Source organism: Triticum urartu, chromosome 6 (genome assembly GCF_003073215.2).
Source record: "Triticum urartu cultivar G1812 chromosome 6, Tu2.1, whole genome shotgun sequence".
Taxonomy (NCBI): domain Eukaryota; kingdom Viridiplantae; phylum Streptophyta; class Magnoliopsida; order Poales; family Poaceae; genus Triticum; species Triticum urartu.
The window spans coordinates 171,252,987-171,397,165 of record NC_053027.1 but is presented as its reverse complement, the minus strand read 5'-3'; the positions used below and the strand labels follow the sequence as shown (position 1 = coordinate 171,397,165).

General features: G+C 45.2%; 1 protein-coding gene across 1 annotated transcript; it reads left to right on the top strand.

The window, feature by feature from the left end:
• The first annotated feature begins 118,800 nt into the window (after positions 1-118,800).
• Positions 118,801-119,526, top strand: LOC125515335 (histone H2A-like). The gene has a single exon (XM_048680788.1). It carries the CDS (start codon positions 118,891-118,893, stop codon positions 119,359-119,361), a length of 471 nt encoding a protein of 156 aa, XP_048536745.1. The 5' UTR covers positions 118,801-118,890; the 3' UTR covers positions 119,362-119,526.
• Positions 119,527-144,179: the final 24,653 nt, after the last annotated feature.

Here is a 144,179-nt window from a genome sequence, read left to right as displayed (position 1 = left end):
CAACTGCTCTTCCTGTGCATCGGCCATTTGAATTGGTGATGGAGAAATCTGGAGTGAAAACAAGGTCTTCAGAGCAGACAATGCTACCTGCTGAAGCAGATATCTTGCTGATTACAGATAGCTCTTCAGAGGAGGATTCAGAGGCAGATGACCAGTCCTATTATCCCCATGAGGTGTATGCTCAAACTTGGCAGGGTTATATTACTCATATCATGCATATGTTGTATTGCAATGCTGAGTTTTTCCATCATATACACGATATTGAATGCCATCTCCTTAGTTGACATATCATATATGTGATTTCCCTCTGCTCACTTCCTTAGTATATAAATCATATATTTGAATTATATCATGCCATGATGTTTACATAGACAGCATGTATCTGAATTATGGCATGCCAACCCATTTTCTAAAGACATAATATAGTTATATCATCTCATCCTGTTCACATAGTCATCATATTTTGAATTATGTCATTCTATCCGTGAATTATATCATGCCATCATGTTTCCATCGATGGCATGTTTTTGATTTATGGCATGCCAACCACTTTAATAGACACATCGTATAGTTATATCATGTCATCATGTTTACATAGTCATCATATTTTGAAGTATGTCATTCTATCCTGTTTAGTTAGCCATCATACATGTGAAATTGTGTCATGCTATCCTTTTTAATTAGCCATCATATATGTGAAATTATGTCCTGCTATTCTGTTTGGTTAGACAACATAAATGTGAATTATTTCATGCCCTATTTTCTTCCCTACTATCCATTGCACATGTCTATCTTACAATCTCTGTACATTCAATTACTTTTCTTGTTTATCAGCCATTTCAATTGGAGGGGGTGATGGCAGTATCTGTGGGAGTAAAAACATGGTCTTCAGAAAAGATCGTGCTACCTGTCGATGGAGATAGAACCACGGTTGTACTTGCCCAAGAACCAGCCCCACTGTAGGATCGAAAGTATGTCTAGAGGGGGGTGATTAGACTACTTGACCAAATAAAAACTTAACCTTTTCCCAATTTTAGTTCTTGGCAGATTTTAGCTAATTTAGGACAAGTCAAGCAATCATCACATAATTCAAGCAAGCATGCAAAGAGTATATAGGCAGCGAAAAGTAAAGCATGCAACTTGCAAGAATGTAAAGGGAAGGGTTTGGAGAATTCAAACGCAATTGGAGACACGGATGTTTTTCCCGTGGTTCGGATAGGTGGTGCTATCCTACATCCACGTTGATGGAGACTTCAACCCACGAAGGGTAACGATTGCGCGAGTCCACACATGGCTCCACCCAAGGGTAACGGTTGCGCGAGTCCACACAGGGCTCCACCCACGAAGGGTCCACGAAGAAGCAACCACCCACAAAGGGTCCACGAAGAAGCAACCTTGTCTATCCCACCATGGCCATCGCCCACACAGGACTTGCCTCACTAGCGGTAGATCTTCACGAAGTAGGCGATCTCCTTGCCCTTACAAACTCCTTGGTTCAACTCCACAATCTTGTCGGAGGCTCCCAAGTGGCACCTAGCCAATCTAGGAGACACCACTCTCCAAGAAGTATCAAATGGTGTTCAGGTAATGAACTCCTTGGTCTTGTGCTTCAAATGATAGTCTTCCCAACACTCAACTCTCTCTCATAGGATTTGGATTTGGTGGAAAGAATATTTGAGTGGAAAGCAACTTGGGAAGGCTAGAGATCAAGATTCATATGGTAGGAATGGAATATCTTGGTCTCAACACATGAGTAGGTGGTTCTCTCTCAGAACATATGAGTTGGAATGGTGTATGTGTTCTGATGGCTCTCTCCACAAATGAAGAGGAGGTGGAGGGGTATATATAGCCTCCACACAAAATCCAACCGTTACACACGGTTTTCCAATCTCGATGGGACCGAATCAACAAACTCGGTCGGACCGAAAAATGTAAACCTAGTGACCGTTAGAGATTTTCGGTGGGACTGACATGCAACTCGGTAGGACCGATATGGTTAGGGTTTGGGCATAATGTAATCTCGGTGAGACCGATTACACAAACTCGGTGAGACCGAATTTGGTAATTAGCTAACCAGAGAGTTGGTCAGGCAAACTCGGTGGGACCGATTTGCTCTTTCGGTGAGACCGAAAGTTACAAAGGGGAAACTCTGAATTTACATTGCAATCTCGGTGGGACCGATTCGCTCTTTCAGTGAGACCGAAAAGTTATGAAAGGGAAACAGAGAGTTTGCAGCCCCATCTCGGTGAGACCGAGATCCCTATCGGTAGGACCGAATTGCTAGGGTTTGGCAGTGGCTTATGACAAATGAAAACTCGGTGGCGCCGGATAGGAAGAATCGGTAGGACCGAGTTTGGCTTAGGGTTTAGGTCAAATGTGGATATGGGAAAGTAGTTGAGGGTTTTTGGAGCATATCACTAAGCACATGAAGCAAGAGGCTCATTAAGCAACACCTCATGCCTCCTTGATAGTATTGGCTTTTCCTAAAGACTCAATGTGATCTTGGATCACTAAAATATAAAATGAAGAGTCTTGAGCTTTTGAGCTTGAGCCAATCCTTTTTCCTTAGCATTTTGAGGGTTCCACTTTCACATCCATGACATGCCAATCATTGAGCTTTCCTGAAATAATCATCTTGGAATAGCATTAGCTCAATGAGCTATATGTTGTTAAGAATTACCAAAACCACCTAGGGATAGTTGCACTTTCAATCTCCCCCTTTTTGGTAATTGATGACAACATATAGATCAAAGCTTCGACAAATGATAATAAGCATGACGTATATCGTCGCTTTGAGAAGTATGTGATAAGTAAGAGCTCCCCCTAAATGTGTGCATATTTAAAATTTTCTTTGGACTGCAAATGCACAAGGAGTTAGAGTCATGGGTTACTCTTCCATGTCACATACATCTTGGTGGAGCGCTTAAAATGATAAGAATGAAATACATGCACTCATCACCAAGAATAGTGAATGATCACATAAGATAGATAGGATAATAGCATTAAGCAAGCATTAAGTGTAGCTTATGATCAAACACATGATCATCAATGTCTCACAAATAATGATGTAGTATCTCAAACACTCAAAAGCAAACAAGTTCGAAAAACCACCAAATAAAGCAAGAGAGAAAAGCAACACTCTCTCTCTCGAAGCCTATGATCTATACATCTTCTCCCCCTTTGGCAACAAGTTACCAAAAAGTTCCTAGAAAATGCATAGTGCTAGATCGACGCTCAGGCTTGATCTTCTGGTGGTGGTGGAGTCCAGATCACTCCAAGGACGAAGGCTTCGGTAGACGCTGAAGTAGACGCTGGAGTTGGAGCTGAAGTAGATGCTGGAGCTGGTGGAACTAAGGCTGTAGCTGGTGCTGAAGTGGTGGCTCTAGTGTCAGCAACTGGCACGGTAGATGACCTCGGGCCTCGTGGCACTCTGGCAAAGGCATGAGTGGTAGTCCTGCCTCTCCTCTCCTGCATGTCCTCCTGGAGCTGCTCCACTGCAGACTGAACTTCCGTTACTTTGACATCCAAGTCATAGAACTTCTGTTCCATGATTCTCTCTAGGCTCTGCTGATTCTAAGTGAGGGTGGCCAGACTTTGCTCAATCCTCAGCGTGGATGCAATCAAGCAACCAAGCTGCTCTTGTTTAGTCTTCAAGAAATACTCAGATGCCTCCTCTTGAGTTGGCATCTTGGCAGCTTTCTCCTTTCTTGCCTTCTCCTTGTTTGCTTGTGCTTGAACTGATGATGGCTCATTCTCAGTCATGACCACTTGGTTATCCTCAAAATCTGGACGGACGGGCAGGTGTTCCTTGTCCAATAAATATATGCCCGTGCCCATCTTAGAGTTTATGAGCTCCTGGATCTGAGGGGCATATCCGCAACTCCTCTTCTGATCTGCTGCAGTCCTTTTGATAGTTTCCACTATGAGGCTCATCACCTTGAACTTCTGAGGCACATCAAATACATGTAGCAAGTTGATAGCATGGCCTCTATCATCTTGTGATCTCCAGACTTGGGCAACAAGGTGTGCCTCAAGATCCAATTGATGGTTGGCAGTCCTGACAGAAGATAGTGCACTGAGCCAAATTCGAAAGTGTCAAGTGCCTCATTTGGAATTTCCTTATACATATTGGACATGGAATTGTGGTCCATTTTCTTCTTGGCATATATGTCCAAGTCATCATCATGCTCCTCTGGGGCATTAATGAGCTGTGCCCACTCAGCCACTGTAGATTGGTACCTTGTACCCTCAGACATCCATGTGATCTTTCCATATGGGTAAAAGTGTGCCGTGGAGTAGAATTGCATGATCAGTTCCTCGTTCCACTTTGTGAGCTTCTGCCCAACAAAGTCAGCAACTCCACAAGCACTAAATCTGTCATATACTCCCGGGTAGTGTTCCTCCTTCTCCCTCATGTAGGTCCAGTCGACCCATCTCATGTCACAGACAATGGGCTTCTTATCTAGCAGCACTGTCTCATAGAAGTCCTGTTGTTCCTTGGTGTGAAATCTGTAATCCACGGCAATCCTTCTCCTTGAAGCATACGGATCTGCTTCTCTCCACTTCCTCAGCCCTGAATCTCTCCTGAGCTTCATGTCCTCAGCCACAGGATGAGCATCGTTGTGGTCTGGGATCTTGGGCTTGAGCTTTCTCAGAACATTCTCTTCCTCTTCTTCAGCAACAGTCTCAGGCACTGGGGCCTTGTTCTTCTCAGCTGCAGGAATGCTCCTTGTATTCCTCTTGGGTGCAGACTTGGGCTTGGAGGCAGCTTTGGGCTTAGATGCAGTAGCCCCTGATCTTATGGCATCACCCATCAGCTTGGGTGCTGGTGCAGCTACCTCTTCTTCCTCTTCCTCTTCCATGATGGAAGCCTTTCCTAGCACTCTGGCTACGGTCTTCTTGACCCTTTCCTTTCTTTTCTTTCCCTCAGCAGCAATTGGCTCTTTGGGAGTGGGCTTCTCAGTTGAGGCTCTTGCCTTTGACATGGGATGCCTGCCTGCTGGCCTTTTGATTTTCAGGCCTGGCTTTGTGCCTTGAGCTGGCTCAACTCTCTTGGAAGTGGCCTCTTCCTCTGCCACATAATCTTCATCTTCGGAGTCTGAAGTTCTCTTCTTCCTCTGTCTCGTGGCAGCCTTTAGCAAGTTGCTAGGGGTGCTCCTGCTGCCCTCATCTGAAGAACTTGAGGGACTAGTGCCCTCACTCATGTGCACCTGCTGCTCTGACATGTTCTGGCTATCACTTTGATCAGACATGCTGCAAACTCTGACTGCTGACCCTGTGAATAGGTTATAGATGAGATAGAGTGGATGAGCATCACAAAATGCAGAGATTTTTGCAAAAGAATGATCCAAAAACTTAGTTTTAGTTTCCCACTGAAATCATCTCGGATCTACCGATTTTCAAACTCGGTGATACCGAAGCAGTTTTGGAACCTAAACTAGTGAACTCGGTAGTACCGAGTCACAGTTCGGTGGCACCGAGACTGCTAGGGTTTCACAGAGTTCCAAAATCGGTCACACCGATAAGTAATTCCCGGTCAGACCGAGTTTCACTTGTGCAATGGCATAAGCCAAATCGGTGGGACCGAGTTTTTCAACTCGGTGGGTCCGAGATGGTTTCGGCGGAAACCTAAACCTAGAATTTTCGAATCAAACCTAATCTATGAGTTCATTGACTGGATAAAAGTTTATCAAACGTGGCTAGAATCAATATGATCACAACGTGCTAGGTATCAGATTGGGGAATAGCACAAAGATCGATTCCATACCCTAGTTCGGCGGAGACTCGCTACGGCGGCAACGGCGGGGCATAATTCCCGTTGACGGCGACGGAGACCAGCGACTGGAGGCGGCTGGCGGCGAGAAGACGATCCAGAGACCACGAGGGCAGAGCAGGCTATCGCGCGGGCGAAGGGGTTCGAAGAAATTTCCAAAATTTTGCCCGTGACTATATATAGCCCGACCCTGTCGGTGTGACCGAGTGGAACAACTCGGTGGCACCGAGATTCATAACTGCATGCAGTTACTGAAACTCGGTGTGACCAAAATGTTCAAATCGGTTGCACCGAGATCGAAAACCTAGATCAACTTAATGATCTCGGTAGGACCGAAAGTGGGGTATCGGTCAGACCGAGAATCATAAAGAGGTTTTGGAAGTTTAAGTCTATGACGAATCGGGGACTCCGAGCGCTCCTCACACAGAGTGGTTCGAATCTGACTTGATCAAATTTTGTGATGCAGCATGAATAGAGTTTGAGACGAGAAAAGCATAGATAGCTAGAGGAGGTTCTTAGGCATTCTTGTCCATCCACTTGGTAGAAGAAGATAAAACCAAACAATCAAAACAACAAGTGGATGTCCTCGAATGAGTAAAAGATGCAACCAGCATGCTCACACAATAAGATGGCAAATGAAATATGTGACAAGGCATGCACAACCAATTCTAGCATCTATCTAGCAATTTGCGATGACTAGGTCATCTATATATGAGTATATTGACTTAGGAGTCAAGTGAGAACACTTGATCATAGGTCATACTCATCGTTTAAGCTCAAGTGGGGTTACCACTTTTACATAAAGCATTGTTGTGTTCACATCTTTAGAGTTGCTTTAGCTCAAGTCTTAGAGTAAAGCTCCCCCTAGATGTGATATCCCCCCTAAGAGGGATGAACTAACCTTGGGTTTTTGTCGATGATGACTTCATGTAGATGTTGAAGATGTGGATGCTCAATGTTGATGTAGATCACTTGGAGCTATCCATTTGAGTGAATTGCACTTTCAACACCTACATGGGTTAGTCCCACAAGGAACAAACAAGGATATCCATAGACATAGAGTGATGCACACACAAGATGATGTCCATGAAAACTTTTAGGTTACCTTGTCCCTTGTCTTACCAACAAGAGGGTTTGTGACTCCTTGAACTAGTGCAAGATGTGGAAGTTGATTGCACTTGTTCTTGCCAAAATGATAAGAGTGAAGTATGTTGGCGGAGTCACCCTCAAGAACTCTCTAGTTCTTCTTCTTTTGGATCCACATCATCTTGATGGGAATCCTTGGAGTTGTAGTCGTACTTGATGAAGTGGAACTTGAAGTAGTCTTGGGAATCCACTTGACTAAGGTCTTTGGAGCTTCTTCAAATGCGTCAATTTCCTCTTGAAGCTTGTCCTTGCCTTTTTGCTTGTAGTCTTGTGGTGGAAGATCATATTGAGCTTGTGTCCCCTTGAAAGAAGTATCATACTTCTCTTGTTGAGGAATAAACTTTGTCTTGGGGCATTGATCTTCTTCCCACTCAACTCCATTGGCATTGAACTTTCGTTCAAAACCAACACCTTGATTCTTCTGGTGCATTCCTTGCTTGCGCACAATTTCCTCGAATTTCTTACTCCCGGCAAGGCTTTTGTACACTCCTTTCTCTATAATTCCCTTCAATAAACTATTTTCTTGCTCAAGTGTAACTTGGCTAAGAGAATCATTAGTGGAATCAAGAGAACTACTAGAAGCAACAATATTGGATTTAGCATGATCATTGTTACTGCTAGAGGAAGAATCTTTCTTGTTCTTGTTACTAGACTTGACTTGAGGCATGTAAGTGGATAAGAGTAAATGCTTGGCAATGTAAGAAGAGCTTTTCTTGCGGAGATCATCATTGATTGCTTTTAAGAACTCATGCTCTTGCTCAAGATTGAGCTTTTCAAAGCGTAATTTCTCATGAGCTCTTAAAAGTTCTCGATGATTTTCGAAGATAGTTTCATGAGCTAACTTAAGAGTGTTTAGTTCTTTAGTTAGAGCCTCAATCTTCTCCTTATCATTGTCATTCGTTTTAGCATGTTTAATTGATGTTTCATCATAGTATTCATCACTAGAGTTGTCAACAAGCAAATCATCACCTAACAAGTCATCTTCATCACTATTGAAATCAACATACTCGGGGTGTGTTACCTTAGGACCTTTGGCCATGAAGCATCTTCCAATTCCTTCATTTGGTGAGTCAATATGTCGTAGGAGTTGGTTGACACAAGTGGTAGACCGGCAACACCTTCATCTTGAGTATCTTCGGAGTCGGAGTGATAACTTCTCTCGGAGTGGCTGTCGGAGTCGGAGCCGGATACCCATTCACCAACATGAGCTTGATGTCTTCGTCTTGTGTAGCTCCTTGATGATTTTTCCTTCCTTTCCGAATCCTTGCTTCTCCGTGAGTATCTTCATTCATAACGATCATCTCTACTCCTTCTCTCTCTTGGTGGTGATTCTTTGCTTCTTCTTCTTGGAGAATCTTCTCTTCTCTTGTAGGGAGCCGTACACTCATTGGAATAGTGTCCGGGTCTTCCACAAGTGTAGCAGTTTCGCTCTCGACTAGAAGATCTTTTGTCATTGTAGGACCTTGACTTGAAGCTTCTATCTTTGCTTCTACTCTTGTAGAACTTGTTGAAGTTCTTCACCATTAAGCTCAATTCTTCATTGAAGTCTTGTTTCTCACTTGATGATGTAGGGGCTTCACATGAGGCTTTATAGGCACCACTTGATTTGTTGTGAAGTTCCTCTTTATCCTTAAGTGACATCTCATGAGCAACAATTCTTCCAATCACCTCCGTTGGCTTGAGATCTTTGTAATTTGGCATCATTTGGATCAATGTGCACACGGTATCATATTTTCCATCCAAGGCTCTTAGAATCTTCTTGATGATGAATATGTCGGTCATCTCTTCACTTCCTAAGCTAGCAATATCATTTGTGATGAGAGCAAGCCTAGAGTACATTTCAGCGACACCTTCACCATCCTTCATCTTGAACTTGTCAAGTTGGCTTTGAAGCACATCCAACTTGGATTCCTTGATGGAGTCGGTACCTTCGTGCATATCAATCAAAGTGTCCCAAATTTCCTTTGCATTCTCAAGACGGCTGATTTTGTTGAATTCTTCGGGGCACAATCTGTTGAAGAGAATATCACAAGCTTGAGCATTGTATTCCAACATCTTCAACTCATCCACGGTAGCTTCACGGTTTGGTTCTCTCCCATCAAAGAAGTCACCTTGCAAGCCAACACACACAATAGCCCAAACGGCGGGGTTATGTCCAAGAATATGCATTTTCATTTTATGCTTCCAACTAGCAAAATTAGTACCATCAAAGTAAGGACCTCTACGGTGATAATTTCCCTCGCTAGACGCCATACTCTCCTAGGTTGTGAAACCAAGGCTATGATCACCAAAGCTATGGAGATCAAGCAAATGGAGACCAAAGCTCTGATACCACTTGTAGGATCGAAAGTATGTCTAGAGGGGGGTGATTAGACTACTTGACCAAATAAAAACTTAACCTTTTCCCAATTTTAGTTCTTGGCAGATTTTAGCTAATTTAGGACAAGTCAAGCAATCATCACATAATTCAAGCAAGCATGCAAAGAGTATATAGGCAGCGGAAAGTAAAGCATGCAACTTGCAAGAATGTAAAGGGAAGGGTTTGGAGAATTCAAACGCAATTGGAGACACAGATGTTTTTCCCATGGTTCGGATAGGTGGTGCTATCCTACATCCACGTTGATGGAGACTTCAACCCACGAAGGGTAACGATTGCGCGAGTCCACACAGGGCTCCACCCAAGGGTAACGGTTGCGCGAGTCCACACAGGGCTCCACCCACGAAGGGTCCACGAAGAAGCAACCACCCACAAAGGGTCCACGAAGAAGCAACCTTGTCTATCCCACCATGGCCATCGCCCACACAGGACTTGCCTCACTAGCGGTAGATCTTCACGAAGTAGGCGATCTCCTTGCCCTTACAAACTCCTTGGTTCAACTCCACAATCTTGTCAGAGGCTCCCAAGTGGCACCTAGCCAATCTAGGAGACACCACTCTCCAAGAAGTAACAAATGGTGTGTAGGTAATGAACTCCTTGCTCTTGTGCTTCAAATGATAGTCTCCCCAACACTCAACTCTCTCTCATAGGATTTGGATTTGGTGGAAAGAATATTTGAGTGGAAAGCAACTTGGGAAGGCTAGAGATCAAGATTCATATGGTAGGAATGGAATATCTTGGTCTCAACACATGAGTAGGTGGTTCTCTCTCAGAACATATGAGTTGGAATGGTGTATATGTTCTGATGGCTCTCTCCACGAATGAAGAGGAGGTGGAGGGGTATATATAGCCTCCACACAAAATCCAACCGTTACACACGGTTTTCCAATCTCGGTGGGACCGAATCAACAAACTCGGTCGGACCGAAAATGTAAACCTAGTGACCGTTAGAGATTTTCGGTGGGACTGACATGCAACTCGGTAGGACCGATATGGTTAGGGTTTGGGCATAACGTAATCTCGGTGAGACCGATTACACAAACTCGGTGAGACCGAATTTGGTAATTAGCTAACCAGAGAGTTGGTCAGGCAAACTCGGTGGGACCGATTTGCTCTTTCGGTGAGACCGAAAGTTACAAAGGGGAAACACTGAATTTACATTGCAATCTCGGTGGGACCGATTCGCTCTTTCGGTGAGACCGAAAAGTTACGAAAGGGAAACAGAGAGTTTGCAGCCCCATCTCGGTGAGACCGAGATCCCTATCGGTAGGACCGAATTGCTAGGGTTTGGCAGTGGCTTATGACAAATGAAAACTCGGTGGCGCCAGATAGGAAGAATCGGTAGGACCGAGTTTGTCTTAGGGTTTAGGTCAAATGTGGATATGGGAAAGTAGTTGAGGGTTTGTGGAGCATATCACTAAGCACATGAAGCAAGAGGCTCATTAAGCAACACCTCATCCCTCCTTGATAGTATTGGCTTTTCCTAAAGACTCAATGTGATCTTGGATCACTAAAATATAAAATGAAGAGTCTTGAGCTTTCGAGCTTGAGCCAATCCTTTTTCCTTAGCATTTTGAGGGTTCCACTTTCACATCCATGCCATGCCAATCATTGAGCTTTCCTGAAATAATCATCTTGGAATAGCATTAGCTCAATGAGCTATATGTTGTTATGAATTACCAAAACCACCTAGGGATAGTTGCACTTTCACCCACCACACATAACCCAGACTCACGCAGATTGTACCCCTACCCAGTTGGACAGAGAACCAGCTACACCCCTTCTAACCCCAACCCTAGCAGATAGTAACCCAGTTCCCGTTGACACAGCACCGTCTCCACCACAGAGCACCAAACACAAGAAGTTAGTAAGGCAACTGTAGTGCCCAAAGCACGAGGACCACCACTCCAAACCCCAAGTCAATGCTTAAAGCAGCAGAAGAATTGTTCTCAGGTCAGGTTCCGTAGCTATGGTTCATACTACTTTGCTCTTGCATCACTGTATTTACTCATACCAACTAATTTCAAATTTGAAGGATGCAATTGAAACTCCAATGGCGCAACAGGTATGTTTTAAACCTGTTTCTTTAACATGTTGCTGTTGTAACTTGCTCTATGTTGATTTCAGTTTCAATTGAATAAACAGTTATGTTCTCATGCTATGCACATTACAAGTGTTGTTATTGCTATGTAGTTTCCCAGACTTATATTCTGTCTATGCTGCTTTGTCTTAAATAGATATGATTCGAACTATATCTATCTTGATTTGGCAACATGAACTAGAATGATATAGACCATACAGTGACCATACTACATAAATATATGTTTCTTTCATGCTGTTATCTTGTCCACCTTACTACTGAACTGGTTTACCAAAATGAGTTTCATATACTACATTGTAAACCTGTGATGTGTTTGTTTGTTTCTCTTTTAGAACGCGGATAAAATATTGGAGAAGAGTACCCCCATTATGCACTGGTAAAGGAAGTAATGCAGATAAGGTTCAAGTAGTGAGACATCCCTGTTGGTCTTCAAGAAAGCTGATAAAAACTATATTGAAGACACCGAGACAACCCCAAAGTCCTGTCTTGATGTAGTGTTCGAGTTACTGGCTACTACTGCTGGCACCAGCTCTTCGAACTCGCTGCCTGAATCAGTTCGGCTTCTTGAGTCTCAACTTCAAGTTGAAAGACATCGATCAGATGTTATGCGACAGGAAGCCGAAGGACTAAGGACGTCCCTACATAATTCATATGCCTACTTTCTGGTGCAACAGCAAGTGCAGGAGGATTTAAGCGCCAAACAAGAGAAAGTTAATAAGCTTGCTAAGCATCTTGCCAGCATTATGGGTACCCATGATATTGTTTCTTGAGCTCTTTTGAAGTGGTTTCAGTTCTGGACTTGTTTTGCTGTGGCATTTATATGCTGCTTTGTTCCGTATATTTGCACTGGTGGCGAACTTTGATGCCCAGTGGATGTCATATGTGTAATAGCCGTGATAGCCTAGCGTAAGTTGCTTGGTTATTTATTTCCTTATTGTCTTGTTTATTTGTTTTCTTGTAGTTAGTGCAGTTCTTTTTCCGCAGTTTGCTAGTGGCCACAATAACCCATTTTTTGAAACTAGGCCACATTAACCATGGGCTACATATTTACTGTAGTTAACATGGGCCTCCTACGGGCCGTAGAAACAATGGGCCTTCTAAGGGCCATAGAAACAATGGGCATTCTATGGGTCGTAGAAACAATGGGCCTTATATCGGCCGTAGACACAATGGGCCTTCTACGGGCTGTATCATCAATGGGCCTTCTACGGGCCGTATGATCGGTTGGCCAAACATGGGCCAATAACAAACCACATTATGGTCGTAAATGGGCTAGAGTTGAAATCGTCCGTTCATGGGCCGGCCATAATGGGCCATTGTTAATTGGCCGTATTTAATGACGCTATGAAAACGGCCCAATGTATTAACAGGCCACAAACGGGCCAACTGTAACCACGGGCTAAATTTGGCCCACAAGCACAGAATGACAGTAACGGGCCGAAAGTAAACGAATGCTGGAATTGAGCCCGAGAATAAATGGGCCCTGAGAAGGCCGAAAGATAACATTGGCTAGAAACGGCCCAACGGAATAATGTGTCGTTAATGGGTATAAATTGATACACTGTTCATTACGGGCCAGTTTTACCACGAGCCGTTAATGGGCCAAGGGTTACTAAGGGCCTCATATGGGCCGAAAGACGTCATGGGCCGTACATGGGCCGTTTAAACGGGCTGGAATTATTTTAGACAGCCCAGATGACGCTACTGGGCCTAATTCGGATAGGCCATAAACGGGCCCTGGGTTAGCGCGCTGTAAATGGGCTATATGCGAACATACCGTTAACAGGCTTGCCGTGGGCCGGCCCACCACCTTTTGACCAAGTCAAACGGGTCGGCCTTTTCACATGAATGGGCCTCTGTTGGGTCGTGCCACGTGTCAACGTATCATAGGTGCTTTGGGTCCAATGAGTGGATGACATCTGTCGCAACGGTGAGCCGACACGTGTTTCCTCCAGCCAATGATGATTTCATATGTGGAAAATCCCCATTGGTCAGGGTTGCTAACGGATTATCGGATCCAAAACCGTACCCGATAGCTTAACGGTGTTCCGTTACGGTGGAAGCCATGTGTCGGTCACCCTTGACGAAAGCACTTCTGTGACGCGCGATTTATCGTCATGGAAGTGGACACTTCCGTGATGATAATTTTGGTAATGGCATGGAACACTTCTACGACAGCACAGGTATGACTATCTTGATTCTTTCATAAAATTGTCATGGATGTACATGCATGACAGAAAACGTGACCTACTGTGACAAACATGTATCATCACAGAAGTGTATTTTTTTGTAGTGTTGAGGCTATATTTTTATTCACCACATGATATGTGTTTTGCTTGGAGCGTCTTGTATGATTTGAGTCTTCGCTTTTTAGTTTACCACAATCATCCTTGTTGTACACACCTTTTGGGAGAGACACACATGAATCAGAATTTATTAGAATACTCTATGTGCTTCACTTATATCTTTTGAGCTAGATAATTTTTCTCTAGTGCTTCACTTATATCTCTTTAGAGGACGGTGGTGGTTTTATTTTATAGAAATTATTGATCTCTCATGCTTCACTTATATTATTTTGAGAGTCTTTTAGAACAGCATGGCAATTTGCTTTTGTTATGAAATTAGTCCTAATATGATAGGCATCCAAGATGGGTATAATACAAACTTTCATATAGAGTGCATTGAATGTTATGATAAGCTTGATTCTTGATAGTTGTTTTGAGATATAAAGATGGTAATATTAGAGTTGTGCTAGTTGAGTAATTTTGGAATTGAGAAATACTTGTGTTGAAGTTGGCAAGTCCCGCAGCATGCACTTATGGTAAATGTTGTGTGACAAATTTGAAGCATGAGGTGTTCTTTGATTGCTTTCCTTATGAGTAGCGGTCGGGGACGAGCGATGGTCTTTTCCTACCAATCTATCCCCCCTAGGAGTATGCGTGTAGTGCTTGGTTTTGATGACTTGTAGAATATTGCAATAAGTATGTGAGTTCTTTATGACTAATGTTGAGTCCATGGATTATACGCACTCTCACCCTTCCATCATTGTTAGCCTCTTCGGTACCGTGCATTGCCCTTTCTCACCTCGAGAGTTGGTGCAAACTTCGTTGGTGCATCCAAACCCCGTGATATGATACACTCTATCACACATAAGGCTCCTTATATCTTCCTCAAAACAGCCACCATACCTACCTATTATGGCATTTCCATAGCCATTCCGAGATATATTGCCATGCAACTTTCCACCGTTCTGTTTATTATGACACGCTCCATCATTGTCATATTTCCTTGCATGATCATTTAGTCAACATCGTATTTGTGGCAAAGCCACCTTCATAATTCTTTCATACATGTCACTCTTGATTCATTGCATATCCCGGTACACCACCGAAGGCATTCACATAGAGTCATATTTTGTTCTAAGTATCGAGTTGTAATTCTTGAGTTGTAAGTAAATAAAAGTGTGATGATTTTCATTATTAGAGCATCGTCCCATGTGAGGAAAGTTCTTCAAAAAAAGAGAAAGGCCATAAAAAAGAGAGAAAAAGGGCCCAAAGAAAAAATGAGAGAAAAAGAGAGAAGGGGCAATGTTACTATCCTTTTTCCACACTTGTGCTTCAAAGTAGCACCATGATCTTCATGATAGAGAGTCTCTTATGTTGTCACTTTCATATACTAGTGGGAATTTTTCACTATAGAACTTGGCTTATATATTCCAATAATATGGGCTTCCTCAAAATGCCCTAGGTCTTCGTGAGCAAGCATTGGATGCACATCCACTTAGTTTCTTTTGTTGGGCTTTCATATATTTATAGCAGGGTGTTGGGTTCGTAAGGAAAATAAATGCAGATGGCTCTTACTGGAAACCTGAGCAGTACCCCAAAACCACATGGGTTGCTGCAAAGGAACCTTCAACAGATCCATCCAATTTATCTGGCTTCACATGTGCTAACCCCATTATTATTGATGAATCCTTTGATGCAAACTATAAACTGTTTAAGAATCAGAATGATGAAGTGTTTGCCAGGTACATTGGTACTAACTGCAGGAATGGACTGCCTATGAAGAAGATCTGGGTTCCGAAAAAGTGTCTGGAAAATCTTCCTGTGAATGTCTTGATGACACCTCACTTGAAGAAGACAAACCTCAGACCAAAAGCTTCATACGGTCCAAAGGCTTCACACAAACAGAGGACTCACCTGAGTCACACTAATGCAAATGTTTTGCAGGGAAACCATACTCAGGCATATGAATATGAGAGCGGTTCATCTAACCGTCATGTTCATATGACCAAAAATTATTCTGCTTATTCCTATGAGTATTATTGTCCACCTGCAAGACTGTTTGCTAAGGCTTCAAAGCCAAAATTCTCAGATGCCGCACTTAGACTTATTGCTTCTAAGCCACCCTTGAAGATGTGGGTGGTTAAGAAAGCTTAACTCTCTTTTGCAGGGAAAGGTCTCCAACAGAAAAACAAAATCTTCTGACGCTATAGCTGGGGACCTTAAAAATCTTGTAGGGCGCAAGATAAAATGCCCGAATGGCATCATTATGTACTTCGTTCCTGAATCGCATGCTACTCTCCCTATTAGTCCTAATCTGGATCTAAGTTTTCATAACCCACTGGTTCGTCAAATGTTTTTGCTTCACAATTCTCTTCGTGAAGCCTATCCCCCTAACTGCACTGTAGGGTATGACACCAGCGTCTTCAAAGTCTTCAGAATGGATTATTGACAGTGGATGTACAAATCACATGACTGGCAAAAGAAGCCATCTTATGGACTCAACCTTACGTCCATCCGACAAGAGCCACATCACATTTGCTGACACTGGTAAAAGTAAGGTATTGGGTCTAGGTAGAGTTGCAATCTCAAAGGATCAACACATGGATAAAGTCATGCTTGTTGAATCCCTTGGCTTCAACTTGATGTCTGTCTCAATGCTTTGCGATTTGAACATGATCGTAATGTTTGGAAAATATCGTTGCCTAGTACTAATGGAATCTGACAAGTCTCTAGTGTTTGAAGGGTATCGGAAACATGATTTGTATGTGGTAGATTTCTCGGCAGGGCCACAACTTGCAGTATGTCTTCTTGCAAAGGCTTCAGAATGCTGGCTTTGGCATCGGAGGCTTGGGCATGCTGGCATGAGGAACCTCCACACCCTTGCGAAGAAGAAGCATGTCATAGGCATCGAGGGCATCAAGTTCAAGAAAGATCAGTTATGCGGTGCCTGTGAAGCAGGGAAGATGACAAGGGCAAAACATCCTTCGAAGACAATCATGACTACTACTCAACCCTTCGAACTGCTCCACATGGATCTTTTCGGTCCCACTCACTACTCAACTTTTACTACTACTGCTTGCCTCTATGGCTTCGTCATTGTTGATGATTACTCTAGATATACTTGGGTGCACATAATCCTTTACAAGACTGAAGTGCAGGATGTCTTCAGACGCTTCGCCAATCGAGCTATGAACAATTTTGGCGCCAAGGTAAAGCACATCAGAAGTGACAATGGCACTGAATTCAAGAACACTGGCCTTGATACATATCTTGATACCTTGGGCATCACACATGAATTCTCAGCTCCGTACACGCCACAGCAGAATGGTGTCATCGAATGCAAGAACAGAACACTCATTGAGATGGCCAGAACGATGCTAGATGAATACAAGACTCCAAGAAAATTCTGGACTGAAGCCATTGATACTGCATGTCATACAATCAATCGTGTTTATCTTCACAAGCTTCTGAACAAGACATCTTATGAACTCCTAACTGGCAAGAAGCCAAATGTCAGTTACTTCAGAGTATTTGGCTCAAGGTGCTGGATCAAGGACCCACACCACGCCTCAAAGTTTGCACCAAAAGCACATGAGGGCTTTATGCTTGGATATGGAAAGGATTCGCACTCCTACAGAGTCTTCAACCTATTTCATTACAAAGTTGTTGAAACAGTGGATGTGCGGTTCGATGAGACAAATGGTTCACAAAGAGAGAAACTGCCAAATGTGCTAGATGAAGTTCCAGCTAGTGAATCAATCAAGCTTATGGGAACTGGAGAGATTATACCTTCTGAAGCTCATCCTGAAGAAGAACTTATCATCTTAGCACCTGATCAACATGAAGACAATGCTCAGCCTGAAGACATTCCTCCCAACAACAACACAGATCAGCAAGAGCAAAGTCTTCGCCCTGTACATCCTCGTGTTGCCAATGAAGTGCAGATTGACAGAATAATTGACAGCATCAATGCACCTGGCCCACTCACTCGTTCAAGGGCAACTCAGCTAGCAAATTTCTATGGGCACTTCGCATTCGTCTCAATATCAGAACCCAAGAAAGTTGAAGAAGCCTTCATGGAACCTGAATGGATTCAAGCTATGCAAGAAGAGCTTCAATAGTTTGAGCTGAATAATGTATGGGAACTGGTTAAGCGTCCTGATCCATGGAAGCACAACATAATAGGCACCAAATGGATATACCGCAACAAACAAGATGAGCATGGTCAAGTTGTCAGAAACAAAGCTCGTCTCGTTGCTCAAGGATATACTCAAGTGGAGGGCATTGACTTCGATGAAACATTTGCTCCTGTGGCTAGGCTTGAAGCCATACGCATACTGCTGGCCTATGCAAATCATCATAACATACTTCTATATCAAATGGATGTGAAAAGTGCCTTTCTCAATGGCAAGATTGAAGAAGAAGTGTATGTTGCACAACCCCCTGGCTTTGAAAATCCAAAACATCCTGACATGGTATACAAGCTCAACAAGGCACTGTATGGCCTCAAACAAGCCCCTAGGGCCTGGTATGACACACTCAAATACTTCCTGAAGAGCAAAGGCTTCATACCTGGTTCCCTGGATCCCACTCTTTTCACGAAGACATATGATGGTGAACTGTTTGTGTGCCAAATATATGTGGATGCCATTATCTTTGGCTGCACCAATCAGAAGTACAGTGAAGAGTTTGGATATATGATGCAAGAGCAATATCAGATGTCCATGATGGGGGAGCTGAAGTTCTTCCTTGGTCTTCAAATACGACAACAACGCAATGGCATCTTCATATCTCAAGAGAAGTATCTCAAAGATTGCCTGAAGAAGTTCGGTATGCAAGACTGCAAAGGCTTCACAATACCAATGCCAGCCAAACATCACCTAGGTCCTGACGACAATGGTAAAGAGTTCGATCAAAAGGTATACCGCTCCATGATTGGTTCTTTGCTTTATTTATGTGCATCTAGGCCAGATATTATGCTTAGTGTTTGCATGTGTGCTCGATTTCAAGCGGCACCAAAGGAGTCGCATCACTTAGTTGTGAAGCGAATTCTTCGATATTTGGCTCACACCCCAACTCTAGGATTATGGTATCCAAAGGGCTTAGATTTTGATTTGGTTGGATTTTCGGATGCTGATTATGCTGGTGACAAAGTTGATCGCAAGTCTACATCAGGCACATGTCACTTTCTGGGACGATCACTTGTATGTTGGTCTTTAAAGAAGCAGAACTGTGTATCTCTCTCCACTGCTGAATCTGAATACATTGCTGCTGGATCTTGCTGCGCTCAGCTTCTGTGGATGAAGCAAACACTCAAGGACTATGGCATTCATCTGAAGCAAGTACCACTTACTGCGACAATGAAAGCGCCATCAAGATTGCCAACAACCCAGTTCAGCACTCGAAGACAAAGCACATTGAAATTTGTCATCACTTTCTCAGAGATCATGTTGTGAAGGAAGACATTGATATCATACATGTCAACACTGAAGAACAATTGGCAGATATCTTCACCAAGCCCTTGGAAGAGAAGAGATTTTGCAAGTTACGGTGTGAGCTAAATATCCTGGAATCCTCAAATGTCCTGTGATCAGGCACACATCCTAACACTTATGCATATGATGACTTAGATGTGCAACGCACAAAGTAAAGTATATCTTCAATCAATGAAGACATACATTCTAAGTGTGAATACATTAATGTGGAATTTGACTTCGGAGCGCCACGATAATTGTGCGCCATGTCTGGGTCTAATACTTCCTATACGGTGGGTAACGCCACCACCAAACGTTCTATTTTTAAGTGTTTCACTGATGGCGTTACCTTGCAATATCTTCACATTTGGTTTGGCTTCGAACTTAACATGTCTTCATGATTATCTTCACTATGTTGATTATATAGATATATATACATACATACTAGTGTTCTGTCCTCTACAACATTCACTTATAGCTATGTCTTCTTGGTTGAATCTTTTGAACTAAGTGAATGTGATCGGACCCTAATCTCTCTATGCTTTCTATCTCAAATTCTATCTCTCCAAGTCATATGCATTCTATTGAAACTGTCGAATGTCTTCACTGCGTCCTTGTCAGCAGAAGATATAGAGACAACCATAAAGTCCGTTTTCAATGCTCATTCCTCCACATAAAATCCGGAGAAGCAGGAACGACCGCCCGACAATCAAGGCGTGCGTGGGACGTGGAACAAACCCCAAACTTCCGCAAACAGGCCACGCGTTCCTCAGATGCGAATCGCCAGGGGCACCTGTGTAATAGCACAATGCCGCCCCTGTGCCTATAAATTCACACTTACCGCGGTCATTATCTCCTTCTTCCACCCTCGCACGAACCCTAGCGCCACCGCTAGCTCTCGACGACGCCGGCGACGAAGCGCTTCGCTGCCGCAACCTCTCCGACGCCGTCCTCACGCCGACCGCGGACATCGTTCTCTCCGCCGTCGTCGTAGGTGTCTTCCGTCGCCAAGTTAGGGCACGGAGGACTGAACTGCTCGGCATCATCTCCCACTTCCGTCTAGCAGTTCCAAGTGTGGTAAATAAAACTTCTTTTTACAGCCTCTTTTGATCTCATGGTTCTGTCACTTTCTACCATAAAAGGTTTATCTTCACACAAGTTAGATCTCTCAATCTGCATCTCATAACATGCCTAGTATATTCACTTGTGCTTCATGAAGTAGTTAGATTCCTCACTTGTACTGATCTGTGGGTTCGTACAAATCTGGAACCAACTTCTTACCTATGAGTGAATGTCTTCGCACAATGAGGTCAATGTCTTCTAAACTGATTAATCTTCAAAACCTTCTGAGAATGCATATGACCTCTTCCCCTTCCCTCGCACCTTAATGCTGTCACAGGTACATGTCCGTGGGAGAATCCTTCGGTTCTCATAGTCTGCATTCATTTGCAGAATTCCTACAGCATCACATAAACTCTCCTGAAGCCAGTTCCTGTTGGTCCAGCAAAAGAAAGCCTTTGAAGCCTTTGAAAGTTTTGAAGCCTTTCAAGTTAAAGTTTATGGCTTCAGAAGCAGCAGCAAGGAAGGGGGGCAGACAGAGACGTGAAGGAACTTCCAAAGATCTGCCTGAACACCTGGCAAAAATGTATAAAACAGATCCTGAAGAGAATTATGGGCAGCGCAAGACCCGAATCCAATGGATTCGACGCTATTGGGCTGAACAATGGTTCAAATACCGCTTCACAACCCAAGAGTATGCTGAGAAAAGTGCCATCAAGAAACCGTGGGGGGACATCATTTACAAGAATCTCACACCCAGGACCAGAGATGAAGCCATTGCTCAAAGCTTCTACCCATGCATGGTCCGAGGACCACAGCCTGATGATGCACATCCGTCGTCACTACTCTGGTGTCGTGACGACAATCTATTCAAGCGCAACTTCCAGTTTGCCCAACAATCAGCGAAGCAGAACAACAAGAAGTTGGGGTTAGACTTCAACCCGGGTCCCTCAGCACCAAGGGCAGATGGCACACGCGACGCAGAACCCAATATCATCGGTCCGTTTGCCAACATTGAAGGCCTCATCACCCACATCCTAGTCCAAGGGACTTCCGTGAATAACCCTCCAGCTGACTCTGAGTCTGATGAAGCTCCTGCTGTACCGAAGCCAAAGCAATCAAAGAAGCCAAAAGCTTCAAAGCCGGCCCCTTCATCAAAAATCTCAAGGGCGAAGCCATTGGCAACTGCACCTCCTGAAGACAGTGTGCAGTCTGAAGACGTATCCCGCGTCTCCAAGCCCCAGAAGGCCAAAGTGCCTCAGCCACACACCGGCAGAGAGCTCACAGTTGCTGCCATCCTGCGCAGCGAAGCCATAGATCTGTCAAGTGATGAAGATCTTGGAGATGACGCTCTAGAGTAGCTCATCAAAAGCAAAGAAGAAGCTGAAATCTTCAACAATTTGCCTCTCTTTGATGTCGCCATCATCCACAACTTCATCGACGAATGGTTTGCCACACCAAACATCAGCTTCGAAGATCTGCAGCTGCCCGTTGGCCTCAGCGTCGCATTCCAAGGTGCAATTGCTTCAGAACTTGCCATTGCCCAGCGCATAGTTGAACTGAAGCAAAAAATTGATCATGAAAAGGCTCAGTTCAAGAAGAATATGGCCAAGCTCAGCGTGCAAGAAGTGAAGAGCTTCAAGACCATGTTGCATGAACTTAAGGAAAACTTTCTGAAGAAGCGTGCAGAAGCTCAAGGCTCACGTGAGCGGATGAAGTCTCTGGCAGAAAGATGTGTACAAGCCTACAATGAGGCCGAGAAGCGCAAGGCACTTGGGCGTCCTGGCATCGACCCCAAGATGACCGCGAAGAAGAAGAAGAAACCTGCTATGGCAGAACCAGAGGCACCAAGGCAAGAAGCAGTTCCAATTGTCTTCCCAACTGCAACGACTGGCTCGAAGCCAAAGAGCCCTCAACAGCTTCAGAGCTCAAGAAGACAAGAACTGCTAAGGCTGAAGCCAGAAGAGGAAAAGCTCTGAAGCCTCTCCTACTGCCCCCAGCAAGAAGAAAAGAAAGACCAAGAAATCTCGGGCTGCTCCCACAGAGCCCTTGATAGTTGAACCTATCTCTATGGTTCACCCCAACGCAGAACGACAACTGACAGTTCATGAGCCTGCTTCCACAGAGGCTCCTGAAGCTGAAGACATACCAGCAGCCGACCCCATTGCTGCTGAAGACATTGGTCATTAGGACAATGTACAAGATGATGCAGCCCTTCCTCAGTATGAACAAAGCGAGCTCATCAGCATTGGTCGTCCTCTGACGCCAATTGCACAAGATGCGTCATGGGCGGATCGCCTTCAAGAGGAAGAAGACTTTGAGGCCCAGCCCACTCCAACCCCACAAGCATCGTTTGTGTTCCGCAGGCTTCGCAAAGGTCCAAGGCCTCAAGTCTATGCTGAAGACATTCCGGCTGCATCAGCCGAAGAAAATGAAGAAGTATCACAAGATCCCACTCCCCCGCTACACCAAGAAGCAGTTCTCCAGGAGAACGTGCTTGTGACTGACCCTCCAGCTAGTCAAGCGGAGCCCTCCCCACCAAAAGCTTCAGCAGACAGCGAAGCTACTGATCCAGACACTTCTGTTCCTGAGTCTTCTGCAGGTCCTCAATTTGATTACCATGTTGAGCACAGGCCTCATGTCCAGAAGCCAGTTCCAAGGCTGCCAAGGTTCCCAGGTCCTGCATCAGCACCTGGCTCCTTTGACATCAATAGCTTCAAGGCAGACAATACGTTTTTCAACAGCTTCAAGAACCCCTATTCAAGGGAACGGATTTCATCAGATAGGTTCTGGAGCTATCCTCAGCGCAGCTACTATTCATGCATCCTATACAACCAAGGTCGCATCTTCCCGCACAAGCGCCTTGAAGTTGAAGCTATTGCTGGTCTGCCCTGTTTAGAGGAAGCGTTGGATTGCTTCAAGCAAGTGGGTCTGCTGCAGTTTGTCACTGATGATGAGCACTGGAATGAAGAGCTTCTGCTTCAGTTCTATGCCACCCTCCACATTAAAGGATACAACAGAGATCCGAAGACTTGGGTCCTGGAGTGGATGACCGGCAATGTCCATCACGAAGCCAATGCATTTGATATCATTGAGCTCACCGGCCTGCCCACTCCTGGCGAATTCTTCGAGGAAGGCTGTCAACTACATGCTGAAGCTATTGAGAGCATATTCCAGAGGCCTGAACCAAATATGAGTCAGATGCTCTCAATGATGAAGCCATTGCCCCATGATGCACCCTATCCAACTGAGTTCTTTGTCGAAGACCTTGAGTACCTGCCCAGGACCATATATCACATCATCCGGCGGACTCTCTGGCCCATTAAGGGACACTCTCCACATGCCAAGATTGAGGGTGCAATGAAGACTCTCATATTCTATATCCTTCATGGCAAATGCTTCAACGCACAGGATTTCTTCATACGCCAACTTGCAGCGTCAGGCTCAGATTTATTTGGTTTAAAGTTCTATGCTCCCTAGGTGATGAGGCTGATCAAACTGCACTCTGCGATCTCGTATCAGCCCTCAGCCCGAAACCATCGGATCTTCTTGCCAGATGTTGATACCTCCACTGAAGCTATATATCCTGAGCCTGCCAAGCAACCTATAAGTCTTCAGAATGCAGAACACCAGAGCTTCACTCAGAACGATAAAGGTGTTGAAGCCATCTCCAGGGTGTATCCTTTGGCTGGCACTACACGTGCGCCACACCCTGCTTCAACTGAAGCCACTGATAGTGCAAATGCTTCAAGACCCAAGAAGCGCGCTCGTGTTCTCAATGACCGAGAGCTTCTTGTGGCCCTTCATCAAAAACAAGATAGGCACCACGACTGGCTAAAGTGTCAGATGAAAAGCCTCCTGGTGGATGTTAATCGTCTTCGAAATCTTGCCACCAAGAATGCTTTCGTCACTCATGAAACCTGTCGTCGTACATGGAAAGGGCTATCAATGATATGTACTGAAGCTGAACTTGAAGAGGATGGCTTCACTGAGCGCTTCAAGTTTGACACCACACCTCCTAGAAGGGCTGTGATGCGCAACACACCATCACTTGAAGACTCTGAGTTTTCTTCATCTGCTGCCACAGTCACTGCCAGAATCATAGATGAAGAAGACGATGCTACATCACCGCCACCTGCTTCAGCACCTCCAAGCTCTTCTGCACCGCCAAACACCTCCAACGACCCTGCTGCTCCTGGGAACGAGTAGACACTCTATGTCTTCAAACCTTTTTGGTCCTCGCTGACAAAAGGGGGAGAAGCATATGAGTTGATAGTCTTCAAGCAGGTCCATATGGGCGGGTGCTTTATGTTTTGCTATATTTTGCTTCGTGCTTACAACTCTCGTTTTTGCTTCATTTGGTTCTTTGAGTTGTAACACTAAAACTCGATGGTCGTCTGCTACTTGTTTGCCACCCTGTTTTGCGAAGATAAATTCCGCATGTGCGATGATAAATTCCGCACTTATCTCATTCCGCAGACGTCCATTTTCCATTATGCATGTCATTATCTTCATATACTTTCACATGCATAGTGGATTGTCATCATAAGCTGAAGTGGATCTCCACAAGTACAACCTGCCATGTGCATTTGCATCCCAAAAGCAAATTAACTTATATGCACATCTTCAGGGGGAGCCCTTGCAACTTATCAAGACAATTCCTTATCCTTTACAATTTCACAGACTATATTCCCCATTGAAAACTTCAACTAGTTTGTCATCAATCACCAAAAAGGGGGAGATTGTAAGTGCATCTAGTGCCACCCCTAGTTGGTTTTGGAGTATTGACGACAAACCTAGTTGAGGGACTAATGTGTTTGTGAGAATTGCAGGATAACACAGGTAGAAGTCCCTCATTGATTCGGTTTTACTACCAGAAATGACCCCTAAAAATGTATGAAGACATTGAAGCCAAAGGTGGTATATGAAGATATTCACATTGAAGACTATGACAAAAGAAGACACGTTATGAAGCCTATGGAGCTCGAAGACTTAGATCTTTCGTAGTTCTTTTTCTTTTGTGTTGAGTCATAGGAACCACCGTACTGTCAAGTGGGGTCCGGGAGAACCAGTCAGAATGACTGAAGTGATGCCTAAACCAAAAACCTATGTCTTCGAGTGAAGACAATGAGAGAGAATCTTGTCCAGATCCGGACAAGTCAGCTTTGCTTGTAGCCCAAGTAAAGTTGCCATGAGAGTTTGAAATCTGACCGTTGCGACACGTGTCAGTTCCTTAGTGACCCAGGGTCATTTCGGAAAAACCAGGTCGGGTAGCCAAGTGGCTATAAATAGCCCACCCCCTACAACCATAAACGGTTGGCTGCTCAGATTTCAGTGCACGACTTTTGTCGTTTGAGAGCAACCCACCTCGAAGACTTTGAGAGAAAATTCCTAGTGAGGAAAAAAGCCCTAACCACCCAGAGCCAGAGAACATTGGGCATCACTTAAGTCTTCTTATCTGTGTGATCTGAAGACTTATTACACTTGAGGACTGTGAATCCTCTAGACGGTTAGGCGTCGCGTTCAGAGCATCCAAGAGACATTGTGGATTGCCAGTGAACGAAGTCTGTGAAGGTTTGGGAGTCTACCTTGAAGACTTACCAGAGTGATTGGGCGAGGACTGTGTGACCTTAGCTCAAGGAGAATACGGCGAGGACTTGGTGTCCTGAGCTGCGTGTTCAGGACTGGGTGTCCGGGACTGTGTGTCCTAAGGTTTAAATACCTAGCCGCTCCAACCAGACGTACAGTTGTCACAGCAACTGGAACTGGTCCAACACATCATTGTCTTCAACGAGTCACTGGTTTCATCTTCACTTCCTTTTTCTTACTGTTACTCATTGTGAAGCCATTGCATGCCTGCTCTATCTTTTGTCTTCACAATGTGACTGTATGATCTGTTTGGCTTCATAACTTCTTCCCACTTGATCCTTATTACACTGCAGCTGTTTGTCATTGCGCTTTCCCTTTATTGAATACTTGACCATGGCTGGCCTAGTGTAATCTAACTTCCGCTGCATAGTAATAGGCATAATCTTCACTGTTTGTCTTCATAACTCCCACGTTTTGAAGACTTTCATAAAAATCGCCTATTCACCCCCCCCCTCTAGTCGATATAACGCACTTTCACAAACGATCAGAACAGGAGCCAAAAACCTAATTCCACTGCCGCAACTTTCTGTATCCACGGGATCCCATCTTGGGGCCTGTTCCGGAGCTCCGCCGGAAGAGGGCCGTCATCACGGAGGGCTTCTACATCATCATAGCCTCTCCGATGAAGTGTGAGTAGTTTACCTCAGACTTTCGGGTCCATAGTTAGTAGCTGGATGGCTTCTTCTCTCTCTTTGAATCTCAATACAAAGTTCTCCCCCTCTCTCATGGAGATCTATTCGATGTAATCTTCTTTTTGCGGTGTGTTTGTTGAGATCGATGAATTGTGGGTTTATGATCAAGTCTATCTATGAATAATATTTGAATCTTCTCTGAATTCTTTTATGTATGATTGGTTATCTTTGCAAGTCTCTTTGAATTATCCGTTTGGTTTGGCCAACTAGATTGGTAGTTCTTGCCATGGGAGAAGTGCTTAGCTTTGGGTTCGATCTTGCGGTGCCCTTTCCCAGTGACAGAAGGGGCAGCAAGGCACGTATTGCATCGTTGCCATCGAGGATAACAAGATGGGGTTTATTTCATATTGCATGAATTTATCTCTCTACATCATGTCATCTTGCTTAAGGCGTTACTCTGTTTTTTAACTTAATACTCTAGATGCATGCTGGATAGCGGTCAATGAGTGGAGTAATAGTAGTAGATGCAGAATCGTTTCGGTCTACTTGTCACAGACGTGATGCCTATATACATGATCATGCCTAGATATTCTCATTAATTATGCTCAATTCTGTCAATTGCTCAACAGTAATTTGTTCACCCACCGTAGAATACGTATGCTCTTGAGAGAAGCCACTAGTGAAACCTATGGCCCCCGGGTCTATTCTCATCATATTAATCTCCATTACTTTAATATTGTTTTGCTATTTACTTTGCCATTACTTTTTACTTTGCATCTTTATACCAAAAATACCAAAAATATTCTATCTATCAGATCTCACTCTCGTAAGTGACCGTGAAGGGCTTGACAACCCCTAATCGCGTTGGTTGCGAGTAGCTATCGTTTTGTGTAGGTACGAGGGACTTGAGCATGGCCTCCTACTGGATTGATACCTTGGTTCTCAAAAACTGAGGAAAATACTTACGCTACTCTGCTGCATCATCCCTTCCTCTTCGGGGAAAACCAACACAAGCTCAAGACGTAGCAAGAAGGATTTCTGGCGCCGTTGCCGGGGAGTCTACGCAAAAAGTCAATATGCCAAGTACCCATCACAATCCCTATCTCTCGCATTACATTATTTGCCATTTGCCTCTCGTTTTCCTCTCCCCCCAATTCACCCTTGCCGTTTTATTCGCCCCCCCCTCTCTCTCTCTCTATCCTCCCTCTCTGTTTGCCTCTTTTGCCTGTTTGCTCTTGGTTGCTCGTGTGCTAGATTGCTTGTTTGTCGCGATGGCTCAAGATACTACTAAATTGTGTGATTTCACCAATACCAATAATAATGATTTCCTTAGCACTCCGATTGCTCCTCTTACCGATGCTGAATCTTGTGAAATTAATACTCCCTCTATTCCTAAATATAGGGTGTATAGTTTTTGGCACGGAAATTAAAGAACGCACATGGAGGGAAAATTTCACAAGTTTTGGGCGAGATTTCACCTGACTAATTGACATGAGAAAATAGAGGATCTTGCTTGATATAAGGAAATGTAATCAAATCCCTAAAAAAATATCCAAATGAGTGGTACAACGCAATACACCTTATATTTTGGTTTTTTTCTCAAAAAACTATACACCTTATATCAAGGAACGGAGGGAGTACTGCTTTGTTGAATCTTGTTATGAAAGATCAATTCGCCGGCCTTCCCAGTGAAGATGCCGCTACTCATCTAAATAGCTTCGTTGATTTATGTGATATGCAAAAGAAAAAAGATGTCAAATAATGATGTCGTTAAATTGAAGCTATTTCCTTTTTCGCTTAGAGATCGTGCTAAAGCTTGGTTTTTCGTCTTTGCCCAAGAATAGTATTGATTCATGGAACAAGTGCAAAGATGCTTTTATCTCTAAGTATTTTCCTCCCGCTAAGATCATCTCTCTTAGAAACGATATTATGAACTTTAAACAACTTGATCATGAACATGTTGCACAAGCTTGGGAGAGAATGAAAATAATGATACATAATTGCCCTACTCATGGTTTGAATTTGTGGATGATTATACAAAATTTTTATGCCGGATTGAATTTCGCTTCTAGAAATCTTTTAGATTCGGCCGCGGGAGGCACTTTTATGGAAATCACTTTAGGAGATGCTACTAAACTCCTAGATAATATTATGGTTAATTATTCTCAATGGCATTGTCAGTGTCAAAACCGGCGGATCTCGCGTAGGGGGTCCCGAACTGTGCGCCTAGGCTGGATGGTAACAGGAGGCAGGGGACATGATGTTTTACCCAGGTTCGGGACCTCTTGATGGAGGTAGAACCCTACGTCCTTCTTGATTAATATTGATGACATGGGTGTTACAAGAGTAGATCTACCACGAGATCAGAGAGGCTAAACCCTAGAAGCTAGACTATGGTATGATTGTATGTTATGATTGTCGTCCTACAGACTAAAACCCTTCGGTTTATATAGACACCGGAGAGGGTTAGGGTTACACAAGGTCGGTTACAAAGGAGGAGATATCCATGTCCGTACTGCCTAGCTTGCCTTCCACGCCAAGTAGAGTCCCATCCGGACACGAGACGAAGTCTTCAATCTTGTATCTTCATAGTCTAACAGTCCGGCCAATGGAGATAGTCTGGCTGTCCGGAGACCCCCTAATCCAGGACTCCCTCAGGCATACTGAAAGATCATCTAATAAAAAAGTGCATGCGATAGAAGAAATTAATGTGTTGAGTGGAAAGATGGATGAACTTATGAAATTATTTGCTACTAAGAGTGTTTCTTCTGATCCTAATGATATGCCTTTGTCTACTTTGATTAAGAATAACAATGAATCTATGGATGTGAATTTTGTTGGTAGGAATAATTTTGGTAACAACGCTAATAGAGGGAATTTTAATCCTAGGCCATATCCTAGTAATCCTTCTAATAATTATGGGAATTCCTACAATAACTCTTATGGAAATTATAATAAGATGCCCTCTGATTTTGAATCTAATATTAAAGAATTTATTTCTTCGCAAAAGAATTTTAATGCTACGATTGAAGAAAAATTGCTTAAGATTGATGATTTGGCTAGGAACGTTGATAGAATTGCTCTTGATGTTGATGCTTTAAAAATTAGATCTATTCCACCTAAGCATGATATCAATGAGTCTCTAAAAGCCATGAGAATTTCAATTGATGAGTGTAAATAAAGAACCGCTAGGATGCGTGCTTCCAAAGATGCCTTTATTAAAGCATGTTCTTCCAATTCCTATGAAAATCAAGATGAAGATCTAAAAGTTATTGATGTGTCTCCAATTAAATCTTTATTTTTCAATATGAATCTTGATGAAACTTAATATGATCTTCCTTTACCTAGAAGGCGTTCTAAAAATTCGGAGTATTTAGATCTTAATGATGAAATTGACGAAAGTGGGATTGAAAGAAATAAAAATCTAGATGTTGCTAAACCCACTATATTGGATTTCAAGGAATTTAATTATGAAAGTTTCTCTTTAATTGATTGTATTTCCTTGTTGCAATCCGGGCTAAATTCTCCACATGCTTATAGTCGAAATAAAGCCTCACCGAACATATTGTTGATGCCTTGATGCAATCTTATGAAGAAAAACTTGAGTTGAAAGTTTCTATCCCTAGAAAACTCTATGATGAGTGGGAACCAACTATTAAAATTAAAATTAAAGATCATGAGTTTTATGCTTTGTGTGATTTGGGTGCTAGTGTCTCTACTATTCCCAAGACTTTGTGTGATTTACTAGATTTCCGCAATTTTGATGATTTCTCTCTAAACTTGCATCTTGTGGATTCCACTATTAGGAAACCTATGGGAAGAATTAATGATGTTCTTATTGTTGCAAATAGGAATTATGTGCCCGTAGATTTCATTGTTCTTGATATAGATTGCAATCCTTCTTGCCCTATTATTCTTGGTAGATCTTTCCTTAGAACGGTTGGTGCAATTATTGAGTTGAAGGAAGGGAATATTAGATTTCAATTTCCATTAAAAAAGGTCATGGAACACTTTCCAAGAAATAAAATAAAATTACCATATTAAACTATCATGAGAGCCACGTATGGATTGCCTACCAAAGATGGCAATACCTAGATCTATCCTCGCTTGTTATGCCTAGGTAGGGGCGTTAAACGATAGCGCTTGTTGGGAGGCAACCCAATTTTATTTTTATTCCTTGATTTTTGCTCCTGTTTAGTAATAAATAAATTATCTAGCCTCTGTTTTGGTTGTGTTTTTTGTGTTTAATTAGTGTTTGTGCCAAGTAGAACTGTTGGGAAGACTTGGGGAAAGTCTTGTTGAACTTGCTGTAAAAAACAGAAACTTTAGCGCTCACGAGAACTGCTGCCATTTTATTTGAAGAGTGATATTTAGTTAATTCTTTTTGAAGATGATTAATACATAAATTCCTCACGTCCAGAAATTTAGTTTAGAATTTTTGGGGTTCCATATCTTGCGCTAGCTACAGATTACTACAGACTGTTCTGTTTTTGACAGATTCTGTTTTTCATGTGTTGTTTGCTTATTTTGATGAATCTATGGCTAGTAAAATAGTTTATAATCCATAGAGAAGTTGGAATACAGTAGGTTTAACACAAATATAAATAAATAATGAGTTCATTACAGTAACTTGAAGTGGTCTTTTGTTTTCTTTCGCTAACAGAGCTCACGAGTTTTCTATTTTGAGTTTTGTGTTGTGAAGTTTTCAAGTTTTGGGTAAGAATTTGATGGATTATGGAACAAGGAATGGCAAGAGCCTAAGCTTGGGGATGCCCATGGCACCCCCAATATAATCCAAGGACACCAAAAAGTCAAAGCTTGGGGATGCCCCGGAAGGCATCCCCTCTTTCGTCCACTTCTATCGGTAACTTTACTTGGAGCTATATTTTTATTCACCAACATGATATGTGTTTTGCTTGGAGCGTCTTGTATTATTTGTGTCTTTGTTTGTTAGTATGCCACAATCATCCTTGCTGTACACACCTTTTGAGAGAGCCATACATGAATTAAAATTTGATAGAATACTCTATGTGCTTCACTTATATCTTTTGAGCTATGTAGTTTTGCTCTATGTGCTTCACTTATATCTTTTGAGCTAAGTAGTTTTGCTCTATGTGCTTCACTTAGATCTTTTAGAGCACGGTGGTGGATTTGTTTTAAAGAAACTATTGATGTCCCATGCTTCACTTAAATTATTTTGAGAGTCTCTTAATAGCATGGTAATTTGCTTAATAATAATATGCTTGGTATTCAAGATTTGTGAAACTTTCTTTTGAGTGTGTTGAATACTAAGAAAAGATTGAAGCATGATAATTGTTTTGAGATATGGAGGTGATAATATTAAAGTCATGCTAGTTGAGTAGTTGTGAATTTAAAGAATACTTGTGTTGAAGTTTGTGATTCCTGTAGCATGCACGTATGGTGAACCATTATGTGATGAAGTCGGAGCATGATTTATTTATTGATTGTCTTCCTTATGAGTGGCGGTCGGGGACGAGCGATGGTCTTTTCCTACCAATCTACCCCCCTAGGAGCATGCGCGTAGTACTTTGCTTTGATAACTTCTAGATTTTTGCAATAAGTATATGAGTTCTTTATGACTAATGTTGAGTCCATGGATCATACGCACTCTCACGCTTCCACCCTTGCTAGCCTCTCTAATACCGCGCACCTTTCGCCAGTATCATACACCTACCATATACCTTCCTCAAACCAGCCACCATACCTACCAATTATGGCATTTCCATAGCCATTCCGAGATATATTGCCATGCAACTTTCCATCATCTAGTTCATCATGACACATCCATCATTGTCATATTGCTTAGCATGATCATGTAGTTGACATAGTATTTGTGGCAAAGCCATCGTTCATAATTTTCATACTTGTCACTCTTGATTCATTGCATATCCCGGTACACCACCGGAGGCATTCATATAGAGTCATATTTTGTTCTAATTATTGAGTTGTAAGAAAAATAGAAGTGTGATGATCATCATTATTAGAGCATTGTCCCAGTGAGGAAAGAATGATGGAGACTATGATTCCCCCACAAGTCGGGATGAGACTCCGGACGAAAAAAAAGAGGCCAAAGAAGCCCAAAAAAGAGAAAGGCCATAAAAAAGAGAAAGGCCATAAAAAATATATAATAATAAAATAATTTAAAAAAAATGAGAGAAAAATAAAGAAGGGACAATGTTACTATCCTTTTACCACACTTGTGCTTCAAAGTAGCACCATGATCTGCATAGTAGAGAGTCTCTCATGTTATCACTTTCATATACTAGTGGGAATTTTACATTATAGAACTTGGCTTGTATATTCCAATGATGGGTTTCCTGAAATTGCCCTAAGTCTTCATGAGCAAGCAAGTTGGATGCACACCCACTTAGTTTCCTTTTGAGCTTTCATATACTTATAGCTCTAGTGCATCTGTTGCATGGCAATCCCTACTCACTCACATTGATATCTATTGATGGGCATCTCCATAGCCCGTTGATATGCCTAGTTGATGTGAGACTATCTTCTCCTTTTTGTATTCTCCACAACCACCATTCTATTCCACCCATAGTGCTATGTCCATGGCTCACGCTCATGTATTGCGTGAAGATTGAAAAAGTTAGAGTATGAAACGATTGCTTGGCTTGTCATCGGGGTTGTGCATGATTTAAATACTTTGTGTGGGGAAGATGGAGCATAGCCAGACTATATGATTTTGTAGGGATAAATTTCTTTGGCCATGTTATTTTGAGAAGAAATGATTGCTTTATTAGTATGCTTGAAGTATTATTATTTTTTATGTCAATATAAACTTTTGTCTTGAATCTTTCTAATCTGAATATTCATACCACAATTAAGAAGATTTACATTGAAATTATGCCAAGTAGCACTCCACATCAAAAATTCTCTTTTTATCATTTACCTACTCGAGGACGAGCAGGAATTAAGCTTGGGGATGCCTGATACGTCTCCAACGTATCTATAATTTTAGATTGCTCCATGCTATATTATCTACTGTTTTGGACTATATTGGGCTTTATTTTCCACTTTTATATTATTTTTGGGACTAACCTATTAACCGGAGGCCCAGCCCAGAATTGTTATTTTTTTTTGCCTATTTCAGTGTTTCGGAGAAACAGAATATCAAACGGAGTCCAAACGGAATAAAATCTTCAGGAACGTGATTTTCTCACCGAACGTGATCCATGAAACTTGGACCCTGCTCCAAGGAACAAAAGAGGCGGTCATGAGGGTGGGGGGCACCCCCCTAGGGCGTGCCCCCCTGCCTCATGGGCCCCTCGTTGCTCCACCGACGTACTTCTTCCTCCTATATATACACACGTACCCCCAAATGATCAGAACAGGAGCCAAAAACCTAATTCCACCGCTGCAACTTTTTGTATCCACGAGATCCCACCTTGGGGCCTGTTCTGGAGCTCCGCCGGAAGAGGGCCGTCATCACGGAGGGCTTCTACATCATCATAGCCTCTGCGATGAAGTGTGAGTAGTTTACCTCAGACCTTCGGGTCCATAGTTAGTAGCTGGATGGCTTCTTCTCTCTCTTTGAATCTCAATACAAAGTTCTCCCCCTCTCTTGTGGAGATCTATTCGATGTAATCTTCTTTTTGCGGTGTGTTTGTTGAGATCGATGAATTGTGGGTTTATGATCAAGTCTATCTATGAATAATATTTGAATCTTCTCTGAATTCTTTTATGTATGATTGGTTATCTTTGCAAGTCTCTTCGAATTATCTGTTTGGTTTGGCCAACTAGATTGGTAGTTCTTGCCATGGGAGAAGTTCTTAGCTTTGGGTTCGATCTTGCGGTGTCCTTTCCCAGTGACAGAAGGGGCAGCAAGGCACGTATTGCATCGTTGCCATCGAGGATAACAAGATGGGGTTTATTTCATATTGCATGAATTTATCTCTCTACATCATGTCATCTTTTCTTAAGGCATTACTCTGTTTTTAACTTAATACTCTAGATGCATGCTGGATAGCGGTCGATGAGTGGAGTAATAGTAGTAGATGCAGAATCGTTTCGGTCTACTTGTCACGGACGTGATGCCTATATACATGATCATGCCTAGATATTCTCATAATTATGCTCAATTCTGTCAATTGCTCAACAGTAATTTGTTCACCCACCGTAGAATACGTATGCTCTTGAGAGAAGCCACTAGTGAAACCTATGGCCCCCGGGTCTATTCTCATCATATCAATCTCCATTACTTTAATATTGTTTTGCTATTTACTTTGCCATTACTTTTTACTTTGCATCTTTATACCAAAAATACCAAAAATATTCTATCTATCAGATCTCACTCTCGTAAGTGACCGTGAAGGGCTTGACAACCCCTAATCGCGTTGGTTGCGAGTAGCTATCGTTTTGTGCAGGTACGAGGGACTTGAGCGTGGCCTCCTACTGGATTGATACCTTGGTTCTCAAAAACTGAGGGAAATACTTACGCTACTCTGCTGCATCATCCCTTCCTCTTCGGGGAAAACCAACGCAAGCTCAAGACGTAGCAGAATGCTTGAAGTATTATTATTTTTATGTCAATATTAAACTTCTATCTAGAATCTTTTAGATCTAAACATTCATGCGGCAATAAAGAGAATTGCATTGAAAATTATGTTAGGTAGCATTCCACATAAAAAATTTTGTTTTTATCATTTACCTACTCAAGGAGGAGCAAGAATTAAGCTTTGGGGTGCTTGATACGTCTCCAACGTATCTATAATTTTTTATTGTTCCATGCTATTATATTATCTGTTTTGGATGTTTAATGGGCTTTATTATGAACTTTTATATTATTTTGGGGACTAACCTATTAACCGAAGGCCCAGTGCAAATTGTTGTTTTTTTCCTATTTCAATGTTTCGCAGAAAAGGAATATCAAACAGAATCCAAATGGAATGAAACCTCTGCGAGGATTTTTTTTGGAACGAACGCAATCCAGGAGACTTGGAGTGGAGGTCAAGGAAGCAGCGAGGCGGCCACGAGGTAGGGCGGCGCGCCCAGGGGGGCCAGGCGCACCCCCCACCCTCGTGGGCCCCTCGCAGCTCCACCGACCTACTTCTTTCGCCTATATATACTCTTATACCCTGGAAACAACCAGAGGAGCAATGAAACCACTTTTCCACCATCACAACCTTTTGTACCCGTGAGATCCCATCTGGGGACCTTTTTCGGCGATCTGCCGGAGGGGGATTCGATCATGGAGGGCTTCTACATCAACACCATAGCCTCTCCGATGATGTGTGAGTAGTTTATCACAGACCTTCGGGTCCATAGTTATTAGCTAGATGGCTTCTTCTATCTCTTTGGATCTCAATACAAAGTTCTCCTCGATGTTCTTGGAGATCTATTCGATGTAATTCTTTTTGTGGTGTGTTTGCCAAATCCAATGAATTGTGGGTTTATGATTAAGATTATCTATGAACAATGTTTGATTCTTCTCTGAATTCTTATATGCATGATTCGATATCTTTGCAAGTCTCTTTGAATTATCAGTTTGGTTTGGCCTACTAGATTGATCTTTATTGCAATGGGAGAAGTGTTTAGCTTTGGGTTCAATCTTGCGGTGTCCTTTCCCAGTGACAGCAAGGGCAGCAAGGCACGTATTGTATTGTTGCCATCGAGGATAAAAAGATGGGGTTTATATCATATTGCTTGAGTTTATCCCTCTACATCATGTCATCTTGCCTAATGCGTTACTCTGTTCTTATGAACTTAATACTCTAGATGCATGCTGGATAACGGTCGATGTGTGGAGTAATAGTAGTAGATGCAGAATCGTTTCAGTCTACTTGACATGGACGTGATGCCTATGTTCATGATCATGCCTAGATATCATCATAACTATGCGCTTTTCTATCAATTTCTCGACAGTAATTTGTTCACCCGCCGTAATATATGCTAGTGAAACCTATGGCCCCCGAGTCTACTTTACATCATATAAGTTTCCGCTCTACAATTCTAGTATACTATTTATTTTGCAGTCTTTTCTTTTCAATCTATACAACAAAAATACCAAAAATATTTATCGTATTATCTCTATCAGATCTCACTTTTGTAAGTGTCCGTGAAGGAATTGACAACCCCTTTATCGCATTGGTTGCGAGGTTCTTGTTTGTTTGTGCAGGTACTAGGCGACTTGCGTGTAGTCTCCTACTGGATTAATACCTTGGTTCTCAAAAACTAAGGGGAATACTTACGCTACTTTGTTGCATCACCCTTTCCTCTTCAAGGGAAAACCAATGCATGCTCAAGAGGTTGCAGCCCCTGGCGGCCGGATTGGTTAAGCGGGGCGGTTGAGCCCCCTCTCCGCCTCTTTATAAGAAGGGGAGGGGATGGCATCCTTCAATCCTTCAATATTCATCTCCTTCCATCTTGACTCCTTCCTTCCCTTCGCAATGGTGAGAGGGCACGCCGGTGCTCCGATGGCAGCGACAAGGCTCTCTGCTCGACAGTGTGCCCCCCTCCAAAAGAGCTTGTGGTGGCGGAGCCGGCCGCGAGAGGAAGAGGGAGCGGACGAGGCCGAGGCCGTTGTGGCGCTCGGGGGAGAGGAGGACGGGGCAGCGCACCGGCCGTGCCTCCTCCAGCGGCTCCTCCCCCGTTGGAGGGCCATGTCGAAGACCAGCCCCGCGAATTCTTCATCAGGCTGCACAAGCCAGTGCACGGTCATCTCCGTCTCCCCACTCCGTTCGCTTGGGAGATGGAGCTCGACCCGCCACAAGCCTTGAGGCTGCATATGAGTGGCTGCGGGAATGGCGGCATGCGGGTCGATGTCGACTTCGCCGCCCCTCATGTCATGTATCTCCGCCGCGGGTGGAAAGCCTTCGCCCGTGCCCATAGCCTGTCGAAGGGGCTCGTCCTCCACTTCAAATTGATGGAGAATGGCCTGCTCTCCATCAAGGTTTTTGGGCACTTGGGAACTCGCCTAAGGTGTTGCGTGGAAAGCTCCACTGATGATGAAACCTCCTCCTCGAGCGGGAGTGACGAGGAGGACAGCGACAGCGGCGATGAGGGCGTCAGGCGGGAACACGTCGACTCTGACTCCGACTGACCGTGCTGCCCTTCTCCCTCGGCCACGCACCCTGCCAAGGGTCTTCCTCGTCAAGCTCTCCATCGGCGCGCTCCCCGCCGCTTCCTTTTTGCCTTCACCTACCGCACCTGGGAGGAAAGGGTCAAGAACAGAGATCATGGGGCACCTATCTTTCTTTTAAATTGTAGGCACCTGCCAAATCTTAATTTCTAGATAATATAATCTCTCGATTCCATGCTTGTGTCATGTAACCTCTGTTCTTGCATCAGCATGTCAATGAAAAAGTCTAGCCTTGCCAGGAACCCGTGCACGTGTTATGGTCGTGCAGAGGCGAAACGCCTGCCGGAGAATCATATCTGCCGGGTTACAGACAAAGGGTCCAGCCCCCCGTCCACCTCCTTTTAGCAAGGGCTACTACGACCACTCCGACCGAAGCAGCATTCGTGCCGGAAATGGGAGCACCCGAGTTTTTAAAGAAGAGTGGTGAGGTTTTCTAATGCACAAGTCATAGGTTACGAACACGAATGGGCAAGAGGTAAACTTTATCTGTTTGGTTTGCCGGGGATTGCCGTGCCGGGCGGTCTTCTCGACTTCTTGCCGGAGCTGGGTCCTTGGCGGGATTGCGCGCCCTTGCCGTGGCTGGAAAGAAGAGAGGGCAAGAGCATGGAACCCTGATGGTCCACCAACATTTATTGGAATTAAAAAGTAGTATACTACCCTAGACAAGCATGCATATATGTATACACAAAAACATGGGAATCGATAGGAAACTATACATACTAAGGGATTCCTTTCCCTGACTATGCACAGGGTCTGCATCTGGCTTTGTACATAGCTTTACATGCCTTGCCGGCAAGGCTAGTACAAAATGGGGGTTGCCGGGGCTCCCGGCAACCGCATCTTAGGGGCAAAACTTGCGAAGATGTTCGATATTCCAGGAATTGCTCACCAGAATGCCATCTTCGGTCTCCAGGCGGACTGCACTGGGCCTGGTGACTCGTATTACCTGATAAGGGCCTTCCCACTTCGGCGTCAACTTGTTTGAATTATTGGCGGATTGGATCCGCCGAAGAACAAGGTCGCCTTCATCAAGGCTTCGGGCGTGAACCTTGCGGCTATGGTAGCGGCGCATGTCTTGTTGGTAGCGAGCGGCTCGCACAGCAGCCCGAAGACGATCGTTCTCAAGGAGCATCGCATCATCTTGGTGCAACTGCTCTTGCTCAAGCTCATCATAAGCGAGCACTCGAGGTGACCCATATATGAGTTCTGTGGGGAGAACTGCTTCTGCCCCGTATACCAGGGCAAAGGGTGTCTGGCCAATGGCTCGATTTGGTGTCGTCCTGATTGACCAAAGAACCGTTGGCAATTCATCAATCCAGCGCCTTCCGCACTTGTGCAGCTTGTCAAAAGTTCTGGTCTTGAGGCCTTGCAGCACTTCTGCATTCGCCCTCTCGGCCTGGCCGTTACTTCTGGGATGAGCAACAGAAGCAAAACAGACCTTGCTGCCGAGGTCTTGAATGTACTGCATGAAGGATTGTGACGCCCGGATAATTAAGCTACAGTAAAACTTTGTTAATATTCCACGTCACCTCGATTACTGTTGCTAATCTTGCATTAGTTCGAAACCGATTCAAATTCAAATTCAAAATCAAGCAAACAACAAAAGTTTTCAAACGCTAAAACAAAAAAGTTCTAAATGTGTCGGATAAATCATAAGTAATTGTGGTGGCGAAACCAAAATTTGACGAAGTGTTTAAAAGGATCTAAAATAATTAAAACAGTAGGTAAACAATTAAGTAAATACCTTTTTTTAGTTAATATAATATTTAACTAATTTAATTTGGCACTAAACTTTCTATGGAACTGGTCTAACTTGATATGCTAATCCAGGTGCTAAAGATGTGTTTTACAAAACTAAAATAATTATATTCTAAAATATAAATAGAAAAAGAAAAGTAAAACAAATACAAAACATAAAACAAAAGAGAAAAGGAAAACCTCCCTTTCCCCTGGGCCTTGGCCCAGACAACAGCCAAGTCAGCCCAGCCCCCACTGTCTTCTCCTACCTCTCTGTTCATCAGGGGGGAGGTGGACGCCGGACAGCCGCCCGTCGCCACAATGGCCACATGCCGGCCATCGCCGCACCCCGTCGACCTATAAGGCATCGCCTCGCCCCCCCCCCCCAAAACCCTAGGTGCCCTCACTTTTCCCCCTCTCTCGCTCTCCTCCTTCCCCATAGAAGCTGCAGCCGCCACCATCGCCATGGCCAAGCTCGTTCTCGCGGCCACCGTTGTCCCCGCAGTCTGAGCCAACGCCGGGGAATCCTCCGGCCACCTCTAATTCGACTACACGGAGCAGATCAACTCGGGAAGCCCCTGCTACGCCGAATCGAGGCCTTCCTCCTCCTGCTACCACCGGCGTTCGTCGTTGAATCCGCCACCCCTGCTGCTCCTAAACCCACGCCGAGCCTTCATGTGCTTGCCCGGTGAGCACCGCATTCACCCCCCTCGTTTTCCTCCACTAAGTCACTCCTAGATGCTCCGGCAGACATTGCCAAAGCTTGCTTCCGCCGCTCACCTTGTGGTCGCTGCCATAGCACGTGCTGCTCGCTTTCGGGCATGGCATCGTGCTCCTGTCACTTCCAGGAGGCCTGAGAGCCCTCCAACGCTTGTTGCCGTGCCCTGCAACCCCTTCCCCGATGAGCTCCCGTTGCAACTTCCGCCTCGGCTCATCGCCGGTGCCGATTCCGGTCGTCCTCGGATGAGCTCTTGCCCCCCATCGACGCTCCTCGCCGCGAGCATTCGAACGCTGCAGTACGCACAACGAACCCTGCTCCGCACGCGTTTTCCACGACCTCCCGTGTCAGCGTCCGGAGCTCCAAGCATGTGCGCGCTTGCGCGCCCGCCCACGTCTGTTGCCGTCCGGGGCAACGCCCTGCTCGCCTGGCCTCAACCTAGCACGCGCCCATCCACCTGCGTCGTCCGCTGCCGCTGTAACTGCTGCCGCTGCTCTGCTGTTTTGCTGCTACGCTGCATCGCCTGCTGCTTGCCGATGCTGCTACTGCCTCACTATCCCGCCGCCCCCACTGCTGCTGCACGCCGTGCTCGGAAGCACCTTAGGCCACTCTGTGGCCGCGGCGACGCACGCGCCCGCGCCTCCCCAACGCGCTCCCCGCCACTGCATCGCCCGCGCCACACCACTGCCAATGCTTCGCATGTACTACTCCTGCTAGAAACTGTAGTTGCTAGCTAGCTTTTCAATTTCTACAATAACTAACCCTCTAGACAGCCCCTAGACAGCGCCTAAACGATTGTTAACAGGAGCAAAAATGTTATGTGAAGGTAGTATACTTGACAAACTCCATTTTATCTCACTGGATCAAATTCATTTGATGTATGTATTAAATTCTATGAAAATCACAAAATGCTATCTTTTGTTAACAGAAAACAGTTTTAACCTCTAGCACCGTGTGTGTGAGCGGCCCTTGTTAGTACTAGGTTTAGCTAGTAGTATTAATTAGTGCTAAGTTAGCCTAATAGTAGATGACATGTAGGCCCCAATTAAATAAGTTAGGTTTATTTAATTTTTGGGTAAATAGTCCATGACATGTGGGTCACAACTCTCTTTTTGACTAGTCAAATTGACTTGGTCAACTTGAATTAAAAGTAATTTAGAAAATCTAGAATATTATTAGAACTTTGAAAAATCATATAAAATAATCCGTAACTCGGATGAAAATAATTTACACATGAAAGTCGCTTAGAAAAGCGAGACGAATCCGGATACGCAGCCAGTTCGTCTGCCACACATCCCTAGCATAGCGAACACGCAACTTTTCCCCTCCGGTTCATCTGTCCGGAAACGCGAAACACCGGGGATATTTTTCCGAATGTTTCCCCCCTTCACCGGTATCACGCTTTGTTGTACACCTAGCATCACGCTTTGTCATGTCATGCATCGTCATGCATATGTTTGCTTAATATTTATTCTTTCTTCCCCCTCTTCTCTCGCTAGACACCGACACCGACGCCGCTGCTACCCAGTACGACTACGGTGTTGACGACCCCTCTCTCTTGCCAGAGCAACCAGGCAAGCCCCCCCTTTGATCACCAGATATCGCCTACTCTTCTCTCTACTTCTTGCATTAGAGTAGTGTAGCATGTTACTGCTTCCGTTAATCCTATCCTGGTGCATAGTCTGTCCTTACTACTATTGTTGTTACCTTTACCTGCAATCCTAATGCTTAGTATAGGATGCTAGTTTATCATCAGTGGCCCTACATTCTTGTCCGTCTGCCATGCTATACTATCGGGTCGTGATCACTCAGGAAGTGATCATGGGTATATACTTATACATATATACATGCTATATAGGTAGTGACTAAAGTCGGGTCGGCTCGTAGGAGTACCTGCGAGTGATTCCGATGTTGGGGGCTGAAGGGGCAGGTGGCTCCATCCCGGTAGAGGTGGGCTTAAGTTCCCGAAGGCCCCCGACTGTTACTTTGTGGCGGAGCGACAGGGCAGGTTGAGACCACCTAGGAGAGAGGTGGGCCTGGCCCTGGTCGGCGTCCGTGGTTATTTCAAAATAACATGCTTAATGAGGTCTTGGGATTTGATCTGAGTCTGTCTTCTGGCCTATACGCACTAACCAACTACGTGGGAACAGTTATGGGCACTCGACGTCGTGGTATCAGCCGAAGCCTTCTTGACGTCAGCGACTGAGCGGCACGCGCCGGGTTGGTCCGCGTAACGCAACTTCCTTTGTAATGGAGGTTGCTAGGTCTGCTCTCCGACCGCGTTCGCAACATGCAGGTGTGCAAAGGGCGATGGGCCCAGACCCCTGCGCCATAGGATTTAGACCAGTGTGCTGACCTCTCTGTTGTGCCTAGGTAGGGCTGCGACGTGTTGATCTTCCGAGGCCGGGCATGACCCAGAAAAGTGTGTCCGGACAAAGGGGATCGAGCGTGTTGGGAAATGTGGTGCACCCCTGCAGGGAAGTTGATCTATTCGAATAGCCGTGTCCCTTGGTAAAAGGACAACTCGGAGTTGTACCTTGACCTTATGACAACTAGAACCAGATACTTAATAAAACACACCCTTCCAAGTGCCAGATACAACCCGGTGATCGCTCTCTAACAGGGCGTCGAGGAGAGGATCGCCGGGTAGGATTATGCTACACGATGCTACTTGGTGAACTTACCTTCTGCTCTCTTCTACATGCTGCAAGATGGAGGTGGCCAGAAGCATAGTCTTCGCTAGGACTAGCTATCCCCCTCTTATTCCGGCATCCTGCAGTTCAGTCCACATATGATACCCTTATTCCATTTGATACCAACGCATACATATGTAGTGTAGCTCCTTGCTTGCGAGTACTTTGGATGAGTACTCACGGTTGCTTTGTTCCCTCTTTTCCCCCTTTCTATACCCGATTGCTGCGACTAGACGTTGGAGCCCCGGAGCCAGACGCCACCGTCGACGACGACTCCTACTACTACGTGTAGCCCGCTGACGACGACCAGGGGTAGTTTAGGACGATCCCAGGCAGGAGGCATGCGCCTCTTTTGATCTGTATCCCAGTTTGTGCTAGCCTTCTTAAGGCAAACTTTGTTTAACTTATGTCTGTACTCAGATATTGTTGCTTCTGCTGACTCGTCTATGATCGAGCTCTTGTATTCGAGCCTTCGAGGCCCCTGGCTTGTAATATGATGCTTGTATGACTTATTTTATTTGTAGAGTTGTGTTGTGATATCTTCCCGTGAGTCCCTGATCTTGATCGTACACGTTTGCGTGTATGACTAGTGTACGGTCAAATTGGGGGCGTCACAAGTTGGTATCAGAGCCGACTGCCTGTAGGAATCCCCCTTTCCAACTCCTTGGCCGAAGTCGAGTCTAGTCATTGAAAAACTTTTACTAACATGGCTGTGTGGCTTACGGGCCCACGTCGCCATTCGGTGGTATTATGATCTTTTACTCCTTGTCTATACTCTGGGACTCTGATCTCTCTTCTATTCGGGTTAAATGAATTTTGCTAAATCTAACATTAGGATCTCGTTAACACTTTCACCCGGAGAGCCCCTTATTACCGATGATCGTCTGTTGCACGTGAAGACCCTGAAGATACTCTCCGCTGTTGACCCGAGAACTTGTGTTCATCGCGTTTGCAATTCCTCTTCCACCATCAACCCTTATGGATAACTACTTGTAGTTGTTATTCTTACATTCATCCCCAGTTGGTCTTGTTATTATAAGATACCCCGAAATACTCGTCGCTGTTTCGATAATCCTTTGAGCTTACTGCCTTGTTGTTCTTTGTCACCTGAATACCCCTATGGATAATTCTCGCACTTCTCGAGTATTCCGCTCATCCCCCAGTTGTTCATGTGTTTCACAATGGTCTTCGTAATACTATTCAATCCTCCAAAAATCCTTAGTAGCTTATTGCTCTGCAATACTTGTCTGCTTGCATTATCGATGCTTTCCATATGTCTGACAATATTCATTAGTATCCTTAGACACCGTCATTTTGATCCTATTGATTCAACATGAGTGCGAATGCACGCAATCATCAGTTGATCCTTTTAAATTATCTTTCTGGCTCAGACGTCATTTTTGAACATGAGCTTGTTCTCGACCAATCTGTTTGCCATCAATTGTACCCTTAGGTCTATTGAACTTATCCACCCTTGATCAGAGCATCTGCTTCTGATCCTTCTATTTGGAAATCATAATTCCTTTGATATCTAAGCATCGAATCATTCAGGTGTTCTATAATCGGATTCCGTTGCATCCTTTCTTCAACTGATTGTGTGCCGATGCTCACATCAGCTCTGCTATGGACCGTCAGATCCTTTATTGGATTATTATTCGACAGTGTCCTCCTTATTCAATAACCTTGTGAGCCTTTCCTTGGATACATAATGCTTTTGGTAATTGTATCCTCTGTTTTCTCAACCATGCTCTGTTTTCGAGCTGGTGGTATTTACGATTGAAGTTTGTGGTATATGTTTCCATGATACCCTAACGGGTTGAATCTATGCTTTTATTAATCTGTGTGAACCCGAAAGTTTTCACGGGTCATACTCCTCTGGTAATTCACCAGGTAGGTTTTGACACTGAAATCATTTTTATCTAGAGCAGTGAATGAAAGGTTATGCATTAAAGAAGTGGGAGTCGACCTTGAACTTTGTGTTCATGCCCATGGACACGATATAGATCTTACCATTAAAGCTTCTCTTAAATTCAAATTTTCCCTTGGTATAAGTTCTTATATCTGGGATCCGGCCTTTTGCAATCGTGGTTTCGACCATATGTTCTTCTTTGACCCCATTTCACGGGCAAGTTTAAGCACTTGTCTCCTGCAGAACAATACCCTGGTCCAACCTCTACTTTGATCTGTCATCGATTATTACCCCCTGGTATCTCGAGATTATCATGGAACTGCATAACTTGTTATGAGTTCTTCATCAAGTACTACATTCTCACCGATTCCAATTTTTCACAGGCTCTGAGTTATTAAACACTCAAAGACACTGATAACCGAACCAAGCATGCACTACGGTTCAACAACTCTTAGTAATCTTCTTTATGTACGAGATTGTACCTGATCACGTCATTCCTAGCCTGTTTGGCTATATAATTATCGTGCAAATTTTTAACTATGCTACCTGGCCCTTCTTCTTGGAGCAAATTTTTGACGATGAGCTAAGCATATACTGATCTGTCTCGTCATATCGTTTCGCCTTGAACAGCAAGCTTGATTTCGAGTTTGTGTCGTACCTTTTCGCTGCATCATTCATTTGACTTGATGTCATCACTGATCGATTACATCTGCAGGAAATCTCTCGACAAATGTGTCGTGTACATCATCAACAATGATATGCCTTCTTCCAAGTTTGAATCAAATTCATGATGGGAAGTACCATCCTTTCACCTCGATGATTGGTATTAACATCGACAACATTCTTGCATTCCCTCCAAACCAAACTTGTTCATGTTTTGTGTTGTACCTTGAGATCCTTGTTATCCAGCATTTGTTCTTCCTTGCCTTGGAGTATTACCATCTTTTATGGCAAGAATGTCGTGAGAATTTCACCACCTCTTAATAATTCTTGATATAGTAATATTTCTATCCATTTCCGTTCATATCTTGGTCCCCGTGTTGATTCTAACCGGGATACCAGCCATTTAACTATGATGTGTGAAGTCAAAACTTCTAGCAACCCTAGTGCTTGTAAGTTATTGGTTGATAGTTTCATTCTAAGTTTATTGCTTATTGAATCATCATTCAAACATTGACCGTGCTACCCAATCTAGATTTCAGGGTGCGCCTTTCTATCATAGTTAACTTGTGTATGTGTTCCTTGAGCATACATCATTATACCATTTGGTCTTTTCTTGGAAATCTTGATGAATTGCCGCCGAGTTCATCAGTCACCTCCTCATCCTCTCCTTGGTTTAATGAGGAACTCTTTTTTCAAGACTCACTTCCATAGTTCATTTCCCGAGAGTCTTACAATGACATCTCGTCAAATTTGTGTTGCACCTTTTTCTTCTTAGACATCCTGAGTCTGAGGTATCCTGACACCAACCAGATCTGAATCTCGGTCAGTTATGATGGTTGGAACGTATTTTTGAGAGTTATATCATTGGTCCTCATATGACCCGGTAAGGTGATGTCATGCCTAGCACACCTGGCTAGAGGGCCTATTGTTATAGTTGCTTTTTTAGCAAGGTTAGCCATTCTTCCATGAGGACATTGTAAGACTTATTCTACAAGCTGTTCCTGATGGGTCCTTTGTGTCTCCAAAGTCTGACCTTCACCTGTTGACCATGTCAATGCTATCTCAAAGCATGTCTATGGTATTCCGATTTTTCAACAAGAACATTGAAGCTAATGCTAAATGTTTCCTGCTCAATTATCCAAACACCGTTGTATGGGTAATATCATGAGCTTCCTCCCCCTTACTTAAATGGTATTCTACTTTCTATCCTGTCATGGATATCATACTTTGCTTGTCCTTGGAAAAGATATACCCCCCTGAATTATGTGTTTAGACACATTTTTCCTTTCCATCGCCTGATTAATCTGATAATCATATGTCATTTCCATTGTTTGGTTTAACCTTCTTGAGGTCTCTATAATCTAAGCAGTATTATTCTCCTGCATATGTAAACCCCTCGGTGTACAATTCTGTCAACAAGGCCCTGTTACTATTGTTGACGATATTCCGGTAGCCATCGATGGACGAGAACTTTGCCTAATGGCCCGCCTCATTCAACGAGCAGGAAAATGGTTCTCTTCGTCCCTCGCCCTTGGTACCGATGTTGTTGCTGACATAACTGACAGGCTACCCTCTGACATGCCTTCCTATCCTGACCGTGCAAGATGTCACCATTCCTCCTACTTTTAACCCACATGGTGGGCCCATAACCCACAGGTCCCAGGATCGAAACCTGACTCTCCTGTACACCTTGTTGACAAAGTTATCCCTTGCTCTTGGTTTCGCAGGTAATTCGCGAGCCACCTTCCTAGTGATCTATTCTGGTATCAGACGCAATAGTTATTCTCGTTGCTCTGAACCCCTTTCACGCGCTGTTTCAGGCAACAACGGTTGTGTATCTGCTTGAAACTGCTTAAGGTACCTTCTTACTTTGCTCTTGAGGTGTTTCATTTGTTCAACTCGAGAGATACTCATGTGTTCATTCTTCGGATACCCCCAGATGATTTTCCTTATAACATCCTATCATTGTAGAGCTGCCCCTTACCTATTCGTTAGTACGATGGAGTGCCCCGAAGAAAGGATGACGACTTCATCATGATGCCCTGAAACAGACAAATGAAGACATCAACATAATGGATCGACCTCTTTGAGAAGAGCAACCAAGATCTATAAGATTCGTTAGAGTTTCGTGACCAGATTTTTTCCCCCTTACTCCACCACTTAAAATCTCGGGACGAGATTTCTTCTAGTGGAGGAGAATTGTGACGCCCGGATAATTAAGCTACAGTAAAACTTTGTTAATATTCCACGTCACCTCGATTACTGTTGCTAATCTTGCATTAGTTCGAAACCGATTCAAATTCAAATTCAAAATCAAGCAAACAACAAAAGTTTTCAAACGCTAAAACAAAAAAGTTCTAAATGTGTCGGATAAATCATAAGTAATTGTGGTGGCGAAACCAAAATTTGACGAAGTGTTTAAAAGGATCTAAAATAATTAAAACAGTAGGTAAACAATTAAGTAAATACCTTTTTTTAGTTAATATAATATTTAACTAATTTAATTTGGCACTAAACTTTCTATGGAACTGGTCTAACTTGATATGCTAATCCAGGTGCTAAAGATGTGTTTTACAAAACTAAAATAATTATATTCTAAAATATAAATAGAAAAAGAAAAGTAAAACAAATACAAAACATAAAACAAAAGAGAAAAGGAAAACCTCCCTTTCCCCTGGGCCTTGGCCCAGACAACAGCCAAGTCAGCCCAGCCCCCACTGTCTTCTCCTACCTCTCTGTTCATCAGGGGGGAGGTGGACGCCGGACAGCCGCCCGTCGCCACAATGGCCACATGCCGGCCATCGCCGCACCCCGTCGACCTATAAGGCATCGCCTCGCCCCCCCCCCCCAAAACCCTAGGTGCCCTCACTTTTCCCCCTCTCTCGCTCTCCTCCTTCCCCATAGAAGCTGCAGCCGCCACCATCGCCATGGCCAAGCTCGTTCTCGCGGCCACCGTTGTCCCCGCAGTCTGAGCCAACGCCGGGGAATCCTCCGGCCACCTCTAATTCGACTACACGGAGCAGATCAACTCGGGAAGCCCCTGCTACGCCGAATCGAGGCCTTCCTCCTCCTGCTACCACCGGCGTTCGTCGTTGAATCCGCCACCCCTGCTGCTCCTAAACCCACGCCGAGCCTTCATGTGCTTGCCCGGTGAGCACCGCATTCACCCCCCTCGTTTTCCTCCACTAAGTCACTCCTAGATGCTCCGGCAGACATTGCCAAAGCTTGCTTCCGCCGCTCACCTTGTGGTCGCTGCCATAGCACGTGCTGCTCGCTTTCGGGCATGGCATCGTGCTCCTGTCACTTCCAGGAGGCCTGAGAGCCCTCCAACGCTTGTTGCCGTGCCCTGCAACCCCTTCCCCGATGAGCTCCCGTTGCAACTTCCGCCTCGGCTCATCGCCGGTGCCGATTCCGGTCGTCCTCGGATGAGCTCTTGCCCCCCATCGACGCTCCTCGCCGCGAGCATTCGAACGCTGCAGTACGCACAACGAACCCTGCTCCGCACGCGTTTTCCACGACCTCCCGTGTCAGCGTCCGGAGCTCCAAGCATGTGCGCGCTTGCGCGCCCGCCCACGTCTGTTGCCGTCCGGGGCAACGCCCTGCTCGCCTGGCCTCAACCTAGCACGCGCCCATCCACCTGCGTCGTCCGCTGCCGCTGTAACTGCTGCCGCTGCTCTGCTGTTTTGCTGCTACGCTGCATCGCCTGCTGCTTGCCGATGCTGCTACTGCCTCACTATCCCGCCGCCCCCACTGCTGCTGCACGCCGTGCTCGGAAGCACCTTAGGCCACTCTGTGGCCGCGGCGACGCACGCGCCCGCGCCTCCCCAACGCGCTCCCCGCCACTGCATCGCCCGCGCCACACCACTGCCAATGCTTCGCATGTACTACTCCTGCTAGAAACTGTAGTTGCTAGCTAGCTTTTCAATTTCTACAATAACTAACCCTCTAGACAGCCCCTAGACAGCGCCTAAACGATTGTTAACAGGAGCAAAAATGTTATGTGAAGGTAGTATACTTGACAAACTCCATTTTATCTCACTGGATCAAATTCATTTGATGTATGTATTAAATTCTATGAAAATCACAAAATGCTATCTTTTGTTAACAGAAAACAGTTTTAACCTCTAGCACCGTGTGTGTGAGCGGCCCTTGTTAGTACTAGGTTTAGCTAGTAGTATTAATTAGTGCTAAGTTAGCCTAATAGTAGATGACATGTAGGCCCCAATTAAATAAGTTAGGTTTATTTAATTTTTGGGTAAATAGTCCATGACATGTGGGTCACAACTCTCTTTTTGACTAGTCAAATTGACTTGGTCAACTTGAATTAAAAGTAATTTAGAAAATCTAGAATATTATTAGAACTTTGAAAAATCATATAAAATAATCCGTAACTCGGATGAAAATAATTTACACATGAAAGTCGCTTAGAAAAGCGAGACGAATCCGGATACGCAGCCAGTTCGTCTGCCACACATCCCTAGCATAGCGAACACGCAACTTTTCCCCTCCGGTTCATCTGTCCGGAAACGCGAAACACCGGGGATATTTTTCCGAATGTTTCCCCCCTTCACCGGTATCACGCTTTGTTGTACACCTAGCATCACGCTTTGTCATGTCATGCATCGTCATGCATATGTTTGCTTAATATTTATTCTTTCTTCCCCCTCTTCTCTCGCTAGACACCGACACCGACGCCGCTGCTACCCAGTACGACTACGGTGTTGACGACCCCTCTCTCTTGCCAGAGCAACCAGGCAAGCCCCCCCTTTGATCACCAGATATCGCCTACTCTTCTCTCTACTTCTTGCATTAGAGTAGTGTAGCATGTTACTGCTTCCGTTAATCCTATCCTGGTGCATAGTCTGTCCTTACTACTATTGTTGTTACCTTTACCTGCAATCCTAATGCTTAGTATAGGATGCTAGTTTATCATCAGTGGCCCTACATTCTTGTCCGTCTGCCATGCTATACTATCGGGTCGTGATCACTCAGGAAGTGATCATGGGTATATACTTATACATATATACATGCTATATAGGTAGTGACTAAAGTCGGGTCGGCTCGTAGGAGTACCTGCGAGTGATTCCGATGTTGGCGGCTGAAGGGGCAGGTGGCTCCATCCCGGTAGAGGTGGGCTTAAGTTCCCGAAGGCCCCCGACTGTTACTTTGTGGCGGAGCGACAGGGCAGGTTGAGACCACCTAGGAGAGAGGTGGGCCTGGCCCTGGTCGGCGTCCGTGGTTATTTCAAAATAACATGCTTAATGAGGTCTTGGGATTTGATCTGAGTCTGTCTTCTGGCCTATACGCACTAACCAACTACGTGGGAACAGTTATGGGCACTCGACGTCGTGGTATCAGCCGAAGCCTTCTTGACGTCAGCGACTGAGCGGCACGCGCCGGGTTGGTCCGCGTAACGCAACTTCCTTTGTAATGGAGGTTGCTAGGTCTGCTCTCCGACCGCGTTCGCAACATGCAGGTGTGCAAAGGGCGATGGGCCCAGACCCCTGCGCCATAGGATTTAGACCAGTGTGCTGACCTCTCTGTTGTGCCTAGGTAGGGCTGCGACGTGTTGATCTTCCGAGGCCGGGCATGATCCAGAAAAGTGTGTCCGGACAAAGGGGATCGAGCGTGTTGGGAAATGTGGTGCACCCCTGCAGGGAAGTTGATCTATTCAAATAGCCGTGTCCCTCGGTAAAATGACGACCCGGAGTTGTACCTTGACTTTATGACAACTAGAACCAGATACTTAATAAAACACACCCTTCCAAGTGCCAGATACAACCCGGTGATCGCTCTCTAACAAGGCGTCGAGGAGAGGATCGCCGGGTAGGATTATGCTACACGATGCTACTTGGTGAACTTACCTTCTGCTCTCTTCTACATGCTGCAAGATGGAGGTGGCCAGAAGCGTAGTCTTCGCTAGGACTAGCTATCCCCTTCTTATTCCGGCATGCTGCAGTTCAGTCCACATATGATACCCTTATTCCATTTGATACCAACGCATACATATGTAGTGTAGCTCCTTACTTGCGAGTACTTTGGATGAGTACTCACGGTTGCTTTGTTCCCCCTTTTCCCACTTTCTATACCCGATTGCTGCGACCAGACGTTGGAGCCCCGGAGCCAGACGCCACCGTCGATGATGACTCCTACTACACTGGAGGTGTCTACTACTACGTGCAGCCCGCTGACGACGACCAGGGGTAGTTTAGGACGATCCCAGGCAGGAGGCATGCGCCTCTTTCGATCTGTATCCCAGTTTGTGCTAGCCTTCTTAAGGCAAACTTGTTTAACTTATGTCCGTAATCAGATATTGTTGCTTCCGCTGACTCGTCTATGATCGAGCTCTTGTATTCGAGCCTTCGAGGCCCCTGGCTTGTAATATGATGCTTGTATGACTTATTTTATTTGTAGAGTTGTGTTGTGATATCTTCCCATGAGTCCCTGATCTTGATCGTACACGTTTGCGTGTATGACTAGTGTACGGTCAAATTGGGGGCGTCACAAGTTGGTATCAGAGCCGACTGCCTGTAGGAATCCCCCTTTCCAACTCCTTGGCCGAAGTCGAGTCTAGTCATTGAAAAACTTTTACTAACATGGCTGTGTGGCTTACGGGCCCACGTCGCCATTCGGTGGTATTATGATCTTTTACTCCTTGTCTATACTCTGGGACTCTGATCTCTCTTCTATTCGGGTTAAATGAATTTTGCTAAATCTAACATTAGGATCTCGTTAACACTTTCACCCGGAGAGCCCCTTATTACCGATGATCGTCTGTTGCACGTGAAGACCCTGAAGATACTCTCCGCTGTTGACCCGAGAACTTGTGTTCATCGCGTTTGCAATTCCTCTTCCACCATCAACCCTTATGGATAACTACTTGTAGTTGTTATTCTTACATTCATCCCCAGTTGGTCTTGTTATTATAAGATACCCCGAAATACTCGTCGCTGTTTCGATAATCCTTTGAGCTTACTGCCTTGTTGTTCTTTGTCACCTGAATACCCCTATGGATAATTCTCGCACTTCTCGAGTATTCCGCTCATCCCCCAGTTGTTCATGTGTTTCACAATGGTCTTCGTAATACTATTCAATCCTCCAAAAATCCTTAGTAGCTTATTGCTCTGCAATACTTGTCTGCTTGCATTATCGATGCTTTCCATATGTCTGACAATATTCATTAGTATCCTTAGACACCGTCATTTTGATCCTATTGATTCAACATGAGTGCGAATGCACGCAATCATCAGTTGATCCTTTTAAATTATCTTTCTGGCTCAGACGTCATTTTTGAACATGAGCTTGTTCTCGACCAATCTGTTTGCCATCAATTGTACCCTTAGGTCTATTGAACTTATCCACCCTTGATCAGAGCATCTGCTTCTGATCCTTCTATTTGGAAATCATAATTCCTTTGATATCTAAGCATCGAATCATTCAGGTTCGAGCCCTCGAGGCCCCTGGCTTGTAATATGATGCTTGTATGACTTATTTTATTTGTAGAGTTGTGTTGTGATATCTTCCCATGAGTCCCTGATCTTGATCGTACACGTTTGCGTGTATGACTAGTGTATGGTCAAATTGGGGCGTCACAAAGGTGCGGCTCATGAACTACGTGCCGCTGTCAGTGATGACTCTATTCGACACACCAAAACGGCAGACTAGTCCCTTGAAGAACTTGACGGCTGACTGTGCTGTCACCTTTCTCACTGGTTCCACTTCCGGCCACTTTGTGAACTTGTCGATCGCGACATACAAGTACTCAAAGCCCCCGACAGCACGGGGAAAGGGGCCCAGTATGTCGAGCCCCCAGACCGAAAATGGCCAGGAAAGAGGGATTGACTGAAGAGCTTGGGTTGGTTGATGAAGCTTCTTTGAATGGAACTGGCACGCTTCACACTTGGTGAGGGAGTCCTGGATTAGGGGGTCTCTGGGCAGCCGGGCTATCTCCATTGACCGGACTGTTAGACTATGAAGATACAAGATTGAAGACTTCGTCTCGTGTCCGAATGGGACTCTACTTGGCGTGGAAGGCAAGCTAGACAATACGGATATGAATATCTCCTCCTTTGTAACCGACCTTGTGTAACCCTAACCCTCTCTGGTGTCTATATAAACCAGAGGGTTTTAGTCCGTAGGACAACAATCACAACATACAATCATACCATAGGCTAGCTTCTAGGGTTTAGCCTCTCTGATCTCGTGGTAGATCTACTCTTGTACTACCCATATCATCAATATTAATCAAGTAGGACGTAGGGTTTTACCTCCATCAAGAGGGCCCGAACCTGGGTAAAACATTGTGTCCCATGTCTCCTGTTACCATCCGGCCTAGACGCATAGTTCGGGACCCCCTACCCGAGATCCGCCGGTTTTGACACCGACATTGGTGCTTTCATTGAGAGTTCCTCTGTGTCGTCGCCGTTAGGCTTGATGGCTCCTACTATCATCGATAGCGATGCAGTTCAGGGTGAGACTTTTCTCCCCGGACAGATCTTTGTATTCGACAGCTTTGCACTACGGGCTAATTCGCTTGGCCATCTGGAGCAGATTGAAAGCTATGCCCCTGGCCATCAGGTCAGATTTGGAAGTTTGAACTACACAGCCGACATCCGCAGAGACTTGATCTTCGACGGATTCGAGCCACAGCCGGGCGCGCCGCACTGTCGCGATGGGTATGACCTAGCTCTGCCGCCGAACAGTACCCCAGAGGCCGCGCCCGCATCAGCTCCGGCCCTTAGCTCGGAGCCAACTGCGCCAATCGAGGACGGGTGGCTAGACACCGCCTCAGGGGCTGCAGTCTCGACGGCGATCGAGCCAAACACCAGCATAATCCTCTACGCAGCCCGTGACTCCAAGGTGTCAGACTCTTTTTCTGACTCCGAACCATCCGCGCCCCTACCAATCGAATCCGATTGGGCGCCGGTCATGGAATTCACCGCCGCGGATATCTTTCAGCACTCGCCCTTCGGCGACATTCTGAATTCACTAAGGTCTCTCTCTTTGTCAGGAGAAACCTGGCTGGATTATGGCCAACAGGATTGGGATGCGGACGACGAAGAAATTTGACGCCCACCCACCACCCACTTCGTAGCCACTGTCGATGATTTAACCGACATGCTCGACTTCGACTCCGAAGACATCGACGGTATGGACGACGATGTAGGAGACGAACATGAACCAGCACCTATAGGGCATTGGAAAGCCACCTCGTCATATGACATATACATGGTGGATACACCCAATGAAGGCAATGGCGACGAGATAGTGGAGGATGACCCCTCCAAGAAGCAACCCAAGCGCCGACGTCAACGGCGCCGCTCTAAGCCCCGCCAAAGCAAAAGTGGTGATACTGGCACAGGAGATAATAACACTCCGGATAGTGCCGAAGATAACAACAATCCCCTCCAGCAAGATTTAGAGCAGGAGGACGAAGGAGCCAACTCTCCTGAGAGAGCGGCAGACGGAGAGGAGGAGGATGATCACATGCCCCCCTCCGAAGACGAGGCAAGCCTCGGCGACGATGAATTCGCCGTACCAGAGGATCCCGTCGAACAAGAGCGCTTCAAGCGCCGGCTTATGGCCATGGCAAATAGCCTGAAGAAAAAGCAACAACAGCTTCAAGCTGATCAAGATCTGCTAGCTGACAAATGGACCGAATTCCTCGCGGCCGAGGAATATAAACTCGAGCGTCCCTCCAAGAGTTACCCAAGGTGCAGGTTACTAACATGGCTGATCGGCCACCTCGTGGCCGCGATAGAGAGGCATTCCAGTCAAAAGCTCAGCCTCCACCCCAACGCCATTCAAATAAAAAGGCACGGGGAGATACGTTAGACCTGCGAGACATATTGGAGGACAAGGCAAAGCATTCAAGATCGATCTACGGATCACAAGGGCGCACCACTCTGCGAGACGACAAACGACATGCCGGATAAAGTAAAAGCAAATCCGGCCGAGCTGAACACAGCCGGCAAGACCCATTCGAGCTGCGTCGCGATATAGCCCAATACAGAGGCGCCGCACACCCCTTATGCTTCACAGACGAAGTAATGGAACATCAATTCCCAGAAGGTTTCAAACCTGTAAATATTGAATCATACGACGGCACAACAGATCCTGCAGTATGGATTGAGGATTTCCTCCTCCACATCCACATGGCCCACGGCGATGACTTACACGCCATCAAATACCTCCCACTAAAGCTCAAAGGACCAGCGTGGCATTGGCTTAACAGCTTGCCAACGGACTCCATTAGCTGTTGGGAACATTTGGAAGCCGCATTCCTCGACAACTTTCAGGGCACTTATGTGCAACCACCAGATGCCAATGACTTGAGCCACATAATTCAGCAGCCAGAAGAGTCGGCCAGGAAATTCTGGACTCGGTTCCTTACAATGAAAAAAATCAAATCGGCGACTGTCCGGATGCGGAGGCCTTAGCGGCTTTCAAGCACAACATCCGAGATGAGTGGCTAGCCCGGCACCTTGGTCAGGAAAAGCCGAAATCTATGGCAGCTCTCACGACGCTCATGACCCGCTTTTGTGCGGGAGAAGACAGCTGGCTGGCTCGCAATAATAACATATCAAAGAACCATGGTACCTCAGATACCAAGGACAGCAATAGCAGGTCACGTCGCAACAAGCATAAGCGCCGCATTAACAGCGAAAATACTGAGGATACGGCAGTCAATGCCGGATTCAAAGGCTCTAAACCCGGTCAGCGGAAAAAGCCATTCAAACAAAGTACGTCGGGTCCGTCCAGCTTGGACCGTATACTCGATCGCTCGTGTCAAATACACGGCACCCCAGACAAGCCAGCCAATCACACCAACAGGGATTGTTGGGTGTTCAACCAGGCCGGCAAGTTAATTGCCGAAAACAAGGACAAGGGGTCGCATAGCGATGACGAGGAGGAGCCCCGGCAGCCGCACATTGGAGGACAGAAGAGGTTTCCCTCGCAAGTGCGGACGGTGAACATGATATATGCAACCCACATCCCCAAGAGGGAGCGGAAGCGTGCGCTCAGGGACGTATATGCGTTGGAGCCAGTCGCCCCAAAGTTCAACCCTTGGTCCTCCTGTCCGATCACCTTCGATCGCAGGGACCACCCCACTAGTATCCGTCATGGAGGATTCGCCGCACTAGTCCTAGACCCAATCATCGATGGATTTCACCTCACTCGAGTCCTTATGGACGGCGGCAGCAGCCTGAACCAGCTTTATCAAGACACAGTGCGCAAAATGGGTATAGACCCCTCAAGGATCAAACCCACAAAGACGACCTTTAAGGGCGTCATTCGAGGCGTAGAGGCCCATTGCACAGGCTCAATTACACTGGAAGTGGCCTTCGGATCCCCGGATAACTTCCGAAGCAAAGAGTTAATCTTCGATATAGTCCCGTTCCGTAGTGGTTATCACGCGCTGCTCGGGCGAACCGCATTTGCTAGATTCAATGCAGTACCGCATTATGCATACCTCAAGCTCAAAATGCCAGGACCTCGCGGAGTTATTACAGTCAATGGAAACACGGAGCGCTCTCTTTGAACAGAGGAGCACACCGCGGCCCTCGCAGCAGAAGCGCAAAGCAGCCTCTCAAGGCAATCAACCAGTTCGGCGTTTCAAAGCTCGGACACCTTCAAGCGCGCTCGGGGCAATCGGCAAATAGACCGCCTGGCGCGATACAGCGGCCACCCCAATCCCAGCCCAACGACGATATTCGTGCCGCATGTACATAATTACGCATTAAAAATACCTTGGGCACAGGTGGGGAGGGGGGCACAACTGCGGCACGCCCCAAAACGCGGCCTAAACCGCACTAAGGGCTTCCCGTTTGGTTATTTTTCTTTTTTCTTTCAGGACCTTAATCTCTGGGGACACTGTCCGGCAGCACTATTGCCGAACACATGATGCAGCAACCAAGGAGGAAGATAACTACGTTATACCACGGAATTCCCAGGTTGATTACAGTAACGAGCGAAATATTCGATTTCATATCATTCCTCAGCTTGCCCTTGGAAGGGACATAGTCCTACTCTTTGCTTATCGCACTATCTGTATCACTCTGCTTTAACGCAATTTTTCAATAAACAATGCATGACATTACGACTATTATTGCATTCTTGTTATATATATATATATATCTATGTGTTCATTAATGACGCCTTGCAACCGTACACTTTGGTACGGCCAATACACCAGGGGCTTACGTACCCCACAATGCGGTGTGAAAAGTCCGAACACTGTCACAAGTGCGGCACCCCGAACTTATAGCATTATATGCATCAGCTTCGAATCATGTCTTTGGTCAAATGTTGGGTTTGCCCTGCTCCTATGTTTTGGTACCTTACGTTCCGCTCTATCAGCTAAGGTAGTGCTAGGAGAACTACTGCGATTGTGCCCCGGTTCTGCCAGGCTGAGCACCTCAGTAGAGAAAGCTAAAACTGACTGTCATGATAAGGCGAGAGACTGGTCGCTGTTCGGCGAGGTTTTTCGAGTCCCTAAAGACTTATGCCGCTTAGGGCGAGGGGCCGGCCCTGTCCAGCTTACAAGCATGTATCGCGCCCCGAATTCGGCCTTCCGAATACCAGGGGCTTTGCCAAAATTTAAAATTATAGAATTCTATGGCTAAGTGAGAGTGATAAAGCATTATTAGTCCGGTTGCCTTGTTCGTTGTGCTGAGCACCTCCCTCGAAGGACCCAAACATGGGAACAAGAGTGCTCAGGTTTATCCCGAACACCCCAGCTCTCGTGGCATGGGGGCAGAAGCCGAGGACTAGCCATCTATCAGATTGGATAAACAGCCAAACAGAAGGTAATATTTTAAATTCCAACAAGCGTTGCATAGCGCATATGTAACAAGTTTTCATTTATACAGGATAAAACAAGCAAGTTTCATTCAAATATTACATCCTTCGAACACTCGTCCGCAATGAGACGGGCGCCCGGCAGAACACCCTCATAGTACATCTCAGGGTGGCGGTGCTCCTTGCCCTCTGGCGGCCCCTCCTTGATCAGCTTCACGGCGTCTAGCTTGACCCACTGCAATTTCACATGGGCGAAAGCCCGGCGTGCACCTTCAATGCAGACAGTTCGCTTGACGTCCTCCAGCCGCGGGTAGGCATCCACGAGCCGCCTCACCAGGCCGAAGAAGCTGTTCAGAAGGGTGTCGCCAGGCCACAACCGGACTATAAAGCTCTTCATGGCCTGATCGGCCGCCTTATGTAGCTCGACCATCTGCTTCAGCTGGTCGCTCATCGGCACCGGATGTTCGGCCTTAGCATACTGAGACCAGAACAACTTCTCCGTCGAGCTTCCGTCCTCAGCCTGGTAAAATTGTGCGGCGTCGGACACACTGCGGGGAAAATCTGCGAATGCTCCTGAAGAGCTCCGGATCCGGGTAAGTAATCAGTAATTTAATTTTACATGCTTGTTTTGCATATAGAAAGCCTTACCCGCCGCTATCTTCTTCATTGCGTCGATCTCTTGGAGGGCCTTTTGGGCTTCGGCCTTGGCACTTTTTACACTCTCGAGGGCCGCGGCAAGCTTAGACTCCCGCGCCTTGGAGTCAAGCTCCAACGCCTCGTGCTTCGCCACAAGAGCCTCGAGCTCTTGCGACACCTCGCCCACCCGAGCCTCGTGCTTCTCTCTCGGTGCGCTCCTTGGCCGCTGTATCTTCGGTCTTGGTCAGCGCTTGCTTCAGGGTCGCCACCTCAGTCGTGGCCCCTGGCAAACATACAATGATCCTGTCATTTTGCAATCGCGTCCTTTTTTATATATACCTATCTATAGACGGGGTATTACTTACCCTTGTTCTCCTCGAGCTGCCTCTTGGCAAGGACGAGCTCTTTCTTGGACCCCTCGAGGTCCTGCTTCAGTACGGCGACCTCCGTAGTTAGTGCGGCGGATGCCAGCAGCGAAGCCTGCATATGCATATTGACATACTTATATTAGACTCCTGTGATATTATTTGATCCTCTGTTCGGCTTTTCTTTGTGAACACCGAACAAAGCATCAGGGGCTACTGTCTATGGTAATATTTCTACTACATTTTAAAATACTTACCTCAAAGCCTGTTAGAAGGCTGGCACATGCTTCAGTCAATCTGCTCTTGGCGGACTGAACCTTCTGGATCACCGCACTCATGATAGTGCGGTGCTCCTCGTCGATGGAAGCGCTGCGAAGCGCTTCCAGCAGATTGTCCGGTGCCTCTGGATGGACAGAGGTCACCGGCACAGGCGTTTTGCCCCTCTTAGAAGGAGGCCGCCTGCCCGAGTCCGGAACCGCTGGAGGGTCCGGCACAGTGTTCGGCTGAGGGCCGAACTCGGAGCTCTCGGGGGCCCCGTCCCCGCGGCTCCCGGAGTCCGGAAGGTCTCCTTGAGGCGCCTCCAGGATTGTCTCCCCTCGATCCGGTGCCTCTTGAGACAGCACATCGGCGTCGTCGGCAGGATGAGGGGAGGTGGCGGTCGGGACTGGATCGCTATCCATGTCCGACAAGCCCAAGGAGCCGTCCGATGATACATCGATACTGGCTCGTGGCGGCCTGCATAATTGCGTTCGGCGTTAGGGAAAGCAGTGCGACAAAGGAATCCTAGGAGTTACTCTGGTATCCGAATACTTACGATCTCCCCGGGGGCTTGACCCTGGGCGACCACTCGCCTTCGCCTTCATCGGCGGCGGTGGAACTGTCCGGAAGGAGAGTCCTTCCCTTCTTGGACCCTCCGGCCTCCCCGGTTGGGGCGGCCTTCTTTTTCTTGTCTCCCCCAGTCAGTGGGGGAGCATCTTATTATTCTTCCTCGTCTTCCGGGGAAGAGTGCGCCGCAGAGTCATCGGACGGTGAGTCCGACGACGCCTGGCGTCGGGAACTCTTTCGGGTTCCCTTGGCCTTCTTGGTCTTCTCCGGCACCTTATAAGGGGCCGGAGTCAGCATCTTCGCCAGAAGAGCGTCTGCGGGGCCTTCGGGCAAAGGAGACGGACAGTCGATCTGTCCGGCCATCTTCTGCCAGTCCTGTCAAAGGTACGTGAGTTTAGATCCCGCATAGAGTCAATCCATATAAAAAAGTATCCTGTGAAAGGTAAAGTAGCTTACCGCACTGGCTTGGCGCTTCGCGCTGAATCCGCGATCCTCAGTAATAGGGGAGGGACCTCGACACTTTTGAACAGCACCCTCCAGGCGTCTTCATGAGTCGTGTCGAAGAGCCTGTTCAGAGTCCGGTGCTGCGCCGGATTGAACTCCCACAAGGTGAACTCCCGTTGTTGGCACGGGAGTATCCGACGGATGAGCATAACCTGGACTATGTTGACAAGCTTGAGCTTCTTGTCCACCATCTTTTGAATACATGTTTGGAGTCCGGTCAGCTCTTTCGAACTACCCCAGGACAGGCCCTTCTCTTTCCAGGAGGTGAGCCGCATGGGGATGCCAGATCGGAACTCGGGGGCCGCTACCCAAGCGGGGTCACTCGGCTCGGTGATATAGAACCACCCCGATTGCCAGCCCTTTATGGTTTCCACAAAGGAGCCCTCGAGCCATGGTATGTTGGGCATCTTGCCCACCATGGTGCCTCCGCACTCCGTCTGGCGGCCGCCCACCACCTTCGGCTTGACATTGAAGGTCTTCAGCCATAAGCCGAAGTGGGGCTTGATGCCGAGGAAGGCCTTGCACACAACGATAAATGCCGAGATGTTGAGGATGAAGTTCGGGGCCAGATCGTGGAAATCCAGGCCGTAATAAAACATGAGCCCTCGAACGAAGGGATGGAGAGGGAATCCCAGTCCGTGGAGGAAATGGGTGAGGAATACCACCCTCTCATGGGGCCTAGGGGTGGGGATGAGCTGCCCCTCATCGGGGAGCCGGTGCGCGATGTCGTCGGGCAGGTATCCGGCTCTCCTCAGTTTCTTGATGTCTCCCTTCGTGACGGAGGAGACCATCCACTTGCCTCCCGCTCCAGACATGGTTGGAGAAGGTCGAGGTGGGAAGTGCGGACTTGGGCGCTAGAGCTCGAGTGTGCGAAAACAGATGGGTAAGGGAGGAAGAAGGCGTGGATAGAAAGGTGAATCCTTATCCCTTTATATGGGCTGACAAAACTAAGCGTCCCCACTTGCCTGGTAAAACTTGCTTATCCCCCAAGCGCCGCAATTGATGGCATGGTTGGGTTACCCATGCCCGTATTGATGAGAATCCCATAATAAGGGGACACGATCTCTGCTTTGACAAGACGTGTCGAAAAACTGCCTCGCGTTATGTGCGGGGCTGGTTAAAAGAAACGGTTCGAATAATCACCGGGCCATGACGTAACGTCATGCTGCCAAAACAAGTCAGCAAATTAGATCTGCGAAAATATTATTCTCTCTACGGTGGAATGTGGAACTTATTTTGCAGGGTCGGACACTATCCTCGTATTCAAATTCTTCTGTGATGTATTCGGAGAAGGAACCCGCCTTGCAATGCCGAAGACAATACTACGCGCCGGACTCATCGTCATTGAAGCCTGGTTCAGGGGCTACTGAGGGAGTCCTGGATTAGGGGGTCTCCAGACAGCCGGACTATCTTCATTGGCCGGACTGTTAGACTATGAAGATACAAGATTGAAGACTTTGTCTCGTGTCCGGATGGGACTCTACTTGGCGTGGAAGGCAAGCTAGGCAATACGGATATGAATATCTCCTCCTTTGTAACCGACCTAGTGTAACCCTAACCCTCTCCCTCTCCTGTGTCTATATAAACCGGAGGGTTTTAGTCCGTAGGACAACAATCACGACATACAATCATACCATAGGCTAGCTTCTAGGGTTTAGCCTCTCTGATATCATGGTAGATCTACTCTTGTACTACCCATATCATCAATATTAATCAAGCAGGACGCAGGGTTTTACCTCCATCAAGAGGGCCCGAACCTGGGTAAAACATCGTGTCCACTACCTCCTGTTACCATCCGGCCTAGACGCACAGTTCGGGACCCCCTACCTGAGATCCGCTGGTTTTGACACCGACACTTGGTTACTAGGGCAGTTGCATCTTGGAGGGCGGTGGGCCAGAAGAAGCCTTGCCGGAATGCTTTGCCGGCAAGGACTCTCGACCCTATGTGGGAGCCACACATGCCTCCATGTATCTCTGCCAACAGCCTCAGTCCGTCTTCCCGAGGAATGCACTTCAACTTCACGCCATTCGGTCTCCTTCTGTATAGGGCATCATCCACAAACTGGTACATGCTGGACCAATGGGCTACTTTCTTTGCTTCTTCTTGTTCCTCAGGAAGCTCCTATGTTTGGAGGAAATGGACGGTGCGTTGTGCCCATGCCGGAGCCCGAGGCTCGACGGGAAGGGCTAAAGGCACATCTTCGGCCGCAAGGGCAGCTGTCTCTACGGTCAGAGCTCGAGGCTCCGCCGGTGGTTGCTGCTCTCCAGCAAGCTTGGGGTACCTGGGAACATCCTTGCCAGCGGCTCCTGGGAGCTCGGCGGGAAAGTACTTGCCATGGCCTGCCTTCCTTCGCTTGTTCTTCTTGCTGATGGCTCGACGGACGATTGAGTTAATTGAAGCACAAAGGTACCTGGTTCCACAGGCAACTCTAGGGCAGCGCGCTATGACACGTTGTCAGCAATGTCGTTCTCCGCTCGGGGAACATGTTCTAGTTGCAATCCATCAAAACGCTCTTCCAACTTCCTCACTTCATCCACGTAGGCCTCCATCAATGGGCTCTAGTAATCCTTGTTGACTTGCTTAATGACGAGCTGTGAATCACCTCTGATGATGAGCTTCTTGATTCCGAGGTCTGCCGAGATCCTGAGACCGGCAAGCAATCCCTCGTACTTCGCTGTGTTGTTCATTGATTTTTCCCGGGGAAAGTGCATCTGGACTACATACTTGAGGTGCTCTCCAGTGGGCGCGACGAGTAGCACGCTGGCACAGCACCTTGCAGTGAGAAAGCACCATCAAAGTACATAACCTAATCGCGGCAGGTCTCCTTGCCAGGAAGGGTGCTTTCTTGAACCTCTTCGTCGGGCGTTGCGGTCCATTCCGCTATGAATTCTGCCAAGGCTCGGCTCTTGACCGTTGAAGTACTTTCAAACTTGAGGCCAAAGCTCGACAGCTCCAATGCCCACTCCACAATCCTCCCTGTCGCATCTGGGTTGTGCAGAATCCGTTGCAAAGGGAGGCGGGTGATGACGGTGATCTCATGCGCTTGGAAATAGTGATGCAGCTTTCTCAAGGCCATGAGGAGGCCGGAAAGTAGCTTCTGCATACTAGAATATCTTGATCTAGCCCCCTGCAAGAGGGAACTGACAAAATAAATGCGGTGTTGCGCCACCTTCTTCTTCTATCCCACTTCGCCCATCTGCTCAGATTCTGCCTTGCCGGGATCGGGCCTTGCCGGGGGTTCCGCCTTGTCTGCGTCAGGCTCTGCCGAGGAGGGCAACGGCCCACCATCCGACGGCTATGCTGCTACTGCTGCTTCTTCCTCAAGTTCCCTCTGCACCACCAGTGCAGCACTAACCACTTGATTCGTTGCTGCTAAGTACAATAGCAACAGCTCTTGTGGTTTAGGCACGACTATTATTGGTGTGGAGGAGAGGTACCTCTTCAAATCTTGCAGCGCTGCCTCTTCCTCCGAAGTCCACTTTACTGGACACGCCTTTTTCAAAACTTTGAAAAAGGGAGGGCACGCTCAGCAGATTTGGAGATGAACCTACTCAGGGCAGCAACACAACCGGCGAGCCTACGGATGTCTTTGACCCGTTTTGGTGCCTCAATCTACTCGATTACCTTGATCTTGTCAGGATTTGCTTCGATTCCGCGTTGAGACACAAATAACCCAAGAAGTTTGCCGGAGGGGACACCGAACACGCACTTCTCTGGGTTGAGCTTGAGGTTGATCTTGCGCATATTTGCAAATGTTTCTTCTAAATCTTGCACGAGCGTGGCCCTGTCCTTGGTTTTGATCCCTATGTCATCCATATAAGCTTCCATATTTCTATGTAGCCGGGGCTCAAAACCAATCTGGACTTCTCGGGCAAACGTTGAACCAGTGCTCTTCAACCCGAAAGGCATTCGTACAAAACAGTACGTACCACATGGGGTGATGAACGCGGTTTTTTCTTCGTCTTCCTTCATCATGAAGATCTGGTGGTATCCTGAATAAGCGTCGAGGAATGATAGCAAGTCACACCCGGCAGTGGAGTCCACAATCTGGTCGATGCGTGGTAGAGGGAAAGGATCCTTTGGACAGGCTTTATTGACATCTGTGTAGTCAATACACAACCTCCATTTCCCATTTTCCTTACGCACCACCACCGGATTGGCCAACCACGTAGGGTGGAGCACTCCTCTAACCAGGCCTGCCTCCTCCAACTTCCTGATCTCCTTGATGATGAACTCTTGTCGCTCCAAAGCTTGCTTCCTGACCTTCTGCTTGACGGGCCGTGCATGGGTACAGACAGCAAGATGGTGCTCAATCACCTCCGTGGGAATGTCGGGGATGTCGGATGCTTGCCGTGCAAACACATCGACATTCGCCCGCAGGAAGGCGATGAGCGTGCTTTCCTTGCTGTCGAGGGTGGAGCTTATAGTGAAAACCCCACCTGTGCCGTCCTCCTTAACGGACACCTTCTTGGTTTCTAATGGTGCAGCCTTGGACTTCTTGCTCTTACCGGTGGAGCTCTCTGGCACATCCTCAAGGGGAGCGCAGCACTCCGAAGAGGCGCGCTTGCCGGAGTGGGTGCAAGAGGTCTTGTTGGAAGAGGTCTCGCCGGAAGGGGTCTTTCCGGCAGAGGTCTTGCCGACCTTCTTCCTTCTCGGGGCTTGAGCGGCAGGAGCAACTGCCTTGGTGGTACTTGCTGCAACTGCCTCTCGGTAGAGTTGGTCGGCGCAGATGAGCACGTCTTTCTTGTCAGAGGGGACGGTGATGATGGTCAGCGGCCCGGGCATCTTCACTGTGTTGTAGGCGTAGTGTGACGCCGCCATGAACTTGGCCAGCGCTGGGCGGCCAAGGATCCCATTGTATGGCAAGGGGATCTCGACGACATTGAAAACGATCTTCTCCATCCTATAGTTCAGCTCGCCCCCAAACGTAATGGGCAACATGATTTTGCCTTTTGGCTGGCTCCTTCCCGGGTTGACCCCTTGAAAGGTGCCCGTCTCCTCGAGATCTCCATCAGGAATCTGCAGCCTCTTGATCATAGCAGGCGAGATCAAGTTCAAACCGGCCCCACCGTCAACCAGCACTTTTGTCACCTTGAGGTTGCGTATTGTTGGTGAAACCAGCAACGGCAAACATCCGACCACAGTTGTGCGATCAAGGTGATCCTCGGTGTCAAAAATGATGGGTGTGCGGGACCACTTCAGTGGCTTTTAGGCATCGAACGATGGATCCACCGCAGTGACCTCTCGTGCCCACTATTTTAGTTGGCGGTGAGAGGTGTGCAACGAGGCACCACCGTCGACGCACATGGCCTCTGTAGCTTTCTGGAACTCGTGCTCGCCGGACTCGCCGTCGTCGTCATGATCATCATCTTCCTCCTTCTTATCACGGCCTAGAGCGGGCCTCTCTTGTTGATTATCTTTGTCGCGGTGACCTCCTTGGCCGCCACGCTTCTTGCCGGACCCCTCAGCACCATCCTGACCCTTCTCCTTGTCCCGCCTTTCATATTCAGCCTTCTGCTTTTCTGCAAGCAGCTCAACCTGTCGGCAGTTCTGGAGGTCATGGCCCTTGGTGCGGTGGATCTTGCAGTACATCCTTGGCGGCGCACCCGGCAACCTCCTTGCCGAGATCGTCAGCCTTGGCCTTCTTGGCGGCGCCGGGGTCGCCGGATCCCTCAACGGCAAGCACAGTCTTGCCCTTATGCTTCCTGTTGCGGCGCCGACCTTTCTCCGTCTGGGCGGCAGTGTCTTCGTCCATGGAGTCGGTTTCCGCACCGGCGTCCTCGCCGGGGTACTTCCTTCCTTCCTTAGCCCGAGCACATCTATCTGCCAGAACATAAAGTTCGGCTACATCCTTGACCTTGCTCATTGCTAGCTCTTCACGCATCTTACGGTTGCGTACGTTCTGATGGAATGCACTGATGACAGCGGCTGAATGAACATCTGGGATGGTGTACTATAGACGGCTGAATCTTTGTATGCACTTACGCAGGGACTCGCCATCCTTCTAGGGGATGACATGCAAGTCATTCGCCTGGCCAGGAGCTTGGTGGCCTCTGGTAAAGGCCCCAACAAACTCGTGGCACAGATCCGACCAGGAAGAGATGCAATCCACTGGTAGGTGCATCAACCACGACATGACGTTGCGCTTAAGCGCCAACGGAAAGTAGTTGGCGAGCACCTTGTCGTCGCGAGCCCCAGCGGCTTGCATCGCGATGGTGTAGATGCCGAGGAACTCCGACGGGTGAGTCTTGCCGTTGTACTTTTCCCCAACATCAGGCTTGAACATGCGGTGGGAGGGCCACAGGAACTGCCGCGGCTCTCGGGTAAAGGCCGGACAACCCACCTCGTAAGGCAGGTTGCCAAAGCCCCCGGCGCTGGGTGGTCCATAGCAGGCTCTGCACGCCGATCCGACTGATGGCGCGCCTCCCACCGTCGCTCGATGGTAGTCCGAGCGTCTTCCCGAGGTCGCTCTCGAAGAACTCGGCGTTGGTCGCAGTGGGTTCGCGGGTCGGACGACACTGTGGAAACGTTGTCACAAGCGTCGGCCCGATGAGCCGGTGGCTGCTGTCGCGGCCATGGGGGAGGAGAGTGCACCGTGGTCGCAGCGTCTCCAGTCCTCCCACCGCCGGCATGCACCGGCTCGACAGAACACCGACGTGAGGGTCCCGCTGGGAGCGGCTTGTCTTTGTTGGAGAAGCTGACAAAGCTTCGGATGGTGGCCCTCCACTCATTGAGCTTCTCTGCAGCAGGGGGAAGTTGAGGAGCAATTGCACGCGTGCCAGCGCTTCTGCTGGCGTGGGAGGCGGCGAGAGTTGCGTGGACCGTGATGCGATCCGACTTCTAACCAAGTTAGAAGGAGCTCTGTCACGGTCCCGCGGTAGCACGCCGCTTCCGCCGGCATCCGGGTGTGCATGCCGTCCTGCCACGTCCTGAGGGTGGCGCACAGGGCTCTTCCCGTGGTGGTGCCCGGGAGCTCCGGCGCCATGGTGTTGCTCATCGCGCGCGGCCTGGGAAGGCCATGGCGCGGGTGCCAGCTGGGGCGCCGTAGAGGTTGCCGTGCCGCCCGTGGGCAGCACGGCCCTGCCCCTGAACCTAGCGGCGCGCGGCTCGTCGTCTCGGATCCGAACGACGCCGCTTGCCTGGCTCCGATTGCCAGAATGTCGTGGATGCTCGCAGGCCACGTCTCCGACACCATCCGTGGCCACCCGGTCGCCTGCTTGCGCTGGCGCGAACGGTCCAGCCCCGGACGACCCGATCGTTGTGATCCCCTTTTTCTTAGGGGACATGGTGATGATGAAGTCGATGTGCTAACTTCCAAACTGGATTTTCACAGCTTGCGCCCTCTACCTGGCGCGCCAAAGATGTCGGTGGAAACGACACCTATGGGATCACAGGGAATCCCTTCTACGGTTGGCGGGCGCAGGGTTGTGGAAAGAGCGGGTTTAGAAGATCAACACAGGGGAGTTTATCCAGGTTCGGGCCGCAAGTGATGCATAATACCCTACTCCTACTGGTTTATGTTTATCTGGTGTTCTTGGACTAGCTACAAAGTGTGCAGGGTCCAAAAAGTCCGAATCCCCCTCCAGTATGCCTCGGGCCTCCTTTTATAGCCAAAGGGGTCACCACCGTGGCACACAGGAGGTGGAAAGTTTGTACTGTATGCAAGTCTATCGCCTGGCACCGTAGGAAAAACGCATTTAATGCGCTGCCGACATGCCCCTCACTTTATTGGGTATGGCAAGGAAGCTCGTTTCGTCCGGCACCGCCTCGTCTCGCTCTGACGAGCGTCCAAGCTGACAAGGTGTGCAGCGCCACGCTGGCTGGCTGGCTGCTGAGTTGGTGCGGTGACAGAGTCTTCACAAAGATCTGCATGCCACCACGCAGGTGCTTGCTGAGTTGGCCTGGAAGCTGCACGTCGCCATGTAGGTGCCTGCCTCGCTGGCGGGTTGACTGCTGTATTGGAACGGCGGTGGAGCCTTGGCAGGTGGGGGCCTGGCTGCGGCCCCGCAGATGTCCCCGGCAAGGGCCTTACCGTGATCTCGCAGGTATCCCCGGCAAGGGTCTTGCCGGGGTTCTCGTGAGCGTCCCCGGCAAGGATCTTGCCGGGGGTTTTCCATCTTTTGGTCCTCATCTAGTCTTGTATGTTCTTGGTCTCCACAAAGATTTGCATGCCACCATGCAGGCGCCGCCCGAGCCTTGGTTCCAATGTTGTCGACGGTGTCAGAACTCTTAGGCTCAAGGGTGGCGACTCTGCTGGTGTTGGGCAAGTTGCCCCGGCAAGACTCTTGTCGGGGCTACGTAAGCTCCCCTGGCAAGGCTCTTACCGGGCAAAGCCCACCTTGTCCCTCTGCTTCTCTCGCCTTCGGCTTGGCGCTGCTCTGGTAGTCTTGTGTCTTCGCTTCCTCTTCTGCCCCGCCAAGCGCGGCCGCGGGCGTGTGGCTGCGACTGCCCGCGCACAAGTAAAGGGGTACAAAAAGGACCCCTACTTTTGTACACCGACAATCTCCATCTACAAATCTGCTGATAGTTGTGAAGATGCTCGCGAAATAGTATCAGTAAGTCTATCTTAATTAATATCTTCTACTCCACTCATATGGCACATTCTGATCTTAAAAATATTGTAGCTCATCTTACAATCGAGGACCCCTGAACTGCTCCCCGCTGGTGAATTGCTAATGGTTTGGAGATTTATCAATGACTTCTTCCTGAATCACTACATCAATCCCATTGGTGATAATGAAGATTTCAGCATGCCTTCTCCTGAAACATTGAGTAAGAGTTAGCCGCTAAACATATACGCATGGATCCATTGTTTTCCAGCTGATGAGGTCTTCGTATTTTGTACACTATGATTAATTATGTAATTCATATATATGTCAACAAATCATTGGAATTTAGCTACCACTTGTTCAATTGCAATTGTTGCGAAATCTGGTGAATGTTCTTCCTGTGGACACTATTTGTTCAATTGAATATTGTGGCGAATTTGCTTTTTGCATGCCGATTCAAATAGGATATTTTTGTTTTAGCCTGACAATTGCTCCACACACGGTTCAACTAAATGAGTGTGTGCGATCCACATTGGAAAGCATACATCAATCATAGTGGAACCATCGGTGATGCACAGCAGATCACAGACGATCTGCAGCACTACTACTTGTGCGTAGGGGCTCCGGGACCGTTTCTGATATCACATTATCACACACAAGAGCTTGGAGTAAACCGTGCCCAATGTAAAATACAATCTGAGTCGTAAATATTTTTAGGAACTGTGTGGGATCCCAAACGAAAAGCACACGTCACTCTTATCGCAACCGTCGGTGATACACAACAAATCGCAAACGGTCTACAGCACTTGTATGTGTGCGGAGGGGCTCTTGAACTGGTTGTGATAGAACATTACCGCACACGGTAATTGTTGGGAAACGTGTGCGATGGATTCTTGCATGGCATACGATTTCCGCAGAAAACTCGTGCGCGATGGGGCACATATCACACGCAGTTCATATGTTGGCCCGTGTGCCTTACATACTATTTCTGAAAGTGCAACTAATCACCGGGTGGTTTTGGTAATTCATAACAACATATAGCTCATTGAACTAATATCCATTCAAGTTAAATATTTCAAAAAGTTCAATGATTGGCATGGCATGGACTAGAGATCTGGACCCCTCAAAATGCTAAGGACACATATTGGCAAAAACTCAAGACTCTTCATTTATGTTGTAGTGATCTAAGATCACATTGAGTCCATAGGAAAGCCAATATTATTAAAAGGGGATGAGGTGTTGCTTAATGGTCTACTTGCTCAAAGTGCTTGGTGATATTACTCCAAAGCCCTCAACCACTTTCTCATTTCCAAATATGTCCAAACCTCAAAGTCAAACTCGGCCCCATCGAAACATCCTATCCGGTGCCACCAAGTTCACTTGACGTAGCCACTGCCAGAAACCCTAACACTTCGGTCACACCGATACGGATCTTGATCTCACTGAGACGGCCTTGCAAACTCTCTATTTTCCTTTGTAACATTTCGGTCTCACCGAAATGAGCGATCGGTCCCACCGAGTTTGCTTGACCAACTCTCTGTTTGCTCTTTGCTGAAATCGGCCTCACCGAGTTCAAACAATCGGCTTCACCAAGATGAGGTTTTTCCCTATCCCTAGCACATTGGCCCCACCGAGTTGTTCCAGTCAGTCCCACCGAGATTCCTGACATTCACATTTTGAACTAAATCGGTCTCACCGAGTTCTTCTATTCGGTCTGACCGAGTTGGGTCAAATGTGTGTAATGGTTGGATTTTATGTGGAGGCTATATATACCCCTCCACCCCCTTCTCCATATGTGAGAGAGCCATCAGAACGTGCCTACACTTCCAGCCTACATTTTCTAAGAAAGAACCACCTACTCATGTGTTGAGATCAAGACATTCCAATCCAACCACAAGAATCTTGATTTATAGCATTCCCTAAGTTGCTTTCCACTCAAATCATCTTTCCACCATATCCAAATCTGTGAGAGAGAGTTGAGTGTTGGGAGACTATCATTTGAAGCACAAGAGCAAGGAGTTCATCATCAACACACCATCTATTACCTTTTGGAGCGTGGTGTCTCCTAGATTGGTTAGGTGTTGCTTGGGAGCCTTCGAAAAGATTGTGGAGTTGAACCAAGAAGTTTGTAAGGGCAAGGAGATCGCCTACTTCGTGAAGATCTACCCGAGTGAGGCAAGTCCTTCACGGGCGATTGCCATGGTGGGATAGACAAGGCTGCTTCTTTGTGGACCCTTCGTGGGTGGAGCCCTCCGTGGACTCACGCAACCGTTACCCTTCGTGGGTTGAAGTCTCCATCAATGTGGATGTACGATAGCACCACCTATCGGAACCACACCAAAAATCTCCGTGTCTACATTATGTTTGCCTTATCCAAACCCTTCCCTTTACCTTCATATGCAATGTTTTACTTTCCGCTGCTACACTCATAGAATTGCATGTGTAGGTTGATTGCTTAACTTGTGCTAAACTACTAAAATCTGCCCACAACTAAAATTGGGAAAAGGTTAGATTTTTATTTGGTCAAGTAGTCTAATCACCCCCCTCTAGACCTACTTTTGATCCTACAGTTTCCCAAATGGTTCATTATGACACACCATTTGGTTTCACTGCGTCATTAGAAACGTTTGATTACCGATCCCACATGTGCGAAACAATTTAGTGTGTGTTGCATCGCATACGATTACATTTGGTAAGGCCTCTGCATCATGGCTCCCTATCCCTGACAGTTTCTGGGTCATGTGGGAAGTACCCCCCTATCGCAGTCACTCACTTGGTAACGGTTCAAAATGCTGTCACGGAAAGGGGTTAAAAACCGTGTGTATAGCACCTCGCTGTACCAGTGAGCGGTCGATGTGTGGAGTAATAGTAGTAGATGTAGGCAGGAGTCGGTCTACTTGTCTCGGGCGTGATGCCTATGTACATGATCATTGCCTTGGATATCTTCATGATTAGTCGCTTTTCTATCAATTGCCCAGCAGTAATTTGTTTACCCATCGTATGCTATGTTGAAGAGAGAAACCTTTAGTGAAAATTATGGCCCCCGGGTCTATTTTTATCATATATTAAAATCCAAGCATACCTTGTTGCAATTTTATTTAGTTTATTTTGTTTTGTGTTTTTATTTATCTAACTATCACTACGAGATTTGATCCTTGCAATTAACCACCAAGGGATTGACAACCCCTTGTTTGCGCTGGGTGCAAGTATTTATTATTTTTTGTGTAGGTACTACTAACAAGGTGTCGCGTGGTTCTACTGCTGGATTGATAACCTTGATTCTTAACTGAGGGTAATACATATCTCTACTGTACTACATCATCATCTCCTCTTCGGGGAAAACCCAACACAGTTCACAAGTAGCAGGAAGAATTTCTGGCGCCGTTGCCCGGGAGACATCACCAACATCTATCAAGTACCATCACATAAACTTTCATCTACTTGCATTTACTTTATTCGCCATTTGCCTCTCGTTTTCATCTCCCCCACTTCTTAAACATTTTCACAAAAATACAAAAATATTTTGTGTTTTTTCCTTTTTTGCTTGTTTGCTTGCTTGAAGTTGCTATCATGTCTGAATTTGTTACTGAAAAAGGGGAGGATGGGAACATCCCTAGAGCTGAAATTCCCCAAAATTTGGGCTCCAAAATTGTTGTCGTAGGGCACGAGAGCATTGTAGGGAAAAGTGTTATCCAAAAATTCTTTAATTGCACGGGGACATTGGCTTGTGATGATATTCATATTCTTAAAAGAACCAAGAGTTACGCCGAAGCTATTTCAGCACCCGTTCTTAAACTTGAAAGAAAATTTATGCGTACTCACCCCACTTTGAAAAGGTTGTTCTATGATTTACCTATTATCAAACACCCTAGGGCTAAGAATATAGCTACTCTTGTCCTCATGAATGGATTTTATTATATAGTATGTGAGGCTAGAGAAATCTTTGATTTTTATAATATGAGCCGTGAACATCGTGGCATAGATGAAATTTTGTATGAAGAAGATTATTTGTTGAGGCACTTGTTCCGTGATAATCATAACTTTGATGAAAATACTAAAAAGGAAGTTCCTCCTATACATATTATCCAACAAATTTTCAATGGTATTAATCTATAATATTCATAGACAGTAAAGGGAAACCAACGAGGGTTTGAGGAAGGTTGTTTTGATAATGCTAAAATCATGGTTAATGATGTGTTTCCCATTATTTTTGAAAAGCCTCCCGATGAACCCATGCCTAATGATGCAAAAACGAAAGATGACAACACTTGAAACTATGCATTACGCCTAGCTAGGGGCGTAAAACAATAGCGCTTTTTGGGAGGCAACCCAATGGTTATCTTAATTTTTCTAGTTCTTTTTCCATTTTTTTGGTGTGCACACAATTATGCTACTGTTATGGTTGTGTTTTTGTGTTTAAATTAGTGTTTGTGCCAAGCAAATCTTTTGGGATGATTTGAATGATGGTTGCTTTGATTATGTGGAAAACAGAAACTTTTGCACCAGTAAGAGAATTGTTTAAATTCACCAAGCATGATAAATTCTGAATTTTTTACACATGATTAATATACAAATGTCCCACGTTGTCCAAAGTTTTCAGAATTTTTGAAGTTACAGAAGTATGGTCATTGTTTGGATCATTATAGATTGTTCTGTTTTTGACAGATTCTATTTTCGTTGCGTTGTTTACTTGTTTTGATGAATCTATGGACTGTATCTGGGGGTTTAAACCATGGTGAAGTTAGAATACAGTAGGTATAATGCAATAATAAAATATGAATGGGTTTACAATAGTACCTAAAGTGGTGATTTGCTTTGTTATACTAACGGATCTCACGAGTTTTTGTGTTGAAGCTTTCAAGTTTTGAGTGAAATAACGATGGATGAAGGATTACAGAGTGGCAAGAGCCTAAGCTTGGGGATGCCCGAGGCACCCCAAGGTAATATTCAAGGACTCTCAAGCATCTAAGCTTGGGGATGCCCCGAAAGGCATCCCCTCTTTTTTCTACCAACTATCGGTAATATTACTTGAAGCTATATTTTTATTCATCACATGATATGAGTTTTGCTTGGAGCGTCGTGTATTATATGAGTCTTTGCTTTGTTTGCTTTTTAGTTTGCCACAATCATCTTTTTTGAACACACCTTTTTGAGAGGGACACACATTATTTGTGATTTATTAGAATACTTTATGTGCTTCACTTATATGTTTTGAGCTAGGCAGTTACTTTGGTGCTTCACTTATATGACTATATTTTAAAGAAATAGTTGCACTCTCATGCTCCACTTATATCATTTTGAGAGTTGATAATAGTAATGGCAATTAGTACAAGTTATGAAGTTGGTCCTAATATGATAGGTATTCAAGAGGGATATAATAAAAACTTTCATGTAGATCACTGAATATGATAAGTTTGATTCCTTGGAATAGTTTTAGGTGATAAATGTGGTAATATGTGGGTTGTGCTAGTGAGTAATTGTGGTTTAGTAAGAATATTGGTGTTAAGGTTTGTGATTCTCGAAACATGCACGTATGGTCTCTCGTTATGCTAAGAAGTTGGAGCATGATTTGTAATTGAGTATCTTCCTTTGCATGAAGGTCAGGGGTGCGCGATGGTTGACTCCTACCAACCTCCACCCTAGGAGCATGCGTAGTACTCCCTCTGTTCCAAAATAGATGACCCAACTTTGTACTAAAGTTAGTACAAAGTTGAGTCATCTATTTAGGAACAGAGGGAGTAATGCTTTGCTTCGAGTGCTAATATACTTTTGCAATAAGTATGTGAGTTATTTATGACTAATGCGTGCCCATGCATGATACGCACTCTTCGATACTATGCATTGCACTTTCTCACCTCGAGATGTGGTGTAGACTTCATCGGTGCATCCAAACACCGTGATATGATACGCTCTATCACACATAAGCCTCCTTATATCTTCCTCAAAACAGCCATCACACCTACCTATTATGGCATTTCTATAGCCATTCCGAGATATATTGACATGCAACTTCCACCGCTCCGTTTTTACTACACACATTATCATTGTCAGATTGCTATGCATGATCATATAGTTGACAAAGTATTTGTGGCTCAGCCACCGTTCATCATTTTTTATACATGTTATGCTAGATCATTGCACATCCTCGGACATCTCTAGAGGCATTCATATAGAGTCTTATTTTTTCTAGTATTGAGTTGTAATTTTGAGTTGTGAGTAAATAGAAGTGTGATGATCATCATATTCATTATTAGTGCATTGTCCCATGTGAGGAAATAAAAAAAGAGGCCAAAAAGAGCCCAACGAAAAAAAGAAAAGAAAAAATGAGAGAAAAAGAGAGAAGGCGCAATGTTACTATCCTTTCCACACTTGTGCTTCCAAGTAGCACCATGTTTTTCATATATAGAGTCTCCTATGCTTTCATTTTTTCATATAACTAGTGGGAATTTTTCATTATAGAACTTGGCTTGTATATTCCAATGATGGGCTTCCTCAAATGCCCGAGGTCTTCATGAGCAAGCAAGTTGGATGCACACCTACCAGGGCACGCCGGGTGGCGGGGGTAGGCACGCCTTGGTGCCTCGTGGGGCCCTTGTTGCTTCCTTTGGCCTAATTCCGCCTCTATAAATTATCTAAAATCGGGAAAGCAACAGAGAGCCACCCAAAACACTTTTTCCACCGTAGCAAGCTTCTGTTCTCGCGAGATCCCATCTGGAGGCCTTTCCCGGTACCCCACCAGAGGGGGAATCAATCACGAAGGGCTTCTACATCAACCTTGTTGCCCCTCTGATGATGTGTGAGTAGTTTATCACAGACTTATGGTTCCATAGCTAGTAGCTAGAAGACTTCTTTTCTATTTTTGATCTTCAATACAATGTTCTCCTCGATTTTCTTGGAGATCTATTCGATGTAATCCTTTTTTGCGGTGTGTTTGTTGGGATCCGATGAATTGTAGGTTTATGATCAAATTATCCATGAATATTATTTGAGTCTTCTCTGAACTCTTTTATGCATGATTACTATAGATGTATATTTCTCTCTGATCTATCTGTTTGGTTTGGCCAACTAGATTGATTTATCCTACAATGGGAGAGGTGCTTTGTAATGGGTTCGATCTTGCGGTGCTCAATCCCAGTGATAGAAAGGGACATGACATGTATATGTATCATTGTCACTAAGGATAAAACGATGGTGTTTATTCACATTGATTGAGTTTACTTTGTCTACATCATGTCATCTTGCTTAAGGCGTTACTCCATTCTTTATGAACTTAATACTCTAGATGCACGCTGGATAGCGGTCGATGTGTGGAGTAATAGTAGTAGATGCAGGCATGAGTCAGTCTATTTGTCTCAGGCATGATACCTATATACATGATCATTGCCTCAAATATTGTCATGATTATTCGTTTTTCTATCAATTTTCTAATAGTAATTTGTTTACCCACTGTATGTTATGTTCACGAGAGTAGTCTCTAGTGAAAACTATGGCCCTCAGGTCTATTTTTATCACATATTAAAATACAAAAATACCTTGCTGCAATTTTATTTACTTTATTTTATGGTTTTATTTATCTAACTATCACTACGAGATTTGATCCTTGCAATTAACCACCAATGGATTGATAACACTCTTGTTTGTCTTAGGTGCAAGTATTTGTTATTTTGTGTGTAGGTACTGCTAATGAGGTGTCGCGTGGTCCTCTGATACGTCTCCAATGTATCTACAATTTTTGATCGCTCCATGCTATATTGCTACTATTTTGGACTATATTGGGCTTTATTTTCCACTTTTATATTACTTTTGGGACTAACCTATTAACCGTAGGCCCAACCCAGAATTGTTGTTTTTTTCTATTTCAGTGTTTCGAAGAAACGGAATATCAAACGGAGTCCAAACGGAATAAAACCTTCGGGAACGTGATTTTCTCACCGAACGTGATCCAGGAGACTTGGACCCTGCTCCAAGGAACAAAAGAGTCGGTCACGAGGGTGGGGGCGCCCCCCCTAGGGCGCGCCACCCTGCCTCGTGGGCCCCTCGGAGCTCCACCGATGTACTCCTTCCTCCTATATATACCTACGTACCCGCAAACGAACAGATACGGAGCCAAAAACCTAATTCCACTGCCGCAACTTTCTGTATCCACGAGATCCCATCTTGGGGCCTGTTCTGGAGCTCCGCTGGAAGAGGGCCATCATCACGGAGGGCTTCTACATCATCATAGCCTCTCCGATGAAGTGTGAGTAGTTTACCTCAGACCTTCTGGTCCATAGTTAGTAGCTAGATGGCTTCTTCTCTCTCTTTGAATCTCAATACAAAGTTCTCCCCCTCTCTTGTGGAGATCTATTCGATGTAATCTTCCTTTTGTGGTGTGTTTGTTGAGACCGATGAATTGCGGGTTTATTTTCAAGTCTATCTATGAATAATATTTGAATCTTCTCTGAATTCTTTTATGTATGATTGGTTATCTTTGCAAGTCTCTTCAAATTATCCGTTTGGTTTGGCCAACTAGATTGGTAGTTCTTGCCATGGGAGAAGTGCTTAGCTTTGGGTTCGATCTTGCGGTGCCCTTTCCCAGTGACAGTGACAGAAGGGGCAGCAAGGCACGTATTGCATCGTTGCCATCGAGGATAACAAGATAGGGTTTATTTCATATTGCATGAATTTATCTCTCTACATCATGTCATCTTGCTTAAGGCGTTACTCTGTTTTTAACTTAATACTCTAGATGCATGATGGATAGCGGTCGATGAGTGGAGTAATAGTAGTAGATGCAGAATCGTTTCGGTCTACTTGTCACGGACGTGATGCCTATATACATGATCATGCCTAGATATTCTCATAACTATGCTCAATTCTGTCAATTGCTCAACAGTAATTTGTTCACCCACCGTAGAATACTTATGCTCTTGAGAGATGCCACTAGTGAAACCTATGGCCCCCGGGTCTATTCTCATCATATCAATCTCCATTACTTTAATCTTGCTTTATTTTTACTTTGCCTTTACTTTTCACTTTACATCTTTATACCAAAAATATTATATCTATCAGATCTCACTCTCGTAAGTGACCGTGAAGGGATTGACAACCCCTAATCACGTTGGTTGCGAATAGCTATCGTTTTGTGCAGGTACGAGAGACTTGAGCGTGGCCTCCTACTGGATTGATACCTTGGTTCTCAAAAACCGAGGGAAATACTTACGCTACTCTGCTGCATCATCCTTTCCGCTTCGGGGAAATCCAACACAAGCTCAAGACGTAGCAAGAAGAATTTCTGGCGCCGTTGCTGGGGAGTCTACGCAAAAAGTCAATATACCAAGTACCCATCACAATCCCTATCTCTCGCATTACATTATTTGCCATTTGCCTCTTGTTTTCCTCTCCCCCACTTCACCCTTGCCGTTTTATTCACCCTCTCTCTCTATCCTCCCTCTCTATTTGCCTATTTTGCCGGTTTGCCCTTGTTTGCTCGTGTGCTAGTTTGTTTGCTTGTTTGTCGCGATGGCTCAAGATACTACCAAATTGTGTGACTTCACCAATACCAATAATAATGATTTCCTTAGCACTCCGATTGCTCCTCTTGCCAATACTGAATCTTGTGAAATCAATGCTACTTTGTTGAATCTTGTTATGAAAGATCAATTCGCCGGCCTTCCTAGTGAAGATGCCGCTACTCATCTGAATAGCTTCGTTGATTTATGTGATATGCAAAAGAAAAGAGATGTCGATAATGATGTCGTTAAATTGAAGCTATTTCCTTTTTCGCTTAGAGATCGTGCTAAAGCTTGGTTTTCGTCTTTGCCTAAAAATAGTATTGAATCCTGGAACAAGTGCAAAGATGCTTTTATCTCTAAGTATTTCCCTCCCGCTAAGATCATCTCTCTTAGAAACGATATTATGAACTTTAAACAACTTGATCATGAACATGTTGCACAAGCTTGGGAGAGAATGAAATTAATTATACGTAATTGCCCTACTCATGGTTTGAATTTGTGGATGATTATACAAAAAATTTATGCCGGATTAAATTTTGCTTCTAGAAATCTTTTAGATTCGGCCGCGGGAGGCACTTTTATGGAAATCACTTTAGGAGATGCTACTAAACTCCTAGATAATATTATGGTTAATTATTCTCAATGGCATACTGAAAGAACTTCTAATAAAAAAGTGCATGCGATAGAAGAAATTAATGTGTTGAGTGGAAAGATGTTTGAAGTTATGAAATTATTTGCTACTAAGAGTGTTTCTTCTGATCTAAATGATATGCCTTTGTCTACTTTGATTGAGAATAATAATGAATCTATGGATGTGAATTTTATTGGTAGGAATAATTTTGGTAACAACGCTTATAGAGGGAATTTTAATCCTAGGCCATATCCTAGTAATCCTTCTAATAATTATGGGAATTCCTACAACAACTCTTATGGAAATTATAATAAGATGCCCTCTGAATTTGAGAATAGTGTTAAAGAGTTTATGAATTCACAAAAGAATTTTAATGCTTTGCTTGAAGAGAAATTGCTTAAGGTTGATGATTTGGCTAGGAACATTGATAGAATTTCTCTTGAGGTTGATTCTTTAAAGCTTAGATCTATTCCTCCTAAGCATGATATCAATGAATCTCTCGAAGCCATGAGAATTTCCATTGATGAGTGCAAGGAAAGAACCGCTAGGATGCGTGCTTCCAAAGATGCCTTTATTAAAGCGTGTTCTTCCAATTCCTATGAAAATCAAGATGAAGATATAAAAGTTATTGATGTGTCTCCTATTAAATCTTTGTTTTGCAATATGAATCTTGATGAAACTGAATATGATCTTCCTTTACCTAGAAGGCGTTCTAAAAATTTGGAGCATTTAGATCTTTGTGATGAAATTGATGAAAGTGGGTTTGAAAGAAATAAAAATCTAGATGTTGCTAAACCCACTATATTGGATTTCAAGGAATTTAATTATGAAAGTTTCTCTTTAATTGATTGTATTTCCTTGTTGCGATCCGTGCTAAATTCTCCACATGCTTATAGTCAAAATAAAGCCTTTACCGAACATATTGTTGATGCCTTGATGCAATCTTATGAAGAAAAACTTGAGTTGAAAGTTTCTATCCCTAGAAAACTTTATGATGAGTGGGAACCAACTATTAAAGTTAAAATTAAAGATCATGAGTTTTATGTTTGTGTGATTTGGGTGCTAGTGTCTTCACTATCACCAAAACTTTGTGTGATTTGCTAGATTTCCATAAATTTGATGATTGCTCTCTAAACTTGCATATTGCGGATTCTACTATTAAGAAACCTATGGGAAGAATTAATGATGTTCTTATTGTTGCAAATAGAAATTATGTGCCCGTAGATTTCATTCTTCTTGATATAGATTGCAATCCTTCTTGCCCTATTATTCTTGGTAGACCTTTCCTTAGAACGGTTGGTGCGATTATTGATATGAAGGAAGGAAATATTAGATTTCAATTTCCATTAAAAAGGGCATGGAACACTTTCCAAGAAAGAAAATAAAATTGGCATATTAAACTATCATGAGAGCCACTTATGGATTGCCTACCAAAGATGGCAATACCTAGATCTATCCTCGCTTTTATGCCTAGATAGGGGCATTAAACGATAGCGCTTGCTGGGAGGCAACCCAATTTTATTTTTATTCCTTGCTTTTTGCTCCTGTTTAGTAATAAATAAATTATCTAGCCTCTGTTTTGTTTGTGTTTTTTGTGTTTAATTAGTGTTTGTGCCAAGTAGAATCGTTGAGAAGACTTGGGGAAAGTCTTGTTGAACTTGCTGTAAAAAACAGAAACTTTAGCGCTCACGAGAACTGCTGTCATTTTTATTTGGAGAGTGCTATTTAGTTAATTATTTTTTAAGATGATTAATAGATAAATTCCTCATGTCCAGCAATTTATTTTAGAATTTTTGGGGTTCCAGATCTTGCGCTAGATACAGATTACTACAGACTGTTCTGTTTTTGACAGATTTTGTTTTTCATGTGTCGTTTGCTTATTTTGATGAATATATGGCTAGTAAAATAGTTTATAATCCATAGAGAAGTTGGAATACATTGGGTTTAACACCAATATAAATAAAGAATGAGTTAATTACAGTACCTTGAAGTGGTCTTTTGTTTTCTTTCGCTAACGGAGCTCACGAGTTTTCTGCCTTAAGTTTTGTGTTGTGAAATTTTCAAGTTTTGGGTAAGGATTTGATGGATTATGGAACAAGGAGTGTCAAGAGCCTAAGCTTGGGGATGCCCATGGCACCCCCAAGATAATATAAGGACACCTAAAAGCCAAAGCTTGGGGATGCCCCGGAAGGCATCCCCAATTTTGTCTACTTCTATCGGTAACTTTACCCGGAGCTATATTTTTATTCACCAACATGATATGTGTTTTGCTTGGAGCGTCTTGTATTATTTGTGTCTTTGTTTGTTAGTGTGCCACAATCATCCTTGCTGTACACACCTTTTTAGAGAGCCATACATTAATTAAAATTTGATAGAATACTCTATGTGCTTCACTTATATCTTTTGAGCTAAGTAGTTTTGCTCTATGTGCTTCACTTATATCTTTTGAGCTATGTAATTTTGCCCTATATGCTTCACTTAGATCTTTTAGAGCACTGTGGTGGATTTGTTTTAAAGAAACTATTGATCTCCCATGCTTCACTTAAATTATCTTGAGAGTCTCTTAATAGCATGGTAATTTGCTTAATAATAATATGCTTGGTATTCAAGATTTGTGAAACTTTCTTTTGAGTGTGTTGAATACTAAGAAAAGATTGAAGCTGATAATTGTTTTGAGATATGGAGGTGATAATATTAAAGTCATGCTAGTTGAGTTGTTGTGAATTTAAAGAATACTTGTGTTGAAGTTTGTGATTCCCGTAGCATGCACGTATGGTGAACCGTTATGTGATGAAGTCGGAGCATGATTTATTTATTGATTGTCTTTCTTATGAGTGGCGGTCGGGGACGAGCGATGGTCTTTTCCTACCAATCTATCCCCCTAGGATCATGCGCGTAATACTTTGCTTTGATAACTTCTATATTTTTTCAATAATTATATGAGTTCTTTATGACTAATGTTGAGTCCATGGATTATACGCACTCTCACCCTTCCACCTTTGCTAGCCTCTCTAATACCGCGCACCTTTCGCCGGTATCATACACCCACCATATACCTTCCTCAAAACAGCCACCATACCTACCTATTATGGCATTTCCATAGCCATTCTGAGATATATTGCCATGCAACTTTCCACCGTTCCGTTTATTATGACACGCTCCATCATTGTCATATTGCTAGCATGATCATGTGGTTGACATCGTATTTGTGGCAAAGCCACCATTCATAATTCTTTCATACATGTCACTCTTGATTCTTTGCATATCCCGGTACACCGCCGGAGGCATTCATATATAGTCATATTTTGTTCTAAGTATCGAGTTGTAATTGTTGAGTTGTGAGAAAAAATAAAAGTGTGATGATCATCATTATTAGAGCATTTTCCCAGTGAGGAAATAATGATGGAGACTATGGTTCCCCCACAAGTTGGGATGAGACTCCGAATGAAAAATAAATAAAAGAGGCCATAAAAAAGAGAAAAGCCCCAAATAAAAAAATAAAAAATGAGAGAAGGGACAATGTTACTATCCTTTTACCACACTTGTGCTTCAAAGTAGCACCATGATCTTCATAGTAGAGAGTCTCTCATGTTATCACTTTCATATACTAGTGGAAATCTTTCATTATAGAACTTGGCTTGTATATCCAATGATGGGCTTCCTCAAATTGCCCTAGGTCTTCATGAGCAAGCAAGTTGGATGCACACCCACTTAGTTTCTTTTTGAGCTTTCATATACTTATAGCTCTAAGTGCATCCGTTGCATGGCAATCCCTACTCAATCACATTGATATCTATTGATGGGCATCTCCATAGCCCGTTGATACGCCTAGTTGATATGAGACTATCTTCTCCCTTTTTGTCTTCTCCACAACCACCATTCTATTCCACCTGTAGTTCTATGTCCATGGCTCACGCTCATGTATTGCATGAAGATTGAAAAAGTTTTGAAAAATTTAGAGTATGAAACAATTTCTTGGCTTGTCATCGGGGTTGTGCATGATTTAAATATTTTGTGTGGTGAAGATAGAGCATAGCCAGACTATATGATTTTGTAGGGATAACTTTCTTTGGCCATGTTATTTTGAGAAGACATAATTGCTTTGTTAGTATGCTTGAAGTATTATTATTTCTTATGTCAATATAAACTTTTGTATTGAATCTTTCTAATATGAATATTCATATCACAATTAAGAAGATTTGCATTGAAATTATGCAAAGTAGCACTCCACATCAAAAATTCTCTTTTTATCATTTACCTACTCGAGGACGAGCAGGAATTAAGCTTGGGGATGCCTGATACGTCTCCAACGTATCTACAATTTTTGATTGCTCCATGCTATATTATCTACTGTTTTAGACTATATTGGGCTTTATTTTCCACTTTTATATTACTTTTGGGACTAACCTATTAACCGGAGGCCCAACCCAGAATTACTGTTTTTTTGCCTATTTCAGTGTTTCGAAGAAACGGAATATCAAACGGAGTCCAAACAGAATAAAACCTTCGGGAACGTGATTTTCTCACCGAACGTGATCCAGGAGACTTGGACCCTGCTCCAAGGAACAAAAGAGGCGGTCACGAGGGTGGGGGGCACGCCCCCCCTAGGGTGCGCCCCTGCCTCGTGGGCCCCTCGGAGCTCCACTGACGTACTCCTTCCTCCTATATATACTACGTACCCCCAAACGAATAGATACGGAGCCAAAAACCTAATTCCACCGCCGCAACTTTCTGTATCCACGAGATCCCATCTTGGGGCCTGTTTCGGAGCTCCGCCGGAAGAGGGCCGTCATCACGGAGGGCTTCTACATCATCATAGCCTCTCCGATGAAGTGTGAGTAGTTTACCTCAGACCTTCGGGTCCATAGTTAGTAGCTAGATGGCTTCTTCTCTCTCTTTGAATCTCAATACAAAGTTCTCCCCCTCTCTTGTGGAGATCTATTCGATGTAATCTTCTTTTTGCGGTGTGTTTGTTGAGACCGATGAATTGTGGGTTTATGATCAAGTCTATCTATGAATAATATTTGAATCTTCTCTGAATTCTTTTATGTATGATTGGTTATATTTGCAAGTCTCTTTGAATTATCCGTTTGGTTTGGCCAACTAGATTGGTAGTTCTTGCCATGGGAGAAGTGCTTAGCTTTGGGTTCGGTCTTGCGGTGTCCTTTCCCAGTGACAGAAGGGGCAGCAAGGCACGTATTGCATCGTTGCCATCGAGGATAACAAGATGGGGTTTATTTCATATTGCATGAATTTATCTCTCTACATCATGTCATCTTGCTTAAGGCGTTACTCTGTTTTTAACTTAATACTCTAGATGCATGCTGGATAGCGGTCGATGAGTGGAGTAATAGTAGTAGATGCAGAATCGTTTCGGTCTACTTGTCACGGACGTGATGCCTATATACATGATCATGCCTAGATATTCTCATAACTATGCTCAATTCTGTCAATTGCTCAACGGTAATTTGTTCACCCACCGTAGAATACTTATGCTCTTGAGAGAAGCCACTAGTGAAACCTATGGCCCCCGAGTCTATTCTCATCATATCAATCTCCATTACTTTAATCTTGCTTTGTTTTTACTTTGCCTTTACTTTTCACTTTGCATCTTTATACCAAAAATACCAAAAATATTATATCTATCAGATCTCACTCTCGTAAGTGACCGTGAAGGGATTGACAACCCCTAATCGTGTTGGTTGTGAGTAGCTATCGTTCTGTGCAGGTACGAGGGACTTGAGCGTGGCCTCCTACTGGATTGATACCTTGGCTCTCAAAAACTGAGGGAAATACTTACGCTACTCTGCTACATCATCCTTTCCTTTTCAGGGAAATCCAACGCAAGCTCAAGACGTAGCATCCTCCTACCAGATTGATAACCTTGGTTCTTAACTAAGAGTAATAATTATCTCTACTGTACTGCACCATCCTCTCCTCTTCGGGGAGGTCCCAACGCAGCTCACAAGTATCAAGCTACAAGGGCCGGAGAGGCGCCACCAACCCGTTGCGTGGCTACAGGGGCAACCGGTAGCTACCTACTCGGCATGGGCATGGATGCCACGCTCGGTCACATCGCGGCGGTACAAATGACCCTTCGCTCTTTGTTTATGCAAGCTATGTGGCAACCCACCATGGCGATAAGGGGAGGACCAGAGCTAGTATAAATATGGAGCGACCACAACCTAGACAAGGGCTCAACCCATTCGCAGCCTACCACATACATTGTGTCCAATTCGTCTAGAACACAACAATAACATCCAAACAGGAGTAGAGTTTTACACCTCGAAGGTGGCCCAAACCTGCATAACTCTGGTGTGCTTTACTCTGTGTTGTTTCCTCGTCGGCGGGAGACACCCTAGGAAACATATCGTGTTCAGTCCCCGACCGAAATCACAAAGGGTTGTTTGCACGCATCCCAATTTCTGGTTCCTATAAACCAACATTTGGCGCGCTAGGTAGGGTACTGGGGTGTTTCATTTTCCACACTTGTGCTTCGAAGTAGCACCATGTTTTTCATATAGAGAGTCTCCTATGTTGTCACTTTCATATACTAGTGGGAATTTTTCATTATAGAATTTGGTTTGTATATTTAGATGATGGGCTTCCTCAAATGCCCTGAGGTCTTCATAAGCAAGCGAGTTGGATGCACACCCACTTAGTTTCAGTTGAGCTTTCATACACTTATAGCTCTAAGTGCATCCGTTGCATGGCTATCCATACTCCTTGCATTGGTATCAATTGATGGGCATCTCCATAGCCCGTTGATTATCCGCGTTGATGTGAGACTATCTTCTTTTGTCTTCCCCTTATTAATCTCTACCACCACATTCTATTCCTACCATAGTGCTATGTCCATGGCATACACTCATGTATTGCATGAGGGTTGAGAAAGCTGAAGCGCGTTAAAAAGTATGAACCAATTGCTCGGCTGACATCAGGGTTGTACATGATTAATACTTTGTGTTAAGAAGATGGAGCATGACAAAATTATATGATTTTGTAGGGATAGCATTCTTTAGCATTTTTATTTTGAAAGGCATGATTGTTTGTTGGTATGCTTGAGTATTGATGTGTTTATATCAAATTATAGACTATTGCTTTGAATCACTCGTGTCTTAATATTCATGTCATGATTAGATTATATGATCAAGATTATGCTAGGTAGCATTCCACATCAAAAATTATTTTTTATCATTTACCTACTCGAGAACAAGCATGAATTAAGCTTGGGCATGCTGATATGTCTCCATCGTATCTATAATTTTTGATTGTTTCATGCCAATATTCTACAACTTTCACATATACTTTTGGCAACCTTTTATATTATTTCTGGGACTAACATATTGATTTAGTGCCCGGTGCCAGTTCCTGTTTGTTGCATATTTTTTGTTTCGTAGAATATCTATATCAAACGAAGTGTAAACGTGATAAAAATTTATGATGATTTATTTTGGAATATATGTGATTTTTTGGAAAAAAGAATCAACGCGAGGTGACGCTCGAGGGGCCCACAAGCTCAGATGGCGCCCCCTAACCTGGGCACGCCAAGCAGGCTTGTAGGGCCCCTGCAAGTCGGTTGGAGGTGTCCTTTGGCCGCAAGAAAGATAATTTTCGAATAAAAATCCCTCAAAATTTTAGCCCAATCAGAGTTACGGATCTCCGCGAATTTAAGAAACGATTTTCAACCAGAAACTAGGAGCGCGAAACAGAAAAGAAAAGAGAGAGAGCGAGAGAGAGAGAGAGATCCAATCATGGAGGGGATCCTTCCCTCCGGGAGCCATGGATATCATGGACCATAGGGGAAACACTCCTCCCATCTAGGGGGCAAGGAAGAAGAAGACAGAGGGGGGCTCTCTCCCCCTCTCTCCCGGTGGCGCCGGAACACTATCAGGGCAACCATCATGACGACGATCTACACCAACAACTTCGCCACCGTCACCATCAACTCTCTCCCCCTCTATGTAGTGGTGTAATACCTCTTCTTCCTTCTGTAATATTTACTTAAACATGGTGCTTTATGCCATATATTATTATCCAATGATGTGTTGCCTTCCTATGGTGTTTGAGTAGATTCGTTTTGTCCTATGGGTTGATTGATGATCGTGATTGGTTTGGGTTGTATGTTTTATTTTGGTGTTGTCCTATGATGCCCTCTGTGTCACGCAATCGTGTGGGATTACCGCTGTAGGGTGTTGCAATACATTCATAATTCGCTTATAGTGGATTGTGTGAGTGGCAGAAACACAAACCAGAGTAACGGGGTTGTTGCGTATGGGAGTAAAGAGGACTTGTTACTTAATGCTATGGTTGAGTTTTAATTTAATGATCTTTAGTTGCTGCGGATGATTGCTAGGGTTCCAATCATAAGTACATATGATCCAAGTACAGAAAGTACGTTAGCTTTCCGTCATATAAAATTACAATAATGATTACTGGTCTAGTTATCAATTGCCTAGGGACAAATCATTCTCTTGTGTTACAAAAAGCTTTCTACTAAACAAATAAATTTTATTATCTTGCAAACTACTTCTATTTTTGTTCTCACTAAGTAGTCGTAGTTTTATTCTTGCAAAGTAGTTATAGCATTACACCTACAAAGTACTTCTAGTTTCATACTTGTTCCAGGTAACGCAAATGTTAAGTGTGTGTAGAGTTGTATCGATGGTCGACAGAACTTGAAGAGAATATAAATTCTACCTTTAGCATCTCGTTGGGTTCGACACTCTTACTTATCGAGAAAGCCTACAATTGATCCCTCATACTTGTGGGTTATCACTCGCCACCTGGCGGAAGACACCCGTGTCGCCATCAAGCGTCGGAGGGAGCGGCAAGACCATTTCAACAAAGAGCTCGCGGGTGCGGGCACACCACTCGGGATGTCCCCGTCCATCGGGTCTCCACCTTTGGCGTGGGGTGCCATGCGTATGTGCCCGAGCTGTGTGAGGTCATCTGGCCTCCAAACTTCAATATGGCTTCCCCACGATGGAGTCTAATCACTATTTCGTCAAGGTCGAACTTCAAGAGAATGTGGCTGATAATTATTAGAGGGGAGCAAGCAATTCCGCTACAAGGATATGTGGCAGAGTCATGCAAACCACGATCAGCTAGTGTTGGACAGTTATCAAGTCGAGCTAAAGCCTCAAGAACAGCAATCTCTTCCTTAATACTCCCTCTGTCCCAAAATAAGTGTCTTGACTTTAATACAACTTTGTACTAGAGTTAGTATAAAGTTGAGTCACTTATTTTGGGACAGAGGGAGTATCATTTTTCCTTTTTTCTAATGACCAAACTTATCTGAGCCCCATCCCTTAAAGAATTTCTTGAATCGTTCGAGTTTGATGTTAAGTACATCAATGAGATCAGAGGAGTTTACGTTTTTTTGCCATATTTTTTCTACTAAAGATAGAAACTCCTCATTTTTAACCCATGTCATTGCAAATCTGAACTCTCTAAGTTTCGGAGTCTTTCAGAAGAGCTGGCCTCATTGTTTTTATGTTTTTATTCAACATGTATCGAGAAATGTCTAGCTTTTCAACCCACATTCGTGCAAAACATGCATGCACATTGGAGATGACTCCCCCTAGCTTCCTCATGACTAGCTTGAAGGTTGATATGGATGGGTTTGATCATTTTCAGGAAATGAAAAAGGGTAGAGAGAAGAAGCCTAAGCCTAGAGCAGCGCTTCCCCTCTCTAAGCTCCCTCTCCCCCTTCGCGTCGGCAGCCACTCCAGCTCTGCACCCACCCCCCTCTCGCCGGCGGCCACTCCGGCTCCGGCGCCTACTCCCCTACTCCCCGCCGTCTCCCACCCCAGGACTGGCGCCCACCAAGCGTCCCTTTAGATGGTGTCTCGGGTCTCCCTTTCCGCGGGTTCGTCTGATTCGGGCTTGTCCTCCATGCCTCCCCCTGCCCCGTGGTCGGTGTTGAGCTCCATCATCGTCGTCCTGGACGTGCTGGGCACCGCCTTCCATCCCCTCATCCAGGGAGGCGCCCCCTGCCCTCCGTGCCCGTCGGCGTCTCGCGGCCCCGTGTGGCAGTCCCGCCCCAGCCGGAGCTCGCCCAGTCTCCCACGCCCCCTCCCCAGCCACGTCGCTCCCCGCCTCGTAGGGGCCAGGGCATCTTGCCCTCCTCCCGGCCACCATCGACGTCGCGCATCCCGCAGGCCCTGTACGAGAGTTGCTACAACTGTGGAGACCCAAAGCACATCTCTCTCGACTGCACCAACCCAATGCGGTGCCTCAGGTGCGGTGACGACGGCCACATCACCCGCTGGTGCATGAGGCCGTGCAGCTCCTCCGCGCTCGACCAACGCCACCCTCCTCCTGCTCCATGCCAGAGGCTGGCGGCCAACCCAACCTTACCACCGCTGGCATCGCTACCCACGGCCCCGCCGTTCGGCTCCCCCTCTCCGCTCCCACCCCCACCGCCCGGCCCCCCGCCGGCTGGCGCCGTCCGCTTCGAGAGGTCCTGGGCCCAGGTGGCCGGTGTGGCCTCTGCGCAGGATGCAGCCGCCCAGTCCTCGGTGGCGAGTGTGGCCGGCACGTGCTTCTCGGTGCCATTCGAGCCAGTGGCATCTCCGTGCCCCGAGGTGGACCAAATCATGGACTACTGCTTCCTACAGTACACGACGGATGTGGATGCTCTCGAGGAAGAACTGTCATGGGCGGTCATGGTCACCGTGGCGGAGCCCAGGCCGCCGATGGACCTTGCTGATGCCGCTCGCACCTTGCACATGGAGTTCGACCTCGGCCCCGTGTAAGTGCATCTAGTGCCACCCCTAGTTGGTTTTGGAGTATTGACGACAAACCTAGTTGAGGGACTAATGTGTTTGTGAGAATTGCAGGAAAACACAGGTAGAAGTCCCTCATTGATTCGGTTTACTACCAGAGATGACCCCTAAAAATGAATGAAGACATTGAAGTCAAAGGTGGTATATGAAGATATTCACATTGAAGACTATGACAACAGAAGACACGTTATGAAGCCTATGGAACTCGAAGACTTAGATCTTTCGTAGTTCTTTTTATTTTTGTTGAGTCATAGGAACCACCGTACTGTTAAGTGGGGTCCAGGAGAACAAGTCAGAATGACTTAAGTGATGCCTAAATCAAAAACCTATGTCTTCGAGTGAAGACAATGAGAGCAAATCTTGTCCAGAGCCGGACAAGTCAGCTTTGCTTGTAGCCCAAGTAAAGTTGCCATGAGAGTTCGAAATCTGACCGTTGAGACACGTGTCAGTTCCTTAGTGACCCAGGGTTATTTCGGACAAATCAGGTCGGGTTGCCAAGTGGCTATAAATAGCCCACCCCCACAACCATAAACAGTCGGCTGCTCAGATTTCAGTGCACGGCTTTTGTCGTTTGAGAGCAACCCACCTCGAAGCCTTTGAGAGAAAATTCCTAGTGAGGAGAAAAGCCCTAACCACCTAGAGCCAGAGTAAATTGGGCATCACTTAAGTCTTCTTGTCTGTGTGATCTGAAGACTTATTACACTTGAGGACTGTGAATCCTCCAGACGGTTAGGCGTCGCGTTCAGAGCATCCAAGAGACATTGTGGATTGCCAGTGAACGAAGTCTGTGAAGGTTTGGGAGTCTACCTTGAAGACTTACCAGAGTGATTGGGCGAGGACTAAGTGACCTTAGCTCAAGGAGATTACGGTGAGGACTTGGTGTCCTGAACTGTGTGTTCAGGACTGGGTGTCCGGGACTGTGTGTCCTAAGGTTTAAATACCTAGCCGCTCCAACCATACGTACAGTTGTCACAGCAACTGGAGCTGGTCCAACATATCATTGTCTTCAACGAGTCACTGGTTTCATCTTCACTTCCTTCTCTTGCTGTTACTCATTGTGAAGTCATTGCGTGCTTGCTTTATCATTTGTCTTCACAACGTGAATGCATGATCTGTTTGGCTTCATAACTTCTTCCTACTTGATCCTTATTACACTGAAGTTGTTTGTCACTGTGCTTTCACTCTATTGAATACATGACCATGGCTGGCATAGTGTAATCTAACTTCCGCTGCATAGTAATAGGCATAATCTTCACTGTTTGTCTTCATAACTCCCAAGTTTTGAAGACTTTCATAAAAATCGCCTATTCACCCCCCCCTCTAGTCGATATAACGCACTTTCACCCCGGAGACATGTCTATTCGCCCCTTCTACCCACAGGACTTCCTCATCCTCTGCAAGACCAAAACCACCCGCGACAAGATGGTGGCCAGAGGGCATGCCGGCGCACCGCGCTTCACACTGTCGCTGGGCCCGTGGATTTGGCAGGCCTGGGCAATGGGCATCTTCATGCCATACCTCGTGTAGCTAACGCTGGTGGGAGTTCTGGCCAACGTGTGGACTAAGCGCGCCGCTGACTCCGTCCTCAGGGATCTAGGCATGGTGGTCAAGGTTGCGAGCAGCACGGCGAGGCGCGATGACATGGCTGGCTTCTGTGTCTGGCTGCAGACTAACGACCCAGTGCGTATACCGCCACGCCGCATCGTGGTGGTGGAAGAGCCAAGGCGGCGGGATGAAGGTGTCAACGCACTTTGGTACCCAATTTACATCATCCAAGAAGAAGAACTGGTGCTGGTCTCTGGCCGGCCGCTGCCGCAACTTTCCCCGCCACCGCCGGCGGCGGCGGATGATGTAACACCCAAGATGCAGCTATATCTCCCACGTGTCGAGGCACGACTTAGAGGCATAACCGCATTTTGGTTTTGTCGCAAGAAGGGTCATCTTCACACAATCCCATGTAATGAACAAGGAAGAGATAAATAGTTGGCTTACAATTGCCACGTCACACAATGATCAAATAATTCATACATCATTCAGAGTACACACATAGTCCGACTACGGACAAATCCAAATGAAAAGAAGATAACCCCAAATGCTAGATCCTGATCGTCCCAATTGGGCACCACTACTGATCATCCGGAAAAGACACGTAGTAACGGCCAAGGTCCTCGTCGAACTCCCACTTGAGTTCAGTAGCATCACCTGCACTGGTATCATCGACACCTACAACTGTTTTGGTAGTATATGTGAGTCACGAGGACTCAGCAATCTCAAAACCCATGAAATCAAGAGTATGTAAGCTTATGGGTAGGATGTGGCTAAGAGGTGGAGTTGCAGCAAGCGCTAAGCAAGTATGGTGGCTAACATACGAGTACAAGAGTAAGAAGAGAAACTACGCAACGTCGCAAATCTAGAAGTGGTCAAGAAGTGATCCTGAACTACTTACGGTCATACATAACCCAACTTTGTTCACTTCCCGGAATCCGCCGAAAAGAGACCATCACAGCTACACATGCGGTCGATGCATTTTAATTAAGTCAAGTGTCAAGTTCTCTACAACCGGATATTAACAAATTCCCATCTTCCACATAACCGCGGGCACGGCTCTCGAAAGTTTATACCCTGCAGGGGTGTCCCAACTTAGCCCGTCACAAGCTCTCACGCTCAATGAAGGATATTCCTTCTCCCGGAATAACCCGATCAGACTCGAAATCCCGGTAACAAGACATTTCGACAATGATAAAACAAGTCCAGCAAGACCTCCCGATGCACCGACCTAGCCTGATAGGAGGTGTGCGGTCTCATTCTCAGGGTACACCGGATGGGTCAGCCTACAGGTATATACCAAACACCTCGAGTTTCTCCGAGGCGGTCCCGCAGTCTGCCCGGTTTGGACCAACACTCATGAGGAGCACTGGACCGGTTTGTTGATTAAGTCCACGGGGGCCAGCAAGTCCCTATGCAAGTTTTTAGTTGTTATTAGGCAAATGGTAAAACAAAGGTGGGGCCTTGCTGGAGGATTTTTATTCAAAGCGAACTGTCAAGGGGGTCCCATAACCCCAACCACGTAAGGAACACAAAATCAAGGAACATAACACCGGTATGACGGAAACTAAGGCGGCAAGAGTGGAACAAAACACCGAGCAAAAGGCCAAGCCTTCCACCCTTTTCCAAGTATATAGATGCATTAATTAAAATATGAGATATTATGATATCCCAACATATCCATGTTCCAACATGGAACAACCTGCAAGGCACCTGCAACTAGCAACGCTATAAGAGGGGCTGAGCAAAAGCGGTAACATAGCCAAACAACGGTTTTCTAGAAAGGTGGGTCAGAGGCTTGACATGGCAATATGGGAGGCATGATAAACAAGGGCAATATGGGAGGCATGATAAACAAGTGGTAGGTAGCACGACATAGCGATAGAACGAACAACTAACAAGCAAAGATAGAAGTGATATCGAGGGTAATGACCATCTTGCCTGCAAAGTTCTCGGGGTTGTCATAAGCTTGCCCCTCATAAACATACTCAATAGGTTCCTCGTTCACGAACTAGTCTCCCGGCTCTACCGAAAGCAAGAACACAAGCAATGGAACAACAATCAATCACGGTGCAATGCACAAGCAACATGATGCAAGACATGGCATGGGATGCAAGATATGACGTGCAATGCATATGGGTACTCAGGAAGGGAAAAGATGATCAAAGCATCAACTTGGGAAACCAAGCATGCCGCTGGAAAGATGGAGTGATTTTGATCCAAAACTATATAAGGATCACCAGAAACGGATGCATGGTTTGCAAATGACGAGCAAAACAAGGATGCAAAATTGTGCTTAACAGCATCATAGCACTTAAGATGCATCAAGAAACTAGGCTACAACACTCCAACATAGCAACAAAGCACATGGTAGTGAATTACAAGTGAAGCTCTACAAATCATGAACACTGAGCTCCTGCTAGAACTCACTAGAACAATCCTAAAACAGCATGGCAAAAATGCAAATGATAACAGCTTCACAGACTTAGTGAAAATACTAGATATGTCATAAACAACATCAGATAGCAATGTTTAGAGCTAGAAAACAACATGCTACAGGAACATATCATGGCAAACAAAACCATGGAATTCTAGTACTAAAGGAAAAGAACAAAACTCCCTTACTGAACTTTAGCCAAAGATGCATGGAAAATGAGGTAGCACCCATGCAAACATGGCAAGTGATATGATCAGTTTCAGACTTGAAAGAAAAACATAGCATGGCAGAAACAGATTCATGATAGCAACTTTGCAAGCTCATGCCACTCACCACAAAGCATTTCATGGCATCACAAGGTAACCAACAGTAAGAAGACACATTTATGAAGCTAAACATGACAAGAGCAAGTTCATAGGGTGCATGGACCACTAGCAAAACACATGGCAAAAATGAACTTCATGTTAACAATCTGCCAGCAACAATATTTAGCAAACATAGAGCATGGTAATGACAAGCTAGAGTACTACATAATTACAACCAGAGGCATGAATGGATAGATCATAACCATATCTTCAAAACACCCGTACTGAAGTTCATCAAAATATGCATGGATCTACTTGCGGCAACAAGACAACATAGCAACATAATGTAATAGGAAAAGACTTAGCAAAATTACTAAGTGTCAGAAAACAGTAACATCATGTAGCCTGCTTTTCATGCTTGTGATAGTCACCACAGAGCTCATAAAAATACAAGGCTTGCACCACTGTAAAGATGGCATGACGATTCTCCTAAAACATGTAGACATGATGCTCATAGGATGCACACACAAAATGCAATGAAAATGACAAATCAGCAAGTTATGATGAATTCTAGCAGACAACATCATATAGCACTTTTGCAACAAAGATTATGGCATCAATATGGACAATAATATGCATGCAAATGACACTATCATGAAGAGCATCACAAGACGAACATTTTGATATATCATATGCACAAATCAGAGCTATGAGCATGGAGATATGACATGTCAAAGTAGTGCACATGATATGAGAATTCCAAGGACTTAGAAAATATTTCAACCTCGCAGATCTAAGGTTCTTCGGCGCGGATTTCAAGGATGGCCGGAGAATTTGTCGGACTTGGGGGAGACGGCGGCTGTAGCTCGATGGAGAGGCCGGCGAGGGCGGAGATGACCGGATTCAGGGCCGTCCGGTGCCGGCGAGGTGGCGACGGGCGGCGGAGAGGTGGCGCGGGCGATGCGGGGCGGCGAGGCGGCGACCGGCGTCGGATGGCGAGGTCGCGGCGAGGTGATTGCAGCGGCGCGAGGAGGAGTGGGGCGGCGCGCCCGGGAGGCAGGCGACAGCGGCGCACGGGCTCACGCGGGCCGGCTTCGGGCCCCACGGGCCGCGGCGGTGGGTGACGGCGGTGAGGATAGGTGGCTCACAACGATTGGTCCGGGCAGCGGCAGACGTGTCCGGCCGTCGCGGACGCGTCTGGCGTGGAGGGTGGAGGTGTATCTCGGGTTTTGGACGCAAATTTCGGGGGGGCATATATATAGGTAGGGGAGCTAGGAGAGTCCAAATGAGGTGCGGTTTTTTCCCACACGATCATGATCCGACGTCGGATAGCATGGAGGGGGTTTAGATGGGCTAGTGGGCTGTTTTGGAGGGGTGCTGGGCTGCAATGAGAGAGGGGCTTTTGCGGTTACCCGGTTAACCGTTGGGGCATCAAACGACCTCCAAATGGAACGAAATTTGACAGGCGGTCTACCGGTGATGTACCAAGGCCACACGACAAATCTCGGCCCATTCCGAGAATGTTTTTCTCCCGCTCACGAAACGAGAACTGAGAGGTGCAATGGGTGCATGTGGGAGTGTCGGATTCCAAAACGGACAACGGGGAAAATGACCAGATGCATGAGATGAACATGAATGCAAATGAGATGCACATGATGACATGAGATGAAATGCATGTTGGGGAACGTAGCAGAATTTTAAAATTTTCTACGCATCACCAAGATCAATCTATGGAGTCATCTAGCAACGAGGGAGAGAGGAGTGCATCTACATACCCTTGTAGATCACGAGCGGAAGCGTTCAAGAGAACGGGATTGATGGAGTCGTACTCGTCATGATCCAAATCATCGAAGATCCTAGCGCCAAACGGACGGCACCTCCGCGTTCAACACACGTACGGAGCGAGGACGTCTCCCGCGCCTTGATCCAGCAATGAGGAGGGAGAGATTGAGGAAGAGGGCTCCAACAGCAGCACGACGGCGTGGTGGTGGTGAAGCTGCAGTACTCCGGCAGGGCTTCGCCAAGCTCTTACGGAGGAGGAGAGGTGTTGGGGAGGGGAGGGGATGCCCCTTGGATGTTCTTTGCAGCCCTCCCCTTACCCCTCTATTTATAGGGGAAGGAGGAAGGGGGCCGGCCCCCTCTAGATGAGATCTAGAGGGGGGCGGCGGCCAAGGGGAGGGGGCTTGCCCCCCAAGCAAGGGGGGCGCCCCCTTTAGGGTTTCCCCCCAACCCTAGACGCATGGGCCCAAGGGGGGATGCGGCCAGCCCATGTAGGGATATTTCCCATTCCTCTACAGCCCATTAGGCCCTCTGAGAGAGGTGGCCCCTCCCGGTGGACCCCCGGAACCCCTCGGGTGGCCCCGGTACAATACCGATATGCCCCCGAACCTTTCCGGTGACCGTATGACAACTTCCTACATATAAATCTTCACCTCCGGACCATTCCGGAACTCCTCGTGATGTCCGGGATCTCATCCGGGACTCCGAACAACATTCGGTAATCACATACAAGTCTTCCTAACAACCCTAGCATCACCGAACCTTAAGTGTGTAGACCCTACGGGTTCGGGAGACATGCAGACATGACCGAGACGACTCTCCGGTTAATAACCAACAGCGGGATCTGGATACCCATGTTGGCTCCCACATGCTCCACGATGATCTCATCGGATGAACCACGATGTCGAGGATTCAATCAATCCGTATACAATTCCCTTTGTCAATCGGTATGTTACATGCCCGAGACTCGATCATTGGTATCCCAATACCTTGTTCAGTCTCGTTACCGGCAAGTCACTTTACTCGTACTGTAATGCATGATCCTGTAATCAACCACTTGATCACATTGAGCTCATTATGATGATGCATTACCGAGTGGGCCCAGAGATACCTCTCCGTCATACGGAGTGACAAATCCCAATCTCGATTCGTGCCAACCCAACAGACACTTTTGGAGATACCTGTAATGTACCTTTATAGTCACCCAGTTACGTTGTGACGTTTAGCACACCCAAGGCACTCCTACGGTATCCGGGAGTTGCACAATCTCATGGTCTAAGGAAATGATACTTGACATTCAGAAAAGCTACAGCAAACGAACTACACGATCTTTGAGCTATGCTTAGGATGGGGTCTTGTCCATCACATCATTCTCCTAATGATGTGATCCCATTATGAATGACATCCAGTGTCCATAGTCAGGAAACCATGACTATCTTTTGATCAACGAGCTAGTCAACTAGAGGCTCACTAGGGACGTGTTGTGGTCTATGTATTTACACATGTATTACGATTTCTGGACAACACAATTATAGCATGAACAATAGACAATTATCATGAACAAAGAAATATAATAATAACCATTTTATTATTGCCTCTAGGGCATATTTCCAACAGTCTCCCACTTGCACTAGAGTCAATATTCTAGTTACATTGTGATGAATCAAACACCCATGCAATTCTGGTGTTGATCATGTTTTGCTCTAGGAGAGGTTTAGTCAATGGATCTGCTACATTCAGGTCCGTATGTACTTTACAAATCTCTATGTCTCCATTTTGAACACTTTCACGAATGGAGTTGAAGCGACGCTTGATATGCCTGGTCTTCCTGTGAAACCTGGGCTCCTTGGCAAGGGCAATAGCTCCAGTGTTGTCACAGAAGAGAGTCATCGGGCCCGACGCATTGGGTATGACTCCTAGGTCGGTAACGAACTCCTTCACCCAGACTGCTTCTTGTGCTGCCTCCGAGGCTGCCATGTACTCCGCTTCACATGTAGATCCCGCCACAACGCTTTGCTTGCAACTGCACCAGCTTACTGCCCCACCATTCAAAATATACACGTATCCGGTTTGTGACTTAGAGTCATCCAGATCTGTGTCGAAGCTAGCATCGACGTAACCCTTTACGACGAGCTCTTCGTCACCTCCATAAATGAGAAACATTTCCTTAGTCCTTTTCAGGTACTTCAGGATATTCTTGACCGTTGTCCAGTGTTCCATGCCGGGATTACTTTGGTACCTTCCTACCAAACTTACGGCAAGGTTTACATCAGGTCTGGTACACATCATAGCATACATGATAGACCCTATGGCCGAGGCATAGGGGACGACACTCATCTTTTCTCTATCTTCTGCCGTGGTCGGGCATTGAGTTGTGCTCAATCTCGTACCTTGCAATATAGGCAAGAACCCCTTCTTTGACTGATCCATTTTGAACTTCTTCAATATCTTGTCAAGGTACGTACTCTGTGAAAGACCAATGAGGCGTCTCGATCTATCTCTATAGATCTTGATGCCTAATATATAAGCAGCTTCTCCAAGGTCCTTCATTGAAAAACACTTGTTCAAGTAGGCCTTTATGCTTTCCAAGAATTCTATATCATCTCCCATCAACAGTATGTCATCCACATACAATATGACAAATGCTACAGAGCTCCCACTCACTTTCTTGTAAATGCAGGCTTCTCCATAAGTCTGCATAAACCCAAACGCTTTGATCATCTCATCAAAACGAATGTTCCAACTCCGAGAAGCTTGCACCAGCCCATAAATCGAGCGTTGGAGCTTGCACACCTTGTCAGCATTCTTAGGATCGACAAAACCTTCCGGCTGCATCATATACAATTCTTCCTTAAGGAAACCATTAAGGAATGCCGTTTTGACGTCCATTTGCCATATCTCATAATCATAGAATGCGGAAATTGCTAACATGATTCGGACGGACTTCAGCTTCGCTACGGGTGAGAAAGTCTCATCGTAGTCAACCCGTTGAACTTGTCGATAACCCTTCGGGACAAGCCGAGCTATATAGATGGTCACATTACCATCCGCGTCTGTCTTCTTCTTAAAGATCCATTTATTTTCTATGGCTCGCCGATCATTGGGCAAGTCAGTCAAAGTCCATACTTCGTTTTCATACATGGATCCTATCTCGGATTTCATGGCTTCCAACCATTTGTCGAAATCCGGGCCCGCCATCGCTTCTTCATAGTTTGAAGGTTCACCGTTGTCTAACAACATGATTTCCAAGACAGGGTTGCCATACCACTCTGGTGCGGAACGTGTCCTTGTGGACCTACGAAGTTCAGTAGCAACTTGATCTGAAGTTTCATGATCATCATCATCAACTTCCTCTCTAGTCGGTGCAGGCACCTTAGGAACATTTTCTTGAGCTGCGCCACTTACCGGTTCAAGAGGTAATATTTCATCAAGTTCTACCTTCCTCCCACTAATTTCTTTCGAGAGAAACTCTTTCTCTACAAAGGACCCATTCTTGGCAACAGATATCTTGCCTTCGGATCTGAGGTAGAAGGTATACCCAACAGTTTCTTTAGGGTATCCTATGAAGACGCATTTTTCCGACTTGGGTTCGAGCTTTTCAGGTTGAAGTTTCTTGACATAAGCATCGCATCCCCAAACTTTTAGAAACGACAGCTTAGGTTTCTTCCCAAACCATAATTCATACGGTGTTATCTCAACGGATTTTGACGGAGCCCTATTTAAAGTGAATGCGGCAGTGTCTAAAGCATAGCCCCAAAATGACAGCGGTAAATCGGTAAGAGACATCATAGATCGCACCATATCTAATAGAGTGCGATTACGACGTTCGGACACACCATTACGCTGAGGTGTTCCAGGCGGCGTGAGTTGTGAAACTATTCCACATTTTCTTAAGTGTGTGCCAAATTCGTGACTCAAGTATTCTCCCCCACGATCTGATCGCAAGAACTTGATTTTCCTGTCACGTTGATTCTCAACCTCACTCTGAAATTCCTTGAACTTTTCAAAGGTCTCAGACTTGTGTTTAATTAAGTAGACATACCCATATCTACTCAAGTCATCAGTGAGGGTGAGAACATAACGATAGCCACCGCGAGCCTCAACACTCATTGGACCACACACATCAGTATGTATGATTTCCAATAAGTTGGTTGCTCGCTCGATTGTTCCTGAGAATGGAGTCTTGGTCATTTTACCCATGAGGCATGGTTCGCACGTGTCAAATGATTCGTAATAAAGAGACTTTAAAAGTCCATCTGCATGGAGCTTCTTCATGCGTTTGACACCTATGTGACCAAGGCAGCATTGCCACAAGTATGTGGGACTATCATTATCAACCTTACATCTTTTGGTATTCACACTATGAATATGTGTAGCATTACGCTCGAGATTCATTAAGAATAAACCATTCACCATCGGAGCATGACCATAAAACATATCTCTCATATAAATAAAACAACCATTATTCTCGGATTTAAATGAGTAGCCATCTCGAATTAAACGAGATCCTGATACAATGTTCATGCTCAAAGCTGGCACTAAATAACAATTATTGAGGTTTAAAACTAATCCCGTAGGTATGTAGAGGTAGCATGCCGACGGCGATCACATCGACCTTGGAACCATTCCCGACGCGCATCGTCACCTCGTCCTTCGCCAGTCTCTGCTTATTCCGCAGCTCCTGCTTTGAGTTACAAATGTGAGAAACCGCACCGGTATCAAATACCCAGGAGCTACTATGAGTACTGGTAAGGTACGCATCAATTACATGTATATCACATATACCTTTCGTGTTGCCGGCCTTCTTGTCCGCTAAGTATTTGGGGCAGTTCCGCTTCCAGTGACCACTTCCCTTGCAATAAAAACACTCAGTCTCGGGCTTGGTTCCATTCTTTGGCTTCTTCCCGGCAGCTTGCTTACCGGGCGCGGCAACTCCCTTGCCGTCCTTCTTGAAGTTCTTCTTACCCTTGCCTTTCTTGAACTTAGTGGTTTTATTCACCATCAACACTTGATGTTCCTTTTTGACTTCTACCTCTGCTGATTTCAGCATTGAATATACCTCAGGAATGGTCTTTTCCATCCCCTGCATATTGAAGTTCATCACAAAGCTCTTGTAGCTCGGTGGAAGCGACTGAAGGATTCTGTCAATGACCGCGTCATCCGGGAGATTAACTCCCAGCTGAGTCAAGCGGTTATGCAACCCAGACATTTTGAGTATGTGCTCACTGACAGAACTATTTTCCTCCATCTTACAGCTGAAGAACTTGTCGGAGAATTCATATCTCTCGACCCGGGCATGAGCTTGAAAAACCATTTTCAGCTCTTCGAACATCTCATATGCTCCGTGTCTCTCAAAACGCTTTTGGAGCCCCGGCTCTAAGCTGTAAAGCATGCTGCACTGAACGAGGGAGTAATCATCAGCACGTGACTGCCAAGCGTTCATAACGTCTTGGTTCTGTGGGACGGGTGCATCACCTAGCGGTGCTTCTAGGACATAATCTTTCTTGGCAGCTATGAGGATGATCCTCAGGTTCCGGACCCAGTCCGTATAGTTGCTGCCATCGTCTTTCAGCTTGGTTTTCTCTAGGAACGCGTTGAAGTTGAGGACAACGTGGGCCATTTGATCTACAAGACATATTGTAAAGATTTTAGACTAAGTTCATGATAATTAAGTTCATCTATCCAAATTATTCAATGAACTCCCACTCAGATAGACATCCCTCTAGTCATCTAAGTATAACATGATCCGAGTTAACTAGGCCGTGTCCGATCATCACGTGAGACGGACTAGCCAACATCGGTGAACATCTTCATGTTGATCGTATCTTCTATACGACTCATGCTCGACCTTTTGGTCTTCCGTGTTCCGAGGCCATGTCTGTACATGCTAGGCTCGTCAAGTCAACCTAAGTGTATTGCGTGTGTAAATCTGTCTTACACCCGTTGTATTCGAACATTAGAATCTATCACACCCGATCATCACATGGTTCTTCGAAACAACGAACCTTCGCAACAGTGCACAGTTAGGGGGAACACTTTCTTGAAATTATTACGAGGGATCATCTTATTTAAGCTATCGTCGTTCTAAGCAAATAAGATGTAAAACATGATAAACATCACATGCAATCAAATAGTGACATGATATGGCCAATATCATTTGCTCCTTTTGATCTCCATCTTCGGGGCTCCATGATCATCGTTGTCACCGGCATGACACCATGATCTCCATCATCATGATCTCCATCATCGTGTCTTCTTGAAGTTGTCTCATCATCTATTACTTCTACTACTATGGCTAACGATTTAGCAATAAAGTAAAGTAATTACATGACGTTTATGTTGCCACGCAGGTCATAAATAAATAAAGACAACTCCTATGGCTCCTGCCGGTTGTCATACTCATCGACATGCAAGTCGTGATTCCTATTACAAGAACATGATCATCTCATACATCACATATATCATTCATCACATCCTTTGTCCATATCACATCACAAAACACTTGCTGCAAAAACAAGTTAGACGTCCTCTAATTGTTGTTGCAAGTTTTTACGTGGCTGCTATAGGTTTCTAGCAAGAACGTTTCTTACCTACGCCAAAACCACAACGTGAATTGCCAATTTCTATTTACCCTTCATAAGGACCCTGTTCATCGAATCCGATCCGACTAAAGTGGGAGAGACAGACACCCGCCAGCCACCTTATGCAACTAGTGCATGTCAGTCGGTGGAACCAGTCTCACGTAAGCGTACGTGTAAGGTCAGTCCGGGCTGCTTCATCCCACAATGCCGCCGAATCAAGATAAGACTAGTAACGGCAAGATAATTGACAATATCGACGCCCACAACTACTTTATGTTCTACTCGTGCATAGTAACTACGCATAGACCTAGCTCTGGTACCACTGTTGGGGAACGTAGCAGAATTTTAAAATTTTCTACGCATCACCAAGATCAATCAATAGAGTCATCTAGCAATGAGGGAGAGAGGAGTGCAACTACATACCCTTATAGATCACGAGCGGAAGCGTTCAAGAGAACGGGGTTGATGGAGTCGTACTCGTCGTGATCCAAATCACCGAAGATCCTAGCGCCAAACGGATGGCACCTCCGCGTTCAATACACGTACGGAGCGAGGACATCTCCTGCGCCTTGATCTAGCAAGGAGGAGGGAGAGGTTGAGGAAGAGGGCTCCAACAGCAGCACGACGGCGTGGTGGTGGTGAAGCTGCAGTACTCCGGCAGGGCTTCGCCAAGCTCTTACGGAGGAGGAGAGGTGTTGGGGAGGGGAGGGGCTGCGCCTTGGATGTTCTTTGCAGCCCTCCCCTTACCCCTCTATTTATAGGGGAAGGAGGAAGGGGGCCGGCCCCCTCTAGATGAGATCTAGAGGGGGCGGCGGCCAAGGGGAGGGGGCTTGCCCCCCAAGCAAGGGGGGCGCCCCCTTTAGGGTTCCCCCCCCCAACCCTAGGCGCATGGGCCCAAGGGGGGGATGCGGCCAGCCCATGTAGGGATGATTCCCTTTCCTCTACATCCCATTAGGCCCTCCGAGAGAGGTGGCCCCTCCCGGTGGACCCCCGGAACCCCTCGGGTGGCCCCGGTACAATACCGATATGCCCCCGAACCTTTCCGGTGACTGTATGACAACTTCCTACATATAAATCTTCACCTCCGAACCATTCCGGAACTCCTCGTGACGTCCAGGATCTCATTTGAGACTCCTAACAACATTCGGTAATCACATACAAGTCTTCCTAACAACCCTACCGTCACCGAACCTTAAGTGTGTAGACCCTACGGGTTCGAGAGACATGCAGACATGACCGAGACGAGTCTCCGGTCAATAACCAACAACGAGATCTGGATACCCATGTTGGCTCCCACATGCTCCACGATGATCTCATCGGATGAACCACGATGTCGAGGATTCAATCAATCCGTATACAATTCCCTTTATCAATCGGTACGTTACTTGCCCGAGACTCGATCGTCGGTATCCCAATACCTTGTTCAGTCTCGTTACCGGCAAGTCACTTTACTCATACCGTAATGCATGATCATGTGATCAACCACTTGATCACATTGAGCTCATTATGATGATGCATGACAGAGTGGGCCCAGAGATACCTCTCCGTCATACGGAGTGACAAATCCCAGTCTCGATTCATGCCAACCCAACAGACACTTTTGGAGATACCTGTAATGTACCTTTATAGTCACCCAGTTATGTGGTGACGTTTGGCACACCCAAGGCACTCCTATGGTATCCGGGAGTTGCACAATCTCATGGTCTAAGGAAATGATATTTGACATTCAGAAAAGCTACAACAAACGAACTACACGATCTTTGAGCTATGCTTAGGATTGGGTCTTGTCCATCACATCATTCTCCTAATGATGTGATCCCGTTATCAATGACATCCAGTGTCCATAGTCAGGAAACCATGACTATCTTTTGATCAACGAGCTAGTCAACTAGAGGCTCACTAGGGACGTGTTGTGGTCTATGTATTCACACATGTATTACGATTTCCGGATAACACAATTATAGCATGAACAATAGACAATTATCATGAACAAAGAAATATAATAATAATCATTTTATTATTTCCTCTAGGGCATATTTCCAACAATGCATGACATGAAAAAAATGCAAAACGAAAGACAAAAACCCAACCACGAAGGAACTAACATATCACATAGCCGGAAATGGCAAGAGTTGGAGTTACAATTATGGAATGCTACATCCGGGGCGTTACAGATGATGAGGATGACAAGGTGGACAGGGCTCGGGATGCTGGTCCTGGTGGGGCCTGGCGGTTCGGCGGCCAGCTGGGTGGTTTTAGGGCTCCCCCGGCTGGTCAGGCATGCTTGCCTCTGGTGGTCGGCGTGCCACCGTCGGTGACCCGCGGCACCGTTAAAACCGCAACCCCACCGGACGCACGTCCCGGCCCCGACAGCAGCTGTGTGGTTGTCGTCACGCCCGCTGTGGAGCCCAGCAGGCTGATTGGCAACGGCCCAGTTGACGGGCCACTCCTGGAGGAACGCGTGGATCCTGGCCCATTGATACGTCTCCAACGTATCTATAATTTTTGATTGTTCCATGTAGTTATATTATCAATCTTGGATGTTTTACAATCATTTATAGTCATTTTATATCATATTTTGGTACTAACCTATTGACATAGTGCCAAGTGCCAGTTGTTGTTTTTCCATGTTTTTTACGTCGCAGAAAATCAATATCAGACGGAGTCCAAATGCCCCGAAACTTTACAGAGAATTTTTATGGGCCAGAAGGAACACAACGGGCCCTAGCTGCGCCTGGGGGGTGCCCCGTGGGGGGCACAACCCACTAGGGCGTGCTAGGAGGCCCAGGCGCGCCCTGGTGGGTTGTGCCCACCTTGAGTGCCCCCAGACCACCTCTTTGCTCTATAAATACACCAATATTCTAGAAACCCTAGGGGGTGACAAAATATTCATCCAGCCGCTGCAGAGTCCAGAACCACCAGATCCAATCTACACACCATCTCGGATGGGTTCACCACCTCCATTGGTGCCTCTCCGATGATGCGTGAGTAGTTCTTTGTAGACCTTCAGGTCCGTAGTTAGTAGCTAGATGGCTTCATCTCTCTCTCTCTCTCTTGATTCTCAATACAACGGTCTCTTGGAGATCCATATGATGTAACTCTTTTTGTGGTGTGTTTGTTGGGATCTGATGAACTTTGAGTTTATGATCAATTATATCTTTTTATATCCATGAAAGTTATTTGAGTTTCTTTGATCTCTTATATGCATGATTGCTTATAGCCTTGTATTTCTTCTCCAATATTTGGGTTTTTTTCCAACTTGATCTATTTCTCTTGCAATGGGAAGAGGTGCTATGTAGTGGGTTCGATCTTACGGTGCTTGATCCCAGTGACAGAAAGGGAAACGACACATATGTATCATTGCTACTAAGGATAAAACGATGGGGTCTATCTCTACATAGATAGATCTTGTCTACATCATGTCATCGTTATTATTGCATTACTCCGTTTCTCCATGAACTTAATACACTAGATGCATGCTGGATAGCGGTCGATGTGTGGAGTAATAGTAGTTGATGCAGGCAGGAGTCGGTCTACTAATCTTGGACGTGATGCCTATATAATGATCATTGCTTGGATATTGTCATAATTATTTGAAGTTCTATCAATTTCCCAACAGTAATTTGTTTACCCACCATTTGCTATTTTTCTCGAGAGAAGCCACTATTGAAACCTACAGCCCCCGTGTTATCTTTCTCATATATTTGCCTTTGCGATCTACTTTTATCTTGCATTTATTTTCAGATCTATTAAACCAAAAATACAAAAATACCTTGCTGCAGTTTTTCCTTATTTATTTTATTTAGCATTCGATCTATCAATTTACTACAAATTTATCTCACATCCGTTTGCCACTTGAGGCTACGTACCCCGAAAGGGATTGACAACCCCTTCAACACGTCGGGTTACAAGGATTTGTTATCTGTGTCCAGGGGCTATTTTTATGTTGTGTTTCTTGGTTCTCCTACTGGTTCGATAACCTTGGTTTCATATCTGAGGGAAATACCTACCGTCGATGTGCTGCATCATCCCTTCCTCTTTGGGGAAATACCGACGTAGCTTCAAGCAACATCAAAAGGAATTTCTGGCACCGTTGTCGGGGAGGATCTTCAACATATACCAGGTTCCTAATCACAAATATCATCTCCTCGCAATTTACATTATTTTCCATTTGCCTCTCGTTTTCCTCTCCCCCACTTCACAAAAATTTGCCGGTTTATTTGCCCGTTTTTTTTCGTCGGTCGTTTTCTCGTCAGATCTCATGTTTGCTTGTGTTGCCATGTGCCTTCTATTTGCTTGCATATTCGCTTGCTAAAAATCTATTGATATGGATCCTCATCCACTTGCTAATATTTTAAAAAGATCCAATTATGATGAAGCAATTGCTAGTGATTTGAGTGCACTAGATTATCTTCATGAAGTTTTGCTTGAGAATCATGAATCTGAAAATTGTGATGAAGAAATTTATGAAGTTATTCATGATAGCTCCTTGAATGAAAAGCATGATTGCAATGATTTTTCTATAAATTCTATTAATGTCAATTGTTCTAATAGTATGCAAAACCCCAAGCTTGGGGATGCTAATTTTGCCATGTCCACTAGTTGCAATGATCATGATTGAGGTGATTCTTCTTCTGATCTTGAAATTTTATTTAAGCCTCACGATGAATATGTTTTCAATAATATTGAAAGTGGGTATGGAAGAGTGTCGACTTTAGGAAATAATAATCCCACATACTCGGAGATTGTTCAATCTTGTGAATTTTTTGATCAAAGTGGGTTTGGAGAGGTCATGACTTTATTTAATGATAATCCCACTATTTTGGAAGAGTGCCAACTTTGCATGCATATGGATCATAAAGAAAAAAATTGTATGATAGCTATATTATTGAATTTGATTATGATCCTACATATAATTATTATGAAAGAGGAAAATATGGTTGTAGAAATTTCCATGTTGTCAAATTTCCTCTCATCGTGTTGAGATTGCCAATGTTTTATTCCTCTCCTTTGCATATGCTAGATATTTCTTGTCTTGATAATTTGTTTTCCTATAAAATTCCTATGCATAGGAAGTATGTTAGACTTAAATGTGTTTGTCACATGATTCATGATGTTCTGTTTGTGTTTCAGTTATTATCTTTTGTGTGAGCATCGTTGAAATATTATGCCTAGCTAGGGGTGTAAAACTATAGCGCTTGTTGGGAGGCAACCCAATGAATAAATTTTATTTTTGCTTTCTGCTTCCTATTTTTGTGTGTTAACAAAATTATGCTACTGTTATGATTGTGTTTTTATGTTTTAATTAGTGTTTGTGCTAAGTAAAGCCTTTAGGATCTTCTTGGGTGATAGTTGTTTGATCTTGCTGAAAAATAGAAACTTTTACGCTCACGAAATTAATTTTCATTTTTTACCAGAGAGCGATAAAATACCCATTCCACTTGAGGTAGGTCAATATAAAAAATTTCTCAGGTCATCCTAATTTTTCAGAATTGTTTGAGTTACAGAAGTATTCTAAATAGTCAGATTTCTATGGAATATTCTGTTTTGACAGATTCTGTTTTTTTTGTGTTGTGTGCTTATTTTGATGGCTCTATGGTTTTCTTTGATGAGTTTTTGCCATAGAAAAGTTGGAATACAGTAGATATAATACAAAAACAAAAATATGAATTGGTTTGATACAGTACTTATAGTAGTGGTTTGCTTTCTTATACTAACGGATCTCACGAAGGTTTTGTTGTGTTTTGTGTGATTGAAGTTTTCATGTTTTGGGTTATCTTACGATGGATGAAGGAAGGATGGAAGATCCTAAGCTTGGGGATGCCCCGGCATTCCAAGCTATTATCCAAAAATGAGCAACCAACTAAGCTTGGGGATGCCCCCGAGTGGCATCCCCGCTTTCTTCCAACGACCATCGGTATTTTACTCGAAACTATATTTTATTTGTCACATGATATGTGTTTTGCTTGGAGCGTCTTGTATGATATGAGTCTTTGCTTGTTTTATTTTTTGCTTTTAGTCATCAATCCTTGCTAGAATTTTATTTGTCACATGATATGTGTTTTGCTTGGAGCGTCTTGTATGATATGAGTCTTTGCTTGTTTTATTTTTTGCTTTTAGTCATCAATCCTTGCTGGACACACCTATTGGGAGAGCCAAAATTATATCATGACTTGTTAGAATTGCTCTCTATGCTTCACTTAAATTTTTTATGAGCTATGGACTTGCTCTAGTGCTTCACTTATACCTTTTTGAGCATGGTGTGCTTTAGTATTTTTGAAGAAATGCTCTCTTGCTTCACTTAGATTTATTTGAGAGTTAGTAATTTTTTTAAGAAATTCTCTTTTGCTTCACTTAAATTAATTTGAGAGAAAGAGAAATTTATTGTCCTCATGATCTTCACTTATATTTGTTGGAGCTTGTCAAAAGCAACACATGAAAATTAGTCCGAAAGTGATAGATATCCAAGAAAGATATAATAAAAACTTTCATGAAGACCATTGGACAAAATAAACTTTATTCTTAGTAATAGTTTTGAGATATGATGATGTGATATGTGAGTTATGTTGGTGAGTAATTATGCTTTAGTAAGAATATTGGTGTTAAGGTTTGTGGTTCCCTATGCAAGTACGAAAGTCGATAGTCATGCAATGAAATTATATCCTACTTGTGGTGCATTATTCGGTGTTATTTATGCTTAATGCTTGCTTATGAGATTATCTGTTTCTTGGTTGGCCGCTTCTCAATCTTTTGCTAGCCTTCATTTTGCACTAAGTATGATCTCTACTTGTGCATCCAAAACCTTTAAACCAGTTTTGCCACATGAGTCCACTATATCTACCTATATGTGGCATTCTTTTGCCGTTCTAAGCAAATTTGCATGCGCCATCTCTAATTTTCAAAATAAACTTCTCTTGTGTGTGTTTGTTTCGCTCGCGGAGCGGTGAGGGGTGGCTAATATTTTCCATGCTAGATGTGTTATTCTCAAGATGAGTGTTTATTCACTTGTCATTGCACGAGAGTGAGGCAAAGGTATTAGGTATGCCCAGTCCCGAAATGCAAAAAAATGAATTTACTTTATGTTGTCAAATAATAAATTCCTTGGAAAGTGTTGGTATGGAGGGCACCCGTGGATACGGTTAGCCATGGAAAGTGAAAGTATGGTGGAAAAAGGAATAAACTTTATTTTCTGTTTGGGAACCGCCTATGATATATCTAGCATGGGAAGTGTTGGGAACTCTAAGTCGTTTTCGTTGGTGGGATGGATACACCTCCCAAAATGTTTTTATCTCTAAGTTTTTCGCTTTGAGCTCTGGCACCTCTACAAATCCCTACTTCCCTCTACGAAGGGCCTTTCTTTTACTTTATGCAATTTTTATTTTGAGTCTCCATCTTCTCTTATAAAAGCACCAACTAGGAGGCAATATGATCATACTTAAGTATTGGGTGTAGCTAATATTCGAGTGTGTTTCATGATTGGATCAATGTTTGAGCATGATGGGCTAGGGATAACTTATTTTAGCATTGATATTTTGAAAGACTTGGTTGCTTGTTCATATACTTGAGTATATAAATCATCATGTCAAAACTAGACTATTGCTTTGAACAACTAAAAGTCCAAATGTCCATGCTATAAAGAAAAGAATATGATATGACATGATAGGCAGCATTCCACATCAAAAATTCTATTTTTATCACTTACCTACTCAAGGACGAGTAGGAGTTAAGCTTGGGGATGCTGATACGTCTCCAACGTATCTATATTTTTGATTGTTCCATGGTGTTATATTATCAATCTTGGATGTTTTACAATCATTTATAGTCATTTTATATCATTTTTTGGTACTAACCTACTGACATAGTGCCAAGTGCCAGTTGTTGTTTTTCCATGTTTTTTACATCGCAGAAAATCAATATCAAACGGATTCCAAATGCCCCGAAACTTTACGGAGAATTTTTATGGGCCAGAAGGAACACAACAGGCCCTGGCTGCACCCAGGGGGTGCCCCGAGGGGGGCACAACCCACCAGGGCGCGCCAGGAGGCCCAGGCGTGCCCTGGTGGGTTGTGCCCACCTAGGGTGCCCCCTGGACCGCCTATTTGCTCTATAAATACCCCAATATTCTAGAAACCCTAGGGGGAGCGACGAAATATTCATCCAGCCACTGCAGAGTCCAGAACCACCAGATCCAATCTAGACACCATCTCGGATGGGGTTCACCACCTCCATTGGTGCCTCTCCTATGATGCGTGAGTAGTTCTTTGTAGACCTTCAGGTCCGTAGTTATTAGCTAGATGGCTTCATCTCTCTCTCTTGATTCTCAATGCAATGGTCTCTTAGAGATCCATATGATGTAACTCTTTTTGCGGTGTGTTTGTTGGGATATGATGAACTGTCAGTTTATGATCAGTTATATCTTTTTATATCCATGAAAGTTATTTGAGTTTCTTTGATCTCTTATATGCATGATTGCTTATAGCCTCGTATTTCTTCTCCGATATTTGGGTTTTTCTTGACCAACTTGGTCTATTTATCTTGCAATGGGAAGAGGTGCTTGGTAGTGGGTTCGATCTTACGGTGCTTGATCCCAGTGACAGAAAGGGAAACAACACGTATGTATCGTTGCTACTAAGGATAAAACGATGGGGTCTATCTCTACATAAATAGATCTTTTCTACATCATGTCATCATTCTTATTACATTACTTCGTTTCTCCATGAACTTAATACACTAGATGCATGCTGGATAGCGGACGATGTGTGGAGTAATAGTAGTAGATGCAAGCAGGAGTCGGTCTACTAATCTTGGATGTGATGCCTATATAATGATCATTGCCTGGATGTCGTCATAATTATTTGAAGTTCTATCAATTGCCCAACAGTAATTTGTTTACCCACCGTTTGCTATTTTTCTAGAGAGAAGCCGGTAGTGAAACCTACGACCCCTGGGTCTTCTTTCTCATATATTTGCCTTTGCGATCTACTTTTATCTTGCATTTATTTTTAGATCTATTAAACCAAAAATATAAAAATACCTTCCTGCAATTTTTCCTTATTTATTTTATTTAGCGTTTGATCTATCAATTTACTACAATTTTATCTCATGTCCGTTTGCCACTTGAGGCGTCGTACCCCGAAAGGGATTGACAACCCCTTTAACACATCAGGTTGCGAGGATTTGTTATCTGTGTGCAGGGGATGTTTACGTTGTGTTGCTTGGTTCTCCTACTGGTTCAATAATCTTGGTTTCATATCTGAGGGAAATACCTACCGCCGCTGTGCTGCATCATCCCTTTCTCATTGGTGAAATACCGATTTAGCTTCAAGCGACATCACCCACTGGCAGGCCTGGCCATCTCTGTGCAAAGCATGGCGCGAAGAGAGGTGGAGCAATACTCGCCGGTGTCGTCTTGTGCGTCCCGACAGTCGAGCAACCTGACGCGGCGTCTGGGAGCTTCGGGATTGGAATCCCCACCATCTCTCGCCCAATCGCGGCGCACGCTTGACCAAAATGCTGACGAGGAGGCAGGGCAACTGCAAGATGAGGCTGCAAGGGACGACGGAGCCAACAGGATAAGATTCAGCGTGTGGGATGTGACCATCCAGGAGGATCAGGAGGAATGACCACTAGCGACCGAGAATGGCGGGGCCCGCATGGATCAAACACTACAGGACAGCAAATTGGATGGGGCTGCGTGGGATTCTCCCATCCACCCAATAACGACAGGCGTGTGGGGCCTAGCGCCCATGCAGGAGGAGAGCACTGCTCACGTAGACGCAGGCGCGCGCATGCAATCTCAGGATTGGGTTTGTGTTAGTCTCTCTGACCACAACACCCTTGCCTGGAATGACCCAGAAGACGCCCCTGCTCATACAAACACGAGAGCTCAGTCTGGTGGCTCCCAACTAGACCAACTCTATGCGAAGCTACGGCGCGCGCTAACCCCAGTCCTGCCGCAGCCGGCGGACAGAGCACCACCAGCCACCATGTGCAGGCCAAGACAGAGGAGACCAGTCCCAAACACCACACCCCATAGAAGTGCCCACCTAGCCCGGGGCCCGGCCAGGGGATCCAAAGCTTCTAAGCAAAAAGCAGGTGATCATCAGAAAGTTGTGCCTGGCGAACGAGGCAGAGATCATCAGTGATGAAGCACTAGAGGCCTACACGAAGCTGTTTTCCAGGCCATTGGCAGAGGGTTAGGTGGCAGCCATTCTTGCCCTGTTTGGATGGGACCCGTCCATCCTACCCATAGCGGAGATGGCTGCCGTGGAGTGATTCGGTCCCTACCGACACATGGCTTTGTGGGCCTTCTCTATGGCTGCACAACCACCAAAGCTCCTAGTGTGGAATGTTTGTGGACTAAACTCGCCGACATGGAGAGTACAATCTTTCAAGTTGTGGCGGCCTCTAACCCTAGGATCGTATGTTTCCAGGAAACACAAGTGGAAGTTGTATCCCGTGACTTGATTAGGCAGTGCCTTGGTAATAGATTTGAGAACTACTTTTACTTGTCAGCTGTGGGCACCCGAGGTGGAATCCTCATTGCATGGGATGATACGGTAGTCTTGATGTCTAGCCCGCACACCACTACGAACACCCTGATGGCGTTAGTGCAGCCGCATGGAGCCCCGGTTTGGTGGCTTACGGGCGTCTACGGACCATAGTCGGATGCTGACAAGGTAGCTTTCATTTTCGAACTAGAGGAGATTCGAGACCTGCATGTCGAACCGTGGATGCTGGCGGGTGACTTCAACCTGCTTGCAAACCCGGAGGACAAGAACAATGAGCTAATCAACCACCGGACGATCGCACGATTTAGAGCTAAGCTAAATCGGCTGGAACTCAAAGAGCTATACCTACTTGGGAGGCAGTACACGTGGAGCAATGAAAGGAGACTCCCCACATTGGAAAAGATCGATCATGTGTTCACTATGAACTCATGGGAGGACTTGCTCCCATCGTTCTTGCTTGCGGTACTAGGCTCTGCGGTATCTGACCACTGCCCGCTCCTACTTGACCCAGACGCGGCTTTCCATATGGGAAGGTGGTTTCGCTTCGAATCGTTTTGGCCGAAAGCAGAGGGGTTCATGGACGCCGTAGCGGAAGCATGGCACTCGGTTCCATCATCGGGGAACCCATTCAAAGTGCTAGATTGCAACCTACGGGCTACAACAAAGAAGCTTCAGCGGTGGAGTGAAAGATGGATAGGTAACATCAAGATGCAAATTCTCATCGCTCACGACATCATATACCGGCTGGACGCGATAGCAGACTCTCGAACTCTCTCTGACAACGAGCATTGGCTACACAAGGTGCTTAAGAAGAAGTTGTTGGGTTTGAGCTCTCTCGAAAGGATGATTACTTGGCAACGATCCCGCATGCTTAACCTCAAGGAGGGGGCGCCAATACCACGTTTTTCTATCGCCATGCATGCCGCAGGCAGCTTAAGAATGCCATTCTCACCTTGCGCCACAACGGCGAGATCTTCATCGGCCAAGAGAATATTGCCAAAGCAGTGGACGCCCACTTCTCGAGCACCTTGGGCTCGTCCCAGCCACGGATGCATGCCATTGATTTGGACAGCTTGGATCTATCGACAAGAGACTTGACACACCTGGAGACGCCTTTCTCGCTGGAGGAAGTGGAGAAGGTTATCAAATCGATGCCGCTTGAAAAGGCACCAGACCCGGACGGCTTCACGGGGCGGTTCTACGCAACTTGCTGGCCGATCATCAAAGTTGACTTCATGAGGGCGATGGATCATTTCCTCCACGGAGACACAAGAGGGTTGGCAGCCATCAATAGAGCCGTGGTAACCCTGCTGCCAAAGAAAGAGGGTGTCATTGATCTGAAAGACTACCGATCGGTGAGCCTAATCCATGGCGCGACCAAGATTTTCGACACAGTACTTGCCACAAGATTGGTGGACGAGCTGCCATTCCTGGTGGCTAATCACCAAAGTTCTTTCGTCAGGGGCCGTTCTCTGCATGACAACTTCATGCTCGTCCAATGCACAGCACGAAGGTTACATGCGCTCATGGATCCAATGGTGCTTCTCAAGCTCGACATTTCAAAGGCTTCTGACACGGTTAAGTGGCCTTTCCTTTTGGAGGTGATGACACAGATGGGTTTTGGGAGAAAGTGGATCACATGGATCTGTGGACTACTTGCCACCTCGACTACAAAGATCGTGGTGAACAGAGTACCAGGGGCTACAATATACAATGCATGCGGCCTTCTGCAGGGCGATCCGATTTCCCCTATGCTCTTTATCTTGTGCATGGAGCCGCTTTAGTCCCTGTTCAAGAAGGCCACTGATAGGGGCATCTTCGCACCCTTGGCCCGAGTCGGTGTCCACCAACAAGTATATATGTTCACCGACGACGTAATGGTATTCTTCAAGGCTAATGACCAAGAGATAAGGGTGTAGGGTAACGCAGCAGAAAACAAAAAAATTCCGACCTACGCACTAGCCCAGGACCACTATGGAGACTGCATACATGGTTTGATCTTTTTCGTTACCGACTCATAGCGCAGCGGGAAGTAAAGTTGATGACGATTGGTGGTGCAGATCCTCGCAGCTAGGATTTACAACCTCCCAACCACGAGGATGTATACCCTCATCTGCTCCTCAGACAGCCCTCCGGGAGGCGGTCGGACAGCCCCCCGGACGGTGTCGCGGACAGCCCTTCGGGAGGACCTTCGAAACTCGAACGGTCACTCGGGGCAGCCCTTCGGGAGGACCTCCAAAACTCGGACGGTCACACGGACAGCCCTTCGGGAGGCACTCACGAACTAAGACCGAAACTACGATCTCTCTAGAGAGTTGCACACATACATTATCATCTATCCGGCAGGGCTTCGCCGTCCAGAACTAGTTCCTGTCGGAACCCAGACAGCCTTACGGCTCTATGAAACTCTTTTCGTGGGAGGGAGAGAAGAAGCCAGATAATGCATGGCATATGTATGAGAGCAAGGGATGAGTGTGGAGGGATGCCCCTCCACCTCTATTTATAGGAAATCCCAAGGGGTAGGGTAGTTTCACACAAAAACCCAAAATGCACATGAATGAAGTCCTTTCACAAGGACCTAGGAGTGAAACCAAGGAACAAGAGGGTCCCCAAGGGGGGATACCCCATGTGGCCGGCCACACCCCCATGAGGGGCCCAAAAAATGGCTCCTATCCATCCATGTCATCCCCAAGATCTTTTGGAGCAAAGCCCCAAAAGGTGGCTTTCCATAAAGTAGCCATAAAGCTGATTTTCACTATTCACGACGACAATTTTCAGCGTCTGATCGAACTGAAAATATTTATGTGGGCTTAGAACATTTCCAGTACCCACCATAATAATTTTCAATGCGTTCTGGAACAATTCCAGTTTAGTGATTTTCATCTGCGAAAAGCATCTGAACCGGTTCCTGCAGCTCCGGAACATTTCCGGTTTTTATTTCTGAAAATTCCAAAAAGTTTCCAGAATGATTCTGGCACCCTCCAAGAATTATCAGGCATGTGCCGAAACCATTTTGACTTAATGGCATACCCCGAAACAACTTTTTCGGTTTCACCGAAACTCATCCGGTGACCTCTCTCTATGGAACTTTTCCGCTGTCCGAAACTTTTCGGTGATTTTCTCTCAGACTCCCTGTCTAGTATTCAGCAGATAGATGACCCTTAAGCGTGTGACCCTATAGGTTCGGTGAAGTATAAACATGACCCGGAACCCCTTCCGATCAATGATCAACATTGGAGCCGTGGACACCCATATTGACCCCTATACCCACACGAATGAATATTCGAGTGAACCTCCAGTTGCAGTGAGCTATTCCTGTTGCTTCGCGATATGTCACAAACACCCGAGGTGAGATTTGTTGCATCCCCGTGGACGAACAATTTGTCCACCATGCAAGTTACCTCGTTACCGGTTTTGTTCTCTTTTCTCGTTTCCGTGTTCCGGCATCCCAGTGATCAAATCACAAGGTGTCTGGCCAGACGATTATGGATACCGTAACACCGAGAGGTCCCGAGAATATCTCTCCATCGTCGGAGGAGCAAATCCCAATCTTGAGCTATCAAGTTACTTGACATACTTTTCCATGAACCCGTAAGCCGCCGTAATAGCCACCCATTTACGGATGACGTTTAGCAAACCCCAAAGTTCATGAAACAAGCATGAAGAAACTCAATACTCTCATGGTCTAAGGAATCATGCAAACATTAACCATCTCTGTGTTATGTACCATTAATTTGTGACGAATGAATCTCATAGCATAACATCAATCCGGGTCGATTCAACACAAATGTTCTCTTAACATTGTGCCCTTAAAATTGTTGGCATAGACACGCCCATGATCAGGAAAACAGAACCATCATGCAACACTTGAGCTAGTCTTAGAGGCCAGACTAGGAATACTTCTTACCGTTTATTATTCCACACGTGCATATGAGTCTTCCTCCGAGCCTCGTGGATATTGCAGACTCGAGAATCATTGCAGTTATAGCATGGAACATAAACATAATTATGAACTCGGAGATAAATAATATCATTTATTATTGCCTCTAGGGAATATCTTCTACAAAGGGCGTATCGGGAGATCCTGACACTCTTCGGGGCAGCCTCGGGCCTCATGGTAAATCTATCCCAAAGCGCGACACTACCCATTAGGTGCTCACGCGTGGAGTTGGACTCGGTTTGCCGCACACTAGCATGCACAAGTGCATATTTCCCATGCAAGTACCTAGGCCTTCCACTCAGAATCAGGAAGGCCACCGCTGCACAGTTTCAGTATCTGGTGGAACAATTTGCTAGTCGTCTACCCAACTGGAAGGCGGCTACCTTGCCCAAGATTGGTCGGCTCATACTTATCCTCTCAGTACTGTGCGCACTTCCGATCCATGCGATGATGGCACTTCAGATACCTCCAAGAACTATGACGGCATTAACGAAGATATGTCGAGGTTTCCTGTGGTGTGGCAAGATGGAGGCCAGGGGCGAAAACTACGCTATGGCATGAGACTCTGTTTGCCGCCCAAAGTGGGCGGGCGGTCTCAGAATAGCGAACCTGCGATGGTTGAACACTGCCATGTCGGTGAGATGGCCGTGGTTGCAGCGTACTGATCAGTCCAGGCCATGGTCTCGGTTCAGGATTTCCGTGCTGACAGAATCGATGGCACTTTTTCGCGCAGCAACTACAATCACCATGGGGAATGGTGAGGTAGAGCTCTTCTAGGAAGATAGATGGCTCGACGGATACCGAGTGGAGGAGCTAGCACCCCTACTATGCACAACGGTGGCAAGGCAAACTAGATCAACTCGCACGGTCGTTGAAGCTCTGGCGGATCACACTTGGGCTCTAGACATTGGGCCAGAACTTACGACAACCATGCTTCGGCAATTCCTGGATCTAAACGAGTGGATGCGATTGACCTCCAGCTTGCCACGCAGGACAGTATCAAGTGGGCATGGGAGAAGGATGGCATGTTCTCGGCGCGATCTGTTTACGCGGCCAAGTTCTCCGGTCTCCAGGTCGCGCCTACGGCAGATTTCACCTGGAAGTCCAGGGCGCCACTGCAGAAACGTTTCTTTGTTTGCTGGCCATCAAGAATAGATGTTGGACCTTTGACCGACTAGCACGCAGGGGACTTCCTCACCAGAGTTCATGCCCACTATGCAACCAACACGATGAAACCATGACCCACATCATAATTGGGTGTGTGTTCACACGGGAGGTTTGGGCAAGGGTATGCCTGACTATGGGGCAATCGGACAGAACCCCTACAACAAATGAGACACTACCCGAGTGGTGCATTCGACAAGAATAAAGTGGACAACATAAGAAGTTAGCAAGGCCAATTTGCATCCTTGTCTTATGGGAGCCGTGGACGCACCGCAATGCCATGGTCTTCGATGGAGCGACGCCACCTACGGGATAGGTGCTGCGAAGCAGTGAGAGGCCCGAGCATGGAAACAGGCAGGGCTACTAAGAGGGGAAGTTGAGGCGTTCTTTGATGGCCTCGCAACGTGGGGTAGTGTCGAGTAGTAGACTGTAGTATGCTGTGGAGTGGCTATGAGCCACCTGTAAATATTCTTGTAACATTTTGAACATGGAGGGAGTCTTTCCCTTTCCCCCCTTAAATATATGACACGCACACTGATGCATATTCGAGAAAAAAAAAAGGTTGAATAAAGCTCTAAACTCCCCTGCATTCCAGTTTAAATACTCCCCTCCTCTTCCCGGTCATCAGCACACTCCGCAATCTCCAATCGCCACATCTCATCTCCCCACTTCCCGAATCCTTTCCCTTCCAGTGCAGCAGTTTGCCATGGACGCCTCAGCCACCATCACCACAGGGAAGACGAAGAAGGGCGCGGCTGGGTGCAAGGCGGGCGGCCCCAGGAAGAAGTCCGTGTCGCGGTCCGTCAAGGCCGGGCTCCAGTTCCCCGTCAGCCGCATCGGGCGCTACCTCAAGAAGGGCCGCTACGCCCAGCGCGTCGGCACCGGCGCCCCCGTCTACCTCGCGTCCGTCCTCGAGTACCTCGCCGCCGAGCTGCTGGAGCTCGCGGGCAACGCCGCGAAGGACAACAAGAAGAGCCGCATCATCATCCCCCGCCACCTGCTGCTCGCCGTCAGGAACGACGAGGAGCTCGGCAAGCTGCTCGCCGGCGTCACCATTGCGCATGGCGGCGTGGTCCCCAAGATCAACCCGGTGCTGCTCCCCAAGAAGATGGTCGAGAAGGCAACCAAGGAGCCCAAGTCGCCGAAGAAGACCGCCAAGTCCCCCAAGAAGGCGTAGGAGGCGCGTCGCCTTGCTTAAATTGTTGTATGTAGCTGGGATGGATCGATGGGTGTGCTTCAAAGTAGACGGTTGTTGTTGGTCTGGGTGTGTCGCTGTATCTTCTCATCTGTGACTTACATGGAACAATGCGTTGCATAAACAATTGTGTTCCTTTTGCCTGCACTCTCTATTCCTTTGCTTAGATTTGCATCTTTGAGATTCATGTCCTTTTGAATTTCAACCAGAGGCTTGGGCAGTAATTGCAAAGGTTGTGAAAAAAATGGCGGAAGGCAGGTTCCTTGGCGCATGTTTGAAATATTTGGCGGTTGTATTTCCCGCCCCATTTTCAAAAGCTGAAAACACTTATCCAAAAATTAAAGGTTTGTCATAATTAAATTCTTGTCCAAATTGGGCGCTCATGGAGTTTGGCGCCCAAGAGGATTGAAAGAGTTTTTTGTTTTGGCGGCAAGATTTGCTGCTCGACTGAATTCAGTTCCGAGAGTTTGGCGGGCAATTGAAAACTGTATCCACCGGCGCTCAAGGAGAAATTGATCAGAAAGTTCATGGTGTTTGCAGGGATTTAGTTTGAAGGTGCTTGTGCCCAGGATGTCAGACGTTCTCTCTCTGTGCCCACTAGCGGCGGGGTGAGAGCGCCGTCGTTGCTGGTCCTCAGATTTAATAGAGAACACAGTCCACATCTGAGCTCGGTCTTGTACCTACAGCTCGAGTTAAACATCAGGCGCACAAGCCAGCCAGAGCGGCCGCCGGGAGAGCCGCCACGGACGGAGGGGGGTCAACTGGCGAGCAACACTATCGGAGTTCTCAACTGATCTGCCATCCGGTTTCTTATGCAATCTTAACATCCTATGGTTGTACAGTACATCTTCAGTTTTTTACCAATCTGTCTAGCAAGGTACCATTTTTTCAACAATTTTTAAAAGAGTAGTGTACTCCATACATTGTGCGTGAGTGATATGCTCCTCATGTGCGTTAGAAAAAAAAGTTGCCTTGTTGTGATGCGTCGACCGAGGATCATCTCAAGTTTGGCCTTTGTCGCTATGGCGCGTTGACCGATGATCATCCCCACCCTCCACAAGTCCTGGAGTCACCGTTAGCCGTCGACATCGTCGAGGCCGAGCGCCAGATCCGCCGTCATCAATCCTCAAACCTAAATATGGAACCACCATTCTCTCTCGCCAACCGGTGACGCCGCCTGGGACGACTGCCACCGGCCGAGGTCCTAAACCCGTCGACCGAAAAGGGGTGACAGGAGACTGAGCCCATCGACTCCTTCACGCCAACATGGACACCATCAAGACGGGACTGGAGTTCGGGCATTATTCTTGGATCCGTTGCTACCGTCACCGCCAGAAGCAACTGCCCCACACGAAACCTACCCTATCTACAGCCGGAGCCAAACCACAAGGGCTCCCAACCCCTCTCGTTGCCAGAGCCAACGATGGAGGAGGCAGGGAAGGGAGGCGTTGCCACCAAGGAAGGAGGTAGGAAATTGTGTTCACCTATCTCGTCGCCTTGCAGAAGTGGTTAGGAGTGAAACTTTGCAGACTCCCAATCCACCTCCCAACCTAGAGAAATTTGTCGGGAGGAATTTCCACCCCCGCCAACCGTCATTGCCGAACCTACAAAACTGAAAAATATATCAGGTACAATAGGAGTCCTCCTAATCAGCCTTTAAGACGAGGGGAGGTGAACAATCGCGCACCCTCCGTGTGCCAACTAGGCTTACCCAATACTGGATAGTGAGCTCAACATACCTATTTTCTCACATTTCTTTTCGATCATTTTTTCAGCCTTTGTTATTTTGGCCGATTTTCTGTTCAAATACTTTCTATCTATTCTAAAACATATCTACAAAATTTAGAAATTGCCCATATTTTTTAAATCACAGATTTATAAACTGTTCAATAATTTTAAAGTAATCAAGAACTTAAAAAAATCATGAATTTTAAGAATGTATGTCAATTTTGAAAATGTTCATGAATTTTAATATATTTACTGATTTGTTGATTCCATGAATTTCAGAGAAACATCAAATTTCAAAAATATTTGTCAACTTAAAATATTTTCATGAACTTTAAAAATGTTCCCAATTTTTTTTAAAATTACTGAATACAAAAAATGCACACGAGTTTCTAAACTTGAAAGGAAGTAAAACTAATAAAATAAATAAATAAAAACACCGTAAAACTTGCAAAAGAAAACACAGAATAAACGGTAGAGGAGGTTGTAGAATCTACTTGGATAGGGTTACACGTTTGGTCGACAGATGTGGGCGCTACTGTGTGTAATCGCTGTGACAGCTATGTGTCGCCTGTACCGATTCCAAATAGGACTCGCTTATGGGCAACCACTAGCGGACCGATCCATTTAGCGCAGTCATCGCTGTCGCTCAGTCGCTGTAGGTTCGCTCGGTCCAATTTTCTTCATTTTTCCTTTTTTTGTTTATTCATTGGTTTTACTTCTTTTTCACTGTTTTTTAAGTTTTTTTCTTCATTTCATTTTTTGTGTTTTTGCATTCTCAATGATTTTTCTTGGTTTTTCTTTCTTTCTTCATTGTACTTTTGGTTTTCTTTGCTTCTTTCTTGGTTTTCTATGGTTTTATTACTTTTCTTTTTTGTTTATTAGTGGTTTTGGGGTTTTTTTGACCTCATGTCAACTTTTTTCTCGGTATAAAATTTATATTTATATAGCACACATGAACAATTTTTCTGACACACGTTAGATTTTTTAGAATACATGATCTATACATGTTTTGGAACACTTTTTGAAATACTGGGTAACAGTTTAAAATACACGCTGTAATTTTTTTAATGGTGTTAAACATTTTCTTAAACTACCCAAACTTTTCTTAAATGTTGTACAGACATTTTTGAAAATTTTGGCATTTTTTTGGAACACGTGATTATTTAACATATTTTGAAATTCCTGGTTTTAAATTGCTTAATTAAAATAAAGTTTTTGTAATATACATATTTAAAATAGAAATAAAAGTAAAACAAAAAAATTAGAGTGACGTCAGCATGATGTGCACGTCCTACTGGGTCGGGCCACCTGTGGCGCCCTTTAGGCGACTCGCAACATGTGGGACATAGCCACATGGCATGTCGCCGGCGAGAGCTATATCAGCGAGATTTTTTTTTTGAGTAAACTAGACAATGCCCGTGCGTTGTAATGGGGTATAAATATTCTAGTATGTTAACTTGTAATTTACGTGTCAATAATAATGCGATTGTGTAAATAAATATTCATCAAATTCTGACTGTGAATTACTTTATATTTTGATTACAAGTTTGATAAGTAAATTAAAGTGGAACTGGTTCAGATGATAAGTAAATTAAGATGCTTGATTATCATATACGTGGACAGTTGGACGAAGGGATGATGGAAAGAAAAGATGAAATAAGAATCTTACTTTTTTTTAAGTAGTAATGATAAAGATAAAAAAATAGCCAAGCTTTGTTATTATTAATCAGCGAGATGGAATGAGCTCTCGTGTCAGGCGCATCGCTAGTGGACCGGCTCATTAACGAAGTTATTCGCACAGTTTGCTCGCTCCTGCTCCGGGATCGCTCGCTGTATGTTCGCTCCTGCCCCGGGTATCTGTATTTCTCTAACCGGATTTCTTTGTATTTCCTATATTTTTTGATATAACTTCAGTTTCCTTTGTTTTTCTCAGTTTCCTTGTTTATTCTAGGTTTTCACTAGTTTTTCTCTTTGCCTTTCTTTGGCTTTCTTTTTTCCATCTTCGTTGATTTTCTTTGGTTTTTCTTCATTTCTTTTTCTATTTAACTGGTTTTCTTTAAATTTTCTTTTTCACGTGTTTTTCTTTTTGGTTTTTCGGTTCTCATCAGGTTTTCTTTTCTTTCTCATTCCCTTCTTTTTTCATTGGTTTGCAATGTTTAATTGTTTTTCTTTGTTTCTTTATTGGTTTTAACTGTTTTCTTTTATTTTGCACTTCTCTCTTTGGTTTTCTTTTTTCTTTTTTTCCCTTGTTGGTTTTCATGTTTCCTTTTTGTTTTCACTCTACATTTTTGTATACACAAAGAATATTTTTCTAATACATATTTAACGGTTTTTAACTACAATTTTAACATTTTTTACACATGGTCAACGTTTTTTATACACATTTAGACTTTTTTCAATTGCTTGATTAACTTTTTATAATACATGGTCAATTTTTTTATATATAGTTAACATTTTTCTAAAGCTTTACTAACAGTTTTGAATACTTATTTAACATTTTTCCAGTGCTTGATTAATATTTTTTTAAATGTTTGATTCACATTTTTTAAATACATGATCAACTTTTTTCACACACATTATGTATTCTTTTTATAATTGTTTTTGCATACATGAGAGACATTTTTTATGCATGTTTAATATTTTTTCAATGCTTGGTTAGCATTTTTGGAATACATGGTCAAGATATTTTCTATAGAAATTTTTAGCATTTTTCAAATGCTTTATTATTATTTTTCAAATAGAAGTTTAACATTTTGAGAATACATGGTCAACTTTTTTCTATACAGATTTTAACATTTTCAAATACTTGATCAACATTTTTTAAATACAAGTTTGACATATTTTGAATAAATGATCAAGATTGTCTATATACAAATTTAACATTTTTCTAATGCTTGATTAAATATTTCAGATACGTCTTTATTTTTTTAAATGCTTGAATAGCAATTTTTAAATACATGATCAACCTTTTACACATATTGTATATTTTTAGTATACCTGAGAATCATTTTCACTATACACATTTGACATTTTTCATATGCTTAATTAACATTTTTTAAAAATGTTTTTATGTTACGTGTTTTTTGTAATATATTTATGCATAATATTTGGAGGTCTAAAAGAATGTAAAGAAAAGAAAATAAATGAAAACAAATGCCAGGTTTTTTTAAAACGATGCCGTGGCCTCCCACGCACTTGGGCCAGACCATTTAGTGAGAGGTCTGATGCGATAGCATGCTAAATCAACTCTGAGAAGTTATTATCCATGCCGAAGCATGATCAACCTGACCATAAAGATCTAATTCTGGATCTTAGCAAATGAAGAACAAGAAATAACTAATGTTTGCAATCTGGATATTGCAAATAAAGATGAAAGTTTTATTGATGAAAGTGGGATTACGAAAAGCGGTCTTGGCTTGGTCGTTGGACACAAGCAAAGTACGCGAAATTTCTATAATGACTAACTTTTAACTAACAAAACCCAAGTATAAAAGGATGACCTAATGACTGTATTTATATGAAGACAGAGGGGAATTTCATTCATCCTTGACAAAGTGGGACTAAAACCCATCCTATGTCATTTTCCCTATCTATACGAACTGTAAAACAACCTATAAAGAGGTATTTCAGAATTACATGAGTCTGGCCGAAAAACAAGGTGGTGCAACACCTATAGAAATCTATGGACGGAATTTATGAAAGGTCATCTTGTTTACTTCATCTAGGTCCTTATATGTCATCATGGTGACTTCAAAGTGTTGTAATCTCCACTAGAAACTCCATTCTTGTTCCTGTGCACGTGTCTTCATCTCTATGCTTGATTATGTTCCAATATGCATCCCTCTTGTCCGTGCTTGGCCCCTTAATTCTAAGCAATATAAAAGTGTGTAAATTAGGCAACATTATATTCTCATGAACATTAGAATTGGTTCCAAGAAACGAAAGTATTTGGTAATTTAATTAGCGTGCACGAGCTCTAATAATTGATTCAATTGGTGTAGTAGCAGGGGCTACGGGCATAACAACGGTAGTAATGTCCTCGTCACAAGGTGAAAGGTTCAAGAAGCTTACTAAAACCGGCATCCCACCACTCGCTTCCCGCACAAATACTACATCTAAATGGGGTCATTTGCGGACAAAATGCCGATCTACGCGTGGAAGGATCACACGTACAATGGGTTCTATTTTCTTTACATACAACAGTAGAGTGAGATTTTGGCTAGACCGTCGGCTGATCCATTATGGGCACAAAAGAATATCACATGGAAACCAAGTTTCGAAGAAAACTTCATAAAAACCACATTTGAAAGTTTCTAAAAATAATAATCCATTTTTTAAATGTTAAGAGGATGATATTCTATTGCCTTGCAAAATTCCAAATTCAAACAGATTACTATTTATGAGGTATGAAAAGAACAAATTCAGCAACGCATAGCGGCATTTACTATTCGACACTATTCAATTTTGATTTTTGTTTTCTTGTACCACGTAAATGCTAATGTGTTTGAACTTACGAATTTCACATGCTAATAGAACACAAAATTCCTAATATTTCACATGAAGTATAATTTGAGAATTTTTTGAAAACTTCAAAATATCGTTTTCGCATGGTTTTCATCCATTTTTACCTAAACCTGGTTTTCATGTGATATTCTATTGGGTTATGTCGATGTGCACATGCTATTGCCAAACTGGCCGTTAGGGTTGTTGGACAAGTACTGTCTCGGAGGGAGGAGAATGGCACTCAGTAGGAATATAGCACATCACGAAAGTGCCCTTCTGCTCTCGAGCTCAAATGAGCCCGGTGAACAGTAAAATGGAAAGAAATTCAAAAAAATCTGATTTTTTTACAAACATTGACAAAAGTTTCAAGTGCTTGAATATTTTTGTTATGGAATCACATTCCTGTAAGGCGTGGCAAAACAAAAAACAAAAAACAAAATCAGTGCTCCAAAGTGTTTTTGAAAATAGCATTTTCAGAGTATCGATTTTTTACCACACCTTCTAGGAATGTGATCCTTGAAGAATTTTTGCAAGCACTTGAAACTTTTGTCATAATTTTTTTTTCAGTTTTTTTTGAATTTTTTTGTTTTTTTTCAATTTTACTATTCACCCGAGCTGGTTTGAGCTCGGCTGAGAAACTCTGCTTTCGCAATAGCATCTCTATCTTCGAAAATGCTATTCTGAGCTCGAGCGAGTGGAGTACGTGTACCATTTCGAGATTGGTATGCGGCAAACCGACATCTATCTTGGAGATTACAAAGGCTGCACAATCTCGAGCGAGTAGAGTACGTGTAGCATTTCGAGATTGGTATGCGGCAAACCGACAACTGGTGAGCGCAGGCGTACCCAAAACATTCATGCAGCTGAGAAGCGAGAAGACGCTTCCACCGCAAAGCAAAGCTTCTTAATGCGCTTGGTGCCTCGCCAACTTTGGCACTAGTCGCTATATAGCTAGCTGACGCATGCACACACATTATACATCTAGAGTAGTTTACTACTACTACGAGCTTCCATGGATTCGGAATTTCGAATGGGAACGGACGCGCTAGCTAGTGCTCGGTGACTCGGTGTGCAACGAGAGACAGAGAGGGACCTTGCTTGTGCCCTTGTGCGGTGAGAGAGAGACAGAGACAGAGGTGTCTTCATTTCCTTCTCTCTGAAAAGCAATGAAAAGCAACTAGCACAATGTGACGACCGATCATTCGCGGATTGATGATAAGGTCCAAAATTAATTAGAGCATCAGGATATGGTACGTGCACAAAGTCTTGGAGACAAAGCTATATATAGTTACACATGCACGTCGCTTAGCAGTCTTGCGTACTTCGAAATTAGTCGCTCCAATATTCATGGGTGCTACGGTCCTACACATCTCAGTCCATTGTGTGGCTTCCAGAAGATAATGCGATAATCCATTTATAGGCTCAGACTCGTCTACTCCCTATAATCATATCTCTGTTCTCGGAGGGAGACTTTAGATTTGTGGCGAGATGGGGGCCTTGGATATATGATGGTGATGCTCTGCTAGTCACCCCTTTCAATGGTGATGAGCAGCCCTCTGAGACTACGCTTGAAGCGGTCCCGGTTTGGGTCCGAGTGTTTGATGTGCCATGGAAGAAGCAAACTAGGGTTTATGGAGAAGCCTTGGGAGGAACCCTGGGTGAGGTGTTGGAGGTGGATGTTCCACAGGTGGGCCATGGGACTCAGAAATTCCTAATGGTGAGGGTGAAGCTGCCGTATAATAGAAGATTGCAGAAGGAGGTGACGCTGGAGTTTAATGCAAAGGGCACCACTAAATGATTGAAATTCCAGTTAAAGTATGAACCGGTACCGCATTTTTGCTTTCACTGTGGGTTCATGGGACATGATAAGGAGGCGTGCGAGAAGAAGAGGGTTGGGCTACCCACCAAGGCCTATGACTCTACGCTGAGATGCTCCCCGTTCAAAAAGTTTGATCATAGAGCTGTATTCACGCCATCACCAGGACAACCACGAGCAAAACGGAGTATGGACTTCTCTCTGGGGAGTGCGTCGTCGGCTACGCGCTCACAAGCATCGGGGAATGCCAGGGGACGAGACGAGGGCTCACATGAAATACCAACCAGGGTGGACACTATGGATGGTTTTGAGGAAAATGAGGCGACGGCACCGCAGGAGGAGGATGACCAATTGGCAGACCATGTTGAGAAAATGCGGCTATGGCTGGGCACGGAGCAACCTGAGTGCAGCAAAGTGCAATGCCTGAAACAACAGTTTGAAGCACAGGAGCATGAAGCGGGAAAAGGATCTGTGCGACCGCGGAAGAAGAAGATAACATCACAGCCGAAAAAATCTGCTGCAGTTAAGAAGAATGGGGCGCTTGTGATCCGTGACAAGCCAAGGGGAGAGGATATGATACCAGCTTTGTGGGGGCTGGATACGCTCCAGGTCTCCTTTGGTAGCGCGGTGGACTCCATGGATTACAATGACTCCATTCTGGGGAAACGACATCTAACCGGGGCCTTCCAGTTCAGGTTATGGTGCCCGATGGCAAGGGAATGGTGCCACATGAAGAAGGGACAGAGGGGGGCAAGCAGAAGAAAGGAAAAAAGGAACGGCCGGAAATGGATGATGATGCATGCAGCGCTGTAAGTGCATCTAGTGCCACCCCTAGTTGGTTTTGGAGTATTGACGACAAACCTAGTTGAGGGACTAATGTGTTTGTGAGAATTGCAGGATAACACAGGTAGAAGTCCCTCATTGATTCGGTTTTCCTACCAGAGATGACCCCTAAAAATGTATGAAGACATTGAAGTCAAAGGTGGTATATGAAGATATTCACATTAAAGACTATGACAAGAGAAGACACCACATGAAGCCTATGGAGCTCGAAGACTTAGATCTTTCGTAGTTCTCTTTCTTTTGTGTTGAGTCATAGGAACCATCGTACTGTTAAGTGGCGTCCAGGAGAACCAGTCAGAATGACTGAAGTGATGCCTAAACCTATGTCTTCGAGTGAAGACTATGAGAGCGAATCTTGTCCAGAGTCGTACAAGTCAGCTTTGCTTGCAGCCCAAGTAAAGTTGCCGTGTGAGTTTGAAATCTGACCGTTGGAACACATGTCAGTTCCTTAGTGACCCAGGGTCATTTCGGACAAATCAGGTTGGGTTGCCAAGTGGCTATAAATAGCCCACCCCCTACAACCATAAATGGTTGGCTGCTCAGATTGAGAGTAAGGCTTTTTTCGTTTGAGAGCAACCCACCTCAAAGCCTTTGAGAGATAATTCCTTGCGAGGATAAAGCCCTAACCACCCAGAGCCAAAGAGAATTAGGCATCACTTAAGTCTTCTTGTCTGTGCATCCTCCAGCCGGTTAGGCGTCACGTTCTGAGCATCCAAGAGACATTGTGGATTGCCGGTGAACGAAGTCTGTGAAGGTTTGGGAGTCTACCTTGAAGACTTACCAGAGTGATTGGGCGAGGTCTGTGTGACCTTAGCTCAAGGGGAATACGGTGAGGACTGGGTGTCCTGAGCTGCGTGTTCAGGACTGGGTGTCCGGGACTGTGTGTCCTAAGGTTTAAATACCTAGCCGCCCTAACCAGACGTACAGTTGTCACAGCAACTGGAACTGGTCCAACAAATCATTGTCTTCAGCGAGTCACTGGTTTCATCTTCCCTTCCCTTTACTTACTGTTACTCCTTGTGAAGTGATTGTATGTTTGCACTATCTTTTGTCTTCACCGAGTGACTGCATGTTTTGTATGGCTTCATAATATCTTCCTACCTGATCCTTACTACATTGCTGCTATTAAGTCATTGTGCTTTCACTCTATTGAATACTTGACTATGGCTTGCCTAGTGTAGTCTACCTTCCGCTGCAGGGTAATAGGTTTATTTCTATCGTTTGTCTTCATAACTTCCACGTATTGAAGACTTTCATAAAAATCGCCTATTCACCCCCCTCTAGTCGATATAACGCACTTTCAATTGGTATTAGAGCAAGGTGCTCCCTTGTTCTGTGTGATTCGGTTTAACCACCTGGAGTTTTAGCTATGTCGACTGCAGGGATAATTAAAGTCTCCGCTGCGTGCCCCGTCTTCGATGGAACTGAATATCCCTACTGGAAGAATAAGATGCGCATGCATCTTGAAGCCATTGACGTTGACCTATGGTATGTCGTCGAGAACGGTGTTCCCAAGGCTGGAGAAGGTGTCACTACTGCTGATGTCAAGAAATTCGTTCAACTGGACTCTATTGCCAAGAATATCATCTGTGGTCATCTGACCAAAGGACAGTATGGCCGTGTGAGTGCTTTGAAAATATCTAAGCTGGTCTGGGACTGGCTCTCCAAGGTCAATGAAGGCGTCTCAACCCAGAGAGATCAGAGAATCAGTGTCCTTCGCAACCTCTTCAACCGCTTCAAGCGAAATGACAATGAGAATGTCCAGCTCACATTTGACCGACTCACTGACATCACAAATGAGCTTCAAGCCCTCAGCGCTACTGAGATCACCAAACATGAAGTCGTCAAGACACTACTGAGATCACTTGATAGTTCGTTTGACACCCTAGCCCTGATGATTCAAGAACGTCCTGATTTCAAGACACTCGATCCGTCTGACATACTTGAGAGGCTCAACACACATGAGTTTCAGCTTTCTGAGAAAAGAGATATCTACGGTCCAAACTATGGGCGAACTCGTGCCTTGAAGGCAAAAGCTGTCTCCTCATCTGAAGAAGAATCTGACAGCAGTTCGGATGATCCTGAAGACATTGGAAGGGAACTTGCTATGCTTGTGAAGAAGTTCCAAAAATTCACCAAGAAGAAAGGTTTCAGAAAGTCTTCCCGATCAAGCTCAAGGAATGATGAAGCTTCTGCTCACGACTACAAGAAGAAAACATGTCACAAGTGCAAGAAACCTGGCCACTTCATCTCTGAGTGTCCACAGTGGGACAATGAGAACAAAAAGAAGAAGAAGAGCAAGGAATATGACTCTGACGACAAGAAGAAGAAGAAATACTCAAAGTCTTCTTCCAAGTCTTCCTCAAAGTCTTCATCACACAAGAAGAGCTCATCTGGCAAGGCACGTGCGTTTGTTGGCAAGGAAATGGATTCTGAGGAGGAGTCCGCTTCTGAGGAGGCAGAGGTGGAGTCTGAGGAGGAGTCTGATTCTGGCATTGCAAGTATGGCTACAGCATACGTCGCCAAGTCCATCTTCAACACTGAAGACAATGACTTCATCACCGACACCGATGCAAATGACAAGGACGACTCCACTCCTACCTACTGCTGAAATGACTCGATCTGAATCCTTAATTGAAGACATAAAAAATCTTCACGTTAAGTATCAGGAACTTGAAGATCGTCTTGATACTCTCTCAACAACTCATGAAAAGCTTTCCTATGATTATCTTCAAAGGAAGCAAGAACTTGAGAAATTGAGAGCGGCTCATGAAGATCTTCAAAAGGAAAACGAGTCACTTCGCGCCGAACAGATCAGTTCCGCTCAGGAAGGATTTGAACCACCATGTCTTAAATGCATTGAGCGTGATAATGCTACTTCTGTTGCTGAATGTTCCACTGCTACTGCTGTTGCAATATCTTCAACTGTTGATGTGGTAACTAACCCCTCTGCTGAGGATACCACTGCTATTGCTGATGAGAATGCTAGGTTGAAGACATTGCTTGAAACAGGTATGTACAAAAGTCTTAAAGGACATCAGACATTATGTGATGTCCTCAAGAAGCAGATTCTGAACCGAAACCCTAGGAAAGAGGGTGTTGGGTTCGTAAGGAAAATAAATGCAGATGGCTCTTTCTGGAAACCTGAGCAGTACCCCAAAACCACATGGGTTGCTGCAAAGGAACCTTCAGCAGATCCATCCAATGTATCTGGCTTCACTTGTGCTAACCCCATTATCATTGATGAATCCTTTGATGCAAACTATAAACTATTTAAGAATCAGAATGGTGAAGTGTTTGCCAGGTACATTGGTACTAACTACAGGAATGGACCGCCTATGAAGAAGATCTGGGTTCCGAAAACGTGTCTGGAAAATCTTCCTGTGAATGTCTTCATGACACCTCACATGAAGAAGACAAACTCAGACCAAAGGCTTCATACGGTCCAATGGCTTCATACAAACAGAGGACTCACCTGAGTCACACTAACACAAATGTTTTGCAGGGAAACCATACTCAGGCACATGAGTATGAGAGCGGTTCATCGAACCGTGTTCATGTGACCAAAAATTATTCTGCTTATTCCTATGAGTATTATTGTCCACCTGCTAGACTGTTTGCTAAGGCTTCAAAGCCAAAATTCTCAGATGCTGCACTTGGACTTATTGCTTCTAAGCCACCCTTGAAGATGTGGGTGGTTAAGAAAGCTTAACTCTCTTTTGCAGGGAAAGGTCTCCAGCAGAAAAACAAAATCTTCTGATGCTATTTCTGGGGACCTTAAAAATCTTGTAGGGCGCAAGATAAAATGCCCGAATGGGATCAATATGTACTTCGTTCCTGAATCGCATGCTACTCTCCCTATTAGTCCTAATCTGGATTTAAGTTTTCATAACCCACTGGTTCGTCAAATGTTTATGCTTCACAATTCTCTTCGTGAAGCCTATCCCCCCTAACTGTACTGTAGGGTACGACACCAGCGACTTCAAAATCTTCAGAATGGATTATTGATAGTGGGTGTACAAATCACATGACTGGCAGAAGAAGCCTTCTTATGGACTCAACATTACGTCCATCCGACAAGAGCCACATCAAATTTGCTGACACTGGTAAAAGTAAGGTATTGGGTCTAGGTAGAGTTGCAATCTCAAAGGATCAACACATGGATAAAGTCATGCTTGTTGAATCCCTTGGCTTCAACTTAATGTCTGTCTCAATACTTTGTGATTTAAACATGATCGTAATATTTGGAAAATATCGTTGCATTGTTCTAATGGAATCTGACAAGTCTCTAGTATTTGAAGGGTACCGAAAAGATGATTTGTACGTGGTAGATTTCTCAGCAGGACCACAGCTTGCCGTATGTCTTCTAGCAAAAGCTTCAGAATGCTGGCTCTGGCATCGGAGGCTTGGGCATCCTGGCATGAGGAACCTCCACACCCTGGCAAATAAGAAGCATGTCATAGGCATCGAGGGCGTCAAGTTCAAGAAAGATCACTTATGCAGTGCCTGTGAGGCAGGAAAGATGACGAGGGCCAAACATCCCTCGAAGACAATCATGACCACTACTCGACCCTTCGAACTGCTTCACATGGATCTCTTCGGTCCCACTCATTACTCAACTCTTACTACTACTGCTTGCCTCTATGGCTTTGTTATTGTTGATGATTATTCTAGATATACTTGGGTGCTGAAAGTGCGTTATATCGACTAGAGGGGGGGTGAATAGGCGATTTTTATGAAAGTCTTCAAAACGTGGAAGTTATGAAGACAAACAGAGATATGCCTATTACTATGCAGCGGAAGTTAGACTACACTAGGCCAGCCATGGTCAAGTATCACATAGAGTGAAAGCACAGTGACAACAGCTTCAGTGTAATAAGGATCAAGTAGGAAGAAGTTATGAAGCCAAACAGATCATGCATTCACGTTGTGAAGACAAATGATAAAGCAAGCACGCAATGACTTCACAATGAGTAACAGCAAGAGAAGGAAGTGAAGATGAAACCAGTGACTCGTTGAAGACAATGATATGTTGGACCAGTTCCAGTTGCTGTGACAACTGTACGTCTGGTTGGAGCGGCTAGGTATTTAAACCTTAGGACACACAGTCCCGGACACCCAGTCCTGAACACACAGTTCAGGACACCAAGTCCTCACCGTAATCTCCTTGAGCTAAGGTCACTTAGTCCTCGCCCAATCACTCTGGTAAGTCTTCAAGGTAGACTCCCAAACCTTCACAGACTTCGTTCACTGGCAATCCACAATGTCTCTTGGATGCTCTGAACGCGACGCCTAACCGTCTGGAGGATTCACAGTCCTCAAGTGTAATAAGTCTTCAGATCACACAGACAAGAAGACTTAAGTGATGCCCAATGTTCTCTGGCTCTGGGTGGTTAGGGCTTTTCTCCTCGCTAGGAATTTTCTCTCAAAGGCTTCGAGGTGGGTTGCTCTCAAACGACAAAAGTCCGTGCACTGAAATCTGAGCAGCCAACCGTTTATGGTTGTAGGGGGTGGGCTATTTATAGCCACTTGGCAACCCGACCTGATTTGTCCGAAATGACCCTGGGTCACTAAGGAACTGACACGTGTCTCAACGGTCAGATTTCAAACTCTCATGGCAACTTTACTTGGGCTACAAGCAAAGCTGACTTGTCCGGCTCTGGACAAGATTCGCTCTCATTGTCTTCACTCGAAGACATAGGTTTTTGGTTTAGGCATCACTTCAGTCATTCTGACTGGTTCTCCTGGACCCCACTTAACAGTACGGTGGTTCCTATGACTCAACACAAAAGAAAAAGAACTACGAAAGATCTACGTCTTCGAGCTCCATAGGCTTCATAACGTGTCTTCTTTTGTCATAGTCTTCATATGAATATCTTCATATACCACCTTTGACTTCAATGTCTTCATACATTTTTAGGGGTCATCTCTGGTAGTAAACCGAATCAATGAGGGACTTCTACCTGTGTTATCCTGCAATTCTCACAAACACATTAGTCCCTCAACTAGGTTTGTCGTCAATACTCCAAAACCAACTAGGGGTGGCACTAGATGCACTTACAATCTCCCCCTTTTTGGTGATTGATGACAAACTAGTTGAAGTTTTCAACGGGGAATATAATCTGTGAAATTTGTAAAGGATAGGAATTGTCTTCATAAGTTGCAAGGGCTCCCCTGAAGGTGCATATAAGTAATTTGCCTTTGGAATGCAATGCACATGGCAGGTTGTACTGTGGAGGTCCACTTCAACTTATGAAATGACATGCTTCTTCTTCGCAAGGGTGTGGAGGTTCCTCATGCCAGCATGCCCAAGCCTCCGATGCCAAAGCCAGCATTCTGAAGCTTTTGCAAGAAGGCATACCGCAAGTTGTGGTCCTGCTGAGAAATCTACCACGTACAAATCACCTTTCCGATACCCTTCAAACACTAGAGATTTGTCAGATTCCATTAGCACCAGGCAGCGATATTTTCCAAACATTACAATCATATTCAGATCGCAAAGCATTGAGACAGACATTAAGTTGAAGCCAAGGGATTCAACAAGCATGACTTTATCCATGTGTTGATCCTTTGAGATTGCAACTCTACCTAGACCCAATACCTTACTTTTACCAGTGTCAGCAAATGTGATGTGGCTCTTGTCGGATGGACGTAATGTTGAGTCCATAAGAAGGCTTCTTCTGCCAGTCATGTGATTTGTACACCCACTGTCAATAATCCATTCTGAAGATTTTGAAGTCGCTGGTGTCGTACCCTACAGTACAGTTAGGGGGATAGGCTTCACGAAGAGAATTGTGAAGTATAAACATTTGACGAACCAGTGGGTTATGAAAACTTAAATCCAAATTAGGACTAATAGGGAGAGTAGCATGCGATTCAGGAACGAAGTACATATTGATCCCATTCGGGCATTTTATCTTGCGCCCTACAAGATTTTTAAGGTCCCCAGCAATAGCATCAGAAGATTTTGTTTTTCTGCTGGAGACCTTTCCCTGCAAAAGAGAGTTAAGCTTTCTTAACCACCCACATCTTCAAGGGTGGCTTAGAAGCAATAAGTCTAAGTGCAGCATCTGAGAATTTTGGCTTTGAAGCCTTAGCAAACAGTCTAGCAGGTGGACAATAATACTCATAGGAATAAGCAAAATAATTTTTGGTCACATGAACACGGTTCGATGAACCGCTCTCATACTCATGTGCCTGAGTATGGTTTCCCTGCAAAACATTTGTGTTAGTGTGACTCAGGTGAGTCCTCTGTTTGTATGAAGCCATTGGACCGTATGAAGCCTTTGGTCTGAGATTTGTCTTCTTCAAGTGAGGTGTCATGAAGACATTCACAGGAAGATTTTCCAGACACTTTTTGGAAACCCAGATCTTCTTCATAGGCGGTCCATTCCTACAGTTGGTACCAATGTACCTGGCAAACACTTCATCATTCTGATTCTTAAACAGTTTATAGTTTGCATCAAAGGATTCATCAATGATAATGGGGTTAGCACAAGTGAAGCTAGATAAGTTGGATGGATCTGCTGAAAGTTCCTTTGCAGCAACCCATGTGGTTTTGGGGTACTGCTCAGGTTTCCAGTAAGAGCCATCTGCATTGATTTTCCTCACAAATCCAACACCCTCTTTCCTAGGGTTTCGATTCAGGATCTGCTTCTTGAGGACATCACATAGTGTCTGATGTCCTTTAAGACTTTTGTACATCCCTGTTTCAAGCAATGTCTTCAACATAGCATTCTCATCAGCAATAGCAGTGGTATCCTCAGCAGAGGGGTTAGTTACCACGTCAACAGTTGAAGATATTGCAACAACAGTAGGAGTGGAACATTCAGCAACAGAATTAGCATTATCACGCTCAATGCATTTAAGACATGGTGGTTCAAATCCTTCCTGAGCGGGACTGATCTGTTCGGAGCGAAGTGACTCGTTTTCCTTTTGAAGATCTTCATGAGCCACCCTCAATTTCTCAAGTTCTTGCTTCCTTTGAAAATAATCATAGGAAAGCTTTTCATGAGTTGTTGAGAGAGTATCATGATGATCTTCAAGTTCTTGATACTTAACGTGAAGGTTTTTTATGTCTTCAATTAAGGATTCAGATCGAGTCATTTCAGCACCCAACAGATCATCGCTTCTGTCTAACAGTTTTTGAATATGTTCCATAGCTTTCTGTTGTTCAGTTGCAATTTTAGCAAGTGTTTTGTAGCTAGGTTTTGAATCACATTCAGAGTCATCGTCACTAGATGTTTCATAGCGAGTAGTGCGTGTGTTTACCTTGGCACCGCGTGCCATGAAGCAGTAGGTAGGAGTGGAGTCGTTCTTGTCATTTGCGTTGGTGTCGGTGATGCAGGCATTGTCTTCAGTGTTGAAGATGGACTTGGCGACGTATGCTGTAGCCAGACTCGCAATGCCAGAATCAGACTCCTCCTCAGACTCCACCTCTGCCTCCTCAGATGCGGACTCCTCCTCTGAATCCATCTTCTTTCCAACAAACGCACGTGCCTTGCCAGATGAGCTCTTCTTGTGTGATGAAGACTTGGAAGAAGACTTTGAGTATTTCTTCTTCTTCTTGTCGTCAGAATCATATTCCTTGCTCTTCTTCTTCCTTCTGTTCTCATTGTCCCACTGTGGACACTCAGAGATGAAGTGTCCAGTTTTCTTGCACTTGTGACATGTTTTCTTCTTGTAGTCATGAGCAGAAGCTTCATCATTCCTTGAGCTTGATCGTGAAGATTTTCTGAAGCCTTTCTTCTTGGTGAATTTTTGGAACTTCTTCACTAGCATTGCAAGTTCTCTTCCAATGTCTTCAGGATCATCAAAACTGCAGTCAGATTCTTCTTCAGATGAGGAGACAGCTTTTGCCTTCAAGGCGCGAGTTCGCCCATAGTTTGGACCGTAGATATCTCTTTTCTCAGAAAGCTGAAACTCGTGTGTGTTGAGCCTCTCAAGTATGTCAGACGGATCGAGTGTCTTGAAATCAGGACGTTCTTGAATCATCAGGGTCAGGATGTCGAACGAACTATCAAGTGATCTCAGCAGCGTTTTGAAGATTTCATGTTTGGTGATTTCAGTGGCGCCAAGGGCTTGAAGCTCATTTGTGATGTCAGTGAGTCGGTCAAATGTGAGCTGGACATTCTCATTGTCATTTCGCTTGAAGCGGTTGAAGAGGTTGCGTAGGACACGGATTCTCTGATCTCTCTGGGTTGAGACGCCTTCATTGACCTTGGAGAGCCAGTCCCAGAGTAGCTTAGATATTTTCAAAGCACTCACACGGCCATACTGTCCTTTGGTCAGATGACCACAGATGATATTCTTGGTAGTAGAGTCCAGTTGAACGAATTTCTTGACATCAGCAGCAGTGACACCTTCTCCAGCCTTGGGAACACCGTTCTCGACGACATACCATAGGTCAACGTCAAAGACGGGGCACGCATCTTATTCTTCCAGTAGGGATATTCAGTTCCATCAAAGACGGGGCACGCATCGGAGACTTTAATTATCCCTGCAGTCGACATAGCTAAAACTCCCGGTGGTTAAACCGAATCACACAGAACAAGGGAGCACCTTGCTCTGATACCAATTGAAAGTGCGTTATATCGACTAGAGGGGGGTGAATAGGCGATTTTTATGAAAGTCTTCAATACGTGGAAGTTATGAAGACAAACAGATCAAGCATTCACGTTGTGAAGACAAATGATAAAGCAAGCACGCAATGACTTCACAATGAGTAACAGCAAGAGAAGGAAGTGAAGATCAAACCAGTGACTCGTTGAAGACAATGATATGTTGGACCAGTTCCAGTTGCTGTGACAACTGTACATCTGGTTGGAGCGGCTAGGTATTTAAACCTTAGGACACACAGTCCCGGACACCCAGTCCTGAACACACAGTTCAGGACACCAAGTCCTCACCGTAATCTCCTTGAGCTAAGGTCACTTAGTCCTCGCCCAATCACTCTGGTAAGTCTTCAAGGTAGACTCCCAAACCTTCACAGACTTCGTTCACTGGCAATCCACAATGTCTCTTGGATGCTCTGAACGTGACGCCTAACCGTCTGGAGGATTCACAGTCCTCAAGTGTAATAAGTCTTCAGATCACACAGACAAGAAGACTTAAGTGATGCCCAATTTACTCTGGCTCTGGGTGGTTAGGGCTTTTCTCCTCACTAGGAATTTTCTCTCAAAGGCTTTGAGGTGGGTTGCTCTCAAACGACAAAAGCCGTGCACTGAAATCTGAGCAGCCGACTATTTATGGTTGTGGGGGTGGGCTATTTATAGCCACTTGGCAACCCGACCTGATTTGTCCGAAATGACCCTGGGTCACTAAGGAACTGACACGTGTCTCAACGGTCAGATTTCAAACTCTCATGGCAACTTTACTTGGGCTACAAGCAAAGCTGACTTGTCCGGCTCTGGACAAGATTTGCTCTCATTGTCTTCACTCGAAGACATAGGTTTTTGATTTAGGCATCACTTAAGTCATTCTGACTTGTTCTCCTGGACCCCACTTAACAGTACGGTGGTTCCTATGACTCAACAAAAATAAAAAGAACTACGAAAGATCTAAGTCTTCGAGTTCCATAGGCTTCATAACGTGTCTTCTGTTGTCATAGTCTTCAATGTGAATATCTTCATATACCACCTTTAACTTCAATGTCTTCATTCATTTTTAGGGGTCATCTCTGGTAGTAAACCGAATCAATGAGGGACTTCTACCTGTGTTTTCCTGCAATTCTCACAAACACATTAGTCCCTCAACTAGGTTTGTCGTCAATACTCCAAAACCAACTAGGGGTGGCACTAGACGCACTTACAGATCCAGGTGCTGATGCAGGACCTGGGAACCTCGGCAGCCGTGGGACTGGCTTCTGGACAGGAGGCCTGTGCTCAACATGGTAATCAAATTGAGGATCTGCAGCAGACTCAGGAACAGAAGTGTCTGGATCAGTAGCTTCGCTGTCTTCTGAAGCTTTTGGTGGGGAGGGCTCCACATTGGCTTCAGTGTTGGTTGTGGCAGCCTCAATATTTTCAGCCTCCGCTTGACTAGCTGGAGATTCGGTTACAAGCACGTTCTCCTGGAGAACTGCTTCTTGGTGGAGCATAGGAGTGGGCTCTCGTGGTGCTTCTTCTGCGGCTGATGCAGCCGGAATGGCTTCAGCATAGACTTGAGGCCTTGGACCTTTGCGAAGCCTGCGGAATGCAGACGACGCCTGTGGGGTTGGAGTGGGCTGGGCCTCATTGTCTTTTTCCTCTTGAGGGCGATTCGCCCATGACGCATCTTGTGCAATTGGCGTCAGAGGACGACCAATGCTGATGTGTTCGCTGTGTTCATACTGAGGAAGGGCTGCATCATCTTGTACATTGTCCTGATGACCAATGTCTTCAGCAGCGATGGGGTCAGCTGCTGGTATGTCTTCAGCTTCAGGAGCCTCTGTAGGAGCAGACTCATGAACTGTCAGTTGTCGTTCTGCGTTAGGGTGAACCATAGAAATAGGTTCAACTATCAAGGGCTCTGTGGGAGCAGCCCGAGATTTCTTGGTCTTTCTCTTTTTCTTGCTGGGGGCAGTAGGAGAGGCTTCAGAACTTTTCCTCTTCCTGGCTTCAGCCTCTGCAGTTCGCGTCTTCTTGAGCTCTAAAGCGGTTGACCGGCTCTTTGGCTTCGAGCCAGTTGTTGCAGTTGAGAAGACAATTGGAACTGCTTCTTACCTTGGTGCCTTTGGTTCAGCCATAGCAGGCTTCTTCTTCTTCTTCACGGCCATCTTGGGGTCGATGCCAGGACGCCCAAGTGCCTTGCGCTTCTCGGCCTCATTGTAGGCCTGCACACATTTATCTGCAAGAGTCTTCATTCGCTCCCGCGAACCTTGAGCTTCTGCACGCTTCTTCAGAAAGTTTTCCTTTAGTTCGTGCAACCTGATCTTGAAGCTCTTCACTTCTTGTACGCTGAGCTTGGCCATATGCTTCTTGAACTGAGCATTTTCATGATCAATTTTCTGCTTCAGTTCAACAATGCGCTGGGCAATTGCAAGTTCTAAAGCAATAGCGCCTTGGAAGGCGACGCTGAGGCCAACGGGCAGCTGCAGATCTTTGAAGCTGATGTTTGGTGTGGCAAACCATTTGTCGATGAAGTTGTGGATGATGGCGACATCAAAGAGAGGCAAATTGTTGAAGATTTTAGCTTCTTCTTTGCTCTTGATGAGCTGCTCGAGAGCGTCATCTCCAAGATCTTCATCACTTGACAGATCAACGGCTTCGCTGCATAGAATGTCAGCAGCTGTGAGCTCTTTGCCGGTGTGTGGCTGAGGCATCTTGGCCTTCTAGGGCTTGGAGACGCGGGATACGTCTTTAGACTGCACACTGTCTTCAGGAGGTGCAGTTGCCAATGGCTTCGCCCTTAAGAATTTTGGTGAAGGGGCCGGCTTTGAAGCTTTTGGCTTCTTCGACTGCTTTGGCTTCAGTACAGCAGGAGCTTCATCAGACTCAGAGTCAGCTGGAGGGTCATTCACGGCAGTCCCTTGGACTAAGATGCGGGTGATGAGGCCCTCAAGGTTGGCATACGGACCGACGATATTGGGTTCTGCGTCGCGTGAGCCATCTGCCCTTGGTGCAGAGGGACCAGGGTTGAAGTCTAACCCAAATTTCTTCTTGTTCTGCTTCGTTGATTGTTGGGAAAACTGGAAATTGCACTTGAACAGATTGTCGTCACGACACCAGAGTTGTGACGACGGATGTGCATCATCAGGCTGTGGCCCACGAACCATGCATGGATAGAAGCTTTGGGCAATAGCTTCATCTCTGGACCTGGGTACAAGGTTCTTGTATAAGATGTCTCCCCACGGTCTTTTGATGGCACTTTTCTCGGCATACTCTTGGGTTGAGAAGCGGTATTTGAACCATTGCTCTGCCCAATAGCATCGAATCCATTGGATTCGGGTCTTGCGCTGCCCATAATTCTCTTCAGGATCTGTTTTATACATTTCCGCCAGGTCTTCAGGCAGATCTTTGGAAGTTCCTCCACGTCGCTGTCTGCCCCCCTTCCTTGTTTCTGCTTCTGAAGCCATAAACTTTAACTTGAAAGGCTTCAAAACTTTCAAAGGCTTCAAAGGCTTTCTTTTGCTGGACCAACAGGAACTGGCTTCAGGAGAATTTATGTGATGCTGTAGGAATTCTGCAAATGAATGCAGACTATGAGAACCGAAGGATTCTCCCACGGACATGTACCTGTGACAGCATTAAGGTGCGAGGGAAGGGGAAGAGGTCATATGAATTCTCAGAAGATTTTGAAGATAAATCAGTTTAGAAGACATTGACCTCATCGTGCGAAGACATTCACTCATAGATAAGAAGTTGGTTCTAGATTTGTACGAACCCACAGATCAGTACAAGTGAGGAATCTAACTACTTCATGAAGCACAAGTGAATATACTAGGCATGTTATGAGATGCAGATTTAGAGATCTAACTTGTGTGAAGAGAAACTTCTTATGGTAGAAAGTGACAGAACCATGAGATCAAAAGGGGCTGTAAAAAGAAGTTTTATTTACCACACTTGGAACTGCTAGACGGAGTGGAAGATGATGCCGAGCAGTTCAATCCTCCGTGCCCTAACTTGGCGACAGAAGACACCTACGGCGACGGCGGAGAGGAAGATGTCCGCGATCGGCGTGAAGACGGCGTCGGAGAGGTTGCGGCAGCGAAGCGCTTCGTCGCCGGCGTCGTCGAGAGCTAGCGGTGGCGCTAGGGTTCATGCGAGGGTGGAAGAAGGAGATAATGACCGCGGTAAGTGTGAATTTATAGGCACAGGGGCGGCACTGTGCTATTACACAGGTGCCCCTGGCGATTCGCATCTGAGGAACGCGTGGCCAGTTTGCGATAGTTTAGGGTTTGTTCCACGTCCCACGCACGCCTGGATTGTCGGGCGGTCGTTCCTGCTTCTCCGGATTTTATGTGGAGGAATGAGCATTGAAAACGGACTTTATGGTTGTCTCTATATTTTCTGCTGTCGAGGACGCAGTGAACACATTCGACAGTTTCAATAGAATGCATATGACTTGGACAGATAGAATTTTGAGATAGAGAGCATAGAGAGGTTAGGGTCCGATCACATTCACTTAGTTCAAAAGATTCAAACAAGAAGACATAGCTATAAGTGAATGCTGTAGAGGACAGAACACTAGTATATATATATATCTATAGTCAACATAGTGAAGATAATCATGAAAATATGTTGAGTTCGAAGCCAAATCAAATGTGAAGACATTGCAAGGTAACGCCATGAGTGAAACACTTCAAAATAGAACGTTTGGTGGTGGCGTTACCCACCGTATAGGAAGTATTAGACCCAGACACGGCGCACAATTATCGTGGCGCTCCGAAGTCAAATTCCACATTAATGTATTCACACTTAGAATGTATGTCTTCATTTATTGAAGATATACTTTACTTTGTGCGTTGCACATCTAAGTCATCATATGCATGAGTGTTAGGATGTGTGCCTGATCACAGGACATTTGAGGATTCCAGGATATTTAGCTCACACCGTAACTTGCAAAACCTCTTCTCATCCAAGGGCTTGGTGAAGATATCTGCCAATTGCTCTTCAGTGTTAACATGTATGATATCAATGTCTTCCTTCACAACATGATCTCTGAGAAAGTGATGACGAATTTCAATGTGCTTTGTCTTCGTGTGCTGAACTGGGTTGTTGGCAATCTTGATGGCGCTTTCGTTGTCACAGTAAAGTGGCACTTGCTTCAAATGAATGCCATAGTCCTTGAGTGTTTGCTTCATCCACAGAAGCTGAGCGCAGCAAGATCCAGCAGCAATGTATTCAGATTCAGCAGTGGAGAGAGATACACAGTTCTGCTTCTTTGAAGACCAACATACAAGTGATCGTCCCAGAAAGTGACATGTGCCTGATGTAGACTTGCGATCAACTTTGTCACCAGCATAATCAGCATTCGAGAATCCAACCAAATCAAACTCTGAGCCCTTTGGATACCATAATCCTAGAGTTGGGGTGTGAGCCAAATATCGAAGAATTCGCTTCACAGCTAAGTGATGCGACTCCTTTGGTGCCGCTTGAAATCGAGCACACATGCAAACACTAAGCATAATATCTGGCCTAGATGCACATAGATAAAGCAAAGAACCAATCATGGAGCGGTATACCTTTTGATCGAACTCTTTACCATTGTCGTCGGGACCCAGATGATGTTTGGCTGGCATTGGTGTTGTGAAGCCATTGCAGTCTTGCATCCCGAACTTCTTCAGGCAATCTTTGAGATACTTCTCTTGAGATATGAAGATGCCATTGCGTTGTTGTCGTATTTGAAGACCAAGAAAGAACTTCAGCTCCCCCATCATGGACATTTGATATTGCTCTTGCATCATATATCCAAACTCTTCACTGTACTTCTGATTGGTGCAGCCGAAGATAATGTCATCCACATATATTTGGCACACAAACAGTTCATCATCATATGTCTTCGTGAAAAGAGTGGGATCTAGGGAACCGGGTATGAAGCCTTTGCTCTTCAGGAAATATTTGAGTGTGTCATACCAGGCCCTAGGGGCTTGTTTGAGGCCATATAGTGCCTTGTTGAGCTTGTATACCATGTCAGGATGTTTTGGATTTTCAAAGCCAGGCGGTTGTGCAACATACACTTCTTCTTCAATCTTGCCATTAAGAAAGGCACTTTTCACATCCATTTGATATAGAAGTATGTTATGATGATTTGCATAGGCCAGCAGTATGCGTATGGCTTCAAGCCTACCCACAGGAGCAAACGTTTCATCAAAGTCAATGCCTTCCACTTGAGTATATCCTTGAGCAACGAGACGAGCTTTGTTTCTGACAACTTGACCATGCTCATCTTGCTTGTTGCGGTATATCCATTTGGTGCCTATTATGTTGTG

Excerpts from the sequence above, each read along its gene's own strand:
- LOC125515335 (XM_048680788.1), top strand. The coding sequence starts at position 118,891 with ATGGACGCCTCAGCCACCATCACCACAGGGAAGACGAAGAAGGGCGCG.